At 32.9% G+C, this 144,179-nt stretch overlaps 1 protein-coding gene across 1 annotated transcript; it reads right to left on the bottom strand.

Annotated features, from left to right (window-relative positions):
* Window positions 1–34,814: 34,814 nt before the first annotated feature.
* On the bottom strand, window positions 34,815–99,100 carry LOC126777662 (uncharacterized). The gene is made up of 8 exons (XM_050500783.1): window positions 98,923–99,100; window positions 54,548–54,904; window positions 53,445–53,941; window positions 51,921–52,022; window positions 49,642–49,750; window positions 47,698–47,844; window positions 42,529–42,663; window positions 34,815–35,094 (listed from the first exon to the last, which is right to left on the bottom strand). Exons 2-8 carry the CDS (start codon window positions 54,762–54,764, stop codon window positions 34,964–34,966), a joined length of 1,338 nt encoding a protein of 445 aa, XP_050356740.1. The 5' UTR covers window positions 54,765–54,904; window positions 98,923–99,100; the 3' UTR covers window positions 34,815–34,963.
* Between the last annotated feature and the right edge of the window lie 45,079 nt (window positions 99,101–144,179).

The raw sequence follows: 144,179 nt of genomic DNA, 5'->3' as shown, positions 1-144,179 counted from the left end.
CTTTAAATTTAAATATGAACAAACAAAAAAAATTATCATACAAATAAAAACTGAATCAATTCATAAATGACGTAGTTCTGAGTCACAAACAAAAATATTCAACGAATTGAAAACCTCCTTTTTTGAAATCGGTCGAAAAGAAAGTAGTTTTGATTCATACTTAACGTCCTGCCTGAAAATCGAAATCAAATACTATGTACTCGTACAATTCAATTCCACTACAAATATCCAAATAGCGACAATATATAATATAAGAATACTAGTATTCACGCGTTTTTGGGGTTCAAGCTTGCTTAATACCAAATTATATCAAAATCGGTTCAGTGGTTTACCCTTGAAAGCGTAAAAGATAGACATTATTACTTTCGCATTTATAATATTAGTATTGATAAATAATCCATATTTTTCCGGAGCTGAGATCGATCCTATGTTCGTACGTTAACATAGTAGCATAGTAAAAACAATTGATTTGAATTTAGAATTTTGTAATCAAAATGGCTGGGACAAAAGGACAATTTCAAAAGAAACTGGCAATCTTAAGCTTTTTTTCCTCTAGATTTAAAATCAACATTAAATTCTTTAACAAGCTCGATTAAGTAGACATAATTTAAACAGACCAATGCAATTTCACGGATTGCCAGCCGTCTTGGATCCTTAAGATTCTATTGGTTCATTTCGATTTATTCTATTGCTTATTTTAGTATTCATTCCGGCCGACGATAATGTTTTATTCGGTTCAGTTTTGATTGTAAGTGAGATGGATGTTTTATGGCAATGTTAAATACTTAATTCGCTATAATCATTCTATCCTGACCTCTTATATTATGTTAGGAATGCTCCCCAATAATATAATAATAGATACGATGAAGATGTTATATTGATTTCACGCACGGGCATTCGCAAGATAAATCATAAGAGTATGCGCAAACATTAGTTCATTCTTTTCATCCGTTGGGATAGTAAATCTGAGATGTCTGGATAAAGTTCAGGACCAACGGCTACACTTGCTTTTTGATTTGAAGTTTCAACTTCTAGAATCCAGGCTACTATCGAAAAATTCTCAATGGTAAAACCCAATAACTTTTTATTGCCCCGACTATGTCATCATTGTAAGATTTATTTTTATAATAAATCGGAATGATGTTAAAAGTAATTTATAAGCCTGTGAATATCCCACTACTGGGCTAAGGCCTTCTCTTCGTTTAAGGAGAAGGTTTGGAGCTTTATCCACCACGCTGATCCAATGTGGGTTGGTGGATGCAAATAATGTTTTCCTTCACCTCCGAGCACGCGATGAATTATAAACACATGAAAATTCACCGGTGCTTATCCGGCTTTGAACCCCCGATCAGCTCTGGACCATCTCGGTTCTGATGATGAGTTTGTTAAAACTTTGTGTCCCACTTATAAATGTTGTTAAGCGGCTGTTCAGTTAAACGCTGTCACTATTGTTTTGACATTCGAAAGAAGATGACATGGTTTTATTTAACTAATCACTTGCTAAGCAAAGTTCATTAGTAAGGCTGTTAGAGATTATATTTTAATATAATATTTATTTTGGAAAACTTTCAATCGTTTCGAATTCATTTAAAATTAAATAGTACAAAATAAACTGGAGCTTCATTGTAATAAATTCTTAAGTAAATGAAAACATACATAAACTAGTTTACAGTAAGATAATAAAAACTAAATATTTTATTTAACCGCAAATCTTCGGAATGATCAGATTAACAAAATACCTAAATACTGGACGCCAATTGCATCTTCAAATGCCATCGACCAGTGATCATTCAGATTAAAGTCAAGTAAGTTAACATGACTTTGATAAGTGTTTCAGTTAAACGCTATCACTATTGTTTTGTCATTCGAAAGAAGACATGGCATCGTTTAACTAATTACTCGCTTAGCAACGTTCATTAGTAAGGCTGTCAGAGTTTATCTTTTAATATATCTAATTTGGAACACTTTCAATCGTTCCAATTCACTTAACCTACTGTGCTTTTCAAGCAGTGAAAGCGAATTCTAAATGAGATCTAACGCATTATCGTTAGTCCAACTGCATCAAAGTAATTGAATAAAATAACGTGAAAATACGCGTGAACGCTAAACGTGACGCGTACTTAAAATTTTACTCTCGATTCTCGTCCAAATTATCGAATTGTTGCCTAAAAAGTTTCAGTATAAAAATAAATTTGTAAAATAACATTAATTATTAAATATATATGGTTTGTAAAATCAAGCATTGAGAATTTAGTAATCGTTTCAAGCAGTGATAACTGAAGCAAGTCATATGTTTCGTGACAAAGGATTCCTTAACCGAACTACTTATACATGAAAAGTTAACTTTATACGCCATGATAGTCTGAAAACTGTAAACTATAGCAATTGTAACTTTAGCGAGTTTCATATACGGAAAAACAAACAAATACTCCTTCTTTGTGATATTAGTGTGATTCGTATATAGTTTGTGTGAGTTCGTGTCGTCTGTTTTACATATTCAAATCGCCATGCCACTGTTTTGCAATAAAACAAAACTAGCTTAAGCCATGAGTTCGTTCGAGAATTTGAAGTATATATTTTCAACTCTTAAAGAAACTGATTTTTTGTATATCCTTTATGCTTACAGAACTATTTGCGCATTATATACTTTTAAACAAAAAGGCGAAATTAAAAATGTCTACGGATTTTTTTACTGTAGTAGTAGTGGTAAGCAGACTGGCAAGTGGGTCCACAGTGGGCCTGACAAATATTATAAAGGTAAAAGTTTGTATGATTGCATGTTTACTTATTCACACAAAACTGGCTTCACGGAATTGAAGGAACTCTTAAATATACACTTATTATTAGAAAATCTTCAGGAGAAGAAAACTTCTCCTCGACAAGAGGAGAGGAGGCCTTTAGCCAAGCGGTGGGACATTCACACGCTTTTACGGTTACGGATTAGAAAATAATAATATAATTAAATATTAAAGGGGTAAGATGGCAGATGCGTACCGCCGGCTGCGGGTTTAACAAGTTAACGAGCACATGACGGTAAATCAGTACACAAGCAAATAGCAATAACCTCTATGTATTAGCTGTTCTTGTCAGTCAAATTATTTTACATTTCATAAATTCTACACTCGAACCGATATAATGACAGTTTAAAAGTGCTCCAAGAGTATTTTTGAATAATGTAGGTATAATTGATCTTGGATTGATTGTTCAATTCTTTCGAACCGATAATATTCGTTTATTAAACATACGTAACTTTTAAAATCGTTTTGTATAATATTTCTCTAAAAATAAATATAAAAAATGTAATACGTATTGAACAGATCCGCTTTTATAATTATCTTTGTATAAGAGTACCAAAGCCTTTTTCGATAAGGCGAAAGATTCAGAGCTTAACCACGCTCAGAGCTCGTCCTCTAACGAATTTATTTAAAATTAAATAATACAAAATAAACTGGAGCTCCATTGAACTAAATTCTTAAGTAAATTAAAACATACATAAACCAGTTTACATTTTTACTGTAAGATAATAAAAACTAAATATTTAATTTAACCACAAATCTTTTGAATGATCAGGTTAACAAACTAACTAAATACTGGACGCCCATTCGTCACCGATTGCGTCATCAAATGCCGCCGACCAATGATCATTCAGATTAAAGTCAAGTAAGTTAATCTAACTTTGATAAGTATTTCGGAAACTTAAGGTATGAAATGGGAGGTAAATTGCGTATGATGATAATTCAAATATGCTTATGTATGTGTGTTTGTTGCACAAAATCAGCCGTAATCAGAGCGTAATTATGTAAGAGTTTTATCATCAAAATAATATGAGCAAAATTAAATATTATTGTTTAATTAATTCTTATAGTAACAATATTGTTTTATTGACACATTTGAAATAAAAAAGTGTCTGCGCCATTCAATAAATAAATAAAATTAAATAATAAAAGTATAAATAAAAAGTACCTAAAATTAATTTATAGATTAAAACGCATAAAAATTACATTGATAATACTCGCACGCACTCTAATACAAACGCACATAAACGAGAGGTCCTATCCTTGTTCCTATTTGCCCCTGCCCCTGCTCGATTGGAAAAAAGTGTATAATTGATGTTACGCAGTTAGCTCCCGAATTCGTTATAAAATCACTAAAATTACTGAAGAGACTGTGTGTGTGCGCGTGTGCTGTGTAATTTTAAAATAAACTACTGATGCAGGGTAACGACCACAAAACCACGCCGTGGATATCCTCTGCTCGTCTTTTGCTATCGAAGAAAAATCCAGTGAGTATCCATACTTTTGTCCACATAAAATGATAGTGAATTTGTTACAAAAATACCGTGAAAAAGTATTTAAATATTTTTTCTGGTTACAGAGGCTTGGCTCATTTTCACGGTATTATGCGCAAGCGATTCCGTGGCGCTCCTCGTTAAGACGGAAAGACAAAAATTACTCGGCGCCATGGACACCGGCGAGCCCCACATACCACCCCCACGCGAATGACGCTTAAAAAACGCATTACGCGTTTCCCGCGTAATGCGTTTTTTAAGCGTTAAAAAAAAGGCTTGGCTCATTTTATTTTTAGTAAAATTTGCCACTGCAAACACTATAACAATATTGTCATTCTTGATATTTTTTGTTATAAATTAAACTAAAAATGAAAACTGAGATTATTATAATATATTTAATAATTATTAATTCACATAGTAACAGTAACAGACTGTGGCTGTCCCATTTCTGGACTAGGGCCTCCTCTCCTTTTTGAGGAGAAGATTTAGAGCTTAAGCGCATGAAAATTCAGTGGTGCTTGCCTAAGTTTGCACCTACGATCATCGGTAAAGATTATCACGTTCTAACCACTGGGCCATCTTGACTTAATTCTAAGTTAAAATTTATTCATACTTTAATTAAAAATATCAACAAGTGACAATTACAGTATTAACAAAAATATAACAAACTAGTTGTCGCCCGCGGCTTCAGTCGCGTGTAGGGGCGCAGGTGTTAGGTGTAAAAAGTAATTAGTACTACGTCCTACCAATTCATCAAATTCGGTTCAGTAGTTTAGCCATGAAAACGTAACAGAGAGACAGATTTACTTTCGCATTTATAACATTAGTATGATGTGCGTTCCATATGGATTAATTTTAACATTTAATATATTAATCGTAAATGCAATTTACAATTTTGTATTCCTTGCTCACTTTTAAATTCGAGAAATGTCTTAAAAATCGCGCTGTTGTAGATTTCAAGACTTAATAAGTTTATCTGATTCCGTATAGATTGATATCATAATACATCTAACATAGCGAATGTGACTTGTATAATGAATTAATCACTGAGCAATGAAAATAGTAAATAAAACCAATTTTTTATTTTTATATAGAATAGGAAGGCGGACGAGCATATAGGCCACTTGATGGTAAGTGGTCACCAACGCCCATAGACATTGGCATTGTAAGAAATGTTAACCATCGCTTACACCACCAATGCGTCACCAATCTTAGGAACTAAGATCTTATGTCCCTTGTGCCTGTAATTACACTGGGTCACTCACCCTTCAAACCGGAATACAACAAAACCAAGTATTGCTGTTTTGCGGTAGAATATCTAATAAGTGGGTGGTACCTACCCAGACGAGCTTGCACAAAGCTCTACCACCAGTAAATGTTTCGATTTGTTATCAAATAATAATTTATATAAATATATATATATCATTCACGTTGTTCATAGTGTGGTTTTAGTTTTATATGTCGTCATACGCAAAGGTGTTTGTTTTTGCAAAAAGTTTTTGACGAAGATTTCATTTTTAAGATACCAATGTCAACCTACCTTATTTATGATCATAATTCTAAATAGTAATAAAATTAACTCAAAACAAATATAATATTATTAATATTTATTGAACTTAATGCTATAACTATTAATTACCAGCTTATTATTGAGAGTACACAGTTTTAAAAGTCATTAGTTACACATAATACATACGATCGTAGTAATAAAGTTGTGTATTACTGGCCTTGTCAGCGTCAACGGTTGGGGGCCGAGTACTGAGATTCAGCCGAGAAAGGGGAGCGTACGTGAGGGCTCAATAAGACGAACGTCATTAGGGTGTCTACTGTTAGAACGTACCTCGGCTTAGGATATCGGAGTGAAATTTGGGTACAAATGAGTACGTTGAAATATTACAATTATGATGAATGTTATAATTAACATAAACAATCTTACAGCGCGATCTAAAGTCGATTAGTGTCCATAAAATGTGATGGTCAACATTTTTAAATATGTTTTTCGTTATGTTTGTCACGTCTCGCATTGTTTTACGTTATTATTTTAATTATTAATATTTAGATTTTAGATCATATGTTAAAATAACATAACTTTATTAACGAATATGAACTGAATCATAATTTCAATCACAGACATTGTAACATATAAACGTTCCGATAAAATGTAAACGGGTGTTACGATATTCAAACCAGACGTTGTGCCTTTGATTTTAAAGTGTATTTATATAAAGAATAAAGTATATAAGTAAAGACAAATGTCCCATTTTACGATATATATTTACAAATAAATATGTTCGCCCGTCTGAGTCTGGTCGAAAACCTAAAATCTAAAATCCAAATCTACTTCATTCAGGCTTTCACGAGCACTTTAATCGTTTATTTTCAGGATTTTCAGGATTTAATTAAGTGTTCGCTGTGTAAAATCTACTGAATGTAAATGAACGAGATATTTAATATTTACTGTTTTTTTTATATAAATTAAATCACATCATGAATGATATATAAATATTATCTTGAAAGAAATATTTATAAAACATAATATTTTTACATGTTAATATAATTTTCAATTATTTATATATAATTTAAAAATATTTCGGGTATTTCATCATAAAGCGATTATTTTGACTCCGGAAAGATGGATTTTTCAGAATAGTTTGGTATCATAAGTCTATCTTACGTTTTCGTGTTAGTACAAATATTGTAACTGACAATTTTGAAACAATATTTCGCTCATATAGTCATTAGTCGTAATATGTGTGACACGGTTGTAAGTATTCCAAATTCATTTAAAGATTATCAATATAGTATTTCAAACTCCAAGATAATAATAGCCCGAATGGCTCTTTTTGTGGAATTAAAACAACGGCAATATCCCCGTAGGAAATAATATGAAAAAAAACTAGTATACTTCAATACTCATTATATTACTGTTTTTCGGTTTGAAGGGTGAGCGTAATAAGAGCAAGTGTTGTTGTTGATAGACAGGACCTTAGTAATTTTTTTTTTTTTTTTTCTTTTTTTTTTTAAATATCGCCGGGAGGGCAAATGACTCTACTCCACCTGATGGTAAGTGGTAGTAGAGTCCAAACGCGACGACGGCCAGTACAGACGGGAAAAACGTTCTGCACTAGCCGCCTTCGCCTTGCCGGCCCGCAAGATGCCTCTTCACGCCTCGTTTGAAGGAACCCAGGTTGTAAGAGGAGGGGAATACGTGAGCTGGTAAGGAATTCCATTTTTTGGAAGTGCGACAAAGAAAGGAGTTGCCAAATTTCTTTGTTCGCGATGGAATTGATGTCACAGTTAGGCGGTGACATCGAGAACCAGCTCGCGTGGACTTAAGAAGGAAGGGGGAAGCAGGAATTAGAGAGAATAATTCCTCAGAGCACTCGCCGTGATACAGTCGATAGAAAGCGCTCAGTGCTGCTATCTCACGACGCAATTGTAAAGGTTCAAGGGTGTTTGTGACCTTTACGTCGCCAATAATGCGTACGGCACGTCGCTGCAACCGGTCCAAGGCCTCAAGTAGGTACTTAGCGGAGCCATCCCAAAGGTGCGAGCAATATTCCACGCAAGATCGTACCTGTGTTTTGTACAGCAGGCACAGTTGTTGTGGCGTGAAAAAGCGCCGCACCTTGTTCAGAACTCCGAGTTTCCGTGAAGCTGTTTTTATAACAGCCTCGATGTAATCCCTTGGACTAAGGTCGCAGCGAACGTCAATCCCCAGCATGGCGATTTTACTTTGCATCACCAGCGGAGTACCACAGAGGGAGGGAAGAGGGTAACCTATAGTAGGGTATATAATAGTAACCACAATTGACAACATACTTATGATATAAGGAGTAGTTGGTACTACCTGCAATTCAAGTATCTATACACAATAACTTCCTATCATCACTAAATAAACGGATGACTTGGTTACCTCCCCAAAATAATAAAAAAAATATATTTATAAATTAATAGTAAAAAAGGATCTATATACAAAATTTCTTGTATATGCTATTAACCGTTGAGGAGTTCCTTCGTCTAGAACTAATCCTGGGTAAATACTTAATCGCTCATCATAAAAGTGCATTGATATTTTACCATTAATACCTTAGAAATGATTGAGTGAGAAATATGACACGGTTTGTTTGGCATGTATATAATTATTACGTAATAATAATTAAAATATTGTGTAATAATAGGTTATTATTTGTTTTACTTTTATCGTAAACTCAACAGTAACGTTACGTTAAATGGGTTACATTTTAAGCAATATTGCTCCACCCCTTAAATCCTAGCACGTGGTATATAACGTCTCCCAATAAATGACAGATTAAGCGCAAAATGTTTTAATGCGACTAATAAATCGTTAGATTTGTAAGTCTCACAAGTCTCTCTCTCAGTTTTATTATATTAGTTAATATTAACTGTGGTCGAAAATCGACCATAATTTATTTAAATTATAAGTATTAAAGTTTGAATGTTATTAAGGTATTCTATTGTAAAATCTATATACATAAATAAAATTGATGTGTCTGTCTGTGAATTTATATTAACTCTTTTAAAGTTATTATGGCTTAATTTTTGTCTTTCTATCTTGTCTTTTTTTCACGCTGGAAAACGCAACGGATTCGTGGTGGGGTTGCCCGAGGCGCGTGACTCTGCATTTAAGTCGCCGAGAACTGCACTTCAGCTCTGTCCGATCCGAGATATGTCTCGAACTCTCCCAGGCTGTGGTTAGGGGAGAAGTACGTTCACACAACTACGTACTCTCCCCACCCCGTCACTACGTAGCCCGAGCCCCTCTTAATAAGTGAGAGGGGAGGACCGTTCCATTCCAAATGGCGACCGCCACGGTGTCGTCCAAGTCTTTTGCCTAATGAGGTAGCGGGGGGACGTAATAGGGCTCGCAGGCCACAGCCAGGTCAATCTCATACTCCGCCATGAACTGCAGTAGTAGGCCCTAAGCCCCGGCGTAGTGGTTTATAATCGTCTAAAGAAAAAAAGAAGAGTTCTGCGCTCACGTCGACATTGCACCTTCCTTCTCGGCCTGGAACCATCCGAAATTGTTGGTGGTGGTCTGTGTGCCTAAGAACACCCTTCGTGATGGGTAGGTTGCACTCCCTCGACCCCATTATGTGCCCGGAGGGCTTTCCATTATCTGCGAAAACTACGCCATTTTTGGCCCGCCAATTTTTGGCCATCGACACCGCACCGGAAGCAAAGCCCCCTTTCGATCAACCCTAGATGGGCAGAGTGCCTTGGTGTAGCCAAGACTCATGCACTTGAAGCAGCGTAGAGGGCACTGCTCCAACACGTACACCCTGGCCGAGCTCCATCCAACCAGTAGACGACCGCCGTCAGTATTTCGCCATCGCTATCGGACATGTCACATGGGCTATGGCCCAAAGAGACAGGTATGCCTGTCTCTTTGTCCTGGCTAATATTTAAAACGGCTTAAAATTAGAAATTGAAATAACTTCATTATAAGAAATATTCGTACATTACAAGGTTTCGTTTAATCTTTATTTCATCACAATCGGTTGAGTCTGTCAAAAGTTATAAAAAACGATAAAACATACGTATTTTTGTTGTTATATCTATCTATACACAAATAATAACTTTTTCTGACTGATTCATCAAGCCAGAGCCTAAACCACAGGGCTTATAAATATTTATCAATATCTCCTAGAGAGGTGCAAGTAACACTTTTTTTTAAACGAACTTCACTATGTTAGTGACTTTTGTATAAAGAAAACGTATTCCATTATTACCATGTGCACCACTTAATTGTTAGCCTCGAATGTTTACCTCAACATGACACTCAATTCCTACAGAATATTTTTAGGATGTGCTCGATGAGAGGTAGTGTTTCATTCCAAGAAAAAAATCCATGAGAAAATATCATTTGAATTGTGTGCTACAAAGTGTGCTTCACAATTAAAAGTCCCATTGCCTGTCGCTGAACATGGCCGGCACTGATTTTAGTGAGAAGTGCTATCACATGGACAGTTTTTATGTTGCACGCTCCAGAGTGACATCTGCGAGTAACTAAGTAATTTTAACCCCCAAACGAAATACCGCAAACGTCGTTTTTTGATATAAATAATATGTATCTATGTATAAAAGTTGTAATATCAGAATCACTGACTGATATTACAATTTATATTAGTTTCGGAGTTAGAGGTCCACCACCCATGTTGCTTATGTAAAAACCCTAGATTTAGATAAAACCCCCAACTAAAATTATGTACATATTTTTAAGTGTAAATAAAACTTATTATTATTATTTATGTTATAGTGGTAAGAACGCGTGAATCTTAACCGATGATCGTGGGTTCAAACCCACGCAAGCACCACTGAATTTGTGATTATAATTCATTTCGTACTTTACGGTGAAGAAAAACATCGTGAGAAAACCTGTCTGTGTCTAATTTCTCTGAAATTCTGCCACATGTGTATTCCACCAACCACCACTGGATCAGCGTGTTGGAATAAGCTCCAAACCTTCTTCTCAAAAAGAGGAGGCCTTCAGCCCAGCAGTGTAACATTAACAGGCTGTTATTGTACTATTTGGAAATGAGTTGTAACGTCCCATCGAGTTCAACAACAAGATCCCTCCGTTTCTCCTCTACTTCCGCTCGCCCGGCTACAGTGCGTCCGTGATATCCCCCATGCACTGTACTATCGTCTGCATAGCAATGTATGTTCCCAAGAGTGATATGCAAAAGACTAGTTATAGAAAATTGATATGCAAAAGGTATGTTATAGGTAGCTGGGCGGGCAAATGGGCCACCTGATGTTTAATGATCACCACCATCCTTAGACATTGGCTATGTAAAAAATATTAACCATTCTTCCTCTTGGTAACGAAGATGCTATGTCCTTTGTGCCTGTAGTTACAGTGGCTTACTCATCCTTCAAACCAGAACGCAGCCATGCTAAGTATTGCTGTTTAGCTGTAGAATATCTGATGAGTGGGTGGTACCTACTAATACGGGCTTGCACAAAGCCCTAGCACCGTTTACAAAGAGGTGCTTCGATTATTAATTGTAAATATTTTTTTAGTGACTTGAATAGTTTTGATTAACCTGAATGATAGTATAGAATAAAAAAATATTGGTACCCTCGATGCCATTTATTTAATTGGGTATTTAAGCAACATAATCATATAATATCGTAGATCGGAAAATTTGGATAAAATATTTTTTTCTTTAAGCCATTTAAGTCACTAAAAATATATTAAGTGGAACTACAGAGATTCACAGTAAGTTCACTGATGATTATTGAAAGAGTAATCATCAATCTAAAAATAAAAAAACCCCTTAACCTTATTTTTTCTAACCAGAATAACATTTCATGATTCTTAATTTAAAATCACAGGCTGCTTAACAATTTTTTATCCTTTCCTTATACTTAAGCGCGAGTGAAGCCAGGCGTAGTCTAGTAATAAGTAAAATCACACTGCCAAGGCAAATCAGTTTATTATCCTATCTTTTTTCAAACAAATGATGTAACATTTAAATAAACTACAAATCATTTAAAAACAAAAATTGACTTACATAAAAAATGTTATCTTTTGTTGAAACAAAAAATAAGGCAATTAAAAATACAAATGTTGTCCCAATGGACAACTTAAACAGCTTATTAAATTATATGTCAAGTTTAACTTGACATATAATTTAATAAGCTGCTTTAGGGCTTATATAATATAGACAAAAGCAGTAATATAAGTTTTGATTAAAGTTTAAAAAGCAGTCATTTCACCATTGTGGTAGGTTTATTGTCTTTTTTTTTATGGGAAACTTACAATGTTATGACACTTATAGCATATTAATATAAAATAATACATACATCAGCCAAATTAGTTTCCACCAATAACATCTAAACAATTACTAAAATTAACAAAACAAAACCTACACAAAATCACATTTGCTGAAACATTGTAACATTAAATAAGACCAATAAAAGTGCATATAATTTTAAATATATATCTTTTTTAACCAGATATTAAAAGGCAAGTAAGAATAACAAAAAAAGATTGAATATTAAGATAGGTTGGTACAATCATATGATAGTATATTATATATTATAGTGTAGTTAGTATATTAAAGTATATTTTAATGACGCAAGATCGGCCAACGTGGAAATCCTTGGGGGAGGCCTTTGTCCAGCAGTGGACGTCTTTCGGCTGATATGATGATGATGATGATTTATAATGCATATTTAACAAACATTTTAATTTTCTGCACTCCTCTCTATCTAAACTTTAGGTGTACAAAATTTCATTCTTCTTCGTCCACGCAATTGGCGGTAAACAAAGTGGGGTGCTTCACGTATTTATATTATAGATAATAAATTAGTAGAAACCGTGTGCTTGAATTGAATAATAATTTGTTTTACCAAAGATCGATTTTTAATCGCCAACTTTTCTCAGAAGTCCGTAATTGTAATCAAAGTTATAATAATTGAATATTGAATTTATAATTTATAATAATTGAATATTGTTACTGGTGGTAGAGCTTTGTGCAAGCTCGTCTGGGTAGGTACCACCCACTCATCAGATATTCTACCGCAAAACAGCAGTACTTGGTATTGTTGTGTTTCGGTTTGAAGGGTGAGTGAGCCAGTGTAATTACAGGCACAAGGAACATAACATCTTAGTTCCCAAGGTTGGTGGCGCATTGGTGATGTAAGCGATGGTTAACATTTCTTACAATGCCAATGTCTAAGGGCGTTTGGTGACCACTTAACATCAGGTGGCCCATATGCTCGTCCGCCTTCCTATTCTATAAAAAAAAGAATAATTATGCATCTCTAATATTCTAAAGTAACCATGAAAACCTAATTTTCATATTTAATAACAGCACATTGTATGTACGATATATTACGAAAATATATATTAAAGTCCATCCTTTTTTTAACAGATGGTACGAAAGAGATAGACAAAAAATTCTTTAATAACATCGATTATACAAAAGTTGAAAGTCACGTTTTAATTTTCGTGACGATACTTTTGATAAGTTTTATCATATTTTTAATAAAAATGACTCAGCTTGACGACAACCTTCAAATGTGGCTGAAAGCCGTACAACAGAATTCAGTTTAAGCTTTAACCAAAAAAAATTACAAAATATTATTTGCACAAACGTATAGGCTTCGTTTAAAGTATTTATCATAACAGTAAATAAGAAGGTTTTTGAATTATGAAATATTTATTAAATATTTATGGATTGTAAGTATGATTTGATCTATAAGAAATTTAAAACGTGCGTAGCACTTCACCAGATTTGTACCTGCGAACTTCGATTATGAAGTTTTCATACTATTTAATAATCGCAGCTTACGTTTTAAGGAAGAAAATAAATTATATAACCTTTAATCATTAAATACATTTAAAGAAACATTTTACCCAACAAACTGTGTTGCATTTAAATACCAATATAATGTATACATTGGCCTCTTTAATAACCTTTTTGACCTTAGATTTCTTTTTATCGAAAAGTATTATCAAATAAACATTTACTAACAATAAGAAATAATATTATCAAATGTTATCTTCAATTTGCTTCAAATCAAATTTAATTAAAGAAATCTAAAGCTGCGCATCTTCTTTCAGTACACTAGCGCCCGTTTACATTATATCGCAATTTTTTAAATAAATATTACTTCATTTGTTTCCTATAGTATTTATTTTAGAGTGAACGTATAGTTTTCACGGTTTTATTTCAAATGAACAACATGTTCTAATCAAATAATGTTGCATTAATTTCATTGAAAGTGTTTGTTACGATTCGATTTAATGTGGATTTCATTTAGCGACTAAAATTTATTTTCGCTAAATGAAATCCACATTAAATCGAAAATTATAATTATTTTAACGACGAAAAGGATTGATAAGGTAAATAATTGATAATGTAAATGATTGGTTTTAATGTAAATAATATAAGACTCGTAAAACATCCTGTGCACGTCTCATATATACCTACTACCAAGTTGAACGATGTGAAGGTTGCTGTGCTGCAGCAACTTCTACTAGCGAACTACAGCAACGTGAATAGTGTAAAAACTTCTCGATGAAGAATACATCAAAATATATTTCGTAAAACAGTGTCGAAGTATATTCGTCACAACCAGAATTACTCACAACGATTTTTATATTTACGATATTATATTTTATGTACACTTATCTCGTATTGATTTGGTGTAAACGAAGTGTATCTACTAATCTGATTAAAGTTTTATTCCCGATGGAGTTCCAGTTCGTTTTGTGTCGTGTATTTTTAAATCGATTTGAATAGCACAATCTTTAAAGTTTCATGTACATTGTGGACTAGATAAACAAATTTGCGTCTTTTGAAGGATATTTCATAACCGTCATACATAAACGTTATTTAGGTGTTACACGATTATTAATAGTGCGTCTATCGACTGATAATTTTCGTTATATTAACTTAAGTTATTTTTACTTGGTGGTGTGTTCTTGTCAAGCCCGTTTGAGTAGATACCACATCGATTAATATTCTATTGCCGAATCATATCATTTTAAGTAATTTCCCATCTAAGTATTTTTTGTAGAAAGGTGTTTTCTATATGCCTAGATACTTACACTATCATGTTAGACCTTATGTAAAAGACAGCCTACACTTTTATGTTGGAGGTACCAACTTCTTGACCGAATATGAAGACGGTTGACTTGAACTATAAACAACGCAAAATTTACTTGCAAATTGAAGTAAACAGATCATCGAAGAGACGTTAGTTCTCTTTGCTATCGACTCTATAACGGAAAGTGAGCATAAGAATTTTTCAAATAGAAACTTCCATGTTTTCTGATCGGACATTACGTCGCAGAAACAAAATTACAATATGGGACTTTTCAAGAGTTTTTGCTAAGGCTGACAACGCCCAATGCGTTGCAGTTCCCTGGTTCTGAAAATGTCCATGGGCAATGGTAATCACTTTACATCAGGTGATACGCATGCTCATTTGCTCACAGAGATGCGTGTTTTTACCCGAACCAACTTTCACCCGAACGAAGTCGTGGGCACCAGATAGTATAATAATAACTAAACCTAAGGCTACCACTGATGTAAATTATTACGACAAGAACTAATAATAGAGTTGGCAATTGCTTATTAATAATAATTACAATTCAAATCGTACATTAATTATTAAGAATTCAATTAACGTATGCTTAATATAAAATATAAATACGGTCTTATCATTTCGTATAAAATATTTGTCTACCTATAATGTATTCATATTTTCATGTGCTTAATATTTTATATCGTTTTTTATATTAAAGATAGGCGGACGGACAAATGGGCTAACTTATTCTAAGAAGATAGGCGTACGGACAAATGTAAGTAGTCACCACCAAAACTATAAAATTGGCGCTGCAAGAAACTATTACTATTCCGTACATCGCCAATGCGCCACCAGCCTCGGGAACTAAGATGTTATGTGCTTCGTACCTGTTATACTGGTTCACTCACCTTTCAAATCAGAACACAACAATAATAAGTATTTCTGTTTATGGTAGAATATCTGAAGAGTGGGTTGTTCCTACCCAAACGAGCTTGTACAAAGCGCTATGAAGTATAGTGAAGGAATATCTTACAAGATTCTTCATGTGCCGAATAAAAATATGTCCATGTATATTCTCATTCTTCTTAAGAAATAACCTTTGCGCAGATATGAACCAGCAACTGGCTAGCGATTTTATATATAGACAGTTTGCTTTGGCCGAATGATTATATTTAAATACAAGTATAACCTGATTGTTCCATGAATAATAAAAAATATACACTAATTATAACCCAAGGGAGCACTGCTACCAGTGTAACTTTGCTAACTCACACTGATCTAGTACAAAGAACTTGGTGAACTATCAAAGACGAACTTCACCCTGCATATTTAATAGTCATATGCGGAGTTGCTCACAGCGTGTTTTAGGTTGCATACCTTTAATACTGTAGAAAGTTGTTTGTGGTTGTGGTTCAGATGATGGAGTTGTAATATTTATTGCCTTTGAATACTGGTTTTTGAGTTGGACCGCTTCATTTCGTTTAGACTTTGAAAACTAGAACTACTTTTAGAATATTTAGATATGTTAGGCTGTGATGAAATGTCTGTTTAACGATATGAAATTAAATTATAATATATAAATTTATTTGTTGAACGTTACACTTTAAGATAAGTTACCGATAAGTTTAAATTCAAATTCGAGATGAAACAATTCGTTAATGTTGAAAAATATTAAAAAACATATATTTTTTAAGAACAAGAAAAAAATATTCAGAATCATTCATAACACAAATAGTGTAATCCTGAATCTTCATGGTAGTCGCCATATTTCCAGGTTATAAAAGACTTTGTCAATTGCGAAACCTAATAGTAATCTGCAATAGCCAATTGTTTTCAGGATAAAATATTAATACCGACTCGGGAAACTATACTCCGAATTATTTATATAATACATATTTTGATGGATAATCCTGAGAAACCTTTTAATTTTTTAGCTAAATCGTAATATACCAATAAAATAGTTCTCTGGTTTTCGTGTGTAAATAAAAGACAAAGGCAATTTATTTTTAACGTAAAATTTCTTCGTCAATAGTTATAATATCCACGACAGTATTCATTCACATATCAGAAGAATTATTGACATAATAATATCTTTGCGTGCTACAAACTATCTGATAAATGTCCAATATTTACTGGACATTAAAACCGATGGCTGTCTCATTTTCACGTCATATGGACACGCAATTAACGTGACTGAAGCTAATTAGCGCGCATCTGTGATCGAAGGGAGGCTGATGAAAAATGCTTCGCGGTTTGACAGGATTTAAATTATATTTTAATTTTATCTTGATTATTTCGGGTCGGGAGTTTTGAATGTTGAATTTTAGGATGATTCTGGTATAGTAAGCTCCTCCTCTCCCCTTGAGCAGGCTTGGAAATTATTCCATCAGCAATGCAAGCATGATACACATGAGGCAGATTTTCATCCGACAATACAGGTTTATTCATGATGTTTTTATTTACCACTCAATAACGAGACAGATTAAAAAACTAAATTATTAAGTATACCCAAGGTGCTTATCCTACCTTTAACATGTTATAATTCACGTGTTTTATTTACTGGCAATCTCAACCTAATAATTCCGGTACCAAAACCTTGTAACCCTTTCACATCTTAACTACTCAACTGACCATTATGAAATTTAGAAAGAATAAAGCGTACCTAACACGAGCACGCGGTCGCGATTGAAAACCCATTATAAATACGTTTCAGTTAAAAGCCAGTATAATAACTTACAATATCATCGTTTGTTACGTAATTATCAATTTAGGAGGATAATATAAAAGGAAATGCAATATCGTAGTTGAATAAGGTAATAATAATATTTATAATAATAAAAAGCTCGTACTATGGAAACCAGACAACTGATATACTACATATTATATACTACTTTTCTTGTATAAATACATACTTATATAGATGTAATTATCTACAATCTAATACTATCCCAAACTCAGGACGAACAGACAAGTTCATACACACAAATGTCTGTCCTGGGTGGGAATCGAACCCACAACTATTGACGTGAAAAGCAAGTATCTACCAACGTCAAATAATAATTATTATGATATTATGTATTAATTATTACGTATATACGGTATTTAATATTTGTAGTATTATTATAACAGCTATTACCTAGAAATTTTAAAATTGGAACGCGAATTTTTTTACTCTAATCGGGTCATTTGGCATTGAGGTTCTATTTACATAGACAATAAATGTGATTTTTTTTTTAAATGCGCCGGGATGGCAAATGACTCTACTCCACCTGATGGTAAGTGGTAGTAGAGTCCAAACGCGACGACGGCCAGTACAGTCGGGAAGACTGTTCTGTACTAGCCTTCCCCGCCTTGCCGGCCCGCAAGATGCCTCTTCACGCCTCGTTTGAAGGAACCCGGGTTGTAAGAGGAGGGGAACACGTGAGCTGGTAAGGAATTCCATTTTTTGGTAGTGCGACAAAGAAAAGAGTTGCCAAATTTCTTTGTGCGCGATGGAATTGATGTAATAAATATAATATAATAAATTGATAGATAATAAATAGTATATTCCTGGTATGTTGATTTATTACCTACTTCATAGAAGGGCAAAGATAAGTATAATATTGACAGATTAAACAAGTCTATGGATGATGGGTGTTTAAATAGAGAGAAGCTTATATATGCCTTTGATAAATACAACTATTGTATGAATTTACAATTATCTTATATGTGATTGAGATAAGTATGGGAGGATTATTTACGTACCAATTATTCTCGTGCTCTTGAAGTTGAGTAACATATAGATACATGAATATGTGTTCGACCGTGGATCGTGTGTGTGTGGGTAAGTTATGTACGAATATGATGTATTTAAGATATGTTATCCTTTCTACTGGAATCATGTCGAAGTCAGAACATCTCATTATGTTAGTTTGTAATGCAAAGTAAATAGTCATGAAATTGGAATTTCCTCTAAAGCTTTGTGGTTGTGGAAATAAATTACGAAAGCACTTAGCATTTATATTTTTGTGCTCATTTTACATAGAAACAGTTTAAAATTATTTAATAGGCTCATTATTTTTTAAATAAAAAAGAAAGCAGTTTTAATATGACGATAAGTAACGCTATCTGTTACGTAATTATAATATATTAGTTGAAAGTATGCCTCGTTGATATATTATGATACCACAGATCCCAATGTCCTGGCTGCAAATCCTGGAGTTTTCTGTCGCCACGACAGTCAAGTCGTCTAGGTAGGTACCACCAATTCATCACATATTCTACCGCCAAACAGAATTACATAATATTATATAGTGACCATTTACCGTCAGGTGGCCCATTTATTATTATTACTCTAGCTCATACAGATTTTCTACAACTAAGTTGTATGAAAAATGTCAACTCCTAACGGTTAGGCAACTATACGTCTATCGATTAGTTATCCAACAACATAGAATCATCCCCTATCATGCCGACGAATACAATAAACAATGTTTCATTAAAAATGTATGTCCACCTGTTATATGCCGAACAACTTCAGTCAGACGACAACATGATTTTAAAGCAGTTTATTTGTATAACAAAATAAATAAAATAAAAAAGTATACCCCTTATGTAATCGTGAAGCTAAACTAATTATTAAAATTTGGCTACTAGGACTAGATTATGAACAAACTGAACTGTTGCTGCTATAATATATTGTGAAACAAAATAGACATACTTAAATACACACTAATATACACACACGGACACAGGTGCCAACACACAACACCTACACACTCCACACAAATCTTCTGACACTCCCTTCTAGTACAGAGTAAGAATATTCATTTATCACTTATTTATTTATTTACATAGAACGATATGTCACTAAAATATGAGAGGACACTGATTTCTGTAATACAGGTTTTTGAGCCTAGCTCAGAAATCAGTTCACTTCATTATAAATTGTTACTTTTTGTGTGAATAAAGATTATTATTATTATTTATTCGTCCCTGATATATAATAGTACACTGTTGTAACACATGTTACATTTTCCATACATTTTACTATCAAATTCTTAATAAAGCAATAAATTTAAACACCGAATGAGAATGAGTCAGCGTTTACTTCAATATTAATGGTCGATAAGGCCCGGGTCATTGAATAAAAACACAATAGCCTCGTATCATTTTACTGTTGATGTAATTTTCATACGATGAAACGAAGTGTGACGCGGTATCAATCACTTGATCATAAATTAAAGTATTTGATCGAGTCTGTTTGAATGTTCGGCCTAATTTCGGTGAGCTTTGAATTTATTATTTTGCCACCTAAATATTGTTTTTTACCTAAATATTACAATAAGTATTGTTATGTTCCGTTGAAATGGTGAGTGAGCTAGTGTACATATATACGGATATAACATCTTAATTCCCAAGGTTAGTGGCGCAATGGCGAGGTAAGGAGTAATTAATATTTTTTACATCACTAATAACTGTGGGCGGTGGTGACCACTTACCATCAGGTGGCCTATTTGCCCGTCCGATTTCCTACATTACAAAAAAATATAATAATATATGAGCGAATGGAATGGTTAACTCATTATAAGTATAATATACAACTAACTTTAACCTCCGGCTTCGTCCACGTGTTAGGGGGAAGTAGGTGTTAGGTAACAAAAGTAGTATGTTCTTCTTTAGAGGTAGATTGTCTAATGACTACGTACGTATATAGACGGAGTTTCACGAGGTCATACCGCCAATTAAAATCACCACTCTGATATTATTAATACTATGGTAATGTACAGTATGTTATCATTATGAATAATGAATGTAAATTTTCACTAAAATCCATGAATGAAAATTATTTTCATCATACAAAAGCATATTTTGTCAGAAAGTTCCTAGTACTCTTCATCTTTGACATCTATAATGCATTATTATTCATATGTATTGTTAGCGTTTAGTTTTTTTGAACGATAACCGGCGGCGAGCTGTCAATGGTTCTTTTTTTTGACGGATAAAACGTCATTCGATCGGGGGCGACAGCGAATAAGAGTGTGTCCCGTGTGAATTGTGTCTGTGACATTTTAAAATAAAAACTGTTAATAGATTTGATTGTGTTTTCCTACAATTCATTTGGAAAGGAAAGTTCGGATTCACCCATTAAATATCTGTTCCTGCTAGTGACTTTCAACATCAGAAGTGGGATGAACGTTCGAGGATACCCACAGGTATGTTTTCTTATTTTATGTACTTATCCATCTGGAGATATTTATGTTCAGCGGTCAGCACTGTGGCGGCCGCGATCTATATTGTAATAATGTATCTAACTATCCACCAATAATATATATCAATGGAAATTAAAGCAAAGTTGTGAGGATGGGTAGATAGGTATACATATTAATATCTCCTTCAATGCATTCCCTTTGTTTGGCCTGGTACAAATAAAGAGGCTATAATGTTGTTGTTAAGTGGTTACCTACCTGGGAACATTTCATCATCAAAATATCTACTGTTTTCATAAATAAACGCCTACTACAATTTAATATCAATTATAATGTAAGTATAAACTTATCCATAAAACTACTGCAAAGTTCATACATAGTTTTCTAGATTTACGTCAAGACCATGTGAATTTCATTAAGAAGCTAGTACAGATTAATGTATATTTAAATAGTTTTTGTTTATAAATACACATCTTGATAAAATGGAAAGCACCGAAACCGTTACAAATATATCGTCGTAATTGTAACGTAAACAATTTGTTTTAGTAACATTTTCAACTCAGTCGCGCGTTCTTTTTAATTATCTACCCTCCAAAGTTGTGACAGTATATAACTAGGTATATATATATATATATATATATATATATATATATATATATATATGTGTGTGTGTGTGTCTTAACTTAAAATATTCATATATATACACTGTGTGTGTATATATATGAATATTTTAAGTTTAAAGTAGTACAAGAATTCTTACGGAACTTGTACAGTATACATATACATCAATATTTACATACATACATGCGTATTTTCATGTTCGTAATAATTCGTATATGTCTTACCAAAGTTGTTTACTACTGGATACGTGTACGAATTATCTATGCAATCACAATGAACGATTATGTCTCATTCAAGTAATTATGTCTACTTTATTTGGGTAACTTATTTACATAATAATTTTCTATTTCTTCCTATTAATTTTACTTACCACAACTGGCATTTTATATCATAATCACTGTAGCCTCCATTGAATAATCACTGACCTGAAAAGAAAGTACCCATAGGGACATTATGTCGGATAGGTCGACGCATACCCCTCCCATTGAGGAAAATATAATTCTTAGACCAAGCAGACGTTCCGGTAACATACAAGCCGTATAGACTTCCTTTCAGCGAGAGAGCCGTTGTCAGATCAATGATTGGAGATTTAATGGCCAATGGCATTGTAAGGGAATCCAACTCACCCTACGCAAGCCCAATTGTACTGGTTCGTAAGAAAAATGGCGAGTATAGGCTGTGTGTTGACTACAGAGCTCTCAATAAAAAGACCGTCAAGGACAGCTTTCCCATGCCAGTCATCGATGATCAGCTCGATAGGTTAAGTGGCAAATCCCTGTTTACTAGTTTAGATTTAGCTTCAGGTTATTACCAAATCCCTGTTGCTGAATCATCACGACATCTCACTGCTTTCGTAACTCCGGATGGGCATTACGAGTACACAAGAATGCCGTTTGGTCTGGTTAATGCCCCAGCCGTATTCCAAAACATGATTAATAAAGCCCTAGGTAATAAACGGTTCGACTTAGCTATTCCGTATTTAGATGATCTATTGACTACCGGTAGCACCTTTTCAGAGGCTTTTGGAAAATTAGAGGAAATTCTGGAATTACTATCGCAAGCTAATCTTACATTAAATTAAAAAAAATGCTCGTTCTTCCAGTCGGAAATAGATTATCTAGGCTACGAAATTTCTGTATCAGGTCTTAGACCAAGTGGTAAAAAGGTTGAAGCTGTAGCAGAATTTCCGACCGCAACAAGTGTGCATCAAGTACGACAATTTGTTGGCCTTGCCAGTTTCTTTCGCCGATTTGTTTATAACTTTGCAACCCTAGCAAGGCCACTCACGAAATTAACAAAGGCTGATGCACTATGGCAATGGGGCCCCGAGCAAGAAGCAGCTTTTATGGAAATCAAATCTAAATTGACATCCAGACCCGTTCTCGCATTATATAACCCGGAATATGACACGGAAGTACATTGTGATGCAAGTAAAGTTGGTGTCGGCGGCGTTCTATTACAGCGGTCGGACCAAAATTCTGCTTTGCGCCCTGTAGCGTATTTTAGTCGGCAAACGACTCGAGAAGAGGCAATGTGGCATTCTCACGAACTAGAGACCATGGCGGTTGTAATGTCACTTAAGAAGTTTCGGGTATATTTAATAGGGATTCGGTTTAAGGTGGTCACTGACTGCAATGCGCTACGAACTACTCTAACAAAACGGGATTTGTTGCCTAAAGTTGCTAGATGGTGGCTAATGTTACAAGAGTATGATTTCGTTATAGAATACAAACCCGGCCATAACATGCAGCACGTAGATGCATTGAGTCGCCAGCAGATGACGCCGAAGAGTTAGAGGTTTCACAAATATCCACTGAGGATTGACTCCACACTGTACAAATGACCAATCCCCACTTGAAACATATAAAGAATATTCTTGACATTAAAGAGTGTGATTTTAAAGATATCCGAAACAATTATGTTTTGCGTAACGGTAGAATATATCGAAAAGTTGGGCGTGGCTTAAAGTGGGTAGTACCAAATGGGGCTCGTTGGCGTATTTGTCAGTTAAACCATGACGAGGCAGGATATTTTCGTTTCGATAAAACTCTGGAGAAGATAGGCTCGGACTATTGGTTTCCCAAAATGAAAAGGTTTATTAAAAAGTATGTGTCGGCATGTATTAGCTGCGCTTATAATAAAGAGGTGACAGGTAAAAAGACCGGGTTCTTAAATCCAATACCCAAGACTCCTTGTATCTTCCATACTATACACATAGACCATCTAGGCCCATTTATAAAAAGTAAACGCGGAAATACATACATTTTAGCTGCAGTAGACGGATTTAGCAAATATATATTCATTAGGGCTGTAAGGAACACAAAATCTAAAACATCAATAAATATTATTGAGGAAATCTTTAGCTAGTGCTATCTGCTAGTGACTTTCAACAGTATATATTATAGCTCTGTTTTTTTTTTTTTTGGTGGTGTTATATTTGTATGTATGTATATTTTTTATTATCAATTACCGCCTTCACGAATTTCTGCTTAGCATAAAGATTGACTGGTAGAAAATGCCCTTAGGCATTAAGTCCGCTTTTGTACTACTACACAATGTATGCTGGTCAAAAAGTATTTAAATAAATAAAATAAAAATAAATAAATATTTATCTACTAATATAACTGTTACACAGTCTATAACTAGTGTAGCTTTAAACAATCAATTTTGTAAATGTTAACTTTTTATGTTCCAATAATTTAAAAAAAACCACAAACTAGTAGTACAGTTTTCAGTCGACCCGGATGTATGGGTAACCAATTCGATAATTGTTCTACCGCCAAATAATGTTTATTTGTATTGCTGTGTTCTAATTAGTAAATGAATCAGTGTAATTACAGACAAAACGGCTATAACAAAAACACATTGGTAGTATAAGGTTTGTTATATATTTGACTCACTTACTATTTGTCTCGCTTGCTCATCTGAATTGCCATCCTGAATACAACGATGATAAAAAGAGATAGACCATCCGAATGACCTTAACTTCAAGGGTTAAATGTCTATTCATACCACCAGAAGGAAAACGCTGAAGATATTTGTATAATTGTAAATGGCGTCAGAATTTCTAACACATATAATATACTTAAAACGTTTGTATAGCAGCATATCTTTATAAACCTCAAATTCTTGTAAATATTAAATTAGAGAACCAAATAAATTTTAGCATTATTCCTGAAATGTCATATTGTAAAAAAATGAACAGCCTTTAAATGTTCCATTGCTGGGCTATGACCTCCTCTCATTTTGTGAGGAGAAAGTTTGGAGCTTATTCCACCACGCTGCTCCAATGAGGGTTGATGAAATACACATGTTGCAAAATTTCAGTTGAAATTAGACACATACAGGTTTCTTCACGGTGTTTTCCTTCACCGTCAAGCACGAGATGAATTATAACCACAAATTAAGCACATGAAAATTCAGTGGTGCTTGCCCGGGTTTGAACCTACGGGCATCTGTTAAAATTCACGCGATATAACCACTAGGTCATCACGGCTTTTTTCATATATCATAAAGTCATATTGCTTTAATTGCAAACGTCAAATATTTAAAGGATGAACTCTGCTGAAATAGAATCTATATTATTTCGTTATTTGTACTTGAATTAATGTTATCTTATTTAAATCAACGAAGTTGTGGTTCAGATCTAATCTTTAAATAAACAAGTTTAACTAGAATTTGGATTCAAGCCAAGTTAGACATATTGAATTTTACGTAGGTTATACTTTAGAGCTTAAGAAATTTCTTCTTAAGCTTATTTTTTTTTATCAACACGAGAAATTACATAAAATATGACCTAGTGTTCTTAAAACGATTTTCATTATTTATTTGTATAAAATTTAATATAACTAGAGATCATACTTTGCAGGACTAATCCATTATTTTCTGATATATTCATAGGAGACATAAAAAGGTGGTGACCACTAAGTGGTAACCACTTACCATCAGGTGGCATATTTACCGGTTCAGCTACCTATTTTATATAAAAAAGACGTAGGACATGATATGTCATGATGATGTTAGTTTTGTTGATTGGTCTTCATCCAAAAGTGCTAATCTGATTAATACGGACTTATTATTTGTTTAATATTTCAAGACACAACTTAGACTTGATCCGAAGTCTTAAGTCCAAATCCCGTGCCCATCCAGCATAAAATTTTTCTGTTTAAAAAAGTTAAACAGCACTTGTAAACCTTATTTAATATCATTGAGAACCATAGTGGACGAAATTAATCAGTTTACAGAAAGATTATCAGAAAGAGTTCTCTCACATATGTACATATACATACGAATATATGCAAACGTGATATATTTACGATGATGATGAGGATGAGGATATTCTCCTGTTCTATTTCGGCAATGATGGCAATTGTCAAGGAAGACTAGCTAATTGCGCAGAACATATTATAATGCACAAATGTATGCGCAAGCACACACTCTCTATTCTCTCACTCTCATAAACTGATAGAACGGCAAATCCAACACGACAGGAAAGAGTTCAAGCGCAACAGCTTTACGTGTTTTTCGAGTCAGCAACTGATAATTTTTCGACACGAAACTTCGATAACTTTTCATCATATCTGCGCCCTTATTTGTAGTCACTAGACCAACGAAGCTGCACAACAATACATATTTATATAATGCAACGTTATAACAAACATCCATTTACTTTTATTATTAAATAAAATAACATAATAACTCGTAAAATACCGTTAATTATTATCATTACCAAAAATAAGTCAATTTATTTTAATAATAAACTCATAATTAAAATATGAAATGAATAATTTCGTTTCATTTAAAACAAAACAATATAAACAGTGTATTGTTTTAATTGATAAATATGTTTATTATAATGACGTTTTCAAATGAAATCGAATTAATCAAAACCCACAAACCCGCTGAAATTAATTCAGCCAGCAATTGGAGCATTATAATTCAACAAATTACGTCACACGAGTGAATTTTAAACCTTTTCAATGTAACGTGTAATGATTCGAATGGAGCCGTGTTAAAAAGCAAAGTATGTTTAATCGTAAGCGTTTTCTATTGAAAACCATAACACGGTATTTTCAAAATTTGTATTTGTTGTTTTCAAAATCACGACGATTCTTTGATGTATATCGACTATTTCTAGGTGGCGGTTTTAGATAATATTTACTGATTGTTTTCACAACGTCGATATTGCCTTGCTGTTATTCGTTGTTTTCAGAACTATAGATATTTCACATTATTTCCAAATTCGAAACAGTTCTATAATATTGGTTGTAGAAATGAGTCCGTAGACTGACTTTTAAAATGATTCTATAGACTCATTTCTAAAGGTAGTTATTGTATTGAAAGTTTTTCTTAGATAAAATCTTCTTTATACTTGATATATATACTGACGTTTATGACAGTTTTACACTTTCTCATTCTTCACAGGTTTTCTCTCTTAGATAACAACTTCTGCAAGTATAGAGAGAAAGAACTTTAAATGAAACTAGAAGTATCATGAATATATATTTTAGATTAAGATTTAGTATTTTTTTAAATCAATAAGAATTATTTAACTGGAAAACAGTGATAAACAAAAATTGCGCTGGCTGTATATTTAGTATTATTAATACTACTTAGTACAAGTAGTACTGTTATTCTATTATGATAGATGAATAAAGACTGTAAGTGTCCCACTGTTGAGCAAATGCGTCCTCTTCTAAAATAAGGTTTGAAGCTCATTCCATTGCTTGGAGACATTCATCATCACAGATGATAGACATACCACAGATGCAACTATCTTTAGTATGTTTTCCTTCACAGCTTAATAAATAAGATATTAATATATGTGAATATTCAGTGGCGCTTGCCTGAACTTGAACTCACAATCTTTAGTTACGATATGCATAGTCTAACCACGGGCCAACTCGACTCTCTCATCTTTGATAGAAGAAATAATTATTGGAATTAAACTATCGAAGTACAAACTATATTAGAGCTCGTGGTTTATAGCACAATGGAAAAATATTTACATATTCCATTTACATATAACACCTCTAAAATCTACAAGCAAAGTTTATTTATTATTTAGTATCTCATAAAACTATCCACGATAAACTAAAGCTAAACGTGTATTTAACAACATCCGTACTAGAAATACCCCGTTTTAATAAGTTAAAAATAATTTGGAATGTCAATTTAAAAATGTAAATAAAATGCTTCAATGACAAGTGAGTTACATATTTTTTCTGATAAGTTATAATGAACAAACTTCAGTCACTCATAATTATGAACTTCGAAAATACCTCAATATAAATTTCGCATTCAAGTATCATATTTATATTTTATTTTTGACTGACTCGTTGGTCTAGTGACTTGATGTATGGTCGTAGAACCGGAGGTTCTGGGTTCAATTCCCAGGTCGGGCCCAAAAAAAATTATTGGGTTTTACTGTCACATTCAGAATTCTCAGTAGCAGCCCGGAGTCTGGAAGTTGGAAGTGTTTACACTACCGTGCCTCGGAAAGCTCGTAAAGCCGTTGGTCCTGCCCCTGAACTTTTCGGTTGTGTTGGACTGCGGTCCCATCGGCTTATGAGAGCTAGTGAAGAGAGAATGCACCTGTGCTTGCACACACACTTGTGCGCTATATCCTGCGCAGTTGGCTAACCTCTCTTGAGATTTGCCGCCGTGGCTGAAATCGGTCTGGAAGACATTATTATATTTTATACAGTAAAACAATAACAGTAAATATTCGACTGCTGGGATAAAAACTCCTCACTCCTTTTTTTCGGATTTTTTTCAAAATTTCAGTGAAATTAGATACATGCAGGTTTCTTCACGATATTTTCCTTCACCGTCAAACACGAGATGAATGCACATGAAAATTCAGTGGTGCTTGCCTGATTTGAACCCTCGATCATTGGTTAAGATTCACGCGTTCTATCCACTGGGCTATATTGGCCTTTTTGATACAAATATATATTTTGGATAAGTTAAAATCCTGAATAGCTTTTAATCGCTTTTGTAAAATATTTAGTAGTGACAAAAATACATGCTTCTACAATATTAATATGACAAATTGAAATGGTAAAAGGTATTTAAAATATTGTCTACAATTTTTTTAGTTATCTCGGAGATTAAGATAAAATTTTTAAAGATGTTTTTTTTTATATAGAATAGGAAGGTGGACGAGCATATGGGCTACCTGATGGTAAGTGGTCACCAAACGCCCTTAGACATTGGCATTGTAAGAAGTGTCAACCATCGCTTATAGCCAATGCACCACCAAACTTGGGAACTAAGATTTTATGTCCCTTGTGCCTGTAATTACACTGGCTCAATCACCCTTCAAACCGGAACACAACAATATCAAGTATTGCTGTTTTGCGGTAGAATATCTGATGAGTGGGTGGTACCTACCCAGACGAGCTTGCACTTAACAACAACACATACTTAACGGTAACAACACATACTGGTGGAAGGACCACCAGTATGTGTTGTTACCTATATTGAAAGTCTCATTCTATTTTTAACTGTCACATATTTTTTGATTATAATTATTGATTACTTATATACATTTATTTATAAGTTATTAAATATCTTCAATTCAGAAGTTTATCGTTTAATGATTTTTTTTCGCTAATGTCATAGTTATATCCTTCCTTATCCTTCTATCTAAAATCATAATAATAGCAAAAATCGCTATTGAATATTTATAGGCCAAGAACACATTTCAAACCACCACCACCACCACTATCATTTTTCATATGTCGTCACTCAACCTAGCCTAGATTTCCTCAATCACGTTTGTTAAGATGAGGTCGACACAAGAACTCGCCTTTCACTTATTGCTAATACGGTAGATGTGACCAGCTCACTGGCTCTTCAGCTTGCTAACTCTCTAGCCTATTGTTCGTGACACATCTGATATGTATATCAGATTTTAAAAATTGTTTTTTAAATTATGAGTTTTATTTTATACGTCAGTTTATATGTTTTTTAAAAATAAATACGAAAATGTTCGCGCAATTTGACGTAGAACAAAAAAATACACTCCAAATGTTCAAAGTCGGTCACGCTGTCAACACGCCAAACCCTTACCGTATGAAACCAACGTTGAATGGATGAGGAAACAAAGACTTTCAACGTGTCCACACCAGACCACTCAGTTAGAAAACAATCATCAATCAGATCGATTGAAGGGTTGATCTCGCCGTTCCATTTGATTGGCATTCGAACTGACCTCGTCTATTGAATGAGTTTTCGGATATATGATATCAAGGATTTTTCAGAAAACTAGTGGTGTCATAGCACTGTCGCTATATATAGTGTATTATATAACAAGAACAATGAAATAAGTTAATAATGTTTGTGAGTAAATTAAAATAAAAAATTATTAATACTTTGACTAATTATTATTGTAAAACAAGGAGTATGGCTATCGCACTCCGTACTTATATTATTTAATATACTTTCACAAAAACCTGCGCTTATTAACATACAAACACACATATAATTGCAAATGTATCCTAACGTTCAATGTTTCACACTTATTTTTGTGGCTTCCATTCGCCTTGTATTAAGGAACTTCGTATCGTTATCAAAACATTACTATAATTTATCAATATATTGTTATTAGGTGGGAAGGTTTTGTAGTTACAGCCCACTCATATTATATCAGCAATCAGCAAGACTTAGTATTATTGTTACGACTTTAGGGGTGAATGAGCTTGAGTAACTTGAGGTACAATGGACAACATATTAGTTCGAAAAATTGGTGGCGCATTAAAAAACGGTTATTATTTCTTCCATGCCAATGACAACTAGTGGTGGTGACCACTTACCATCAAGTGGCACATTTACAATGCAATAAAATAACTTTGTTTAAATAAAATACATGTGTTAGATCAGAGTACCGTCAACACAATCCACAAGCGTCAATAGTTGTCCGATTTATTAAATTATCAATGAAATTATTTTTGTATAATGTTTCCATATTCAATTAAAGTGAAATTTGTATAGTTAATTGTAATTGTAGCCAAAACACGACAAAGACCACAACGTCAAAACTTCGTATGGATAAAATTCAAAAAAGGATGTGTTTCTAGTGGTTAGAATGCGAGAATTTTAACCGATGATCGTGGGTTCAAACCCGGGCAAGCACCACTGATTTTCACGTACTTAATTTGTGTTTATAATTTATCTCGCGCTTGACGGTGAAGGAAAACATCGTGAGGAAACCTGCATGTGTCTAATTTCACTGAAACTCTGCCACATGTGTATTTCTCCAACCCGCAGTGGAGCAACGTGGTGGAATAAGTTCAAAGCCTTCTCCTCAACAAGGAGAGGAGGCCTTAGCCCAGCAGTAGGGCTTTACAGGCCGTTACTATGTGTTTCTTTCAAACCGGCGGTTAATTTTTGACTGTCAATAAGCGAATGCTATGCAGCTTCTATGTTGAACAAATATTTTATTTTTAACATATATTTTTGTATTGTTGCAATCTATTACGGAAATTTCAAATTACAACATTTTGAAAATACTTTTCAATGGAGCATAATGAAATACCTACTTTTACCAGCATAAGTACCACGCACACCTCCAGGTAGGTTAGGGTAGGTAGGATTAGATAGTAGGCCACTCACTCATCTTTTATACAACCGCGAACCAATAATACTTAGTATTTTTAAGTTCAGGTTTGAAGCACCAGTGTTAATTGTTATTAAAAGCACATTTTAGTTTCCAAGGTAAGTGTTGCATTGGCGATTTTTTTTTTTTTATAGAATAGGAAGGTGGACGAGCATATGGGCCACCTGATGGTAAGTGGTCACCAAACGCCCTTAGACATTGGCATTGTAAGAAATGTCAACCATCGCTTATAGCCAATGCGCCACCAACCTTGGGAACTAAGATTTTATGTCCCTTGTGCCTGTAATTACACTGGCTCACTCACCCTTCAAACCGGAACACAACAATATCAATATAAGGCGATATAAGGAATGATTAATTTTTCTTACAGCACGAATGTTTATGGACGGTGACCATTTAGCATCAGGTAGTCCATTTCCCAGTCCACCTAACAAATGAGAATGAAATATACATACAGATGTGACGGTAAAAATAAAGTCAAGTTGATTGGTTTCTGCGCTCGTAAAAGGGTCACCAGCAGCATGCATGTTCAATTTACATCTCAAACTTGAAGAAGTTTCGAAAGTGCTAGAACATGCCAACAATCGTTGAATGTAGCTCACGAAATATATCAAATATTCAAACTGTTCATTATATTTCAATAATTTACAATGAAAATTGTACGTTCTGCTTCTTAATTTTTCAAATTAAATTTAAAACATTATAAATACTATAACATTATTACTACTATAAAACTGAAAGTAATTATCCAAATCCTCGTTAATTGGTTATCGAATACTAGGATTTATTATATAACTTTTTAAAATGTACTTATTGAAAATTAAAAAAAAAAAAGTAATATATATCTAATGAATTTTGTGAACAGGCCATACTTCATGTTTGTTCATTTGTTTTTTTTTAAAGTAAAACAGTTTATTTCTATATAACTTGCAATTTTCATATAAATTGGAAAAAGTGTGTGTACTTACCTACCTACCTTACCTCTAAAACCTACCGTACCTTCTCCTCAAAAAGAGGAGAGGAGGCCTTTAGCCCAGCAGTGGGACATTCACAGGCTGTTACAGTTACAGTTACAGTGTGTACTTACGATAAAAAATTTCAGGTCAGGCTATTAATATATTGTTGAGTATTTTTGTAATGAAATTCTCAGTAGTAGTTCGCACTGTTACACTGCCATGTCTTGGAAGCCACAATCCACTATTGGTCCTGCACCTGTTTTCTCTCTTCACAGTTGTGTTGGGTAACCGTCGAATAAGTAATCAATCGAACAAAACAAAATTAACGAACTTACATCTGATATTAGCAAAGTAGCTGTGAAATAGAATGTCGCTGATGTAACTGAATTGAGACGAGTATATTTCACAGCGAAGTTGAATTTGACAATTAGTCTTAAATTATTATAAACGGTTAATATATAATGAAATAATTTAACGTTAAATATAATATGGTTAGTATTGTGTGTCGTTTAAATTTTAAAAAGTTTATAGATTAATTTCGGCTCTCAGATTCACTTACGTGTATGGGGTACCGTAGTTTTTTTGTCCTGATAACGTGTGTGCAAAATTTAATAATATTCTGTTGAGTAGTTAAGACGTGAAAGTGTAACAAGTGAACTCATTTTCGCATTTATAATGTTAGTAATGTTTCGACCGTGAGACAAAATATTATTTAACTAAATTTTCGTTTAATTTTGTATATTGATTCTTAAATATTGTTCAGATGACTGCTTCGTTGGTTTAGTGGCTTGATGTAAGCCGCAGACCCGGAGATACTGGGTTCAATTCCCAGGTCGGGCCAATAAAACTACTACTACTTTATTGTATGTACCTATAGACAATTAATTTAAAGATTTTGTATAATTTACATTAATGTATCATTTAAAACGATTAACGATTTTTTTTATTATGTTTATAGCTACTGAAATAGCACTAACAGGTTCTCAGGCTTTGACTCTTGTAGACGTAAAGATGGCAATGTGTAAATCCGTCACTGCCCAAGCCAATGAAATTTAGATGGGGTCACCTTCAAGCTATTTTGAACTCAAAGCAACACATAGATTTATATATATATATATATATAAAATACTGGCCATAATATATTGGCTTACCTACTTGTATCTATCGTCTATCTAAAATATATTGTAAAAGATAAAAGATGAAAAATAAAACACATCGAAACTTGGCACGTTAAATTCAAAATCTTATTTATTCTTAAAACCATTACAGATAATTTTACATATTTATCACTTATATGTGAACATATCTCACAGATTATTTACATCAAATATTATTGTACTCCATTGGTATACTTTATTTTTATCAACTGTTATAATAAAATGTTCAAATTTACACGATGTTTTCCAGCTTGAAAAAAATAACAGTTTTTTTTTACAAATATTTTTTTATATACAACAAAGGAGTTTATAATGCTCTGTTTTTAAGGTCAACAAACTTTTATGACCCGGTCGGCTGTCACTGTCATGAATACTGTCGACATCGACTGTCAGTGTGGCTTGTAAATATGTTTTCGATAGTTTAGCCGCTGCTCAAAGGGACACATTTTGTGTCTTGTGTCTTATACAAGTTACCTTTGAATATTTTATTTTAATACAATCAATATTAAACCAACCGTAACTGCGCAGATGTTTCTGCTATCGTAAAATTAACACAAGCAAAAGTAGAAAAAAAACTGACAGAAAAGTAGCAATGAATTGTTGCCAATAACCAGAAGTAGCAACTGGTAACTGTGTCCGATTGCCGCTACCGAAAATAATAACTACGGTTTCCAGCGTTTCCAACTATGGTGTCTCGTGTCGGATACAAAAAGTGTCTTCGTTTGCGCAGCGCATTAAAACCGTTTAGTAACTTTGAAAATATACATATAAAATGGCCATTACTGAAATAAAAATGTGGTTGTCGCGGTTTATGTAAAATTTCGAAATTTATAGTTATTGAACGAATTTATTATCAAAGAATGTGATACCATATGACGCACCAATCGATGTATCACCAAAAATATAGATAAAAAATTACCAACAAGTGATGTTCTATTACGACATTTTAAGATCGGTCAACTATCCGGGTACGTTTATGGCGCTCTACGAATACGCTCTATTTGAAACGTTAAACTTTTAAATTAAATCATTATGAACAAACTAAATCAATCTTACGTACCACAAATGTCTTTGATTAAGGTTATCAAAGATCAAAAATCTATTGATATTTTTATTACAATATTACAAAAACTAAATATTTAATGAAGTTCTCGTATAATAGTTATATTTGATTTAATTGAAAAAGTTTTAACGTTATTTTTTTCATTTCACGAAAATAGTTTTAAATATCTATTAGTTTTAAATATCTATTTATGAAAAAATAATATTTAACTTATTAGGTAGACTACTGTTAATTGAAAAATATATAACTGAAAAGTTTATTATTTAATAAAATACTACAATTATTTAAAAATAAGAGTTTAAATAAAATCATAATTGCCAACACAAAGAGTTTAACATATATATAAAAATGTTACAGTCTAAACCATATCTTAAGTCACATATTACAGCGATAATAATATGATATATAAGTTATTTATTTAAATATAATCTGTACATATTTTCAACTAGAAAACATCAGTATCCGAAAGGTACATTGAGAACTATACATCATAATATTGTTATCCGAATTCACCTAAACTTTGTACAATATTGAGTAATAATGAAAGTAGTAATAACGATTTCACGGAGTTCACACGAAACGATTTTATTGACGAATTGTTACCGTGCTGCATTGCGGCTGGCGTTTCACCTGAAAAATAAAATTAATATTAATAATTGTAATAAAATATTTTACTGCATACCAAATTAAAACACAGTGTTACAGAGTATACACTAATTATATTAGTGTTATATTACAGTAGTAGTAACAGCCTGTTAATGTCCCACTGCTGGGCTAAGGCCTCCTCTCCCTTTTTGAGGAGAAGGTTTAGAGCTTATTCTACCACGCTGCTCCAATGCGGGTTGGTAGAATACACATGTGACATAATTTCAATGAAATTAGACACATGCAGGTTTCCTCACGATGTTTTCCATCAACGTCAAGCACGAGATGAATCATCACAAATTAAGCACATGAAAGTTCAGTGATGCTTGCCCAGGTTTGAACCCACGATCATCGGTTAAGATTCACGCGTTCTAACCACTAGGCCATCTCGGCTTCAGTGTTACATTGCTATTCATCAATTTCTATCATGATTAAAATGTATTTGTTATATTTATTTTATTTAAAACAGGAAGACAGACTAACAGATATATTTAGCGCCGCCTATAGACATTGACAATGCAAGAAATATTAATTTACATGATGCACATTCAACAATGAAACAATGTCTCTTGTGCCTGTAATCACACTGGCTCACTCACCCTTAGAATTGGAATACAGCTCAATGCTGTTGATGTAACCAGGGCATGCAGTTATTTTCTTACCCGTGCGAGTAGATTATAAACATAAATTAAGCAAAAGAAAATTTTTCATCTGCAGTTAAGATTCACGTGTTCTTACTTAAATTTACATTTATTTAAAATAAATTCATTATTCTACAAGCGAAGTTGCGGTCACAGAAAAGACTGACGTATTCAATTGAATGGAATCGATGAAACTGGGAGATTAATAGTTGAATTCAGACGCTAAAGCAAAACTTGATTTATATTTCAATTCACAGCTACCGAACAGAATTATTTTTAGGATCATTTTATATTCATACTAGCTGGTATCTGTGTGCTTCGCGCGTGTAATTAAAGCTTATATTAATTTAATTTACTTCCTTAGTTGAAAGTTTAATTTATAGAAAAATCGTTCCAATTGGTTTCGATTAAAAGCCAAGTAAAATATTATTCGAATTGTTCTACCGAGTTTTTTCTTTAAAGTATTAATTTTAACGCCCATCTAATTATATGTTGTAATAACGCAAGTGGTTGATTTGACATCGAGTTATCTTTTTTTTTATAATTAATAGGCCAGCGTTTGACCGTTGACTTGTTATGTTAAGCATCGACACGGTCTAGGATATAGCACGCTTACCTATAAGAAACCTGTTTACTCTGGTTTTGAAGACACCAACAATATCTTTATAATAATAAGTCGTTACTATTTGGTAATAACGTAACGATGTGTCGACATCAATCGATTGATGCTGATTCGTCTAGTCATTTACATACTAAATTCTCTTAGAATATATTTCGAGTGTGGATCACGAAATTGTTATTAACTGTTCATATAGTGATTAAAATTCGATCATAACAAAATCATTGAAAATTAGAGGAAAATGTAACAACAAGCAAACTAACAGTTTTCTCTTTATCTCTTACTCTTATTTTTAAATAATTTTTATTAATCACAACTGATCTTCGACAATGGCTACCAAAAAAATAAAGAGGAAAATCGGCTGACAAACGGACGAGAAAAAAGTACTGCACTGTTATGTCAATATACATATATATAAATATATAAACTAGAATTTTTTAGATGACTGGACGATATAACTATATACAAATCTAATTGATTTCCGATTCACGGTGCGCTATTTTGATGCATATCTTCGTATAATGTTATAATTATTGGAGTCAATATCGCATATTACTCTCTGAAATTTCACGATCGTGTTCTGCGATGAGTTTCAAGTTAGTTCTTTCAGAACTCTACTAATTGGAAGTGTGAGACAGGTGTTTGTTGATTTTTGTACTAGATTTCATTATACTTCACACTTTTGGTCCCATGCGACGAGTTATTTGTTAATGCTCGGCCTATTACTTTTGTTTAAGACTCTCAAACTATAAATCAAAATTAAGCTGATTGTACATGTCACTTCTAATAAAATTAAATTTGAATTATAAATATTTTTGAATTTTAACTTATTCATATAATAACATTATAAATTTAGAAAAAAATGCTGAGACAGATCAATTGATTATAATAAGTTTAAATCTAGGTTCAATCTACTGTGCTCTTATGAGCTTTAATTTGCGGTTATCTTCATCCTGAGGAAAATTGCAGATGCCGAATAAAATTCTGCCATGTATCTTTCAATCTCAGTCAATATGACATGTGTGTCTTTCAATTGGCAGCTTAACAGCTTAGGGGAATATTCTCCAAGCCGATTAAGAACTTTAAACATATATTTTTTTTTATTACCAAAAAAAAATAGTCACAGAACAAAACACCAAGCTTTCGACTTCACAATTTTTTTTTAAACACCTTGTCATTAACATAATCGAAAGATTATTGATAGAACCGATAGAAACAATTATAAATTTTTATTTAATATAAGTTTAAAGCCCATATACGGAATAATCCGTCATTACAATCAATCTGAAAAGATCGTGATCGTGGCGATCAGTCGCTCATAGTTTGCCGCTCACACATGAAACGACTGGTCGTTGCGATCAATCATTCACTTATTTAAACGGAACGACAAATATAAATAATGACGTAATGATGGAATCGAAGTGAACAAGAACCTAAAATTATTGAAGTTAGCATCACCAAAAATACGGTAAAGTGAAGTATGACAATGTTTTCAGACTGAGACAAAAATCGTTCGATTTATCGTAACGATATTCAGGATTGCATATGTTTTTGTTGTGATGTCTCCTATGTCGTTTCCAATCGAGTAAATCGTTAATTATATTAACATACATTAAAGATCCATCGTATCTATTAGTCTGAAACGACAGATCATAGCGACGGGTCGTTCCGTATATGGGCCCCTTTGGTTAATATAAAATTTATACAAAATCCTTAATTTACTGTAAAGTCGGGACGAGGTAGTATTATGTTTGTGTTTCAAATAAAGATAGATATTCTAGATTACGAAAGTTATTAGGTCTCTTATTTTTTTTGTTAATTCAGTGTATTCAATGAAAAGGGCGCCCTAATTATACGAAAACCATTTCTTTATATTAGTACAATCAAAGTTAATGATATCAAAACATTTTTTCTTGTTCCATAGAGATTACGATCCCTAATTAGTACTATTTAAAAAAAAAAATATGAATTTGTCTTTGAAAAATATTACTTCAAATGATACGAAAATAAACTTTTTTTTTCATTGTTGCTTTCTATGAGATTTTCTTTTATGTTTTTTTTTGTACAATAATATAATGTTTATCCGAATCATTTGAAATGTTATACCATTCAAAGTTTTCTCTTAAGAAATATTATCTTTTAATTTCGATGGTTTTATTTATGCGATTAAATGAAAAAATGATACTTCTAATATTATACTACGAGTAAGTTGGGGTATGAAATATAAAGAAACTAAAACTATTAGTTGATTATAAAAAAAAAGCCGAGATGGCCCAGTGGTTAGAACGCGTGAATCTTAACCGATGATCGTAGCTCAAACCCGGGTAAGCACCACTGAATTTTCATGTGCATAATTTATGTTTATAATTCATTTCGTGCTTGATGGTGAAGGAAACATCGTAAGGAAACCTGAAATTTCACTTATATTCTGCCACATGTGTATTCCACCAACCCGCATTGGAGCAGCGTGGTGAAATAAGCTCCAAAAATATTTTCATAAAAAAAAGGAGAGGGCGCCTTACTTATAATAATGCAAGTGACTAAAGCGTGTGCCGTGAAGACGGCAATAGGTGAAGGGTCGTTACGACAATGCAACATATTCGTACGACGGCCCATAAGCCCTGCCCTATTGATACTTAAAGGAGACCGCAAAAAACGGTACCAATTGTTCCACTAAACCAATGTTTTTACAATTACTTCTTTCAGGTTCGCTCATGATTTCAGGATCGCTATGTTAAAATTAACAATTTAAAAGACAGGAGATTATACTCAAATAATTTACAAAACAGTTTACAGTTGAAAAGAAAGTTACATTTCAAACAAATTAATTCAAAAGATCAGGGATTAAACCAGATTATCAAAAGATGAATATTATCAAAAGCTTAAGTCGTATTAGATTCAGGTGCGAAGAAATCTCGGGGGAGAGATTGTACGAGTTGACTGCCTTTTATCTTGAATTTATCTATTCACCTTAAATTAAATTCTTTAGTTACTCGAAACATCTTTAATCATTTTTATATATATAAAAATATTACTAACTTTAACTTTAACAAATTTAGACCTAAATTTTGTAAATTTGGTAAGCGGTCTGACATTTTTTTTTCTTTATGAGAGAAATCTATGATCAGATTCACAAAATCTCATATCTATTTGGTCCTTTTTTAATAAAATAGGTAGGCGGGCGGACAAATGACTCATCTACGAGTAAATTGTCAGCACCATAGACATTGGCGCTGTAAGAATTATTAAGTATTCCTTTTATCGCCAATGGGATACCAACCTTGGGAAGTAAGATGTTAGGTCCCCTGTAACCGGTACACAACAATACTATATATTGCTGTTTGGCGGTAGAATATATAATAAGTAGGTCGTAGTTACATGGATGGGCTTTCTCAAAGGCCTACCACCAGGTGATGTAAGTACATAATAGTCTAAATATATTTTATTTTGCTAACGAATGACATAATTGTCTTCGAGATGTAATACAAAGGTGCTTTAAATATGTTTCGTAATATTCAAAGTTCTTATAAGGCTCACTTAGACTTTAATAGCATATTCTTAATTCAGAAACGATCGATTATTGGTGTACTAAACCAGTAGTACATCAATAATTTCCCGTTTCCTATTTTGACGATTCGTTAAAAATAGGAAACGGGAACCCATGCTCTTTGTTTAAAATCCACTTGTTACCACTGGACTATATCGCTGTAACATGTGTAAACGAATTCAATTTAAAGCGACCTTTCTACGTCCAATTGCAAACATTTGTGAAGCCTCTTAAACGTGTAACCTAGCCAGATAATTCATGTTTCAAATTCTAAACCAACTTATTTATAGATCAGACCGGCTGTAATGCCGTAAAGCTTCGAACCGAATAATGGCATACTGATCAAACACGTCAGTGTACGATGTCCTATTCCATAGTGATATATCCAGCGCGGATTCGTATTTACGTAGAACATAAATCAAGTTTGTTTTTATGTCGTAAAACCAATATGAGTAAAAGTATAGGAATACAAATATGTACATGATATTTCTATTTAATAAAACAAATAATTATGTAACATTATAATACAAAATTTGCATTTAACTTATAATTTGTATGTTTTAAATTGTTAACTTTATATGTATAATCCTTCTATATTTGTGTAATTGCTTGAGATACTGTCGTACTAAGCGGTTGGACCGATCTTGATAAGTGTATGTGTATGAGTCGTGCTGGTAATGCGATTAGGTTTCAAGATTTTTGTTTTAAAAAAAACTATGCTAGTCATACAAATTCGGAACTGGCAGCTACTTGGTAGCTATAAACATATATTTACATATATTACTAGCGGCTTCGTGCGGTTTCAGCCGCATTAATCTTTGCCTTGTGTTATATAGTGTTTAAATAAATTGATTTACTGGCTTAAATTTTTTTTATTAGTATGATAAAACAGACTCTTTAACTAATTCTTAAATCTTGAGTATTTTAATTATACAAATATTTATTATATTAGCAAAACCCGCGAATTCGCCAGCACGAAATTTTTGTCACGAAAATCGTTAAAATATGCCATTGAGGCATTTTTATATTATACGAGGCATGCCTTTTAAGTTTTGTCGTTTGAAGAAAAAAACACAACTAGAACCTTATAGTAGTTTTTATTGTTTTTCAAAGTATTCACCACGTAGCTTAATACACTTTTCCATTCGCTCAAACAAGTTATTATAACATATATTCCACTCTAAAGTGGGGGTGTTCAAAATGGCTGACTTGAAAGCGTCGACAGCTTCTTCACCGGACTGGAACCTTTGAAGCGAAAGAACACGAAGACTTTTCTTAATTTTAAGAAATGTAAAGAAATCGTTAGGGCTTAGGTCAGGACTGTATGGAGGATGGTCAAGAATTTTTACTTTTTCCTGCTTCAAATACTCAATCGTTTGACGAGCGCTGTGTGAGCTTGCGTTGTCGTGGTGCAGGATGATGCGTTGCTTTGAGTTAGATTTTCGAAGTTCGACGATGACTTGTAGTAAACAAACTGTGGTATACCACTTTGCGTTACCCGTTCTATGATCTTCAAGTGCAATAGTCGCAACATGGCCGGTTTTTCTAACGAACGTGGCCACCATCTTCTTTGAAGTGCTTTGAGAACGAACAACTTTAGTCGGCTTTGGCTCGTCTTGAAAGACCCAGATTGTAGATTGTTGTTTGGAATGAGGATCGTAGGCATAGATCCAAGATTCATCACCACTGATGATGTCGTAGACGTGATTTGACTCTCCGGTTGAACCTTTGAAGAGTTTTCATACACCATCTGACGCGGGCCGCCTTGTGATCGTTGGAAAGCAGATGCGGTATCCAACGGCAAACTAGCTTTCTCACACCAAGCGCTTCATGCAAGATCTTCTGAATGGTTGTCCCTGAGATGCCTAATAGAGCCTCTATCTCTCGATACTCTCGATACACAGCAATGATGTTATTTTCAGTAAAGGCGGATTTTGGGCGTCCTTCGCGAGATTTGTCGCTAACACTAGTATGTCCTCGCTGGAATTCTAAATACCAGCGTTCGACAGTCCGCAGATATTGGGCTTCATCACTGAATACAGATGTTAGCTCTTCAAGACACTGAAGCCGTGTCAAGCCTCTTCTAAAGTTGTAGAAAATTATTGCACGAACATTTTCCTTAGAAAGATTCATTTTCGTACGTAACCTGACAGATTCCAATCGACGCTGTGACTAAACAATACCATTAATCCTAATACTTTCAACTGTTTTGAGATTCAAAATTTAAACACATTCGAATATAGAAGAGTTCCAAATTCAAACTTGCCGGGAAATATGGAAACGACAGAACTTAAAAGGCATGCCTTGTATTTATTTAATATTTTAATATAATAATAATATTTTTATTAAAAGTGTATAAGAGAAATAGCCTAAAAATATATTATTTTTCAGTTAAAGTGTTCAATTTAGTGAACAATTGTACGATTGTATTTCTATTAATAATAATATAAAACAAATTGTCACTTTTTATTAGCCTTACTTTTGTTCTCTGCACATTGTAAGTAATAATTAATTTAAGAAAAATAAATGGGTTCATTAATCATATTGACAATAATTGATCGATGTTTAAAAACAGACAAACCATTCGTTTCATAACTGAAATATTTACTTACTTTGTACAACATGCACGGTGACAGATGCAGCTCTGGCATTCGCTGGCACACATGTATAATTGCCAGAGTGTCGTGGTTCTGCCTTGCCAATGATAAGTTCACTCGTTTGACGACCGTTGTGCACGCTAACTCCATCTATACAAATTTATAAAAAAATATATAAAAATACTTATCGCTAGTTTCTGAAATTACAAAATACGAGAGTTTGACTAAATACTGCACGCCCATCGGTCAATTATTGCGTCATCGGCCAATAACCAATGTACGTCAAATTAGTTCATCAGACTTAGATCAGTGACTCGGTAACTAGGTTATTGATATAGATTTCAATGATGATATTCTATTGTAGGTTTCAATTTCAATTTTCTATACGATTATATAAATAAAAGTAAAGTAACAGCCTGTGAATGTCTCACTGCTGGGCTAAGGCCTATTCTCCTTTTTTGAGGAGAAGGCTATATTTTGAATGATGACAGATAAGTAATGATACATAACTAGGAACATAATTATAAATTTCAATAAATATTGTTTCTGATACAAAAGTGACATTTATTATTTAAACCGGGTTTGGTGAATAAATCTACAACTGTCGTGAATACCGCAATTATGGCTAAATTAAAAACGAAATGGCATAAAGCAAACGTAAATCACGCTACTGTAATGAAAAACATTTTATATGTGAATAAATTTTAAGCCTGAATGCAATGAGTAATGACATAATTAAACAATCATTGAATAGCGAATTTGGTAAAATTTCTGTTATTTTATTATTTATTTTGTTCCTAGGTAAATTTTCGTAGCATTCTGTATATTCATTTAACGAATAGAAATTTGTACAAGCTCATCTAAGCTGTGCGTTTTCAGATTAAAGTTAACTTTAAAATTATTTAAGTTAGGATGTTTATATATATTTTTTAAGTGATTGATATCGCGTTATTTAAACAGATTACACAGGAGATAATTGACTTAGATTGAATCCGAATAGTTTTTTTTTTAATTAAAGCATTATCAACTAAGCCATCAAAAATAAGATTATTTGTTTTACAAAGTCAGACTTAATTTCTTGAACTTTTTACTTTTGTTTTTTTACTAATTTATTGAACAGCTTTAGTAATTATTTATAAAAAAGGATGACCAGTTATTTTATTTCTATTTAAAAAACAAGACGCTTTAATTATTCGTTAATTTTAAATGACAAAGAAAAAATAGGCCTTTTGACAAGTCAACTGAAAATTAATTTGAATGAGACTCATTTATTCAAACGCTGATACGCGATATTAAAAAATATTGCGATATTAAGACCAGATAATCACGCAGACCAATACTAAAATTCTGTAACATGTTTGTAAAAAAATATTTATATAAAAATCACCAATCACAACGTGACAAATACATTCGAATTTGTTATGTAAAATGTACGATAGATAATCATTTATTATTTGTTTGTTAACAATTCGATAAACTTAATTTGAAGCCAATGTCAAAGTCGTTTGCAAGCTCGTCTGGGTAGGTACCACCCACTCATCAGATATTCTACCGCAAAACAGCAATACTTGATATTGTTGTGTTCCTGTTTGAAGGGTGAGTGAGCCAGTGTAATTACAGGCACAAGGGACATAAAATCTTAGTTCCCAAGGTTGGTGGCGCATTGGCTATAAGCGATGGTTGACATTTCTTACAATGCCAATGTCTAAGGGCGTTTGGTGACCACTTACCATCAGGTGGCCCATATGCTCGTCCTCCTTCCTATTCTATAAAAAAAAAAAAAAAAGTCATATCATGAAAACGAATGGGAAGTTTACGAAATAACATTTTTGAATAATACGTAAAAAACTAGTCAAAATTGTTAAATAACTTATTATGATAATTAGTGTAGACTGCCTCGTTGGTCTAGAGGCTTGATGTAAGGCCGCAGACTCGGAGGTCATGGGTTCAATTCCCAGGTCGGGCCAATAAAAAGTTATTGGGTTTTTCTGTCAGAAAATTCTCAGTAGCATCCCGGAGCTTGGAAGTTGGAAGTGTGTACACTCTCGTGCCTCGGAAAGCACGTAAAGCCATTGGTCCTGCGCCTGAACTCTTTCCGGTCGTGTCGGATTGTCGTCTCATCGGATTATAAGAGTGAGGGAAGAGAGAGTGCACCTGTGTTTGCGCACTCACTTGTGCACATATGTCCTGCGCAGTTGGCTAATCTCTCTTGAGATTGGCCGCCGTGGCCGAAATCGGTCTGGAGGATAGTATTATAATTAGTGTAAAGCTGTGTGCAAGCATTTGGTATGTACTACTTACTCATCACATAATATTATACCACAAAACAGCAATACCAAGTATTGTCTAGTATATTATTATACGATATCTACTTTTGTTGTATTTTAGTTTAAAGGTAAGTGAATCAGTTTGACAATAGGCGTAAGGTACAAAATTAACATCTTAGTTTCCAAGATTAATGGCGCATTGGCGTTGTAAGTAATAGTAGTAACTGTAAGTTAATATTCCTTACAATCCAATGAACGTGCAGTATTTAGTTACACTAGAGCACTATAATATGTCCTACGTAGTTGGTTAGTCTCCCTTGAGATTGGCCAGTAGGACATAACTTCTTCCATTGCAAATATCTATGGGTGTTGGTGACCATTTAGCATTCGGTGACTCCTTTGTCCGACTATTCGAATATTAAAATTAAAAAAAAAAAACACTAACTAGACAAATCTCTCTCATATAGTTGCGTGTTAATTGATAGTCAAAGAACCTTCTATGTGATTCGAAAGCTCATAAATCAGGGGAATTATCAAGTTTCGCAATATTTCTGGTTGCCACTCGGGGAATCAAAATTAAATAAAGTCTTGCTTTACTCATTCCGTCGCATATCTAATTATATGGTTACTTTGACTCACTTGATCTTGTTATTTGAATATTAATACCATTACTCGACAGCATATTCGACTAATAAGGAATGACAAAATTAACAAAAACAAACCTTAAGTGAATATATTCACATCAAAGTGTATAATGTGGAAAGAGCTAATGTCTGTTTTTAACAATTACGATACGTTACCGATTCACTTCCAATACACTTTAGACTATCTATATTTATTCGAATTGAATGGACCGATATGATATTAACATATACAGTTATGTCAAACCCAAACTTAATTGTTAACTTTCATACCAGTAGTCGATATCTAAATTAAATAATAAGAAAACGGATAAACGGAAACGATTACGCTTCGATTCGATTGCGAGAAAGTGACAATTTGTTAATAGAATTGGCGCCCTGTAATACAAATCACTAGGTCTCTAAGCAACGAAAAACAAGAGCTTTAATACGTTATGATTTTAATACAGTTTTGTAACATACTAACATACCTAATATATCTGTATATTAAATTTTACGATATTATATTTGTGTTAAAAAATCTAACAATCAAAAAAAAACAAGAAAATGAAAAATTCAAAACACGGAACAAATGTTAATAAACATTAAACAATAAAAAAGGGTTTAATTTATGCCTCAGTATGTGTGTGTTAAGTTCATGATTATGTTGTAAATTTTCGTTCAGTCATGTGAAATGTTAGTGTGTGTATGCTTGCTTGAAACGTAAATTGTATATGCCGAAACATTTGTGTGTTTGTCTGAGAAAGGAAATATCTTAACTTGTGTATTTATGGAAGTAATTTTTCTGTATGATTTTAATCTAATTTTTGCAACCTTGTATGCCACTAGACCAACGAGGATATCACTTAGAATATATAATAATACAAAACAAGTGTATTCTTCTTTAAAAAAACATATAAAATAAATATTATAAAAACCTCCATGAAAAAACAATACATGATTATGTCACCTTTATCGGTGATCATTCAAACGGTCTTTAAACAGATTCATCTACATCAATTTTTATGAAAATAAATATGAATAATACTGGTAATCGATCCGAACACGTTTTTAACTTTTAACTGGGTAGGTACCACCCACTCATCAGATATTCTACCGCAAAACAGCAGTACTTAAGTATTGTTGTGTTCCGGCTTGAAGGATGAGTGAGTCATTACAGGCACGAGGGACATAACATCTTAGTTCCCAAGGTTGGTGGCGCATTGGCGATGTAAGCGATGGTTAACATTTCTTACAATGCCAATGTCTATGGGCGTTGGTTACCACTTACAATCAGGTGGCCCATATAGTCGTCCGTTTACCTATATTATAAAAAAAAAGAACAGTTTGTATCGATAAACATATTACAAGGCGTATAGCAACTTTAACGAATATTAATAGTACGACCTTAAAAAAAACCAGTCATTAGAATAATAGCGTCAACTAAGTTATACTCTTGTCTAATAAAGTATGTTTAACTTTTTTTAAGTAGTTCCGTTATTTCTACATATAAACTACAGTTTACTAGTTTGGTAGTAGTTATTACTAAGTTTAGTTAATAAGAACCTTCGATAATTTTTCGGTTGATATTTATAACTCTGTATGAATTTTTAGGATTATGTACTCTACAAATTGTATTTTGATTTATTTAATAGTCCCCTAGACCGATTCGGCCACGGCAGCCAATCTCTAGAGAGATTAGCCAAATGCGCAGGAGATATTATAGTGCACAAGTGTGTGCGCAAACACAGGTGCACTCTCTATTCACTAACTCTCTCTCGATGGGACGGCAATCCGATACGGCTGGAAAGAGTTCAGGCGCAGAACCAACGGCTTTACGTGCTTTCCGAGGCACGTGAGTGTTCACACTATCAACTTCCAGACTCCGGGCTACTATTGAGAATTTTAGACATAAAACTCAATAACCTTTTTACTGGCCCGACGTGGGATTTTAACCAACGCAACAAACAATTTATTAATAATATTTACTAAAATATCCACATTAGGCGATGTGCCTAGCACAGTGGAAACTAGAACTAGAATGCGAGGTGTTTGGTATCCTACGTCCATTTCTGTACCCCTAACAACGTGCATACAAATATAATGATCAGCTTAGTTGTAAAAGCGTAACAAATAATCATATTAGTTAAGATTTATCATATTTGTCTCTTATAACTTACAATGTTTAAATAATGTACTTGCGCATTTATAACACATAATTAGGTTATATAATTTATTATATCATTTATTAATATAGAAAAAACTAGCTTTTATAATATATTCAAAAATGTACTTACTTAGATCATAATTGATCATTCGGTTCTCGAAGTACCAGAACACATAAGATGGAGGCTCGGTGGATCTCTTGACGACACATACGAGCTTCAGCATAGATCCCTCATGAATAATCTTCTCTGATTCACCGACTATCTCTGCGTAAGCGGCTGGTTGAGGAAATACAAATAAATTAGCGTTACATAAAAAATGTAATAGGCCTAATTCTGACCTTATTTCGCTGTTCAACTTAGGAATTCTATATAAAAAAGAGTGAGGTAAGGATATAGCAGTTTAAATCTCACAGTAGCTTCAAACAGAATTCGAAATCTCCGTTTGTCACTAATCTAAAATTGCCGCGAATGCCCAGTGGTAAGAACGCGTGAATCTTAACCGATGATCGTGGGTTCAAGTCCGGGCAAGCACCACTGAATTTTCATGTGCTTAATTTGTGATTATAATTCACCTCGTGCTTTACGGTGAAGGAAAACAACATGAGGAAACCTGCATGTGTCTAATTTCACTGAAATTCTGGCACATGAGTATTCCACCAACCCGCACTGGAGCAGCGTGGTGGAATAAGCTCCAAACCTTCTCCTCAAAAAGGGAGAGGAGGCCTTCAGCCCAGCAGTGGGACATTAACAGGCTGTTACTACTACTGTAATATAACACTAATATAATAAGTGTATACTCTGTAACACTGTGTTTTAATTTGGTATACAATAAAATATTTTATTACAATTAACAAACTGTTACAGTTTGTCACTAAATAATATATGATAATTGTGTTTTTTGCGTATATATATATATATATTACACTTATATGTTTATGTATGTTTGGAAATGAATAATTAGCGTAAATATATAAGTGATAAGATATATACTTGTATATGTTAAAAACAATATATAAACAAATTAATAAAAGAGGATTAGTAGTGTTGTTCATTGATAAAACTCATATCTCACTTGTTAAATGTTGAAAACCAATTAACAATACGCTATTGTGATTCATGTATTCATTAAATGTTATAATTATTATAGTCAATATGGCATATCACTTTCGAATATTTATCTATATGCGATACAAAAATAAATACACCGAAAGCTGTTATATACGAAAAACATGTATTAATAGTGTAACTATTAAGTTCGTTGCAGTTTTATTATAATATTATGTGTTCGATTATTGTTGTACATATACTTCAATATTTTATTATTGTGTAAGAATTCGGACCAGCGTTAATAGGCAGTGTCCTATGCTCAAAGGCTGTCTGTAAATTATCGCTCAATTGGCAATTTGAAAGTCTTTGTAAATCTTCTCTGAATTAAGTATGTTATATAATTGATACAATTTTGATGTACAGTGAGCGTTATATATAAAGTCACAGACAAAAAAAAATATAGAAACACTTAAAGAGAGTGGCTTGTAAGCATCCAAGGTATTCAAAAATATGGAACACACTATATATGTCTTCATATTTGGAGGCTTAGAAACCACTTACGCTTTGATTGTTACTATTTTAGTGACGGTTTGAATGAACTTATGTATTTGACGATATTCGCGCTCCGATATATTTGGATGGGCGATTTGATTAGGACAAATGGATGATTTCATTTATATTACGACTTTGTTTGTATATGTTATTTATCACTTTAGACGTTTCTATGTATTTGATATTGTTGGTTGTTACATTATATGTGAAGTTGAGTGTAAATTAAAGTGTAATTTCATTGTATTTGTATTAAAACAGTTAATCATTTTAAGCAATTAAATTTTAAAATAATTTCATAGGATGAAAAGTAATTCTTTGATTTATATTCAATTTGCCACAAATTTATAATAAATATATTTTGAAATAAGTATATAAAAACGTTTAAAGATTTTTATAAATAACAAATTCTTTTAATTTTTTTTTTATGAATATTGAATCAAAAAAAAAGTTCAAAACAAAAATGTATATACTTACCGACAAGAACTAGTTTAAAAAAGATGCTAGTCGGTGGATGTGTCGGCACTTGGCACTCATAGTATCCCGCATCAGCCGACGTAGCGAAGCGTATGTGTAGGGCCCAGTCCTACGAGTAAAACTATATTTTAAAATAAAAAAAGAACAAGAATATAAATGAGTTTAATTAAAAAGTTGGTTAATTTTTAATTTTGATGACTATATAAATTTATAAATCTATATTTAAATCAAAGATTGCGGGTTTAAATTTGGGTAAGCACCACAGTGTTCATGTGGTTAATTTTTGTTTATATTTCATTTCGGTTAAAGATAGCATAGTGAGGAAGCTTGCACATGTTGGATCGATGTTGGGACACATGTTGGGTCCATGATCAGAGTAAGAGAGACCTAGAATTCTTGGATCAAATTCAATCAAATTCTTTGAAAAGAAATTGCATACCTACCAAAAATTGGAACAATGATTATATTTAAAGAAACATAAAAATAAATATTGAATATCAAGCAAAACAAAGTGAATTAAATTTTCAACAAACAAAATTATACTTTAGTCTTCATACATTAATGGTATCAGATAATCAAACAAACAGGGACGAGCTTCCTAAGTTTATAATTTCGAAGTTTATAAAGTAATCGAAAATCTTATTTCTGACAAAATGGAGTTTTACGACGACAGTGGTTTTGTTTATAATATAATTAAATCGAGATCTTCATTCTTAACCTTATTTATTAGTTTGTTCAAGAAACGATTTATTTCATTATATTCATAATACTCTCTCTGACGTAATTGAGAAAATTCATATTACAATCCTTGTCATTATAAAGTCAAATATTGGTATGGCAATTGAGGTTGGTATAAATAAATAACTAAAATTCTCTTTTTGAATCATTCATGTTTGAAATTGAAGAATATATCGTTGGCTTAAAACAACAAGCAATTAAACGATTTACGAGTTTGTTTTTTTATACATAACTTCTGAGATATGCGGACAAAGGCGCGGATGAAAAATAATAAAATAATTACGATTAACGATTAAATCAACAAGGAAGTTAGTCATAGAAGAAGCTTTTGTAGATCCAATTATACGTAGGGGGCTATAGCTGCTTATTAAATATATTAACAACGCTCTCCAATCGACTACGTATCTGTGATAATTTTCATTTCTGGACCGGAACCCAATAATACGAAGTATTGCTGTTTAGTGGTAGAATATCAAAGTGGGTGGTACCTACGCAGACGGGCTTGCACAAAGCCCTACCACCTAGTAATCATTAAATTTATCTCTTTATTAAAAAGTAACAAAGTAACAAAAGTAAATATAAATGGTCTTGGAGATTTAACGCCACGTTGATCCATCCATCTAGAGTACCTGGAATTTCCAAGGAAACGACGTCACCATACATGCATAACATAATATACAATATTATGTACAGTGACGAAATATTGTACGAAAATTTAATTTTCCACTTAATATGTATCAAGTTTATTTTGAGTAAATTTTATTTGTGTAATTCTGAATATAACATGTTTGTATAAAGTCGAGTGTAAATCTAGGTTTTCAGATTACGAGCGTCAGGCGCCATTTTGCAACTCGAGATTTTACGAGTACCCCACAAAGGCAGACTTTCTCACGATGATTTGAGCTGTTATTCTCTGCAGAATCTATATTCCCAGTAGACTGCTTCACCTTTGAGAAAACTTAAAAGTAACGATTCTAAAGTGCTTTTGAGATGCCAGTTGAATAAGGTTAAGATATCGATTTTTAGACACATGCATGTAATAATAATTAACCTCACAATAATTTTTTCATCGCCAAACCACATTTTTTTCACATGTGCTTTTATTATAAATTAAAAAACGTTAAAAAAATGTGTTCGTGAAGATTTGAGCCCGTGATTCTTGGTAAGGTTACTCGTTTCCTCTCCATTGGGTTGGTCATCTCAGCTCGTTAACCCCCGTAAACATAAGCTTTATTTTATATATTCTATTAGTGAAATATATCAATGCATCTGAAAGCGACACAGTTTACATAATAAAAACAATGAAGTTTTATACTAACTTCTAACGTCTACAATATCATGTTTAAATCAAAATAATCAAATACTATAAATTCATTTGAAATTATTATTACATTTATATATTCAGTTTTAACTATCATTTCGTTGTTGTGTAATAATAAATGAGTTAAGCTCAGAAGTAAGAAATACCTTATTAAGCCTATGTTATCAATAGTGAGTAGATTAGAGATTCGACTTAAAGTTTTAATAATAAACACAATTACCTTGACGTGTCTCCCGTGAGCAGAAAAGAATCTACTGTCAGCGCTGTAAGTGACGAGACCGACGGATAAAAGCGAGTAATCTTTCCGTCTTATCCACGTAACCTAAAATTAAAATTGTATGATATATTAAAAGAGAAAATATTATATATTCTCGATTTACGATGAGATTCTTGTTATCATCATCATCGTCGACGAGCCGGTTGGCGTGGTTGTTGGATGCTTGCCTTTCACGCCGAAGGTTGTGGGTTCGGTTCCCACCCAGGACAAATATTTGTGTGCATGAACATGTCTATTTGTCCTGATTCTGGATGTAATATATAAGTATGTATTTACTTAAGAAAAATAGTATATGTAGTATATCAGTTATCTGGTAACCAAAGTACAAGCTCTGTACAAGCGTAATTTGGGATCAGATGGCCGTGTGTGAAAAAATGTCCCCGGATAATATTATTATTATTATAATCTCAGTCGGAAAACGTCCACTCTTGGACAAAGGCCTCTTCCAAGGATTTCCATAATGGCCGGTCTCGCGCTAACTTTACTTCTTGTTAACTAATAACAAATAGCCACTCGGGAGTAACAAATATAAACATTGATAAGTAAGTTTTGGATTTATATTTTATTATTTTTTCAACTTAAGAAGAAATTTAAATACCATAAGTAGCATTTTCATTTATTCATTATCAGGTGCCACCAGGTGACATATTTTTAATTTATTTAATTCAAATCAAACAATAAAATTAAATTTATCCTAAGAATATATATTTATTAAGGTTCCAACAGTCTATTAAGACATTTATAATATTCAGCAATTACTCTTATTAATAACTCAAATCAAAATTCGGCTATACATTTAAACAATATTACCATCTTTCGTTCTATTGATTTTTTTTTAACTTCACTATATTAAATGAATAAAGTTAATACTTAAATTTTTAATTAAAAGGTTTGCTTAAATGTGTAGACGAATTTCGAGTGAATTATAAATGAGGGTAATTTATTAAATGTAATAGAATTTGTCATATCCAATCTGGTTAGCAAGTCGTTACGACATGTAAAATGAAATCTTAAAATGTTTTCACATTATTCGATACGATATCGTTTAATATATATAGTAAGATAAGTAAGCAAAATGATTGAAATATGTAACTCTTAAATACGTGATATCGGCTATTGGACCTGAAAGCCAGCTGTCTATATTTTATCTGGATTTCTTGAGTTTGGTTTCGTTTTTTTCAGAAATATGTATGTGTTGATATTGTATTTACAGTATATGTATATTCGTGAATATCTTTCTCCTGACACCGAGACATAATTAAATATCTAATTGTGCCACTAACAGTTTTATTTTATAAAATAAACTAATATTTCAATTTCAATGATTCCTAATAAAAACGGCCAAGTAATTGATTGTATTGAATCGATATCGTATCAAATAGGAAAACGACAACAAAAATAAGTAAAGATGTGAAACCTAATACGAATTCCAATATATTATTACGTAGAATTACAAAGGAAACTTACCGTGTTTTCTGTTATATCACTAACTTCGCAGTGTAATATTGCTGTTGTTCCTATTTGAGCTATAACAGTAGTACAATTCTCAGTCAAAAATATACCATTTTTTAAACCTTTTCCACTAAGCTTATTAACCGCTGACGCGGTCGAATCTCTATACATTTTTTTAACTTTATTTAAAGACTTTGTTAGTGCTCCTTCGTCTAATTCTGTAATGATTTCCTTATCTTGTAACCTTTCATGATGTTTATTATGGTGTCTTTCCCGACTTATTTCTTTAGCTTCTTCTAGAACATTATCTATATTATATACATCTTCATTGAAATCTTTATCTAATACAGAGGACAAACGAAGTGGTTTGGGTAATTTAGGATATGTGGTTGTGCTAATATTATAGGCACTCATCGTATAAGACTCAGTGGAATCTTCATCAGTATCAATAGTTGTATAAACTATTGTTGTTTGTGTTGATGATGTAGTAGTTGTAGTTCTTCTCCTGTGACCTAAAAAGCATTAAATTTTTATTTATATATTATATATATTCTGTCTTATATTAACTTGAGTACATTTGAATATTATCTAATTGTACTATTTTTTGTAGAGGTGATTGTTTTACGAAAATTGTAAGTCCTTGTTTCTATAATTACAATGAATATATGTTAAGTAAAGAAAGTTATATAGATTGAATGAATGAGTGATAAAAAAACGGCAGAAGTATATTATTATTATTTTTTTTCAAAACATTCGTTATAATTATATTTCATATTTACCCAAAAACGTAATTTTCTTTGTATATTTTAAGCGCTTTTGTTGTACAACTGTTTTCATTTGGTTCGTCAAATTGTACTGTGGTTAATTTTTAATTATTGGGCTTATAATTACTGGCCGTATATTTACCGCCATTAAAAGTTAATTAACATTAGCCATTGTATTTTATTTTTGTCAAGCTATACAGTAGATGCATGAACTGTTTATAATTCATTACTAAAGTTTTATATTTAATGAAAAGGTAATTAAGTTTTTAAAACTAACACAAAATTTTGTTATTTTTTTTTCTTGATTTGTTTTATTTGATGCTATTATTGAACATATAAAATGAAAATATTTACCTTTTTTATGGTGTCGAGTAAAATTTCCAAACACACTACCCAATCTTTGTTGATTTCTGGTTGTACACAATTCTAAGGATTTTAGATCGTCTGCGTTTTGAGTGACCAGAATGGAAGACCTTTTCGACTCCATAGCACCTGTGTTCACCAATAATTCAGCTTCTAGTAAAAGAACAACAGTAGCGTAGAGTAGTTTAAGTTCTTTACAGCAAAACATTGTTTGGCACTCAATGTAGTGAAAGTCACATTTGGGAAACTTGGTCACATTTCGTCGCACTTAAATTTATAGTCATTATTGCTTTAATGAAAGTACGCTAGCTTCTTTGAGGTAGTTGATACAACCGCAATTTCTGCATTCTGTAACAATAATAATAATAATTTATTTACACACCCAAAAGATACATGTACACAATTTGTTTGCAGTATTATCTAACTCTAGGGTTCTTATTAACATTAGAAAATACAACAGTTAAAATATATATCAATAAATAATAATTTTTGATTTATGTGTAACATACCATCATCGATACCTTCTTTAAGTTAGGTTATAGTTTATTAAAAATCAAAGTTTGGATAAAATCAATTTTTTGAGATGAGAATATTTTTTTAAATTTAAAATTATCTTAAACTTTGCCAAAAATTGGACGAAAACTTGCATAAAAGATCGCGATATCATCTACTGTTTTGGCTTCTGTAACGACGTTAATATCAACATTTAATTAAATCATATAAAACGTACACCAAAATATTCTAGTACCAAATAAATATTCAAAATATTGCATGTTTTAATCCGGACAAGCAAATCGTTAAATTGCTCAAAGGCTTGAAAAGCAATGTATGGAGATCTGCATATGACGTGAGATAAACGTCAAACGACTATTTGAATTCTTAAAATTTTGTGGTGAATTAAGCAAAGAATTTCTCTCTTATGAAAAAAATATACCCCAGAACAAGAATTATAACAGTAATAGCAAGTTTGAAAATGATTATACACACAACTTATGAGTTAATAATAAGATCAGTAACATACTTAGAAGTAATACGATGTAGATAATAAATTCCATTCAAACTGATAGGCTGATTTAAAAATCAAAGACCTTTTACATTTTAATGAGTCCTATTTCAGTTGAATCGATCGAGACTAACGAGTTATTTAGGTATTCAGGGCACTTATATACCTTGTTACCATGGATTCAACTCTTTTAATCCTTTTAAATTCTAATTCTAAAAGGTAATTTCTTTCTAAGTCATCTTTTAATTGATTTCTCATTTATTTAACTTTAAATTAGTTGATCCATTGTCATTATTGTAATCTTTACTAATATTATAATTGCGAATGTGAGTTTGTTACGATTTAACGCCGTAACTACTCCACTGATCATTTTAAAAAATTTCGTACACGTTATTAGTTTTATTACTTTTATATATGCAAAAGGATAATGAGTGAGTTTTTAGATGACATATGTATAGATTTTACGATAACTAAATATTTAAAGCGTTAAATAAGCGAGCTTAAAAAGTTTCGTTCAATTTTACTTGGCGGTAGAGCTTTATGCAAAACGCACCTGGTTAGGTACCAACCACTCATCAGATATTCAACTGCCAAACAGAAATACTTTGTGTTGTTGTATTCCGGTTTTAAGGGTAAGTGAGCCAGTGTAACTACATGCACAAGGTATGTAACATTTCAGCTCCCAAGGATGGTGGCACATTGGTTATGTAAGGAATGCTTAATATTTCTTACAGCGCCAATGTCAATAAGTGATGATTATTGCCCACCCACCAAACTATTTGTCCAAAAAAAAATTATCTGATATTGAGACAAGCTGACATATTATGATACCAATGAAAACTTTTTTTTGTGAATATTGAAAGCTTTGTATACATGGTGCCGAGGCCGAAGCCGTAAATAAATCGGCATAGTTACAATTATATTGCCTTAATACGCTCTTGTTTAAAATTCATTGCAAAATTACGATTTATATACACTTTACGACACCGCAATTGCAGTGCGGATACGTGATTTTCCTGCTTTGTTTTGCACTGGGGACACAGCCTTATTATAATTAAATATTAGATAGTTTTAGTTATTATGTTCAATACCATGAATATGAATAATTTTCGTATTTATAAACCCATTATGTAAGATATAATAAAAAGAAAATAAAGTATGTAGCTGCCAATAACAAAGGCAATATAAAATATTCATAGTAACCTCAAGATAAAAGACTCCTTTTTTTTCTTTGTGATTTGTATCTTCAACAAGTCGAAACAACACTATTATAAAAAAAGTAAAAAGGAAACGGAAATTAGGAGAATAGAAACTTATGTTTAAGACTTTCGAATCAAGGGCTTTATTATTTTCAATAAATTTTAATTTATAACACGTTACTTTAACATCACTCTTTTGCTTCTTAACTAATTTTTTAAAATACCTTTTTTATATAAATTTGAAAACCGAACTGTTTCATGTAATTTGTACCACATTAAACTGTTATAAAATTAAATTATAATTCCAAAAATTATACTATCACACTTATGGCATAATACGCGCATTTATAACACTATTATACGCGAATTACATAAGAGATTTTCGGATATCATGGTATTATCAGATCACTACCTAATTGACTGTAATAGCATCCATTAATTACGGTAAAGCAAACGATCCGATAATGATCGTTCAGAAATCTATTGAACGCAAATCTGTACTTTATGTAATACGATTAATGTTTAAACAATTTAGTTCATTATTAAAGTCTACATGTAGAGATGTAAATTATACTTGAATAAATCAACAGATATCGGTGTCATTTATATAATCAAATTGTTATTCGATTCGCGTCTTATAAACTCAATATTGAAGATACCACAGACGATACAATTTTCCAAAAGTCTATTAAGAAAAACATAAGCAGACACGATATAATAATATACCATAGTGAATTCGGTATTCATTATATTTTCTTGAAGAGCACATCAAATCAAATCAAAAATATTCATAGAAATATTGCATTTTCTTTTTGATTGTCAAAAATCCACCACCGATTTTGAAAGTACCACCTCAGACCTAAGTTCCAATTAAAGAAACTCAACGCAATATATAGATAAAAGAAGATAAATAAATTATAGATAAATAGACAAAGAATATTTGAAAATGCCTTACGTGAATCAAATTTTACTTATAATCTAAGGTGAAACGCGAAATAATAAAACTTAATGATTGAACTAAGGGTGCAAAAAGCCAGTCGTCTGAAAAACAATTTAATCCGATAAAAATGAGAGTATTCTTTTGCTCGCTCACTGTCATCTGACCTTTATTCTAATGTACAGCGCTCGGCTCAAGGTGAACTTATTATACTAATGTAGGATTTAGGTCAAAATAAATATTGCTGTCAGTTTTAAGTAAACAAGATAAGTGAAAATATATTCTAGAAATTGTTTGACATCAAAAGGGTAATAACTATGATAGCGCAGTAAATATAATGTGTGGATTTCTTTCTAACATCGCGAATTGAAATCCATTCAAAGATTTTTCATGTGCTTTGTTTGTGATTGTTATTTACCGCGTGCTCAGTGGTGAATGAAAAAATACGTGGCCTACATGTTTGCTTATATATGATTCTGCCATATAAGTTGGAATAAGTTCCTAACCATTCCCTAATAGGGTGATGTTTACTACCTGTACTGTAAAAAGCCATACCCATACATAATCTATGTTATATCATTATAAACAACTCTATCTTTATAAAACAAAATGATAAGCAAAACTAAAAAATACTAATAATATCTTACTATAAACAGCCTCAAACAGATGTCATACCAATGCTTCGTAGGAGATTTATAAAACCAGTGGACCGCATAACAACAAACGTAGCGCTACGACAAAACGCTACGACAAATCGCATGAAATGACATACTTGTAACCTTAATAATTTCATATTATCTGTGTGTTTAGATGAGTTATTTTTCGAAAAAAGTTTCATAAGCTTCCGTAAATTATTGTTGAAATTGTACGGAACCAAGAATACCCGATCTACTTCGAATGTAATATAATATATATTTATCTATGGCTAAACTTCAACGATCGTCTATTTTATAATTAATAGACAAAGACAAAAGAGACTTCAGTACCTTTTTCTCGTCTATTTATTTACCGTTTATTTTTTGTTTTTATTTTGTGTTCTAGCTATTATAGTTTAAAAGCTATATTTATAGTTTAAGAGTAGAAAAAAAACGAAACATTTAAATTCATATAAATATATTTTACTTAGTTTTTCAACAATGTTATTGGTCGAATATCGACATATATTGCCCATATATGATTATTATTGATCAAGGTTAAGTTTATCATATATATTTATCGTACTGTTGTTTATTCTCATGCCAAAACTCCGCCCTAAAACCCTTAAGGAGTGGGTCTTATCTTCTCCCTGAATAAACACGCTATTTCCTAAAACTTTACATGTTATCGCAATGGTGTGTTTCATTGTTGTTTTTGAAGAATCGATTAAACATTATTATTATATTTGCTGGAACTGAATATATCATAATATCTTTTAAAGTTGTTTCTTTGTTTATCCTAAAATATTAATCATAGATAATATATTATAGTTCAGCTCAGTTTCCGAAATTCAAATCTAGCTAATATTGATATTTTACTTTGCTTACAGCGCTTTTTTAATTATTATTTTGAGCCACTATTATAATTACAGATATTGTATTGGTATTTTCCAATTTACAACTAATAAGTTATTATTGTGACTCCATCTGGGTAGGTATGAGCCCAAATGTGTTCTGGTTAGTTATTTTAATTATTTAAGGATATATTATATTAAAAATGTGGTGTTGACTTCCATACAGGATTAATAATAGTTCGATTGCATTTAATTACTTCTGTAACTTAATTACAAAGAGTAACTTCTGAGTTTCTTACCGACGGTAAACTTAAATTTAATTCAATCCTGTAAAATGATCTTTAAAAAGTGTTCGCAAGAGCCTACTCGAATAAAGTAATTTGAACATTTTAATATAAACTTTTTGACTCAATATGTAGATTAATTTCACAATACAGTAAATGGCATCACAAGTAACATGCTAACTACCTAATTAGTTACTTAGTCTAACAGTTACAGTTGATTTAAGCGACATAATTATGATAATGGCCTGTTCAATTTCGGCTGCGGCGGCGGCCCGTCATCATCATACTGGTGGTAGAGCTTTGTGCTCATCTGGGTAGGTACCACCCACTCATCAGATATTCTACCGCATAACAGCAGTACTTTGTATTATTGTGTTCCGGTTTGAAGGGAGAGTGATCCAGTGTAATTACAGGCGCAAGGGACAAAACATCTTAGTTCCCAAGGTTGGTGGCGCATTAGCGATGCAAGCGATGGTTAACATTTCTTACAGTGCCAATATCTATGGGCGTTGGTGACCACTTACCATCAGGTGGCCCATATGCTCGTCTGCCTAAAAAAATGTTATAGTGCACAAGAGTGTACAAACACAGGCGCATAACAAACTCATCATCCAATTGAATGACTATTCCGACAAGACTGGAAAGAGTTTAGGCGCTAGAGCCCGTTGCTTTCATTACGTGCTTTCCTAGATACTGGAGTATACACACTTCCAACTTCTAGAATCCGGGCTGCTAATGAGAATTTTTCTAATCTGTGAACTTATTATTAGCCACTAGATCAACGAAACAGGCAACGTAAAATTTGATGATTAATAGTAATATTTGCATGGGTACTAGAATTGTTATATTACCTAACTAATACATAAACGAGTACTAATAACAGAGTACAAGTATTGTTCAATAATATTCATGTTTTCGTTCTAATTATTATTATTACTATTGTATAAATAGTTGGATAATATCTTTGTTTCATCATAGAATATATATCGCCAAACAATAATATATTATTGTTTAAATAACATCTTTGCTTACAAGATTGCTGACGCATTGGTGATTTGTACGGAATGGTTAATAATTCTTACGGAGCCAATGTCTATGGGCCGTGTGATTACCACTTACCACCATTTGGCCCATTTGCCAATCTGACTCCCTTTTTAAAACTAAAAGTAAATATGTAATATTTTTTGTAAATTTAATGCACATTTAATTTTATATTAATAAAAATTAAAGGAGCGCTGATGGGTAAGTTAGAAGACGAGAATCTTAACCGATGTTCTGAGTTCAAATCCGGAAAGTACCACTGAATTCAATGTAATGCGTTTAAGTTCAACTTCAAATGTCCCACTGCTGGACTAAGTCCTCTTGTCTTTTTTTAGAAGGTTTGGCCCCACTCCACCGCACTTCGCCAATTTGAGTTGATGGATAAACTTCGTACATTTTTTCACCCGCCACATACATGTTTACTCACGATGTTTTTGATCACGGCTGAGCTAAGATGAATTATAAGCTCAAATTAAGCACATGAAAACACATTGGTATATAACATATATATATATATATATATATATATATATATATATATATATATATATATATATATAACATATATATATATACAGTCAGTGTTAAATAACATTAAAACTAACAATGAATGTCGCTCTGCTTACATTGTTTGTTAATGTAATCCAACTAAATGAAATCCATTTAAACAAAGCTTTGAATTTATATAAAAATAAATTATTTCCTTTGAAGTACACAAATGGAAAACAAAACATGTTTAATTGTCCGTTAAAGTGTTTCGGCTTGAATAAGAGCAAGGCAATCGTAGTTTTGGATGCAAGGTCACGAAAACAACTTACCGTACAAAGTATTGTCGGACGCTAATGTTTAATTCATGTAAGGGAAAAAGATGGGGAAAAGAGATGTAACATATTCGTACGACCCCGTGCCTGGTACAAACATTTTTATTCGATCGTTATTTATAAATGTTTATTCGAAATCATATATAATTTTTCCATGATGTGTTCATAAAAAACAAATATACAAACATCAAGTGACAAATCTATGGATAAATTTGAGTTGGTGACTAAATTTATGTTATTCCTTGTGTTATAATATACAGGTTCTCTAAGCTCAAATGTATGTTAATCAGGATTTAATTAAATTTGGTTAAGACGAGTAAGTTAGTAAACTTAGAACCAACCTTGAGTCAAAAAATTGTGGAATCTTCTCCTAAAAAATCTGGTAAAACATATCTCACTCAAACTGGTTTATGAGTCTTTTTTTTTATATTCGCCGGGAGGGCAAATGACTCTACTCCATCTGATGGTAAGTGGTAGTAGAGTCCAAACGCGACGACGGCCAGTACAGACGGGAAAAACGTTCTGCACTAGCCGCCTTCGCCTTGCCGGCCCGCAAGATGCCTCTTCACGCCTCGTCGCCTCGCCTCGAAGGAAACCGGGTTGTAAGAGGAGGGGAACACGTGAGTCTTTCTCATCTTTTCAATAGGGTTCTTAGAGAGTAACAAAAATGTATATCCTATATTTTAGGTATTTATTTTATTTTAATATTTTTACAAGACCTTGTGTAACCTGTCTGTGAAAGTCTGACTAATCGGTAATTCTTCTTTAAAACATTAATACTACGAATTGCTTTGTTCTGGCTTTACGGGCTAATAAATCAGTATTCAATGACATCAAGGAATAATATCTAAGTTCCCATTGACCATATTCAGCATTGAATGTAATGGTAGTTATTAATTAAAATAATAATTTGCTATTAAGAAGGCGGATTCAAACTCGGGCAAGCAATATTGCATTTTCTCTAATCAATTTGTGTTTATAATTCGTCACGTGCACATCAATTAAGGAAAACAAGCACATCTCCATAAAATTAGAGAAGGTCTTACCTCCATAATAGGCAATTTAGAGACTGTTACTTTATAAACTCCTAACGCTTAAATATAGTTTTAAAAGGAAAATTATCGTGAGGGACCTTTCTAATAAAGAGAATCGTATAACAATATAAAGTATCGATGTAGGTTACTACTATAAAAATTTACTATAACGTTTTCATCGACGAGATAAGCGCTTCACTCACGAGATTGTTATTTATACTAACCAAGCCTCCAGCGACGTTTTAGATAGAACGGCTAATCCTTAAAGTATTACGGTATATTTAGTTAGGTCCTACTTTCCCGTTCCCTGTTAAGTGTTTTATCGCTTTACTAACTTATTTTATGTATAAGAAAGGGAATTAGTCCCTTTATTGTACTATGCGTCTGTAACAATATTTTTAGTTATTAGAGTTGTATCTTACAAACGGCTGTGCCTTTTTTTCTGTCTTTAAATGTTTTTTTTTTTGTCATGGTGTAATGAAAATATTCTACGACTTTAAATAAACACGGTAAATTATGAATATACATACATATAATTATTATTATATAGAACGATGTAATGGTGTACATGTTTTTCATTGTATATTGTGTAATAGTTCATTCTGTTAATTCAGGGAACTAGGTTGTCCCTTAACTAACTGAATGAAATCCCGAATTTCATAACGTCACGGCACGTAAGCTGCTCAGTGACCTATGGTGTTGTCGTTACCAGGCACACGATAATGTGTTATTATATTTATGTATTGATATTGGACAACCAAAAAATATACACTAAGAAATTAGAACTTCAAATAAATAGGTGTTAAGTCTTGTTATCTTAATTAAACATTTCCACGACATGTGCAGAACAAAATCAGAAAGATTCAAATATATTCATTTTCATTTATATATATATATATATATTTTATATATATATATATATATATATATATATATATATATATATATATATATATATATAAAATATTTTTTCAACATTATATATATAAAAATGAGTACTGGTGCGATAGTACCGTCATCTGACCGCGTACAATGACGCTTATTGGCTTAAAAGCGATAATACCAGGCGTAGCACCTAGTCGGCGATGTAGCAAGCCTGCTAACTGCTATGATTGATTATCCTCAACCCTATATATAGCCCTAAGCCTAACCCTATAAGCCGTGCTAACGTAAGCCGGTAACTCATAAGCTGCTTGTTAGTTTGATATCTACCCACATAACAATAGGAATGCATGAACAAAGTGGAAGAATTCTATGCACTTCGCCTTTAAATTATGTACATTACTAGCAGCCCGCCCTGACTTCGTCCGGGTTGAACAGATCTATCTTAGTAGATAATACATAAAAAATTTGATGCCTTGGGGTATATTATTGCAATTTTCATATTCACCTTTAATTGTTTGAAAATAAAATACTGTCTATGTTTTTCAAAAATAATGTAGCTTTCTGTAGGTAAAATAATTTTCAAAATTTATTTAGTAGTTTTTGAGTTTATCCATTACAAACAAACATACAAAAAAATCAAATCTTACCTCTTTATAATGTTAGTATAGATGAATAATAATATTTTGTATAGGAAAAAGAACCTTACCTATAAGAACAGGGTGACTCTGTAGTCGCCCTGTTTTTATTTGTAATTTCTGTTCAAGTTTGTGTGTCCTTCTATTCTATTCTTTTGTATTCGATTCTTTGGCTACAATTATTTTTCCACTTCTGTTTTTGATGAAACAATACTAAATATTGTTTTATTATTATTGTATGAAAGTAGTTATAATCGGTTGAGATAAACTTTCAAAATATAAACAGCGCCGTCTATGTTTTTTTTAAACAACTATATACAACGACTATGTTAGTGCGGCGATAATTTCATCAAAATCTGTTAATTCAGAAGTTTCATTAAGTTCATTCAATAACATGAGCTCCGGGTAATATCAAATAAAAAAATCTGATATTAGATATTTTCTTCCGGTAAAATGGAGCCTACATTTTAAGTTAGACCTCTATCAAGCAATGCATCGGAAAAAAACGCATTCAATTCCGTCGGTCAATTCAAGTAGTTTTTGCGTGATGCGGGTACAAACATACAAACAGAAAGACGAACATTCTAAAAACTATTATTATGGCTTCTAGTTTTTTCCCAATATCTTTAATGTACAGACATCGCCTTGTTACATTTTTATTATACGTATACATTTGAAGTCTTATTTCTTTGAATCGTATAAATAAAACCATCGAACTTAAAAGATAATATTTCCTAAGAGAATACTTTGAATGGTATAACATTTCAAATGATTCGGATAAACATAATATATTTACACAAAAAAAACATAAAAGAAAATCTCATAGAAAACCACAATGAAAGAGAAGTTTATTTTCGTATCATTTTAAGTAATATTTTTCAAATAATACCAATTAGGGAATGTAATTTTTATTTATATAATTAATTAATTATATTAATCATGATAACAATATATTAATAAGAATTAGAAACACTTAATTTATTAATAACAAATTTTATTTGAACGAAATTGAATGAAGCTTAAAACTAACCCTCATAACTATTAAAATATAAATATTATATAATAAAAAGTTATATTTCAAGAGTCCTTAAAGCAGGTACTGGATAATGTATTTATGTTATTAAGACAGATGCGTATTTGTATAGCTAATGAAAATATAACTCAATATCAAAAACCATGCTTAACGACGATCGGAACTTCATAAATTGGTAATTTTAATAACTTATGCATAAATATTATAAAGAACACAGATTGAAATGTATAACACTTTAGTAAAATAAATCTAATAAAAAATAAAATAACATTTATTTTAAGATTTTTATCATTTAATAAATACTTCTACTACCGCCTATACCTATACTTTCCGACTTTATTTAGTGATATTTTGCTGCGCTGTAAGCGCTGTACTGATTATACTCCAGCGGATTCTTAATGACTGGTCGTAGGGTCAGAAACTATGTGGTTTATTCTCGGTCGCTGCATTGGCATCCCTTGTAGCGACGTCATCTCGGATTTACTTCGGTTATGTAGTTAGGTTTGAGGTTTCTATATAAAAATGTCAGTGATACAATAATATCCCTTATTTTGTTTTCGATAAGGTTGCTTTATGAGTTGCTTTTTGGTTTTTGATTACTGTCTGTCTTTTTTGGTTTTTTTTTTTTAAAGTATAGGTAGGCGGACGAGCATATGGGCCACCTGATGGAAAGTAAGACATTGGCATAGTAAGAAATGTTAATCATCGCTTGCAACGCCAATGCGCCACCAACCTTGGGAACTAAGATGATATGTCCCTTGTACCTGTAATTACACTGGCTCACTCACACTTCAAATTGAAATACAACAATACCAAGTACTGCTGTTTTGCGGTAGAATATCCGATGAGTGGGTGGTACCTATCCAGACGAGCTTGCACAAAGCCCTAGCACCAGTAAGTCTGTATTGCATGTACTATTATTACAAAAAAAAAACTATCTAATAAAAATAGAGAATATAATAACAAAACCCCTGCCGCTGCTGTATGTCTGTCTATCTAAATGCGATAAACTCAAAAAGTCTTGAACGGATTGGAATCGGATGAAATTTTGATTAAATTTTTACCAATGGACGAAGTGATTTATAAAGATGTTTAATTCAATACGTTTTGGGTAAATTGACTGAAATTTGACTATGGAAAAAAATCATGCCAACGCGGAGCTTTACTGGCGCGCGCCACTTACACAGATTGAGTTGTATATATTACTATATAAACATTTTGTACAGACCCTTATTCGATCCGTGTGAAGTCGGTATAGCTAGCTAAATATAATAAAATAAAAAACAAACAAACAATCAAAAGTATTTTCAGTAGTTTTCCTCGCAGATGATGTTATTGACCTCTTACAACTCGACCAAATAGTGTAAAGTCTATTGTAAACTGTTAAGGTTTATATCTAAGATTGAGTTTTAGTCTTAAGTAAACAGCGTATAAGTAAATAAGCAAGACTGGAAAGCTTTTAATACAATTATAAGATCTAGTTAGAAGCGGTTTATAGCTCGTTAACGTGCGACTAATGAATATGATATATATATTTTGATAACTAATATCGTAATGAACTCAGGCTTGTACTATGATTGACATCGTAAGAAATAATATTAAATCCATTTAGTAATACATACATACATACCTTTTACTATTCAAAACTATTAGTCTATTATTAAATTAAAGAAAAAAAATTACTAAATAATTTTATTTGACAAAAAAATATAGATTATAAAAAGCAAATTTAATTATTATGTGGATAAGATTAAAACTACTTTATTTCTTGTTAGCTCTTCATGGTTGAGTCGTCATTTCGAACCGATGGAAACTTTACATTTTAATTCAATTATAACACGTCAATTCAAATGCTTTTATGAGCCTACTTGAATAAAGAACATATTGATTGATTAGAAGCGTTTGACGCAAAATTTTCTTAGTTAAATATTGTTTCACTTTGCTTGAATTCACTACATAATATAATCTTCTAAGTCTTTGAAAATATATCGCAGAGTTTGCAACGCCATTTATTAGCGATAAGAGAACTTAGTTTTTTAGTGTTGCTAGTTTACGAAATGGATCGAAATGTCAAATCGATACTTGTGTGGAATCGATGCTAACAAATAGCAACACCGAGATGCAAATACCATATGGGAATGTTGTGTCTGCAACGGCAGTCTTGGGGAGAACACGGTGCCGTTTGCACTTATCGCGCCCACCACATTTCAATCACGCTTCTAATTGCAAATTATTGTAATTTGAGCATCGATTCGTTCAAATTAAATATCGAGAAACCTTTCAATTTAAATATTTTAAAGAAGTTTTTATGTCTACGCTACATTATGACAGGTTGTCTGTAGGAGATCGTTATGAGCGATAGTAAATCTGTAAATTGTTTCTTGGCCAGGCAGACACAGGTAATAGGGATTTTATGCAACTAAAGCGATCACAATAAGAAACAATATTTAGTAATGAATACTCATGGTATGAAGCGCCGATATGGCCCGGTGGTAAGAACGCGTGAATCTTAAGCGTATGATCGTGGATTCAAGCCCGGGCAAGCACCACTGAATTTTCATGTGCTTAATTTGTGATTATAATTCATCTCGTGCTTTACGGTGAAGGAAAACATCGTGAAGAAACCTACATGTATCTAATTTCACTGAATTTCTGCTACATGTGTATTTCACCAACCCGCATTGGAGCAGCGTGTTGGAATAAGCTCCAAACCTTCTCCTAAAAAAAAAAGGAGAAGAGGCCTTTAGCCCAGCAGTGGAACATTCACAGGCTGTTACGGTACTCATGGTATGGTATTGCTTACCAATTTCCAGTCCAGAAACAAACTAATGTGTTTCAGAAATTTTCATAAAAATATTATTTATATTCTTTTTTATTATAAAGTTCTAGTAACAACATAAATAATAAATTTTTGTTAATGATTTACATAAGAATTATTTATGTTAAACCCTTAAATATTAAAAATAATGTAATGGTTATTACATTATATTACAATAATAATGAATGTTTAACTTTGTTAATGAAATTTCTCGAATGTCTTTTGGTTCGATAAATAGTTGGGTATCGCTAACTGAGGCCGAAACTTCGAAACTTATCGAAACTTACATGCGATCGCTTGAAGCGCTTTTAAATTGTTCATATAATTATTGATTACTGATGCCCAACTGTTGAAAATTTACATTCTTATTGCTCGCTTTTCGTGCTACCGTCTTTGCAGTATATTTATATTCCAGTATCGATTGCAATTTTGTTCTTTATAATAAATTAAATAAACTGTTATATAAAAAATTAAAATTTGCGGTCGAGGAATAAACCGGAACACCACAAAACCAAGTACTGCTGTTTGGCGGTAGAATATCTGATGAAAGGGTGGCAACTTACGTTTTAACTAAGTTACTAAATAAGTAGCAAAAGTAAAGTTATCCGCACATTTTTATTAATAATCAATTAGTCATACTTTTTTATTATTTTGTGATAACAACGAAATATACAGAAAATATATAGTGTATGTACACATGGCTGTAGTTTCGCGGCTAATTGGATTGTTTCGTACATGTAAAGGAGTTGCTCGAGGCCTGCATGATGAATAATATTTTCATCTCAAAGGCCAAGATCTTTGAAAGTGCTAAAACATTCCAAGTGTTGGAAATACGTAGTTACGAAAAGCTTCTTACCTATAGTTTACAACTATTGTTGAGCTATAAGTTCTTTTTGGGGTTTCGTGTTTCATTCTAGTATATAAGTCGTTTCCATAGATTAACTTTATTTATTTCCTAGTAAGGTTTTATCAATTTATACTGAAAGGCATTTCTTTCAATTTAATAATTTAAAAAAAGATTTCTTGGATAATAATATGATGACGACCTTCTGATGCATTATTGAAATAAAACAAGGATTTTTTTAAAATTATTATATTTTTTTATTGGTTCATTGTTAGGATTTTTTTTAGATTGAAATTATGCTATTGAATTAATTACAATTATTTATTTAACGGTATATTTAAAAAAAGGGATATTATCAATATTTTGTCTCTTATATCTCTGTATGTATAATTAAGTTTTATATAATAAACGAGTTGAAATTATATTTATTTATTTTTTATTTATATCTTAAAACATTTACAATACTCAATCATGAAGTATCCAATCGGAAACTAAATTCAATAAGAAAAATTCGAATGAAGCGAACGAATCGAGCGAAAAAACGCAGCAAAATTGTTGCACTGATCATAATCTAAATGAAATCTCCTATAAATTGAACTTCGCTATCTTTATCACTATACATATGGAAGAGCGGGACAGCGACAATCGAGGTCATCAGATAACTGTAGCTGCGAGATATGCTGACAAAAAAATAAAAAGAATTTTAGTAGAAAATTCCACCAATTCAATTTATCTATTCATCGGTGTAAAAAAATCTTTCATCATTTTACAAAATTATAGGGTGAATATTATAAACGTAGATGAGACGACATCGCGACTTATTCGAAATAAATCTGTGTTTCTTGTCAAAGGAAGAATTTTAAAAATATTAAATTTCAATATTAGTTCTGACATAATATTACCTAAGTAAATTAATACTTAAATAATTAAAGGAATATTATTGGATGCGGAATAAATAAATAATATCTTGGGACATTATTCACACAAGGCCATCTGATCCCACTGCTACCATACTATGGAACCAGATAACTGATATACTACATATACTACTTTTCTTTTGTAAATACATACTTATAAAGATAATTACACACAGACTCAGGACAAACAGACATGTTTATACACATAAATGTCTGTCCCGGGCGAGAATCGAGCCCACGACCAGCATTGCAAAAGGTAAGTATCTACCAACCACGCCAACCGGCTCGTCAAATGTTAAAGTATGTTGCATCTTGGCCCGTGATTGGTTGATTTGGTCATGGCCTTGCTGGACTCCGATTGGATAAACGATCATGATAATGATGACCGTATTAACAGTTAAACATGAAATACGAGTAATTTATTTCATTATAAATTATTCTTTATTCGAGATTTATTTGAATTGAATACAATTATTTACTTATTAATTGTTTCCCGTTCGTTTTGTAAATACATATTAATTGTAAAACTGTAGACATTGTTTTCAAAATATTTGATTTATCTTTACATTATATTAAACAAAGTGTTATTTTTATCTGATATTTTTTTATCAAACTTTGTTTAAACTACACGTTAGTTTTCAATGCGATATTTAAAATTATTTAGATTATTATCAAGCACCACTAAATTTTCATGTGCTTAATTTGTGTTTATAATTCATCTCGTGCTTGACGGTGAAGGAAAACATCGTGAGGAAACCTGCATGTGTCTAATTTCATTGAAATTCTGCCACATGTGTATTCTACCAACCCGCATGGAGAAGCGTGGTGGAATAAACTTCAAACCTTCTCCTCAAAAGGAGAGGAGGCCTTAGCCCAGCAGTGGGACATTAACAGACTGTTACTGCAGATTAGATTATTGAGGAATACATTAATAATGAACTAGACAACTTTATATTATGCAATAAAGTCATTTAAAGATTTAAGGGTCAAAAGAAACTTATCAAACCCACTATCCACAAATTTTAAGCCTGTTCCACCAAAACGATTGGCTGAATTTCTTATATTATCCTTTTTTTAACAATTAATACGTATCACAAACAATATGTACGATAGTGAAGACAATGGTATTAAACTGTGTCGTAGCTACTAACGCCCTTTATTTCGACTACACATTCATTTATCATTTGTTCAATGTAAGCAATAAATTTTAACAAAAATATAAAGTTGATTAATATTTTTTTGACTGCTTAAACTGCTAATGATAATAATTGTTATAGTCTATATATTTCTTATTATTTTGCGAATTATATGTAATTCCTCCGTAACCGTATTCCTCCGTAATTCCTCAACTGTTATCAATTAATGTTTGTTCGTTTTTTTGCGTTCCTAAACCAAAAAGAATTCTGTTTCAATAAAACAGCTAGTGTTATTATAAAAATGTTTAAATTGTAAGTCAAAATAAATGCATACGAGGTTGGAAAAACTTCTCGTAAGTTAATTAAATTAAATTTATAACAAAATAATATCATACCAGCACACATCCACATCGTACAGCTGACAAAGGAAAAGTGACCACAAACTAATTATATTAAGTGTCCTAAACACTAAACAAATGTTTGTATGAAATCCGTTAAAACTTTGTTCATTGTTCTCTAAAATATTACAATGTTCTTTGTTTAATATTTAATGTATTACTAAATGTTATATACAAGTCGTATGTACTTAGTCAAACATATTTATTCGTTCTGCCTATCTATTATATAAATGTAGCCGTAGAGTTTTTATGTTCGAAGACACTAATATCACTTTTACCAGTCCAAATAAAGGAAATTTATAACATGACCCAAGTTGGATTCATTATGGTAGTATGCGCAAGCGATTTCTTGACATTCCGCGAAGAAACGATACCGCTTGTTTTTTAATGGGTATTCCGGTACATTGGACGTCTAGGTGCCTGCGAGTACCATCCCCATACTTCATATAGAGGAAACGCGCATATCCGTTTTACTAGCGAAAAATAAATGACCATGTTGGACGTGTGGCGTAGCTAATTGATTTTATAAATAAACGAGTTAAAATAAACGCTTGAGATTAAGTTATTGGAAAAAAATAGCTTATTTTAATTAGCTTATTTTTCATGATTATCTTGTAATGTATTTCATAGATAGCAAATGAATTGAAGTTTTGTATTATGCTACAAGATGTATGTATTGGAGATATGAGTTAAACATTTTAATACTACTTTTTGATAATAAAAACACATAATAAAAATAAAATTGTCTATGAAAATAATAAATAATATAAACTAAGGGTACGGCAACATCAGACATCTATTTCATTATGAAAATAAAGAAAACATATATATATATAATAAATTTAATATCTATATATATATATATATATATATAATAATTTTGTAAAATTTCTAAAGACATAGTCCGAAGCGAGTTGATAAAAATGTTTGTGTTCATTATATTTGCTTAAAACTTCTTAAGTATAATTATTACATTAAAAATCTTTTGTTAGTCTTTTAAAAACGAGTGAAGCTGAACGAGGGATTACAGAACAAAAGGATTTCTAGATTTTCCATTTAAATGATAATAGTTCTTTAAAGAGGAAGTTACGTTTAATGAAAGTTTAATACCATGTATAGAAGATACGATTATATAAATGTATATTATTTTTAAATTGCCCTACGATGCAGTGAGAGTGACTTCAAGATCTACAGCCCTATAAGCTATAGGGCTGTAGATCTTGAAGTCAAAATTCAAATCCCTCAAATCGAAACCAGTAGTTCTCGGTAGCAGAATTTCTAAGAGTTATGTTATACGCCTGAACTCTTTCCAAATGTGTTGAATGTGAACAACCCAGACGGGCGGGTACCACCCGCTTATACTTATCACATATTTTATCGCCAAACTCAGTATTTTTGTGTCCCAGTTGGAAGGAGTAAGCCTGTGTAACTACTTGAATTACTCCGAACAAAACCAGGGGGACTACTTCGGTCCTAACCGTGGTTAGAACCCAAATTCTATGCTTTCTTAAAAAAAGGTTTCTATAGAATAGATTTATTTATTTTAAAATTGTACGCATCTCTCTGATTATATTAAATTATATTATGAAAATTATAACTTGCTTTATTACGTATTCTACGCACTCGAGCATAACTTCGTTTCAGTTGAAACTTTGTACAGTTTTTGTTGAGACATGCGTAAAAGGTTCTGGCATCATCGCATAATTTGTTTTGTAGAATATCAGAGGCAAAGGATAATTGCTTACAAAAATAGATTTGTAAATAAAATTTAAAATTGTTTTTGTAATTTGCTGTTCAACTTTTTTTTTGTATTTGTATCTCCTTTTTTATAGAATATGTAGGCGGACGAGCAAATGGGCTACCTGATGGTATGTGGTCACCACTGCACATACACATTTTTTTTTTTTTTTATAGAATAGGAAGGCGGACGAGCATATGGGCCACCTGATGGTAAGTGGTCACCAACGCTCTTAGACATTGGCATTATAAGAAATGTCAACCATCGCTTATAGCCAATGCGCCACCAACCTTGGGAACTAAGATTTTATGTCCCTTGTGCCTGTAATTACATTGGCGAGGTAAGAAGTAATAATCATTTCTTACATCACCAATGCGCCACCAACCTACACTAGAAGTCAAGTTATTTAAATCAGCTAAAGTTGAGGTGATCAAATTCAAAAGAGTTTTGTTTTGTTATACGAAAGCAATTTCATAAACAGAAGCTACACTATATTGCATTTGTAATAATTTTTATTTTATTACGCACTGATATATCCAATTAATGAACAGTTAATATTGATTCAGTTTTTTAATTATACCATTGATTACATTCAACTCAATTTCTTTTTATAATAAATCAATGATATAAAATTATGTAATATTTTTTGAAATCGTATACTTTTTTTAAGCATATTTTTTATTACAAAATTCCATGAAAATTGACTGTTTTGTAATACGAGTATTTCACAAACAAAATTGAAAGTAAAACGGTTGAAACGGACACATCTCGGAGCTTAATCAAAGACAAGGCCTCAGAATTTGGCTTTTGGAGTAAGAAAATTGGAGCGGCAATATACAAGGGAAATTCAATTTCACTCCGATAGGATACAGTTTAATATTGTGTGACAATTGGATCGAGCATCTTTTGTAATGCCAGTGTTTTGTCTCTAAACCGGACTAAACCGGACATAGAGAGAAATGTTCGGGCATTTTCGTCAAATTGCCATCGAATATTCGATACTCCATTTTCATGAATTTTGTTTTCGATCACCAACAGTGATACATAACACACGTTCAAAACACTTTTTACATTAACTTAAAACTAACTAAGCACAACCGATTACAGAAGAACACACCATTCCCAAACACAATCCTTTGTCATTTTAAATGGTAAGTTGACACTGAACTGTATGTTGTCTGTTATTTGCTTTTGTAATAAAGCACCGTAGATATTTGTAAAATTGAATACGAATACTAAAAATAATTACAGTTTATAAAAATGTACCTTCTAGGCGTATTTACTATATATATAAATTACATATTAAAATTTATACGAAACGCGAAATACTTTGTTAAAAGTTTTATTTACATGGTTTTCGTAGTTTTTTTCAGATAACTATAATTTAAATTGTAGATTTTTCATAATATTTTTTATCGTATTATGTATATTTTCCGGTCAAATTTATTTAACAGTAAAAGCCTGTTAATGTCCCTTTGCTGGGCTAAGGCCTCCTCTCCCTTTTGAGAAGGTTTGGAGCTTATTCCACCACGCTGCTCCAATGCGGGTTGGTAGAATAATATGTGGCATAATTTCAATGAAATCAGACATGCAGGTTTCCTCGCGATGTTTTCCTTGAATGATTTCATGAAACACATGAAAATTCGGTGGTGCTTGTCCGGGTTTGAACCCACAATTATCGGTTAAGATTCACGCGTTCTAAACACTAGTTATTATACAATATATGGCGAACATTTAATTTGTTACGAGCTGAAATCTCTTTAATGTGTCAATTCATTCCATTCGTTCATTCATTCGGGTCAATTTGTATCAATAAAGTAATACATTTCTTACTAATGAAGAGTCTTGACCCAACAAAGGAACCGTAGTTCATTTATGAAGAGCTACTAGAAATCCGTTGGAGAAAACCATCTTGACTTTTTAATTAATAAATCGTAAAACTGTAATTGATAGCACTCTCTGTTGTGTTTAATGGTTACAGATTTCACAATCAAATTATTTATAATCTCAAATATATTTACATTGAAGCTAAGATTCATTAAAAATACATCTTTTTTATTGTATAATTAATATCCACTGTATTAAATTTTTATAAGTATATTTATCATAAGTATTCTTAAATAACAATTTCCAAAAATTAAAAACGTCGCCATTTGGTTTTAAATAATAAGTGTGTTGACAAATAACGAAAACAATTAATTTTAATATCGTATTGTTTATTTAAAATAATGCATTACGGCGTTTCCGCCAGATGTCAGGTTGACAAGCTGTCAACCTAGCGAAGCGTCATTGTCGATGGCAGTGCGGGCAGCCATCTTGAACTCTCGAACGAGACGGCGCCCGCGCAACACGCTTGTGACGAATCACTAGTGCTGCAGCCATAACACCGCTATTTAATTATTTGAAGTAGATTTTGTGTCGAAGTCTCAATTACCTAATCATCGTATTATTTCTGTGCATACTGATTAAATTACGTTGATTGTATCTTTTTTTTTTATATGCCCCGGGATGGCAAATGACTCTACTCCACCTGATGGTAAGTGGTAGTAGAGTCCAAACGCGACGACGGCCAGTACAGTCGGGAAGAATGTTCTGTACTAGCCGTCCCCGCCTTGCCGGCCCGCAAGATGCCTCTTCACGCTTCGTTTGAAGGAACCCGGGTTGTAAGAGGAGGGGAACACGTGAGTTGGTAAGGAATTCCATTTTTTGGTAGTGCGACAAAGAAAGGAGTTGCCAAATTTCTTTGTGAGCGATGGAATTGCTGTCACAGTATATCTCGGAGTTGATCATTTATTTTACATCTACCCTCACTTTAATAAGAAAATGAGTTCTGGTGAAGACACTCCTGGGTCTTCGTGTATTTGTAGCACATATTATGTATAAAATTCAGCTTTCCGCATTCCTTCTTCATATTATATACAATATAAACTTTCATTACGGCAAATCTCTGCTTAATAAGGGTTAGTACAAAGTTTCCATTCTATTATTCCATCTATGTATTTCTATATTATTAAACATTCGTTTTGTTGTTTAATACATTATATAAATAAATATTTTTGTTAGTCCGGCCTGCTATTTGAAATGGATGAGCCAATTTTCAAATGTAAATACGACTTTTAAAATGAAAAAAAAAGGATTACAGGTTATTTTTATCCCAAAAATATTTTAGTTTTTTTGCATGAAAAACTTTTAAGCTTTTCAATAGCATGACGTCATACATAATGGCCATTACGCAAAGATATCTATCGCTATATTAAGGTGAGATAATTAGATTTGCAAAAAAGGGAACAATTATTTCACTTAATTTATCGTTTTCTAGGAAATAGCTTTTAAAAAAAAATTAATAATTTATAAAAAAAAACAACAATACTAAGTATAAATTTCTTATACTATTAGAGTATATATATATGCATATTTTATAATCATCATAACTCACGACTACTTGCTAAGCGTTTTGCCAAGTTAATTAGTAAGTTTTAAAATTAATAAGATACACACAGTACGAGTACGAAGTACAGTATAGTAACAGCCTGCGATAACCCACTGCTGGGCTAAGGTTTCCTCTCCTTTTTTGGAGAGAAGGTTTAGAGCTTATTCCACCAAGCTCCAATGCGGGTTGATGGAAGACATATGTAGCAGAATTGCAGTGAAATCAGACACATACAGAAAACAGAAACGTTAGAAATATTTATAGAACAATTAAAATAAAAACCATTAAGATAAAATCAATTAATAACTTAAAATAAAAACAAAAATAATAGTCTGTTTGTCATGCGAAAAAAACATAAATAGACTATTCAAAAATACTTTTAGAATCAGGAAATATCATTAATTGTAATTAATAGTTTTTACAGAACAAAATCGTATTTAACTCCTTGTGTCAGCTGAAAATCCATCCCACGTGTATTTTTTATCTATAACCCGGCTTGGTTATTATTGGAACAGCGTGGTAGAATAATTCCAGCAGTGGGACATATACAAACTATATATTTATTACATCTATCATATATATTCTCGATGATAATTTAAATGTAAACGTTAAAGATAAAAATATATATTTACTAAATCGTAAACAAAACACTAATTCCAGTTCATGAACGAAGCCTCGATTATGACATTCTAAATTCAAATAATGAAAATGACCTCATTCTCATTTAACTATATTGGTTTTGAAAGCGATGTCCAATTTACATCACAGCTATTAACGTGTTAAAAATATTATAATTTAAATCAAACGTGCGGCGTGCCAGCGATGTCGGTTAATCCGTTTTTGGATTGGTTATCGCTGACACGATTAAAAACAGCATATTTTCAAACGCTTTCTTATTTATCACGTCATATAACCAACATACATTTTTTGGTCTTGTTACATGGGTAGCGGAATTCAGATGAACCATAATGAAAGTTTGACTGGTGGTACGGCTTTGTGCAAGCTCGTCTGTGTAGGTAACACCCACTCATCAGATATTCTACCGCAAAACAGCAGTACTTGTTATTGTTGTGTTCCGGTTTGAAGGGTGAGTGAGCCAATTTCAGGCACAAGGGACATAAAATCTTAGTTCCCAAGATTGGTGGCGCATTAGCGATGTAAGCGATATATATATAATATATAGTATAAAAAAGTTTTTCTCATACGTACGTACAACTGGGTATTGCAACTATATTTAGTAGTGCTTAGTACAAGCCCAGCTGGGTAGGTACCACATACATATCATTTATCCCGCTAAGCAGTAATACTTACAGCACAAGGGATATAACTTCCTCGTTTCCATGGTAGGCGGCACATTGGTGACGTATGGTTAATATTTCTTACATGCCATTATCTATGGACGGTGGTGACAAATTAACATCAGGTGGCCCTACTGCCCGTCTGCCTACCTATAACATAAAATAACAAAACCTATCTCTTTATAATATTAGTGTTATAGTATAATGATTATCATTTTAATTTTATAAAACGGATCGAAACAATTTTAATCCCGGAAAATAAAGAGGTTCCGAGTGAATTGTCATAAAACTTTATCGCTATAACCGATGTCCACGCGAGCTCGTGTCAAACCGCAATCTACAATTATAATGGTTCACCTCATTCTGTAATGGCTCACAATTTTCCGTAACGGCTCAAAACTGTTCGTAAACGGCTCAAACCACGGTTCACGCGTTCATCTGCGTACAAATATGTTAATACCCTTGGGCACTTTAATCGCATTACACGGAAAATGCCACTTAGATTTCGCTTAATACGAGCGACATTGAGCTGTTTAATTGATTCAATGCTGTAATCACATGTTCCTTTTTAATTAATGAAGTATTATTGAGACATTCGCTTTAATTAAAACGCTTGAAAGATTATGAACAATCCTTTTGATTTATTTTATAAGAAAATGTACTTTCATAATTATTTTTATTATTCAGTTAACGCAACTAATATATGACTTTTTTAATTAGAGACATTTGATGAATTGTTTTAATTCTTTTTTATTGAAAACGTTTTAAGGAAAGACAGTAATTCTGATGCCGTTAGGAAAACGTGTGCGTAACTAAAACAAAAATAGGGGAAGAAAATAATAGTGAAGTTATTTTTCACTGAATTTTCATGTGCTTAATTTATGATGTATAATCATAAATTAAGCATAAGGCATGCCTTTTAAGTTATGTCGTTTCCATATTTCCCGGCAAGTTTGAATTGTGAACTGTTCTATATTTGAATGTGTTTAAATTTTGAATCTCAAAACAGTTGAAAGTATTAGGATTAATGCTATTGTTTAGTCACAGCGTCGATTGGAATCAGTCAGGATACGTACGAAAATGAATCTTTCTAAGGAAAATGTTCGTGCAATAATTTTCTACAACTTTAGAAGAGGCCTGACACGGCTTCAGTGTTTTGAAGAGCTAACATCTGTGTTCAGTGATGAAGCCCCATGTCTGCGGACTGTCGAACGCTGGTATTTAGAATTTCAGCGTGAACATACTAGTGTTAGTGATAAATCTCGCGAAGGACGCCCAAAATCCGCCTTTACTGAAGATAACATCATTGCTGTGAGACAACTAATTCTCGAAGATCGTCATGTGACGTATCGAGAGATAGAGGCTCTATTAGGCATCTCAGGGACAACCATTCAAAAGATCTTGCATGAAGCGCTTGGTGTGAGAAAGCTAGTTTGCCGTTGGATACCGCATCTACTTTCCAACGATCACAAGGCGGCCCGCGTCAGATGGTGTAAGAAAACTCTTCAAAGGTTCAACCGAGGAGAGTCAAATCACGTCTACGACATCATCAGTGGTGATGAATCTTGGATCTATGCCTACAATCCTGTTTCAAAACAACAATCTACAATCTGGGTCTTTCAAAACGAGCCAAAGCAGACTAAAGTTGTTCGTTCTCAAAGCACTTCAAAGAAGATGGTGGCTACGTTCGTTGGAAAAACCGGCCATGTTGCGACTATTGCATTTGAAGATCGTAGAACGGATAACGCAGAGTGGTATACCACAGTTTGTTTACCACAAGTCATCGCCGAACTTCGAAAATCTAACTCAAAGCGACGCATCATCCTGCACCACCACAACGCAAGCTCACACAGCACTCGTCAAACGATTGAGTATTTGAAGCAGGAAAAAGTAGAAATTCTTGACCATCTTCCGTAGTCCTGACCTAAGCCCTAACAATTTCTTTACATTTCCTAAAATTAAGAAAAGTCTTCGTGGTCAAAGGTTCCAGTCCGGTGAAGAAGCAGTCGACGCTTTCAAGTCAGTCATTTTGAACACCCCCTCTTTAGAGTGGAATAAATGTTATAATAACTGGTTTGAGCGAATGGAAAAGTGTATTAAGCTACGTGGTGAATACTTTGAAAAACAATAAAAAGTATTATAAGGTTCTAGTTGTGTTTTTGTCTTCAAACGACAAAACTTAAAAGGCATGCCTCGTAATTCATCTTGTGCTTGACAGTGAAGGAAAACAGTGCGAGGAAATCTGCATGTGACTAATTTCACTAAAATTCTGCCACATATTTATTCCACATACTCGCATTAGAGTAGCGTGGTGGGATAAGCTCCAAGCCTTCTCCTCAAAAAGGGAGAGGAGGCCTTAGCCCAGTAGTGGGACATTCACAGGCTGTTAGTGTAGGGTGTAGTGTGATTTTTTTTTTAATTTGACGGCTTCAAACTAAAGAATAAATTATATTTTTTGTGGCCCATTGCCTGTCTGCCTAATACAATAAAAACTTATATTTATTCTGAGAAAATGTTTCAATAGTCAGAATTTGATTCTTTAGGCTAGGTTCTATATTATATCAGTTTTTGAACCAAAATTTTATTACTCAATTTATAATTTCATATCTTTACGAAACGCTCATTTCAACAAATCTTATTCTCGCTCAAAATTTGTTATTTCACAGGCACAATTTTCTTGTACGGTACGTATTCGTTTGATAAATTTTCGTATCCATATTATAATTTTACTTGGAATAATAGCGTTATTATCAAAATTACACGTACATTAATTTCCTTACTATAGACGTTTATCTATGTAGCATAATTATATATTAACAATAGTAATTTAAGGCTAATATAACGTCACTATGGTAAATAGTTTTAGTAAAACCGTAGTTACTAAATTAGTCTCTGGCATGATTCCAGAATTTCGGAGACGACACAATACTTTAGAACTGTGAGTGGAAAACACTTAACATGTCCCCTTACATTTATCCAACGGCTGGCGAGATACACTCATACTAAAAAATGGAACATTTTTAGGCCTACATGTTTGTTAAATATTCAGTGGTGTTTTCTATTTCTATCCTTACATTTGAATGTTATTTCGAGAGATTTATTCGTACTGAAAAGATCCCAAAGCTTTTCTGTGTTTATTACACGACAGGCCAAAAGAGGAGTGCAATGTTTTCAGGGTTCATTAATGTATGTATGTAAGTTTCTTTATTTCACCATAACTTGAACCACCACCTTGAATGAAAGGGTATCGTTCAAAGTCTTAAGTCATCCCGAGTGACACTGGCTTTAAATTCATTAATTCATTTACGGTTGTCGTATTTTCAATTTTGAAGATGAATAATTGTTTATTTTAATAATTTATTAGTTTTAAAATACAGGTGTAGTAATAGTACTTGTTATGTAAATAGGTGAAGTCATTTATTTAAATTTGTTCCTTTTGTTAAAGTTTTCTTTTTATTTTACAACATAATGTTGGCTGTGCGCTGATTTAAATAAACTGTATTTTTTCACAATATATTAACGTTCACTTAGTATAAATGTTTATATTAACTTAAAACCGAATTGCGTGATAAATGAATAATTACTTTTTCATGAAGTTCGATTCAAATATTTTCTTAAAAGGGTGTCGATCGTGATGTCGATATTATGAAAAGAGAAAATTGCCCACAGATAGAAATTTTATTTCTTGAAATAAAATTTTGCCAGTCAGCGAAAAATTTAGTATACGGTATATGACAGCCAGTAAATGTTCCACTGCTAGATAAAAGCCTCTCCCATTGAAGAGGAGGCTTGAAGCTTATTCTACCATGCTGTTCCTTATGATATTTTTCTTCAAAACCGAATACGAGATGATTAATAAATACCAATTAAACACATGAAAATTCAGTGGTTCTAATCTCTAGAACATGAGGATTGTTGTATGTATTTACTTTATGTGGTTTACAATAAAGATAATTTCCTAGTGCTAGTTGTTATCTGTTGATTCTGTTATATAATATTATATAATAATATTATTCGCCATAATAAAATACACCTAATTTTGTAAGAATTTATAAAAATAAATAATTTTATCAGACAATTTTATTAAATAAGCCACATTGAATCTTTGCTGGCAAAAAATTTCTTCGTAATTTACGGTAAACCATTATTGGGAAATGTTTTTTGGGTTTCACGTAAAAAAACATATTAGCCTTAAAAATACCTCAATAAATGTTCATCGCAAATACGTCTCAAATTGACGTAGACAGTTTTATACTAAAGGCAACTTTACGCTTAAACTTTTCCTGGCTTCTTTCAAAGTCCAAAGAAGTCGAAGTAGTTTCTTGATATTTTGGTTCAAGCCGCTGACAGTGGAAAAACTCGTATCATTTTTCAATATCGTCTTGTTCTATGGATCAACGGTATTTCAGTTTTTCCTTTACTTTAAAACTAGCTGGTATCAACAGCTATTCTGTTATAAGAATGACTTTTCTCATTTTAAATTTCATATTTATTTTTTGTATCTTAATATAAGACAAAAACTGAATTTATTCTTTGAATGACGATCTTGATGTGAAGGCTTGGAGCTTATTCCATTATTTCGTTCGAATGCGGGTTGGTGAATATATATGTAGAAGAATAATTTGACATTAGCAAGTTTCCTCAAGTTAGCCGAGATGGTCTAGTGGTAAGAACGCGTGAATCTTAACCGATGATCGTGGGTTCAAACCCGGGCAAGCACCACTGAATTTTCATGTGCTTAATTTGTGTTTATAATTCATCTCGTGCTTAACGGTGAAGGAAAACATCGTGAGGAAACCTGCATGTGTCTAATTTCATTGAAATTCTGCCACATGTGTAATTCTACCAACCCGCATTGGAGCAGCGTGGTGGAATAAGCTCCAAACCTTCTCCTCAAAAGGGAGAGGAGGCCTTAGCCCAGCAGTGGGACATTAACAGGCTGTTACTGTTACTGTTACTGTACTGAAGTTTCCTCACGAGGTTTTTCTTCACCGAGAGAATAAAAATTAAGCACATAAAAATCAAAGATGCTTGGATTCGTACCCGCAATATTTAGTTGTAGTTCTATTATTAGTTCTAGTCACTGTGCTGTCTTGGCCAACAAACTCATAAATTTTCAATTTAAGCAACTAGTCTAAACTTTAGTCACATACTTTTACATAGCTATTTCGTTTGTCATGCCAAAAGGGTCTAATCATACCTACAGTTATGTGCCAACGTTTCAGTTATGTCAAATGAAGCATTCAGTAGTTCGTAATGTCGAAAATGAGAGCAGCCTCGAAATTAAAGCCACTCAGCTGCGATGTGTGGATCAGAGCGAAATCTCGTTATATGACACAAAAGCGAAGAGCAATTTTCCAAAATTTTCGAATTTACCATCACCTTATTGGTCATGATATAATGGTTCCATTAATTACGGTTCGATTTTTAAATTCATTCGATTTTTTATTTACTTTACATGCCAGTCAATGCAATATTAAGAAAATATCTTATTTATACATGTTTTTCCAAAGCGTTATAGTACAGGATAGACATTTGTATCAGGACAGATATCTCTCTGTCAGTCTTGAAAGATTAACTTTTAGTTGGTTCCTTAGAGAGTTTTGATGCCTATAGGAAACACGATTGAATGGCACTTAAAAGTTGAAATTATTGTTTTACTTGCTAACCGTACAACTTGCTCAATGACAATTGCTAATTATCATAAAAAAAGTCTAAAGTAATTTGAAAATGTGCTTGTGTCGCTTTTGTGTTGCTCTCGAATCCTATTCTAACTTAATAATACCGAAGTATCAGCGCCGAGCAATGCCGCATTTGTTACAAATATTTGCGTTTTGTTAATTACTTTTTCAGACAGAGTTGTACACCGCCGCGACTTTCCGCTTCCTTTGGGATACTTGTGTGTAAATATTTGAGGAAGCTATTTACCCCATCTAAAACTTCCATCCTGTAAAACAATTAATGTCCTAAGCTTCTTACAAAATGCTTAATGTCAATGACTCTTTCATCATTCCAGCTATAAAAAATCATTTTGGTTTGGTTCGGTATATATTGAAAGGATTATTGGTTATATAACTTTTTATAATAACTGGATATTTTTAAAGAAATTTTTCTTACATTTCGCTTAATCATGTTAGATAATGAAGTTTTTGTTAGAGTTTTAAAAAGAGTTGGAATAATGAAATGTTTTGGTCAATATAAGAAATGGATTTTTGATAATTGTTTTTTAGATATATATAGACTTCACATCAGATCACTTAATCACCCACCAAAACTCCATGATTGTTCTAGTGTCATAAAATAACTAATAAATTGCAAAAACTGAGGTTCAAATTTAGGTTGAATGAATAAAACCCATTGTTTTGTTATTTCATTATTATTTAAGATGCTTAGTGTAATTTTTGCATGTCGTGGTTACCTATAATTATGGCAACTTTTACCCTTAGACGTATTAGCTTGTAAGCTTTTAATTTGTTATTATTACTGTATGCCATGTGCGTGATCCTAAATAAATAAATAAATATTTTTTTACTAAGAAATTTTCAAGGTTAGACTAAAATAAGAAATATGTACAATAGCTCTATTGCAAATGTTTAGTTCTTGAGACGTGGACAAAAATCAGTCATAAAAAAATGTTAGCAAAAATTATAGTATATAAAAAAAGCTTTATCTATTTATTTGTTTCAAATTTGTATTATTTGTCTCATGTTTAATTATTCGGAACACCATTTTATTTACTTAATTATATACATGATATATAAGAGACAGATAGAGTTTTTAGTCTGTCAGTTAACAATGAGAAAAACATATATTAGAATAAAACCAGTTTCGGCACATAGCAGTTTTTCATCCGAAACATGCGGATGAATGTTAAACAAAAATTAAGCACATGAAAATTCAGTAGTGCTTTACCGGGTTAAAACCTGCAACCTTATTAAGATTTACATGTTAAGGCCACTGAGTAACCCCAGCCCCACAAATATATATAGGCCCCACAATATAGTAGTATAATCAAATTAGGATTCAACTTTAGCCTAAATCTTTTCCCTTTATCTGTGTAATTGATTTAATAAATTAAATTTATATGCAGGAAACTAATAATTTTCCTAGACCTCGATTATCGTGGTCGTATTATATATTCAACATCTAAGATTTTTCTTTCTTCTTAAAAAAATATTTTTCATATTTTTTTTCTACTTGATGTTATCTTTTTTATCTCAAATTTTAAAACACGACGTAAAAAGAGGGGTTTCATAAGTGTATTGTGTATATCTGTGTCTGTCTGCGGCATCGTATCTCCCAAACGAATGGACAGGATTTATTTAAATATTTATTTAATTTATTTTTTGTTATTTTATCTTAGCGTCACATTTGTAAAATAAATTTATTACACTTTAATTTCATCTTCAAATAACATTTCCATCACCTATTTAAAAACTCTAGCAATTTTTATCAATGTGTCTCGAAAGGGATAACTTCATTTAACCCTTAAATTCTTTATACAAGGCTTTCGTATGCTAAACATTCTGTCTCAAGCCAGAAGCATAATCTTGTTATACTGCAAACAATTCATAGGCATTTACATTCTACATCCATATTTGAATATCATTTTACATACAAAGCCTAAAAGTTAAATTAATTGCAAATTAGAAGTTTGACTTGGCGCTTCTTATTTTATAACGTCATAGGTCTTTATAATGGCACAATTTCTCGAATATTCTTATTACAAAAAATATATAGTACACTATTATTTCAATTTGTGAAATATTGACTATGATTTTATCGGATTATTAATTTAATATATATGTAAACGAACAGAATTATTACTAAGGCTTTGCGTGATTCCTTTGATATAATTCACATTAGTTAGTACAAATTTATGATTGAGGGAAATAAAACATATTATTTACGTTCATATCTTTGTTGCAAGTGTGCATGGGCTGTGGCAGTCGCTTTCCATCAGGTCAGCCTCCTACTTATACGCTTCCTCTTACATAAAAAAAAAATATAATATTGCAAATATTCGTAGGTTGAAATATTACTACCAAAAAATAAACAATATTTTTTTATTAATATTTAAAACACATTATATACTTAATTAAAGTTGAACAGTTTAGCCGTAAGAAAGAAGTAAGTTGTTAGAAAGTAATATGTGACAATGACAAATAATTACGACATTCAAAGAATAAAGTAAGTAAAAAAGTAAACTTGTAAATATCCCTTGTAATTCTACCTTTAGCAGCATGGTGGAACAAACTCCAAATATAGATTTGGAGTTTGCTTGTTTGCTGCTCCCATGCAAGTTTTCTCATGGTCATGGTTTACTTCACCGCTAAACACTAGACGAATTATTATATAAATGATCTCGTAATCATCTATTATAACCACTGAGCCATCTAGACTTTTATGAACATGTTGATAATAACATACGTTGATAGTAAGATATCACAATTGAGATACGAAGTAAGTTCTCACAGAATTGCATCGCTAAAAAAATTAAAATTAATAACGCTAGAAATTATGACAGTTTGGATTAGTAGCATGAACGCCAGAAGCGTTTCCGTGTTAAATTGCAATTTTAATTATCTGTGTGAAAAATGAATCAGTAACGCAATGTCACCAGTGGAGCCAGTGACAAGACTGTTTAATCTTTCATTTATGTCCCATTATTCTATAACTTTTATATATAATAATATATAATTCCAAATGAGACGCGGATACAAAAATGTAATCATTTGTACAAAATTCAATCAAATGCTTGCAATGTATTAAGGAAATATTAAAAGGAAGTAGTAGGCTTACTAAGAAAAATATTTTTACTTTGTAAAATGAGAAACAACAATAGAGCAGGCTTAATAAGTTTTGCGCATAAAAGTCTCTTGAGAATATTGCATGTACCAAACACCCAGTATTTAAATGGTTAGAATATTCTTCAGCGAGTAGTGAACAGCTCACTTTGTATTCTAACCTAGATTTGCCAAGTTTCTAGCTTTAGTAAATAACATTTGACCTTTGCGAGATTGCCAACTGACCTCTGCTTTCGTCGCTCCACGAAATTTTCAATGTGTGACATTCCACTTAAGAAGGTTTTAAAGCTAATTCCCTAACACCACTCTGCCCCAAAGGAATGTTTACGATGTTTTCCTTCATGGCCGACTGCAATGTTAATTATAAACACGGATTTAACCACGCATTCTAGGATTAAGTTCTAAGTTTTCTATCCACTAAGCTATCACGTGGTCTTGGTAGTAAAGTAATACCTCTTTGGAGGTTTGAGCTTAGTCCGCCGTGCTGCTCTAATACAATGGTACACTTGTGGTAGAATTTCAGAAAAATTAGGCACGTGCACGTTTCCTCATGATGTTTTCCCCTACATTGATTGGATCTAGTATGAAACAACAAATATGATCTCTCAAACAGAATGAAATTATTTTATAATTGTATCATATATAAACCATTGTTTGCTTTTGACAATATAAAGGCTTTATCATGTGATTGTTACGTGCCATGTCTCAACAAAAACTTTATTTACGATTTCAATATATATTATAGTCAAAAAATGGCAGATATGTAAAGCCAATTATACAATACAAGTCAGAATTTATTTTCGAAAAAAATATCAATAGGTAAGTCACGGAATGCTCTTTTGTTATACATTGATTTATTTAAGACTTTTGTTTTTGTGCACTTGTTAAGAAGCTAGCTAAGTATGGCATAATAGAAGCCGCATTAAATAAACTATTTCTGACTGGATATGTAAATATAAAGAGTAGGTTTTATGGTACCACAAGGATATTTATTTTATTACAATTAGCTTATCCACTCTTTTACGTGTTCTCCAAATACAAATTTTCAAATAAGATTTCAGTTTAAAGAAAATTATTAAAGTATTTATTTATGTAGATATTTTATTTATCAAAACTGGAAATGATACTTTAAAATATTGTTCATAAAATGTTGCCTGTGGACGCAAAATATTACTATCACTTTATACAAAGTGAAATTTCACTCACTAAATTTAAAATATTAAACGCATATGAATATGAACGAAACATTTGAATTATTCGTGGTTTTAAATACAACTGTATGTATTTTCATCTACTGATGAAGTGTGTGTTGTTATCATAAGTTTTGTATCGGCTTTTGTTTTCGAATTGTTAATTGGCAGATCAAAAATTTTAGAGTAAAAATGTTTTATGAAATCATTCCAACGAAAAATTGGAATTTCAATATCTACAATTTGTTTATTATAAAAATATTTTCAATGAAAATGTTACATAAGATTGGTTAATAGGGATTTAAAATAAATGTCTATCAGACTTTTTCTATATGAACGTACCTACAAGTTGACGAGCTAGTTGGCGTGGTTGGTAGATACTTTCCTTTCACGCCGAAGGTTGTGGGTTTGATTCCCACCCAGGACAGACATTTGTATGCATGAACATGTCTGTTTGTCCTGAGTCTGGGTGTAATTATCTATATAAGTATGTATTTACAAAAGAAAAGTAGTATATGTGGTATATCAGTTGTCTGGTTTCCATAGCACAAGCTTTGTACAAGCTTAATTTGGGACCAGATGGCCGTGTGTGAAAAATGTCCTAGGATATTATTATTATTATTATATTTTTATTTTACATTTCCTCTCGTATGAGGTAACAAAAACCTAAACACACGGGCCGTAGCCAAGCGCGAGTAGGGTCTAGGTGATTGTATAGGAAGATGAGATAGATGAAGTCGTAAGGAACTTGCGAGTGAGGCGGCATGTGCTCAGGATGATTGCCTTTTGGAGTAAATTATGAGTATTTTGAGGAACCTGTAACATATCAAGGCTACGTTGTAGGCTTTTAGGTACGACTCCAGTTGCTGATATCACAATGGGAACAATATGGATGGTGTTTGCTCGCCACTGACATTTCAATTCGATTGCTAGATCTTGGTATTTTCTGAGCTTTTCCGAAATTGTCGACTGTATGTTATGGGTGTTAGGAATAGCTATATCAATAAGATAAATAGTTTTGTTAATTTTGTCATGAAATGTGATATCGGGTCTATTGAAATGTATTGTTTTATCTGTGATTATAGTTCTGTCCCAGTATATCCTGTAACTATTATTTTCTAGTATAGTGTTGGGTTTGTATTTATAATATGGAGTCTTCTTTTTTATAAAACCATGTTTATGTGCGAGATATTGATGAATGATGGCGCTCACTTGATCGTGTCGATGTTTATAGTCAGTTTGCGCAAGAGCTCTACAGGCGGAAGTTATGTGTTGAATGGTTTCAGGATTAGAATGACAGTGCCGGCATGTATCTGATTGGATATTAGGTGTGCGTATTATGTGTTTCTGGTAGTTCCGGGTGTCGATGACCTGGTCCTGAATTGCCAACATAAAGGCTTCAGTTTCAAAGTCATGGCGATGTCTTCCATGAAGGGATTTCTGTTGCCATGAGGTAGTTTTTTCATTAATGTCGGTAATACGTTCATTTTTTTGTAGGTTTTGATCTTTAAGGCTTAGAGGGGTAAAGTGTTTGTCTGCGAGTGTTACTGTTTATGCAGTGGAGAGTGTTCCGAGCGTTGATGAAAATAGTGTCTAAGAGATATGATTTGTTTGTTGTGTAGATTGACTACATCTATTAAGCCTCGTCCACCTTCACCTCTGGGAAGGGTCATTCTCTGTACGCAAGATCTAGGATGATGTTTTCGGTGGTCAGTTAGAGAAGTGTTAATGATACGTTGAAGGTAGAGGAGTTCACATTGAGACAATTTAATTATGCCGAAAGAATAAGTAAGTACCGAAATTGCGTAACTATTTATTACCGGAATAGAATATTTAAACGATGTCTGAATTTAGTTTTAAGTCCTTTTGCTCCTTTTTGATATATCTGCCTAGCTTGTTCAAAACCTAAGTATTTGTAGGTAGTGTACGGTTCTAGAGGTTAAATAACCTCTCCTGATTCTTAGATGTAGCTATTTGGGATGATTTTTCCATTTTTGACCGAAAATGTCTTACACTTGTCTATCCCAAACTCCATTTGAATATCGCTTGAGAAAGTTTGGATGATATCTGCAAGATGATGTAATGATGCTATTGTGCTACTGTATAATTTAATGTCATCCATGTAAGAGTAGTTTCTGTATTTGGTGCGGTGATAGAGTAACCGTGATTTGATTTGTTCAGCATATGGGAGAGAGGGTTTAGCGCAAGACAAAACCACAGCGGGCTAAGGGCGTCTCCCTAAAAGATACCTCGGCGTATTGGGATTTCAGCCGTTTCGGTTTTAACCTGTCCTGCGATTTTAAGCTTAGTTTTCCAGTTTTGCATAGAACTTTCAAGAAAATAAATAAGCTGTGGGTAAACTTTATAGTATTGCAGTACGTAAAGAAGCCAACTATGTGGTACGGAGTCAAAAGCTTTTTTATAATCTATAAACATGGTATTAATATTTTTTTTCCTAGACGTAGCGTGTTTCATGGCTATTGTGTCTATTACAAGCTGTTCCTTGCAACCTTGTCTACTTTTTCGGCATCCTTTTTGTTCTTCGGCAAGAATATTGTTAGTTGCAATGTGTTCGTGTAGTATTTCAGCAATACATCCTGTAAGTATTTTATAAATGGTTTGTAGGCAGGTAATTGGACGATATTTAGCTGGATTTTGATGGTCGGTGTCTTTCGGTATCATGTACGTGAGGCCCTGTGTGACAAAGTGTGGCATTTTGTTAGGTGTTTGAATAAAGTCGTTGATGCGGTTGTGGAGTAATGTATGGACTGATGTAAATTTTTTGTACCAATAATTGTGTATACAGTCACTTCCAGGTGCTTTCCAGTTGTGGGTCTTATTTAGTACCCGCACGAATATGTCAAAAGGTATATGGTTGAAGTTCATAGGCTTGACTGAATCAATTTCTTCCGGGTCTAGCCACGCAGCGTCTTTATTGTGATTTACTGGATCAGCCCATACGCTAGACCAGAAACTATGTATTGTGTTGGTAGGTGGTGATGGTAAATATTGATTATCTGTGCGTGTGTTTTGTTGTGAGGTAGATGACAAGGTTCTATAAAAATGTTTCTCATTGTTCGAAAAGTGTGTGTTCTGTGACTTTCTAAGAGTGCAATTTAAATATCTTTCCAACCTACTAGATGCGGCATTTAGTTTTTGTTTGAGGGTGTCAAGGAAATGTTCATTGTTTGTGTTAGGGTCTTCATGCTGTGAGTATATCCGGTGTTTATAATTTATCTTTTCCACTAATAAGATAAGTCCTATTGCCATTGTTACATTCTGTTAGTCTTCCAATGTCTCTTCTAAGATCTTGTATCTTTTTCTGTAACTTTTCTGCCATGCAGGTTCTTTTTTCTGTTGGTTATTATTATTATTATTATACAAGTAAATAAAACGTACTTGGTAGTAGGGCTTTGTGCAAGTCTGTCAGAGTAGGTACCACCTACTCATAATATATTTACTACGTTATCAATAAATGTAGGCGGCGGTGACGACTCACCGCTTGCCAGCCTGACTACCTTATATCATAAAAAAAAAACAAATTGTCTGTTTCTATGTTATCTTCTCTGGCTTCTCAAATTACAATCTGAATTAGAATTATTCCACTGGCCTTAATAATAGATGAAATCTTATTCTTATGATGAAAAATAGTTAAATACAAATTATTATTTATTATTTTCTACAGTTACATTTTCAACATGTCTGACCCTCTTAAAAGACAAAATGACATGATTATTGTTACATAATAACCACACTAAAGTTGAGCGCTGGTGCTTGCCCGGGTTTGAGCCAGCATGACGAGCCGGTTCGCGTGGTTGGTGGATGCTTGCCTTTCACGCCGAAGGTTGTGGGTTCGATTCCCACTCAGGACAGATATTTGTGTGCATGAACATGTCTGTTTGTCCTGAGTGTGGGTGTAATTATCTATATAACTATGTATTTACAAAGGAAAAATAGTATATGTAGTACATCAGTTGTCTGGTTTCCATAGTACAAGCTCTGTACAAGCTTAATTTGGGATCAGATGGCCGTGTGTGAAAAATGTCCCGATATTATTATTATTATTATTATTATTCGTTTAAGACTATATGACCCTGACAGCTTATAGCCACATGCCACAGAGCAATATGAGATATTTTTAAAATTTAAGTACTTTATTTCAATACAAAAAGACGATTTAATATAATAGTTGGATTGCTTTATTTTATTCGAACACTCAATGCAAATTTTTCGTCTTTTTGACTCACAATTTAAAAATATATATATATGAAAAAAAAAGTTACAAATAAAATGAAAAATCCACACAATTCACGATTTTTTCTGATTTTTTTCAGCGTCAATACACTCGTTTAATTCAAACAGAGACAAACTGTCAGGAATAATTGGTTCAAAAAATTTGTACTGAAAATTTTATGTACGAAAATTCGGAATTTCAATAGTGCTTACAGCTACGCTATTTTGTTATAGAATTCTTTATCAATTGTGTTGCCTTTTCCACGGGTTAAAAGTTAGAAAACTATCGATTCAATTAAAAAACAATGTTTCGTTCTCGCTTTTATTTTATTGGACTTTTAAAGGGTTTATTATTAAAAAAACAGCATGTCAAACTGTAAGCTTTTTACTTTTTGTGACTAATTAAATATATATTTTTGTGTTATAGTAAAAAGGTAAAATAAGAAATTATATTCACCAAAAATACACAAAATAAATGCAGAACATAAAAATATAAAATAACGTATCATCACAATTTGATGAAAAGGTCGTAACTTTAGCTCATGTTTCTTTTCAGTCTAGTTTCATTTGCTGCGAGCAAGCGCTTTTTATGCATAAAAAAAATAATCATGTATTATTGTAAAAAATACTTATTAACTTACACTACGCAATAAATTATGAACATAATTAATCAAAAAATAAGCTGAATTAATGCTGAGATGGCCCAGTGGAGTATTGGATAAGATTAGCAGAGCAAATTCCAAAACCTTAAGAGGAGAGGAGACGCTAATTAAGTTCTGGTACATTTAAGGATTGCTTCTCTTTTCTTTTGTTAAGATTGTCACTGTAAGAAAAAATAATGAGGAATAATAAGTGTCACCTTCAATAATGGAATCCAATAAGTAATATCCTACCAGTGTTATCTTTTATTGTACTAGCTAACCCTCTCTTGAAAGCAAATCTTAGCAATACGTAATATTGATGTTAGCACAATAGATAAGTGGTATCTAACTGGGGGAATTTCCCGAGAGAGATTCTTTTATGTTTAAATTTAGAATAATATAAAAAACTATGAAATATATAACGTTAATAATCTCTAACATTATGTAAGTTTAACTGACATTAACTGAATTTCGGACAAAGCAGCAGCGGACACAACTAGTAAAATATGTATTTATAACATAAATGCGCTTTTATTAATAAACTCATATTAGAAGGTCATTACGCAATACGGGACGTCAATTAAGAATAAAAAATAAGTATAAAAGGTCGTAGTAGAATTATGTTATTTTATAGCTGAACATAAAAAAACTGAATATTTCCGTATATTTTATGATAATTAAATAAATTATTTATTTGATTATATATTAACTTTATTCTTTCAGCTCTTTCTATTGTAACAAATGCATAACGTAACTTACATATGTATCGTTAAATTGAAAGTAAAGAAACATACTGTAAATGTTCCAGTACTGAATAAAGTCTTCCTCGGCTCTTGTGGAGAAGTTTTGGAACTTATCCCACCTGAGAAGTTTAGGAGCTTCGGATTGGATACAACAAAATCATTGGACACATATAGTTTTCCTTTGCCACAAAGCACTACATAAATAGGCACATATTAAGCACATGAAAAATTGTGGTTTGTTTGGGTTTGAACCTGCAATCTCCGGTTAAGATACAACTATATACACTGAGCCATAACGCCTCTTAATTTCATAAATACAGTAAAATACAACTTTTACACTTATAAATAAGATTACATACGACCTTTTTACTACCATTGATGAAGTGTGTTAGATGATAAGAAGGGAAATTGCGTGACCTGCAATTAATTACATTATCAGGCATCGTGCGGACAGCAAGTGTTAACGAACAGCCCAACGTTACCTTGCACCTTCGTTACATGTTCGTGGTATTTAATAACAATTACCATTAAATAACTTCATACTTTGTTAAAGATAGGTAGATATATAAAGACAGATAGATATGTAACTTTATTACACGTATATTTTGTTAATTTTTTTAATTTAATCGATCTCATAATTATCCTGTATATTGTCTGAAGAAGCTATCAAAGCTAATAAGAAATTATTTTATGTTTTGTTTGATATTTTTATCACAATCAGCTCTTTGTTTTTCCAAGAAATATATAAAATCTTAAGGGAGAATTTTAAAAAAGAATAAGAAAATGCTTAATTCCTTCCCACTGTTGTATTTAAACTATTTTCGTTTTGTTTTTTCTTGTTAGTTCTGATTTATAGAATTGTATGCCACTTATTTCAAGATGATTTTAGCCTAGCTATTAAATTATACTTAAGAAAGAATAGCTTGCATTTCTCGCTATTAAAATAATAATGGCATTATATATATTGTCGGGCCGGTTGGCGTTGTTGGTAGATACTTGCCTTTCACGCCGAAGGTTGTGGATTCAATCCTTACCCAGGACAGACATTTGTGTGCATGAACATGTCCGTTTATCCTGAGTCTGGGTGTCTTATAAGTATATTAATATTTATATTTAATAATTATGTAGTGTATAAAAATATATAACAGCAATAGAGTAATGTTACATCTTTAAAAAACAACTTGTGATTATCCTGGATTCTAACAAACGTATATATATATATATATATATATATATATATATATATATATATATATAAACGTATATATATATATATATATATATATATACGTTTATATTTTTCCGTTATATACTACACCTTCTCCTCAAAAGGGAGAGGAGGCCTTAGCCCAGCAGTGGGACATTAACAGGCTGTTACTGTATACTACACATATATTTTTTCATTATTCAATGAGAAAAAGGTTTAAGCTAACATCGAATTATACGAATTACCTTTGTAATCTTCGGAGAATATTGTGAGGTAAGCACACATTTAATCTGGCAAAGCTTACCTTACATAATTACTACTGTTATTAATGAATTAATTTTCTAGACTACATTTAACAAAAAGATTTTATATGACATTATCAAAATCTTTTACGAATAAATATTGAAAAAACTCGAAATGGCAGACTGGTTAAATCTTAACATCTCTTGGAAAACTATGTGTTTCATCCGACACAAAAATGGTTACATCATTTTTGTGTCGGATGAAAATGTCCACATACATTGTCCAACCAACATACGTTGGAGCAGCGTGGTGGAATAGGATTCAAAAATAATATGGGACCATAACCTTGCTTGTCTGGGCGTGAACTTGCAATCATCGCTCATCCATTCAACTGTTTTAACCACTAGGCCGCCTTTGCTTGCCTAAAATATAAATATATATATTTTTAATTCTCCTCAAATAAGCCGTAAGTAATGAAAATAAAATATAAATAGAACGTTTTTCTTATCAAAATGATAGCTGGCACCCGTAAATATGTCAGAATAAATTAATCGAATTGGGTCAAACTTAAATTAATTTGAGTGTCAAAGATTACAAATATCTGTTTATTTTGTTACAATTTGCTTTCCTTATTTTTATACGTATAAAATAATTAATATGTATCTTTATTATGAAACAAATAAGAACTTGTTATCAATAAGATATGAATATTCAGGAACTGGAAAAACGTCGCTGCGTAAGTAAAAACAGTATTGCAGTCCATATTCAACATTAAGCCATTAATAATTGTTATAGAAATGTTGTTATTATATTAATTATAAAACTTTTTTTAAGCCCCGACTCAACGATTCTTTACAGCTTACATCCCGTCAACAACTAGAATAGAGCTAAAGATCTTCATACAGCTCAACAGATTTTCAAAAAACACACTCGTACAAGTCACCTATCAAACGAAAAAAAAACTAATTCATCAGTTCGAAGCTACGATGCCAGAAACATACACACATGTTAAGCTTATAATATCCCTCTTTTTGCTTCAGGGGTTAAAAAAGATACCTAAGCAGATAAGGCACATCTCTTTCAAACATAGGGGTCATACCTTACACAGCTAATGCAGGGAATACATTGTATAAATACTTAACCCACATTGGTTCGAGGCACACTAGTACATGGTACCGACATGTAAATAAACAACGCTAATCTTAAGCGAAGATTATAGGTTCAAGCCCAAGAAATTTAGTAATGAATTTCATGTGCTTAATTTGTGTTTTTAATTCGAGTCGTGATCAGCGATGAAGTCAACTATCCGTGAGGAAGCCGTCTTAAGTGTCAATGACGCAATAGTTTACGATGGCCTAGCGATGTAAAAGTTGCAGGTTCGAACTTGATCCCTTGGGATATAATCGTCGAAATGATTTTATTTTTTAATTTAGTATTTGTTTAAATACTTAAAAAACGAGCTAATCGATTGATGGTCACTTTGCACTGTAAGAAATTTAAAATAATTCTTACACCAATGCTAACCATGAACAAAGATGTCATGTCCCTTATCCAAATTACACTTATTATATAAACCGGATCACAGCGGTTATACGGTTGTAAGTATTGCTGCTTAGCGGTTAAATAAATTATGAGTGGGTGACATCACGGGTCTATATTAAAAGTTTATATCGTATTTTTTTTTTATAGAATAGGAAGGTGGACGAGCATATGGGCCACCTGATGGTAAGTGGTCACCAAACGCCCTTAGACATTGGCATTGTAAGAAATGTCAACCATCACTTATAGCCAATGCGCCACCAACCTTGGGAACTGAGATTTTATGTCCCTTGTGCCTGTAATTACACTGGCTCACTCACCCTTCAAACCGGAACACAACAATATCAAGTACTGCTGTTTTGCGGTAGAATATCTGATGAGTGGGTGGTACCTACCCAGACGAGCTTGCACAAAGCCCTACCACCAGTGAAATTAATTATTATACAATACTATTAGTTCACGTGGCACACGCCAGTGAAGCTCCTAATCGGCATTTTTAACAAACATCATCTATTTCAGGCATTTTACATTTTACAAAACATTAATGAATTATACACATAAATATTCCATTCATTGGTGAAAACTGGATACAAATGCGTTCAGCAGTTTTTGAGTTTTTCGCGTTAAGACAAACAGACGCAGGAGGACATTTTGTTTTATAATATGAAGTAATATAACGTTAGAAGACGTTTATCTCAACCAATGATTGAATTTTCAAATTGATGAATTGAAAGGAAATCATAGTGAGGAAACCTGCTAGTGGTAGATGAATATCTGCCATATGTTGCCACCAACTCGCATTGGAGCAGCGTGGTAGAGTAAGCTCCAAAACTTCTTCTTAAAATGAGGGGAGGTCTTAGCCCAACTATGGGACATTTAAAGGCTGTCTAGTTACCTTTTTTTTATTGCAAAATACGAAGCAGCAATCAATATTCTCTTTTTTTAACGAATAAAAGTTTAGTTACTAAAACCTTAGTAAAATAAAGCAATTCAATACTGTTATAAAATTCAATGACTATGAAAAACAAAATGGCCTCAGCGTTATTCTTAGAAGCAGGTAATGGATATCGATTTGTTTTTTAAAGAAACGTATTATATTCGTTTGAAATCTCCTGCTTTATGTAGAACAAAATTTCCGTTGAAATATAGTCAAGGACTATTTAAAAAACCGAGCTTTTAGTGAGCCGAGAAACGACGAGTGATTAGAAAATGTGAATCTGGACCGATGATTGATTTATGTTTTTCATTAATCTTGTGCTACCGGGCACTATCACTTCTGGTTTTTTATTTTATTTTAATTCGTAAATAATTTTTGGTACCTCTTTAATTTAAATAAACTTTTAGACGTCCCTAAATACATTTCAGTTACTTATTGATAAATTACTTTCAAATCACAAATCTAAGCATTGTAGTATATAGTGGAAAATCCATCATTTCTCGAAGGTAAAATAAATTGTATACAGCAATACATTATCAATAAAGGCAAACGATATTATATAACCAGCTAGTATTTTATATTAACCATAAGGTATCTTTGAGTCGAGTGTGCTGGGATGTAACTTTGAAACATCGATGTGACCGAATTTCCCTCAGGGCGGAGATAAAATTGTGTTCCGGTAACGATGTATCTCGTGATGGTTTATTTAAAATTGTATAAGATTTCGAATAGAATATATCGTTATACTTATGACTCGTTCAAATATATTTGACTATTTTATTATTTTACTTAGTTGTAGGGCTATGTGCAAGCCATGTTGGTTTAGCGATAGGTACCAAAACAGCAGTACTTGGTATTGTTGTGTTCCGGTTTGAAGGGTGAGTGAGCCAGTGTAATTACAGGCACAAGGGACATAACATCTTAGTTCCCAAGGTTGGTGGCGCATTGGTGATGTAAGCGATGGTTAACATTTCTTACAATGCCAATGTATAAGGGCGTTTGGTGACGACTTACCATCAGGTGGCCCATATGCCGCCTTCTCTAAAAAAAAGACACAAAGTCCAGGAGACTCAATTTATATAAAATAAAATATACCGTTAAAAGCTGTTATGTATTATTTTTATTGATATAAAGAATTAATCATTAAAAATCTATTATAATATGTCTTATATAAAACATCTTTATGTATTGAAATAAATCAATATACTTACTAGTGTACCCAGCAACTTGCCCTAACCTCGCACGATTCCTATACTATTGATCAATTTTAAAACAGATTTAAACAAGATATAAAATTTTCCGCAATAAGCTCAAACCTTTTGTTTTATAAATCGTGAGATAATTCAATAACATAAATTAACGCAGATGTTCAATCTCAAAAGACAAAAATATTTTTATACGCATATATCCTTTCAAAAAAAAAAAAAAAAACAAATTAATAATGAATCATGGATATTATCAAATATATCCTTGAAAGTTACATACTTTAAAATTTGTTAAATACATAAATATATAAACAATATATTAAATGTCTGTTATTAAGATTTTTTTTTAAATGATATAAAAAGTTACATACTGTTCCAAAAGTAAGTGCATTATTTAAAATGATTTATAACATGATAAACGTCTTACATAAACGTAATATATATTTTCGCAATGTTGATAAATATTGAATAAAATAAATTGTTACGAATTAAGTCGCGTTTGCTTATGAATTTGAATATTCAATCACTTTTTAACTTTAATTTTTACTCCGACTAAAATGTAATTATAATAGTATATATGAATAGAAACACTAGAAAAAACTATTAACTCTTTTGTGCTGCTATACCACTGAAATATTTATTATTCCTTAATAGTTTGTAACATAATAAAAAACAATTTACCTTAAATATCTCGACCGAAATATCACATTTTATTAAACACTCACGATTCACTTACAAATAATAATAAAATCTAGTCTAGCAAAAAAAACAACACCAACACTCACACAGAAGTTACACAAATTAAAAAAATATATATTCACAATTCTAATACATCGTAATATTGCGCAAATATTCGGACGACGAATATACGTCCTTCTAGCTTGAGAGTTCGAAACGCACTGAATAGGGTGCGCTTATACGAGTGAAGGAGCGAGACGGACGTATCTGAAACGCAAGGGTGTGATCCATATAGCTTATAAACTGTCCAAGTAACACGGAAGCTCTTGGATGTGTATGAAGCTTACGCGTAGATACTCATAATCGTTATTGCTTAAATATAAGCAGCTTAAAAGCTTAACACTTTCGCACCATACGTAACGATTCTACGCAAAATAAATCAAATTTTATATTGCTAAGTGTTTAATTAAAATATGCTGTAGTTATAAATATATTTTATATCTTAAAAAACGAAATATTGCTGGAACCGTATAGTAACTTTTTATTGCAAGAAAACTGTGATTTTTTATGTTTCTTTTTAATATTCGATATTAAATATTTCAGTAGCTTAGTAGTACAAAAGTGGTAATAGGTTTTTCTAGTATTACTATTTGTATAAACTATTTTGAATACATTTCAGTTAGAGTAAAAATTAAAGTTAAAAAGTTATTGAAAATACGAAATTCATAGGCAAACGTAACTTAATTCGTTACAATTTATATTTATTCAAAAAAGTTTCTACATTGCGAAATTATATAATACGTTTATGTAATACGGTTATCGTGTTATAAATTATTTTAAATAATATACATACTTTTGGAGCAGTATAAAACTTTTTTTTTTATTTAATAAGTAATCATACCAGACATATAATATATAGTATATTATAACATGCTTTTTTAAATGTATATTGCTATATATTTATTTAATAAACAAATTTTAAAGCATGCACCTTTCTATATATACATGATTCATTCAAGTCAATTTGGATTTTTTTTTATGAAATTGTTAAACGCGTTGAAAATTATTTTTTTCTTCAGAGATTATTTGGACATCTGCATCTATTTATAATTTATTTTAATATTCGATATTTTTGTTTAAAAACGATTTGCATCTTTAAGTGCGATGATGACGCGTTAGTTGCTAACTAAGCTCGGCAAGATATTAAATACATGTATCATGATTGCAGAGTAAAATGAGATGAACAACATTTATTCAAAGTTAAATTTGTAAAATTATTTTATGAAAGTGCTCGTTAAACGTTTTCAATAGCTTATCAATTTTATTATTAGAATTGATTGTAATAAGTATTTGGAATATCATAATATATTTTGTCTATATTATAATTTACCTTTCTACCTTTGAAGACATGAGGTCTTAAAACTAACTAAGCTACGCAATTAGGCGTTAAAGTATCGATCTTGAGCTTTCATTTCAAGAGTTCTAAGAATTTTATATATGAATAGCGTTTGTTTTTGATTAAATAAATGCCACATTGAAAATATTTGAATTTCGGACAAAATTTCTATGTCCATAATGATGTCATTGCAACAGAGAATCAAGGCTGAAGTCTTAATTACCAAAGGGGATTTCCAAACTGTCTTATTTATTAATAGCATTAGTAACCATTGTAAATTTATCGTTAGCTGTGATTGGTAAATCTAGAAGACCTTTACTGCTTTTTATTCTGCGACATTGTTTGAAATAGATAGATGTAATTTTGATCAATAATTGATTATTATTAATGATGATGAAAACTTTATTATATTATCTACGAGTTATCGCCCGCGAATACTCTCGCGTTTGGGGGGATATTAATCTTAGATTTATATTTATTTAAACTGTAATTCTTCTGCTATGGCCGTAGCAATTGAATTCAAAAAAAGGAAGATGTTCTCAATTGGATTGTATTTTTTATGTTTATTACTCAGAAATCCATCATTTATGATTTGATCAAAGATCGACAACGCACTTTCAAACCCTCGGGTATTGGAGATGTCCATGGGCGGTGGTAGTCACGTTTCATCAGGTAAGCCTGCTCGTTTGCTTCCTCTAACTTAAGAAAAAGATTTGGGAAATTGAGGTTAAAAAAATTATGGGCTCGAATGTTATTTGAAGTAGATTTTTTATTTTTAATCAGATCATTATTGTTTTCCATGTCGTAATTTTTTAGTGTTTTTTTTTAATATTACGCCTATTGCAACATTTGTTGGACATTCTGAATAAATAAATAAATTTGGACTGTATTTTTATTGTAACTGCGGATTATCGAGTTTTAAATAGGAATATGCATTTAAAATGTAGTTAATAAAAAAGACAATTATGCACTATTATATTTTATTCATTTTAATTTTGTCTATTACTATCATTATATTATTAAGCGTCATTATTAGATACGGCTCATTGTACAATACAAAAACATGTAGATGATCCAGTGGAGCTAAATGTTTTAACCAATTCCCTGATGCTGAATGGTCACCAATTGTAAAAAAAATAAACAATCATGACGAATGGGTGATATTAACCCAGACGAGCACAAAGCCCTATCGAGTGAACAGTTTTGTTCGTCATTTTATGTTTATAAAGATGAAAATCGACCTTCGGTGTAAGCATTGACATAATACATAACAATAAGAAACATACAAATTTCAATTACGATGATAGATTAAATTTACCAACATCGTGCAACCCGGTACTACACTTAACACTCCCCAAGGCACGGGAGTGTAAATACTTACACTACTTACTTATACTAACTAACTAACTTAAAACTAACCAAACAACTTTAAACTCTTGGCTGCTGTCGAGAAATATTTGCTTGAAAAACGCAATAAATTGATATTGGCCCGACCAGGCGATTGAATCCAGGTCTAGCTGCCTCATAAACTAATCACTCGACCAATGAGATGAAGTAATTATTATATCTCTGAGGAAGTGTGCCTATGTCGGGTAAAAAATAGCTAAAAATATAATATTAATTAAGACATAAATGACACATGACTCTATGACACTTAAGAATTATATATATATATATATATATATATATATATATATATATATCTTAAGTGTGTTAAGTCTTAGTTTACTGGTGGTAGGGCTTCGTCAAGCTCGTCTGGATAGGTACCACCGAGGGGGTGGTACCTATCAGATATTCTACCGCTAAACCGCAGTACTTGTTATTGTTGTGTTATTGTTTGAAGGGTGAAAGTGAGACTAAGCCAGTGTAATTACAAGGGAGATTTAAGCGATGGTTAACATTTCTTACAATGCTAATGTCTATATGGGCGTTGGTGACCACTTACCATCAAGTGGCCCATATGTACGCCCGCCAACCATTTCAATAAAAAAAAATTACTGATCATAAATACCGTAGCTGAATTTAAAAAACAAGCGCAAGTTTCTTAAGGTTACAAAATAATCTATGCGAAATCGACAACCGGTAATATAATCTGTTATTTCAAAAAAAAAAACAAAGTCTCAAAAGTAAAGTCAAATACAGTGACTCTGTTTATTCTATTTATTTGCAAAGTAAACAGAAGCAACATTTTGAGTCAACTATCCTATTTTATCTTCCCGAGTTCCGTGAGGGGTGATAGAAATCAATTGGTTAAGTTTCTGTATTGTTTTTCTTTTTATATAATACGTTCTTTATACACATATATATTTCTTGTTAACGCTATATATATACTATATGTCACTGAACTCTTCCGAAACGACTGGACCGATTTTGATAACATTTTTGTGTGTGTTTGAGTGGGTCCCTAGGTGGTTTAGAATGGACACGGTAGATGTCACTACGGTCGGGTTCCACTTTTTTTTCGGGACGTAGTCGGGGTGAACTGCTAGTAAAATATACGTATATGTAGTATTATATATATTAGCTTATCGCCGTCCACTGCTGGACGAAAGCCTCTCCCATAGAACGCCAACCATCCCGATCTTATTTAGTATTAAACATAATTTAATTATGTTATTATAACCAGCGTCATATAATAATAAGTTATTTATTAATATTTATTTCTCTCTTATTTTACATTCTCTTTGTTAAATAAGCAAAACTTTTATATAATATATTTATTTCGTGTATCTCAAAAACAACTGTAAAGATTTGTCTTCAATTTTGATATGGTTTTGATTTTTATGTTTGTCTATATAGACGTCTTTTCTGAAAAACACAAGTTTTTACAAAAAAATTAAATATATTTTTTAAGAAATTACAAGACCCGAACTCGGTCGTCCGGTTAATAAGTACATTCAAATGATATTTTAGTATGTTATGAACTAACACCTTTACTCTACTCTTACTCTAGTGAAAGGATCATAAGTCTTTTTTTTATCCCCATTGCGCACATAGAAGCTTGCGGAAATAAAGTGAATTTTTCATTTTTTCCAAATCAGCTAAACCACTATCACCACTAAATATTATGAGCTAATTTGCTTTTGCGTCAGATGAAACTCTGCCACATAACGTGTATCCATCAAACCGCATTAGACTAGTGTGATGGAACGAGCTCTAAGCTCTCCTTAAGAGGTCGAGCAATAGGATTTAGTAAGCACTTATATTATATGTTTATTATATATTGTACCCAAATGGTTACTTTTCGCCTTTCTAATTAAGGGTAATACAGATTAAGTAATAAAAAAGTAAGTTGTTCAGATTTTATAAAATTGATAAGCAAAGTAACAATAAATAAAAACATTATGTCAATGGTTAGCCAGGTTTTTTTCAGGTATTGGCAAGGTCATCTGATATTATAATTGGCTCACCGTTCTCACCCTTAGTTTAATATACTTGCTTGCTTTAAATAATATGTAACTTAAAACGGTCTTCTACTGAGCTTTATCAAGAGTTATTATTTACATTTACCTAAATATATGACAACAATTTTGAAGCTACACCTAGTATAGTTTTGAATCAATTATTGACATTTATTCTCTTGCTGAATTTCATTAAGGGGAGGGATTAGGTACTCTATGTGATTTTCTGTTATCTCGATAAAGTTTATGTAAAATTACACAACAATCGGTTGAGTAGCTTAGACTTGAAAGCGTAACAAATAAACTCACTTTCACATTTATAATATTACTACCGATTTATTATTTTAAGACGGAATGGAAATTATGTGATTCGAAATGTCACACACAATGGTAAAATTTTTCAACACATAGAAATTGTCGAAGAAAAATCGAAAAGTAAACAAATAATAGTAATATCTATCACACTATTGAATTACGAATGAACTGGAATGAAACGATCGTCTTCTGGCTATTTCTGTCTATTATAGAAAATAGTAAGAAATTATAAGGTTTTACATAAAAAACCTATTGAGTTTCATTCGTTAGTTTTCTTGAATCTAAGTATTTTAGCACAAAAACTAAGTGGAATGTTTTTATATGAATTCAAAAATTTTAATTTCAAATTTTGATTTATTTTAGTATTAATATATAAGAAATTCTATATTAATATAATAAATAAATATAAACGCTAAATTACAGTAAATATGCAAGTAAAAGATAAAAACTTAAAAACCAACAATTTTATTCATACTTAATTCATTCTTGATTGTATCTTAACACTAAAAATAAGCTTTTCCATAAACTTTTATTAAGAACATCATACGTGGTTTCCAATTAAGCAACATGACTGATCACATTTCAGATAACAGTCTCGGTGTCGGCTATTGTCGGCTTTTGTCGGTGCTTGATGCCAACCAAAGTTAGTGGCGTTGTATGATATTAATCTATCGCTGCACTTTGTGCATTTTATAGTTTCCGTTTGATCGTATTTCATGTTTGTCTTATTCCTATAATTCTGAACAGGATATGCTTATATCAAACGATATATTTATTTTTAAAATGTATGTATAATATTTTCTATTAAAAAGTTATGAAGTCTTTCTGACTACCAACTGCGCCGGAGATATTATAGTGCCGAAGTGTGCGGGAACAGATATTTTATCTGTATTTCTTCACTCAGGATAGTTCTTCATTCGTGTAGAATTGTCGTAGTACAAAAATACAGATATGTGACTCATATAGTCCTAAGTTTTTTTAAATATTACAATGCAAATGTGAGTTTGTGCATTTGTATGTTACGTTTAAACGTTATAACTGTTCAACCGATCATAATTAAATTTTGAACACATGTTTAATAGTAAATAGTAACAGGTGTCTACCAAAACAGCTTATCCAAATTATTGGACTTTTGATCTTCATTGTTGATTTCTTGAATAACTTATAAATACGTCTGTCACGTTGTTACTATCTATTTGATAATGTAGATACGAAGTACTAAGATACCGCGTATCTGTGTTACTTCGCTTTTTCGCTTTGTCGCGTTGTATTGGAAAACGGAAGCATATCGGTACGTCACAATCATATATTTGACAGTAATCAAATTTTGTATTGTACAATTTTCCTTCTTTACGGTTTCAATCCAAATCTGTTTGACAAGTTTATACTGGTGAAATCTTGGATTTTTCTGTTGGATATTATAGCAGTCTATGTCTGGAAGTCTGAAATTATCGGTTTGGTTATTAAATTTGTAAAAAACATTAAACTTATATATTTATTATACTTTATTATAATTTATAAAAAAATACTAATTACTTGTTTTAAAATTTAGTCTTTTTAAAATATTAATTAAATAAAATTGCAGTATTTTAAAAGCTTCTTTATGAAAAATAATTATCAGCATGAACTACCTTTGCTCAGCAGGAAAGCCAGTTATGTCTCGTTACTAATTACCACTTTTTTTACCTTGTGGAAACCTTCAGAAAGGTACCCAACTCCCATTGAGGGGATCTGGGTTATGTGGGTTATTCTTACCTACTAAAACCACTGCGATAGCCGTCCTCGGCACAGATCGGAGAGGCTGCTGGATCGTGTTGATATAACGCATCCGCGGCCTCTCCCGTGCTTTGCTCCGCTCGTGGCTCGGCGGAACTCTCCTCAGGGGGCGAAGGTAATCTCGACCCTCGCACTCCTCGCTAGTGCGTACGGCAGCGCGAGGCCATCCCGGCTGCCGTCCTCCTCAGGGCTGTCTGAAATAAGACACGCGAGGCCCCCATTTCACATCTCCACGGCCCCGGGGTTACACCCTATCTTTTAAGCTCCAGGCGTCGGGGCTGTGGGACGGCCGAGATGACGTCGACGTCGTCTCCGCCGAGCAGGATCGGCCCTCTCCTGTTCCCGCTCCGCTGTCTTCTTCTGGACCTTGACGGTCTCCCAGAAGGAGGCTACGGCCATCCACGCCGATTCCCTGCGGAGCATCGCTGACACGAGTGCTCGCAGGGACAGGTAATGCCCGATTTCGAGGACCAGGATCTCCCTCTCCGCATTCCACACGGGGCACACCTCCAGCGTATGCTGAGCGGCATCTCGGTGCGCACCGCAGTGGTGGCACATCGCCGACGATTCGCGTCCGATGTTACACAGGTATTCTCCAAAACAACCGTGACCGGTCATTACCTGCGTAAGTCCAAAGATGACTCGTCGCTTTCGTCTCATCCAGGCTTCAAAGGCTGGCAGGATATTAATTACCACTAATCTAATATGACATTAGAAACTATCCCATTGGCCTTAAGAGTTATGTTACGTTTGAAGTATGGGTGTCATTCTATATATATATAAGAATAACGTTAGATACATTTATATAACAACTACATATAGATATATACATTCTTAATGAATCGAGCGAATCGAAACAAAATAGACTTTCACACGTATATTTTTTTCACTTTGAATATATATAAATGAAAAAAAAAAACTATCATATTATGTGAAATATGTTTTAAAATATGACAAATTGTAACTTTAATTATAATATTGTTATGAGATCACCACAATGCGCGTTGAGCTTCAAAGTCAATTTGATAACATTTATAGAATTCTCGTATGTGTTTCATTTGTAGCATTCCACTGGGGAAATGCTGCTTGCATTCTTGCAATTATTCTAAAAGTTCATGAGTTGTACGTTAAGCTTTTTTAATTTTTATTTAAATATATTATTTTAAAAATAATTATTGTGTTGTATATATATATTTTTTATATAAAAGGTAGGTGGACTAGCAAATGGGCTACCTGATGTTAAGTACCTACTGGTGATAGAGTTTTGTGCAAGCTTGTCTAGGTAGGTTACTACCCACTCCTCAGATATTCTACCGCAAAACAGCAGCACTTGGTATTGCTGTGTTCCGGTTTAAAGGGTTACTTACAGGTTAATTACAGGCGCAAGGGACATAACATCTTAGTTCCCAAGGTTGGTGGCGCATTGGTGATGTAAGCGATGGTTAACATTTCTTACAATGCCAATGTCTGTGGGCGTTGGTGACTACTTACCATCAGGTGGCCCATATGCTTGTCCGCCTTACTATTCTATATAAAAAAAGTAGTCACAACCGCCCATAGACATTGGAGTGTGAGAAATATTAACCATTCCTTACAACACTAATGCACCACCAACCTTGGGAATGGAAACGTCATCATTGATATATTATAACGACTTAAATTGAAGATTTATATATTAATTGCAAATACACACTGTATGGTCATGATCAAATGGAATGTTTGCAAGACTGATAGCATTTTCCTTATTGAATTAGAATTCCGATTCTTCGTGTGAAAAATGAATAATGTGATGTTGTATGTTTTAGAAATGTTCTATTTAAATCTTCAATATAAGAGGAAACGGGTCTTTGGCTGTGGTATAAGCCTGCAAGGCTTTACTTATTTATAAATTCGAATTAACCGCAATTATAAAATAAACGATCGATAAAACGCAATATTTTTTTTATAGGTTGACGGTCAAATGAACAGCTTGATGGTAAGCAGTCATAGCCCTGCCCATAATAGACATTAGAATAGACATTAAAATTACTGCAAGAAATATTAACCAACCATTCCATCGTTAATGTGCCACCAAAACTTGGGAATTAAGATAAGCCCTTCAAAACATAACAATAATATGTAAAGCGGTAAACATAAGTATTTTATACATTATTATTAGATTAAATTCGAAAATATAATTATCAAAATCAAAATTTTGTATGATATTTCATTTAAAATAAAAATTGAATTATCATTCCGATTTAATTTTCAATCTTTCATTTGAGTTTTTCGTTATTCAATTTATCCTACGGTATTGTTTCACAAATATTCATAGTAAATAAACAAATATAACATTATACTTTCATATAACAAAAGACTAGTTATACAAAGGATATTTTTATTTTTATATAATAATGGAATGAACAGATTAAAACGGCATTGAAAGAATGCTGTATTCATTTATCTACATCCTCTCTAAGTTTTGTTTATTACGCATTCACGCCTAATCGCTCACACGAAGACAAAAACGAGGATGATAGTATTATCATGTCATTTTTTTCATAGATGAATTCCCAGAAACTGGTAAGCAATTAAAAGTTTATTATTGTAAATGTAAAGATTATGAAAGTGGCGATAAAGATTTTAATTGCAATTTTATTAACGCGCTCCCGAGAAAATTATAAAACGAAGTTTGTATTTAATCAGTGGTTCTGCAAGAATAAAAAGCGTTAAGAGCGAAGTTACTTCTAATAAAACTATAAAGCGTTTATTTTATATTCGAAGTAGATTTTTAGATAGCATTGAATAAAATGCAATCTCTGTGGATAAGTGTGAATTAAATTCGAACGAGCTCTATTCAAGTTTTTCTTAGTGTTATTTAAATAAAAAAAAATCAAATAAAGAACTATAGCAATAACAATGCTAAATTCCTTTTACCAAAACGAAGTTACTTTATGGGTTTGTTCATTTTTTACGTAACAACAATATATAAGATGATAATGATGTTTTCTTACCAATTTCTCAATGGAGAATAAACAAATAAACATGAGATGTTATAGTGCTCGTGTGTGTCCGCAAACACAGGTGCAATTTATTTCCTCGCTCTCATGATCAAACGGGAATTTAGGCGCAGGACAAACTGATGTTCTAACACTGACTGACAACTTCCAAAAGTAAGGGCTACTAAAACACCAGTATATTATTGGATAAGGTTTAATAAAAAACAAACTCACCATAAATCCAGATTATATTTACGCATAATAAAATATTTGACAAAAAAGCATTTAAAAACTTTTTTAAATCCAGATATCATTAAAATAGTCGAACGAATAATAAATCAGCCTTAAGCTGTCTTAAACTCGCCATTAAAATATACTCATCACATTTTAACGATTCCTAAAATAATCATTATCAAGTAACTTTTAGGTATCCACTAAAAATATAGCTCTATATAATGCGAAATGGGGATATCGTTTCATTCTTACTGGTGGTAGAGCTTTGTGCAAGCTCGTCTGGGTAGGTACCACGCACTCATCAGATATTCTACCGCAAAACAGCAATACTTGATATTGTTGTGTTCTGGTTTGAAGGGTGAGTGAGCCAGTGTAATTACAGGCACAAGGGACATAAAATCTTAGTTCCCAAGGTTGGGGGCGCATTGGCTATAAGCGATAGTTGACATTATTACAATGCCAATGTCTAAGGGCGTTTGATGACCACTTACCATCAGGTGGCTCATATGCTCGTCCGCCTTCCTTTTCTATATATATATATATATATATATATATATATATATATATATATATATATATATATATATATATATATATATATATATATATATGTAATGTATATTTAATTGCTGTTATTTAACTCCATCGGTCACTCACTCATCATTTATTCTATGCATACAACCAACTTTAAACTACAATTTACATTAATGTATTCTATTTTAACGAGTTAATGACTCACTTCATATAACATGTATGTACAAGGAAAACTATATGCCATGTTTTTTTAATTATATATTATTCGATCTCCACATACTAAACGCCATTGTTAAGATTAATTGCTATTATATATTACAATGACATAACATGGCTAATAATAATAAATAAATCTATTGTTCACAAATTGTATTTGTAGATATAACGGCTGACACTTCGGAGGACTTACTGTTCGAGTTCGCTTCTACCAGCTCGACCGAGCGCTTCGTAGTCCAATCCAGGTTTGTGTTTCTTTTTATTTAGTGATTCCAACAGTGTATGCGTTTACATGTAGATTAGGTTTATAGGTTAAGTTAGGTTAGCTATAGTATAGCTATTTCAAAATTTTACATAACAAAAGCTACATTCTAATAATAGCTAATAATCCTTATTTACTTTTTTATTTATTTTATAAAAAACATTGCTTAGTGTTTGTTTAGTTAAACTGGTTGCTACCTTTCTGTCATTATGGAATTAAGGGCGTGGACCCATGTCTACAGTGCGGCACCGGACTCATTCTTTCACTAAAACTAAAATTGTTAACTAAGTGACGCTTTCCTGGATTTGAACCTCGATAAAGATCGCGTGTTGTTTCCACTGAACCATTTCTTATATTTACTACGTTTAACACTTTTGTTGATAATGTTGTCATATTTCTCTTAAAATAGCTTGATCGATTCAAATGAAAATGCATAACGCCAATGTTTTAATATATTTTTTTTTTATAATTCATTATTAAATAAGAGAACGGTACGTGCTTCCACTAGTGAAATTAAAAGTTCGATATATAAATTGTCAGCCATATTTATAAACACGTGCGAACTAAGCAACAACAAAACATTGCGGTGTACCGAATACGGCACCGCGCTGCAGCACGACGCCGCGCCGGCTCCCGGTAGCGGCGCCCTGCCATTATACGGTGGCCGGTACCGCACCGCAGACTTGTGTTCGCGCCCTTATTACTCATCAAATAACGCTTATAAGTAATACCGATTAATCGCAATAATAAATCATTATAATAATAGTTGTCAAATTACAATTTACCATTCGAAAATTGAAACTAAAATTCCCTTTAAAAATTTTTATGTTATTGATATATTCATTCAAAATTAATAACAATTGTTACAAAACTACTATTTCAGAGTAAACAAACTACAAAGTTTTGAATATTTAAGATTATGTTTGATCAAAATTGCCTATTTCATTTAGTTTAGCCTCGATCGAAGATAGTTGTTAGTTGCGGGTACTTCGAAAGTTCTGCGAGCAGAGATTCTTAATTGGACAAACGGTATAATTACGGTGTAATTAATTTATACTTTGATTAACAGTTAATTTAAGCCCTAAGGCACTTAAAACTTTTATTTGTAAATGTCGGTAACAGAGTTAGCCAATCGCAATTTGTCATCGTTATTATTCTATTATTTTATCTGTGTGTACTTAATTATATTTATATTTCTTTGTTGATAAATAAAGTTTCATAATTGCCAAGTGTAACATAACATAAACATAAAACCTTCTATTAAAAAATCTATTTTCGTATAGTTTTTTACTTTTTAATGCACTTTCTACTATTATTTTTAAGAATAGGTTCTATTTTCCTTTTGAAGTTAGTTTAATTTTTTAATGTTTTTTTTTTTATTTATACCTTTTATTTTTTTGTTACAATTAAAAATAAAAAGATTTATTATATTACAGTATGCTTTATATCAATTATCATTGTGCTATGGACAGTCAGCATAAAAATGCTGAATCAACTTTATAACATATTTTTCGCGGTCAAGGAAATAAAAAAGATAAGTACAGTTTGAAACGACGCTTTTACTTTTAACAATCTTTTAGGCTTGTTTCACATTAGACGTTACTTTAACGTTTATTTAAACGAAAAAAGACAATCCGTCATCACAACTGATACCTAATATTACGTCTAACAAATAGTTACTTCAATGTATTGTTATTATAAAAAAATATCAATTTAACACAAGTTTAGTAATCGTGTAATATACAATTTTAGGCTAATTAATTAATACTAACCATTTATCTTAAAGTAATTTTCTTTTCAACAATGGTTACAACAAATCAATACATGAACTTTCAACTGACAAATTAAAATCCCAGTGTGAACAAGCAAAGAATTACGCAGAAACAACGTCCCCTCGTTGCAATAAATAACTTGTAATCTTCACACAAATATCGCTAGGGGAAGCGACCAGTGGATGAAATGACTATGGGGGAAAAAGTACTGATTAACGTAAAACGGGAGCCAAGGAATCTGTTCTTACTTAGCTTTCAAAACACAAACGTTATCTATAAATAGACATAGATAAAATATATATTTTTAACGAAAGTGTGGATCTAGCATTACTTGATTCTATGCAGATATCCTGCATATGTATTATAATTTAATTGTTTTGTCGGTAGAATTTATATTTTGAACGGTATTTACCTTGAATCGGTCGTCATTTTTTTTAATTACTGCAGATATCAAATTTACAATATATAGCTAAGATTAAAATTCATAAAATAATAATGACTTGAACACTAAATTCACACACTCAGAGATTTAAATCCGACCTAGCCCAAACTTCTAAGCACTACTCTTGCGGCCCTAAGATGACTTGGCGGGAAACAGACACAAACGGAATCTGGAAAGTTCAGTAACTTGGTTACGTACGACTCCAACGGCTTAAGCTTCAATATCTTCTGTCCATGTTCACCAATTCGACTCTTCCCTTATCCTGTCCTTATCAAATGCACTGGAGGAGATTATTTTCCAGTGTTTGTATGTTCAGTCGGGAAATGTACAAGAGAATGGTAGGCGCTGAGGTTTTCATTCACACTTACAGGAGCAGCTTCTGGTACGGGTAATTTTGGATTTCTCGACTTTATCAAAATTAGGCGTGCTTTTACTGCTGCGTCAGTATCCTTTACGTGACAATTGCCGTAATTTTTAGGAGATGACACGAAGAGTTCTTCATGTAACTTTCCTTTTTTTTCTCTTGCGCCTGTGACGTAATCGGGTCACAAACACCAAGTAGGTACTTCGTGGTCCTAACACAACGTTAGTGGCTCGCTGTCTGTCGCCGCTCTATTTTCGCTGACGGGAGGAAATTGAAGCATGTTTACGTTGGCCGTTAAATTTCATACTACGCATTCGAATTGATTAATATAAAGACATCTAAAAATAAAATAAATGGAAGTTTTAGGACTTGGGATCCATGTACGTTATTTTCTTTATTCCACCATAACTTTAAAATGTTCCACTCTTATGGGTAAAACTAGTATTTTTTTAAAAATATTTTGAAAATAATAATAGCATTGATCGTTATTTAAGGCATTACTAATATTCCTATTTAACCCTTTAATTAAGTGAAAAGCTTGTGTTAGGAGTGGAGACGACAGTAGCCAGGAGTCAAGATCGAATCTGCGACTTACCTCATTAGGCAGCCCGTAAACCATTGCGCTATAGATGCTTCATTCATCACTTGTCAATTTTATTCTAAATAACAAAATTTAGAATTATAAAACATTTGTAACATTTCTCTTAATTATTTCTCTTTGTTTTGAATGTAATTGTGATTGAGTGACGAGTAACTTCTAAATAAGACTTACAAGCTTATTTCAGATTTCACAGTAAGTCACGTAAGGCTTCAAAGCAGACAGTGATAAGGGTTTCTTATCTTTTCTCTTGCACTATATTTGAAATAACATGTCCTAATGAGGATTAAAAAAATACTGACTTGTTTTCTAAAATATTTATGTGACACAGCACCTTTCAATTATTTATATATTATATAACCACACTCTCCAAAGTCTCCAACCCTGATGAACTACCCACCACTTCTTTATAAAAATGCGAGAAATTTTGTATTTTGCTTGTAATAGTCTTGACAGTTGGAGCTCGCGATATTTAAAGGCCAAAGCTGAGTGAGCCATTCCGTATACCAATATATATTAATGTATATTAATTTAGTTTTTATTTAAAAAATCAGGATTTGATAATCAGTTTTTGATAAACGTAATGCCAAAAGTAAGTACGTAATGTTATTTGGTGGTAATGTATTCTGCAAGACCCTTCTGGGTATTTACCACCAACTTAAAATATATTCTATCGCCAAGCAGTAACATTTAGTATTGTTGTGTTTCGGTTTGAAGGTGGCGTGAGCCAGTGTAACTATAGTACACAACATCTTAGTTCTCAAGGTCGATGGCCCATTGCCGATGTAAGAAACGGTTATATTTCTTACAGTGTCAATGTCTATATATAGTGTTGACTAGATACCATCAGTTAGCCGATTGCGTGCGATCCGCGTACTAATTAAAATTATAAAGGTGTAGTGTTTGTTGTCTATGCAAATTCAGTTAAGATAAGCCGTTTTCAACTTTTGAACATTAAAATATAAATATTATTAAAAATCAGTATGGGAATAGGTTTTTATCTGAAATATTATTTATAAGATATCCGCCACATCCGAGAGTCCAAGCAGAAGTGTCTAAAGCAAGAGTGGCTGGTCGATGAGCTCGGTAGGGCCAGTACCCACTACGATGATCATCACGTGATCAAGTCGCGCCGCTAGGCCACGCCCAGTCGGAAGTCATTCCTAACAAATCCAATTATAAAACCGTTTTGATATGTTAAACTTGGTTAACATCCCAGATTTTATTCTGAAAAATTATTGCTAGGTTAACACAATGTTAATAATTACTATAATTACCAGAAACCCCTTTCACACTCAAACAGTTTTTCCGATCAAAAAAAAATCTAAAATATTTCCGTATGAATGAAACACTAACACATCTGAACTAGGTCTTCCACCCATTAACATCGGACCAGATATTTACACTTGTGTAGATATTCGATATGAACGCTTTTATCTTAGAACGATTTGTAGCGTCATTTAGAAACCTAGCGATTCGACTGTAAAATCGATTGAGCTATGCACCGCTTCACGCAAAAATGGATAGAAATTTAATATCTGCATTGTCTATTTCAGCTCTTGCTTTGTGTTTACTATAGTACATCGTATTTGGGTTGAATTTCCTTTCTAATTAAGATCTGTTTATATTGGAAGTTGATGTTTTCTACTTTTTAATTATTCGCAAACTCGCAATCCCAGGCATACTATCGATCCATTTCAATAAATTTAAAGAGAGAAGAAAGACAAGAAAAATATAAATAAGATAAGAAGATAACTTGCTAAGCTCACAATCAGTATCAGCCAGAACTTATAAAAGACAAATTTTATTTGAAAAGAAATAAAATTGCTTTTGGCTGTATGTGGGAAGGCAGTGTCGCAAAAGATTGACGTGAACACGTTTTACGGAGTAAATGGCTCTATATTAGTAAGAAATGGAGGAATACGTCAGTTAGAAATAAAACAATCACGGCAGTTGGACTGAGTCTTTGAATTATTAAAGTAAATGTTATAATGAGAGGGACAAAATATAAGATGGACACAATTAATCAATTACAAGCTACTTGATATAAATTAAGGTTATAAATATGTCTGTTTAGCTTTTTATGCTAGTATAAATTAATATGTTTGAAAGTAGGCATTATAAAAGGTAGGCTAGTTTTAACCATTTAATGTAAAAACCGAACAAATTATAGTCAATAAAAGCGTTAACAGCGCAATTGTTTACGAGCCAGTTAGATTAACAGGTTCGATGCAGATGCAAGCCCAAGGCTACAATATCGTCCCCACATCAAGTACAAATTCGTTTGTAGGTGTGAATAGAAACAAGGCAAGGCAAAGTACTCCTCTATTTTTGGAGAAAATATCTCTAGTTTATTCCACTACTTTCATTACGTGTTGATTGATACACATGTGGCAGAATTACATCCGATACATTCAAGTTCCCTGCGATGATTTCCTTCGCCAAATACGTGATGAACAATTATAAAACCAAATCAAGCACATGAAAACCCAGTATTCTTGAACCCGTAGTCTTCGGTTGAGATTCATGTGTTCTAGCCACTAAACACATTATAATATAATAACAATGTCTATAGGCCTTTAACTTCTGGGTTGTTGGATATTATACCACCAACTGTTACTGTTTGTTTGATTATATAAATAAGCTATGTCTATATTAAACCACAAATGAAACAGCATTGATAATGCAAAATAAGTATTTTTGCGAACTAAAAAAAAATTCAATTTGGACAGCATATTAAAAAAATGTTCGTTGGAAATAAATAATGGAACTTTCCCAACTAAATTCGAACATTTACACAAATGTAACATCCAATAGGAGAACCAATATCCGCGCGAGAACCAGAACTGTGTGCAATTCGATTATTCCCGCTAACATACGTCTGATGGAAATTTATTCTCCCTCTTCTTATATTTCCTCAATTTATTTCGATAGTGATACAATATGATTTTCGAAAATAAGAACATTTGCATTATTAATAAATTTTTGTCATTATAATATGTTCACATTACATTTTTTTATTAGGTAGGCAGACTGGCAAGTTGGCCGCTTGATGGTAGGGTCACCAACCATAGGCACCATTAAAAGAAATATTGCTCATCCTTTTCATCGTCAATGTGACACCAACTATAGCAACTAAGTTTGAAAGTCCCTTATGCCTGTAGTTAAACTGGCTCACTCACCCTCCAAACCAGAACACATCAATAATAACTATTGACGCTTCGCGGTACAAATTATGATGAGTGGGCGATACCTACCGAGACGGGATCACCAAGTAAATATATAAAAAAATGAACAACAATTATTGTAGAAACATAAAAAGTATGTTTGACTGTACAAAATCAATACGTCCTTCCTGAGGCAAGATATTCGTTTCTATAATAAGATTTTGAAAATATTTTTTAGAATACGTACGTACGTATATTTTTATATACGTTATCAAGGAATGAAGTTCACGGTAATTAATGTCCATACAATATGTTTAAATTGAATTATATACCACGTATTTTATTTGAGAGAAAAAAAACAGCAGAATCGAGAACTCTGTATTTCTAATATACATTCGATAATTTACTTTGATCTTGTAGAATTATAGTTAAGAATTGCTTGTTATTTTAAGCCTAAAATATTATATGATAAAATTAAAAATAGTTTAAAAGATTTATTTTCGAGGCAATAAAGAATATTTATGTTTTGATAATTTTACAAACTTTAGCTATCATTTTATTTTTTATTGTAACAAGATCACTTTGCGGAGTCGGTAACTTGGTTGTACAAGTTTGTCTTTGCTTATCGTGTTCATAGTACTTTTCCTTCATTATCAGTAATCATACCAATTATAAAGAGGTAAGATTTGTTCGCCTATGATATAAAACTTTCATATATATTTTCTTATAGTTTCAGGTCGTACATAAGGTTTTTTTATAGTATATGTGGGCAGACTAGCATATGGGCCACCTGATGGTAAGTTGTCACCAACGTCTATAGACATTGGCATTGTTAGAAATGTTAACCATCGCTCACATCGCCAATGCGCCACCAACCTTGGTAAGTAAGATGCTATGTACATTGTATTTGTAATTACACTAGCTTACTCAACCTTCAAACCAGAACACAACAATACCAAGTAATGCTGTTTTGCGGTAGAATATCTGATGATTGCTTGCACAAAGCCCTACCACCAGTGAGACATTAGATACATAATATGTTTATATGTTGCACATTTTTTAAGATATATCTTATGTCGAACTTTGAGAGAAAACTATCGGTCCAGGCGCATTCAAAGTGCTGCCAAAAACATCATAGATATACCAAAACTTCATATTGTCCGGAGTAGGTCTCCAAAATATCTACAAAAAACTCAAAACAACAGCATACACGTATCTGTTACCATTCGTATGTTTGAAAATTAAGTTAAGTTTTATTTCACTGTAACAAAGTATTTAACCCTACCTACATAAAACATATTCAATTCAAACGTTTTATATAGATGAATATTGCTTTTTACAGTTTGAAATTCGAACCACTAATTTGAGAAATATTAAAATAATTTATAAAAAGTTATAATATATTTTAGTCTTAAAGGAAGTCATAACAAGGACTTTGAATTGAATCCAAGCCACCACTGTCGTTGATGGACTATTACAAAGAATTACGAGCGGGCCACAAAGCGAGCAGTTTATTATGCACAGATAATAAAACAATAAGGTGTGACAATTATTCCAACGGTATGATATTTTTATACGCTCTGACAAAACTTGGTAAATGATTTTTAGCATACCTTACATTGACGTTTTTTTCATAAGTTTGGTAAAAAATATGAAATTTGTAAATTCTTCATTATCTTTTTCTTTTATTTTATCTTCTATTATTTTTTTCTTAATTGCCGGTCATTTCAATGTGATCTCAGAAAAAACTTTTTATGAGTTTCTTTTGTTTCTACGTGGAATAAAGAATGTGATTTTGATTTTTTGTATCTTTTATAACAATGGTACAATCAAAATAATGGTAGTTACCTGGCTATACCAGCTACAGTTCGTCGATGTAATAAAAGTGATTCAAGCCGGTATCATATACTGCCGCAAAATTTTATTATTTGGGATCCATTAATATTAAAAGCAATGACGTAATAAATTGACTAAATTAATACTGCATCCATTTCCGCTGACAACAAAATATATTTAAACTTTGAATCGTAATAATTAAATGTAAAAATAATTGCGTTCACAAAAAGCAAATTAAATTTCAATGATTATTTTTGATTAACTAAATTTGGTCAGAACTTTAATAATGTCAAAATAATTATATATACATTTTCTTGTGTTTATTTATTGTTAAATAATATGTGTATTTTATATTTTATTTATTTATTAGTTTGTTTTTATTATAGATTAATGTTACCTTCTCAAAAGGGAGAGGAGGCCTTAGCCCAGCAGTGAGACATTCACAGGCGGTTACTGTACTGTGTACTGTTATTTTATTTATTATTACAGCACCACCTACCTCATATCCTATGAGTTATTACTTACACCGTTGGTTGCCCGGAAAAGATCGCTATGTAGCGATAAGGTCGCCAAAATTGTATACTACTTTTATTTAGGCTGTATACATGTTTCGTATTTTTTTCTCTTTGTGGTGTACAATAAAGTATAAAGTATTGGGTACAATTAACTGTGTTTCATTAATTTATATACAAGTTTAAGATTCTACTTAAATAATAGTAAACTTTTTAGTGATAGTTCTATAATTCTGTAAGAAAAACTCAAAACATCGCAGAAAACTGTCGTGACATATCAGATGTGTATTTGACCTTAATAATTATAAGATGTCAAAAATACACGAATCAAAATATATATCATAAGTCACTTGATACCATTTCATGGGTGAGTAATAAAGTAGATATACTAATTATAAGGCTTCCTTTTTTCTAGCACACATTATATATGCAATACGTTCGCTATTTGAAATTCAAAATGAAGTTATCTTTAAATAAAATAAAATGAGTTTTCAAAATTAATAGAAAATATAAACGAGCTTTTCTCCTTTAAAGATAGCAGATTTTTTTATTGTATTATAATTTTAGAATAATATTAAAGTTTGTAAATACTGATTTATTTTTCAATAAAAACAAATCTTAATTTAGATTTTTTGCAAATAATATGTTCATACTTACTTTTAACTCGTTGGTCTTGTAGCTTGATATAAGGCCGCTAACCTGGAGGTCCTCGGTTCAATTCCCAGATCGTGCCTATAAAAAGTTATTGGGTTTTTATGTCAGAAAATTTTCAGTGGTAGCCTGGGGTCTGGAAGTTTTTTTTTTTTTATAGAATAGGAAGGTGGACGAGTATATGGGCCACCTGATGGTAAGCGGTCACCAAACGCCCTTAGACATTGGCATTGTAAGAAATGTCAACCATCGCTTATAGCCAATGCGCCACCAACCATGGGAACTAAGATTTTATGTCTCTTGTGCCTGTAATTACACTGGCTCACTCACCCTTCAAACCGGAACACAACAATATCAAGTATTGCTGTTTTGCGGTAGAATATCTGATGAGTGGGTGGTACCTACCCAGACGAGCTTGCACAAAGCCCTACCACCAGTATAAGTTGGAAGTGTGTACACTTCTGTGCCTCGGAAAACACGTAAAGCCGTTGGTCCTGCGCCTGAACTCTTTCCGGTCGTGTCGGTGCGCACATACTTGTGTATTATAATATGTCCTGCGCAGTTGGCTAATCTCTCTTGAGTTTGGCCGCCGTGGCCGAAGTCAGTCTGGAGGTCCTTATATTATAACTATATACAGTATACACGCTTTTAAATTACTCCGACGCGCGATTATGTATATTTAATAATCTAAAATTCTAAATGATACATATTTAGATTGTATGATACTGTATAGCCATTCCATGCTTACTCTGAATTTTGGACTTAGTTATGAAAGAAATTCAAATTTCTTAATTCAATAAAGATTCTAGCTATACACTCACTTATTGATTGTCAAATTAAAAACTTAAACCGGTTCGTTAAATAAAATACGCAGACCGGAGAAGACAAAAATAAACTCAGCGGGTTTTTTTTTTTGTAAGGTCTTGTAATTGTTTACAAATTTTAAATAAAACAAAGAAATAGTCTGGAGTCGATCGTTTTGTTCCCAAGGTGTGCTATCATATATGAACACACTAATTGTATTATAATCTTTTGCACACCGCTTGTTTGCTTAACAATTTATGTTAAATTTAGCAACGGGCGCATTTTTAACCGCTTTCTGGGTCCTGTTGTTAAGCAGTATACATGGCCCTGTGAAAAATTTACTAAATATGCAGCGAATAACAGGATGACTATTATATGTTTGTTCCTTGCACCAATGCTGTGAGTATCACATTATCTTAGAAAATAATTAATATTTTTTCATGCACACATACATAAAATTACAGAATATGTATTGATAAGAAATAGCTAATATTTTAATTTCTCTAAATTTATACCTCAATGATTCATTATCGTCTAGGACATAGATTGTGCGAATAGTCCTTTTATGCAGCATTTATTATAGGAAGCAACGAGCCAAGATGTCCCAGTCGTTGGAATACCTGAATCTTAATCGAACATTATAGGTTCAAATCTTTGGTAGATAAAGCAATACTGAATTTTCATGTGCTTTTATTTGTGTTTATAACTCATCACGTACTTGGCGGTGAAGGAAAACTTCGTGATGTCTAAAAAGAAGACCTAAGCGTAGCATAGATATTTACAGGCTGTTGCTTTACTATAGGTATAAGTATAAACACTACACATTCTCATCAAAGATGCCGATGAGAATGCAACACCGTTACGCGGAGTGCTTCACTGTTCAAATTTGGCTCCAGCCTCCAACAAGCGTTTCCATCACGGTCCAGTATCTTTTTTTTTTTTTTTATAGAATAGGAAGGTGGACGAGCATATGGGCCACCTGATGGTAAGTGGTCACCAAACGCCCTTAGACATTGGCATTCTAAGAAATGTCAACCATCGCTTATAGCCAATGCGCCACCAACCTTGGGAACTAAGATTTTATGTCCCTTGTGCCTGTAATTACACTGGCTCACTCACCCTTCAAACCGGAACACAACAATATCAAGTATTGCTGTTTTGCGGTAGAATATCTGATGAGTGGGTGGTACCTACCCAGACGAGCTTGCACAAAGCCCTACCACCAGTAGATCTGCTATGTATTGACATTTTGTAGTGTAATTTTATTATATAATCCCCATCAAATCTTCATGATGAGCAGCTTTGAACTAACGTCCTTTGAACTAACGTCATATGAACCTTTTTATGCCAATAAACAATTTATAAGTCCATGCCAAAATTTCTTGTATACATTTGTATAACGCCAAGACACTGACAGAATTATTATTTTAGTTCAAGGACTACCCATTCTATCTGTAACTCCTGGCACTTAAAACAATAAATTTCGAATATGAAAATACATTGTTGATCTCAAATGGGACATATTTTAGATGATTAGAACGAACATGTACTAAGCCTTGAATTAAAACATTCAAACTCATAATAACATTTTTATTATTATTTAGTTTTTTTTTTATAATGAGCGGCTATGAAAAAAAAACAGGGTAAACAATTTACATCAAAGACGTTTATATTTATTATTGCTTTGTCGTCCATTAATAAATAAATTTAGGTACCAAGCCTATCATTATCAATTGAAGGAATATTTAAACATGTTTCGTTAAAACCTCCCTATTCGAACAGGCATTTAATATTTTACGTGCGTCACATGCTATTAAACTCGGCTTCAATTAAATTTGTACTAAAAATAAATTTGTACTAAATATAGAATAAAATAGAAACACACACACACATAAGGGACTAGAAATCGGCGGATCGTGTCGTTTTACGTCACAGCAGATGAGTCGGTCTTATCCTCAAGGCGTTGAGATATTTCGAGGTAAGATTTGTTTTGTTTAAAGGTTTTACATGTTTTAAACACAATTTCAAATAACATATTACCTTAAAAATATGAATCTTATACCGTAACCGTAACAGCCTGTGAATGTCCCACTGCTGGGCTAAAGGCCTCCTCTCCTCTTTTTGAGGAGAAGGTTTGGAGCTTATTCCACCACGCTGCTCCAATGCGGGTTGGTAGAATTCACATGTGGCAGAACTTCAGTGAAATTAGACACATGCAGGTTTCCTCACGATGTTTTCCTTCACCGTAAAGCACGAGATGAATTATAATCACAAATTAAGCACATGAAAATTCAGTGGTGCTTGCTAGGGTTTGAACCCACGATCATCGGTTAAGATTCACGCGTTCTTACCACAGGGCCATCTCGGCCATCTTGGCTTTTTTGAATCTTATACACATATATATATATATATATATATATATATATATATATATGTTTTTTTTAAGGTTTATTAAGTTGCAAAATTCGTCATAAAAATACTGCGTCTTACTTCTATTACTCACTTAGGTCACTATGACTTAAGTAAGTAATAGAAGCCTATTTTATTCGTAAATTTTACAATTAACAAATTCTATTGAATCATACAATAGCTTATAAGGTGTTTAATAATCAACAGCTGTTCAAATTCCCATCAGCTGTCACACAATGACGGACGTACACGAGTCTATTTCATTTTGATTCCTTCCGCTTGTATAATAATAACATATTTATTTGCGTGAGGTATATCATTCATAAATAAAATGCATTGGAAAAATAAAAGTAAAAGTTAAAATTATTTATTCAAGTTAAAATTACACTCACTTTTTAAGAAACGATCTAGAGACAATCGGTTCTTTCTAAAGGTTGAAACTGTTGAAAGATTAAAATTTATAGTTATTATATGAATTTAATAAATAGTTTCCGCGCGCCAAAAATGTTTCAAATCGAGTCATTATTTTTAAAATATCCTTTATCATAAATGTTCCTTAATACATTTTTTTAAACGTAGCAAATCGTTCATTTGCTACGTTTAAAAAAATGTATTAAGTACCCTTGTACCCTCAAAATATTGTATCTAAGTACACTTTATTTAACATATTACACTTTAAATAAATCCAAGGCACTAAATTACTGTGGGTGATTAAAACCCTATTTTGGGTGTCATGATCCAAGGTTTGTCACTACTGAGCTAGCTAAGCAATTAAAATTAACAAACAACAAAAAAACCGTAACGAGTAATTTAATTCGTAGACACGATTAAACAAGTACAATAAAATATTTAAAAAATATGCCTCGAACAAACTTCGCAGTCCAATTGTATCAGTGTAGTGTTGACGCTGCATTATACAACAAATAAAGATAGTAAGAATAAAATGGAAATAGACGAAAAAAAACGCATAGTCGACGTCGGAATCGTCGGAGCTCGGAGTTTCTAGTCAGCTAGTGACCACAGCAGATGCATTTCTATTGAAACGTCGAGAAAAATAAAAAAGTTGAAAGCTTCTTTCATAAAACCCCAATAGGATATATATAATGGTCTATGACACATTTCCTAAAAAAACGAGGTTGTATTTTACCAGACCACTTGAACAATTTCGACATTTTTGTATTAATCTATTTATTTTCTGATAGCTTGTAGAATCACTTGAAAATGAACTGAAATAACCTTGAATATCATCGAGTGTATACTTTATTTAAACCATCTATTCATATTCACATCACACATCATAGGATGACGCACGTAACTGAAGACATCCCTTTTATTTTAATTCCATTTCCTCCCACAATCTCAAATAGTTTCTAATAAAACATGGGACTACATGTGTGACAACTACGAGCTTGTACGCTAAATATATTGAGCTGATCGACTTAAATAATCTTGTGGTTTCATACTAAAAATTGATGAAATTAAATCCCTTAAAATAAATTTCTATCACATTAGTTAATCAATTGTTATGCATTCTTTTGACAAAAAAAAAACATGCCGAAAAATTGCTTTATAAAATTTTTATTGCCACATAAAGCTACCCGCTTGATGAATGGAATCGCATGGGATCAATAAAACGATCAGAATATATTTAGCACTAAATATCATAAGTTTTGTCAGTATTTACCAAAAAAATGTAATCAAATCGATGATTTTTTCAAAACATAACATAAACTTGTCATGGATTATGCTGACAACAATTCCACCAGTAAATAGGAATTCTCATTATTACATATGAGCGAGACAGTAAGTAATTACAGGCACAATGTATATGACAACATTGTATCACAATACTGGAAAGGAATATCTAATGTAGTGCGTTTGATTAGCCGTTGAAATACTATGAGACAAAGATTAGAGCTAAAGATAGATTAGATTTGGAGCTTTTTGCATAATGAGTTCTACAAAATATTATTCTGTATTTTCTATAATACTCTACTAGACGCAAAGCAAGCGCCATATGTAACTTTTGATATCATCGCTTAACTTTTTATCGTCGGTTTTCGTTGTTCATAGCCGTTGATATTCCATTATTATTTCGTAACGTTTTGGTAACAGCCTGTGAATGTTCCACTGCTGGGTTAAGGCCTCCTCTCCCCTTTTGAGGAGAAGGCTTGGAGCTTATTCCACCACGCTGCTCCAATGCGGGTTGGTGGAATACACGTGTCGCAGAATTTTAGTGAAATTAGACACATGCAGGATTCATCACGATGTTTTCCTTCACCGTAAAGCACGAGATGGATTATATTCACAAATTAAGACATGAAAATACAGTGGTGCTTGCCCGAGCTTGAAACCACAATCATCGGTTAAGATTCACGCGTTCTTACCACTGGGCAATCTCGGCTGTTGAGTTAACTGTATCGTTTTACTTAACACGTCAAAATTTTTAATGTTTATGCAACCATGCGAAATAAAATCCTCACGGCCGTTAGAATTAAGGTATGACATGAGGTCGACACGGTATCTGTACATAATCCTTGTTGGTAACTCTGACATAGGTTTTCATTGGGACTGGCTTAAGCTCTTAAGACCGTTACCGCACTTAAAATGACAGAGTTAAATAGGGATTTAGTAGATTGATTGGACTTTGAATCAGGTAAATTTGGTAAAATCATTAAATATCATTATTAGCTACTTACAAGGACTTAATCAAATCATATCCGTCTAAAGTTTATTAACCACCTGAAAGTTCTTAACAATCAAGAGATTTGAAAGATTTACAGGCTTTGAGATATCTCTATATTATTGATTTTCCATTTCAAAACTAAGAAAAGTGCTAAGCGAATGTATGAGGTGAGACAAACTACTTCGGAATAGCTAATTTTATATATTGATATTTTTTTTACTTTTTATTATATATAATTATATGATATATTTACAGGGCATTGTTCAAACAAAAAAACTAGAAAATTATATTATTTAGATTTATTGTTTTGTACAGTGTATAAAATTAAATATAATAAAATAATCTTGAAGATTTATTTATTCTTTGATCTATAACTGCTTTGCACAATAGTTAAACTTATAAATTAATATATACCATAAGATAAGTAATTAATATAATTATCAGATACGATGTACCTACCTTGCCACCAAGTAAATATGTGGCCTAATTTCATCCAAAAATGTTTTTCTTTAGCGTTGAGCAAGAGATGAGTGATAAATACAAATTAAGCACATGAAAATTTAATGGTGCTTACCTGGATTTGATGCCACAAACATTAGATAAGCTTCACGTGCTATAGCTACTGGCCATCTTGGCTTATTTTAGTATATAAGGCATAAATTCCTTATTACACTTCGCCGGAAAAGTTATTGATGGTTCTCCACGCAGAATCGGAAATTCTATTATTTTCAGAACATCTTAATTTTGCGAGTTACAATGGACGCTCGGAACAAAAGCTTGTCCCTCAATGTGAAATATCGGAAAGGTATAAGTTAGGGTTGTCAAATAACAAAAATATTTTTCATTCATATCAAAATCAAAAACGAGATCAAAAACAGATTCAACCCAGCACCTTGTAGTAAATGAATCCTCTTTGTGATTTTTTCATAGACTATGTCTTTCTATCTTTTTAAATGAAAAAAGCAATGTACTCCGTGTGACAAACATTGCATACAAAGAAACGTCATTTGCAGATTGTCTTTTTTTTCATTACTACCATGTCATTGATTTTCCCATTAGGATATTTTGATATTAAAAAACTTCATTCTCTGACATTTGCAATCAGATAAATAATATTTAAATTTATAATTGTCACTTACATTGAAATAATATGATTTTTATAATGAACTAGTTTCGCCCACGGTTTTGCCCACCTGTGAGAGGGGCTGATGTTATTAGGTAAAGGCTTAAATGCATAACAAACAAACACATTTATTACTGCATTTTTATTTTATTATTAGTAAGGATTTAGTAAAAGTTGAGAACCTTTTCCTCAGATTACGATGATTAATTTAAGCGAATTATGATATTATATGTATTCATGGAGGTCTAGTAAAGGCTTCAGTACAGATAAAAAAGGTGGCGGGATCAAAATGAATGTTGTATTAAGCAGTGAATACCGATTGACTAATCTGATAAATAATGATAATAATAATATCCTGGAACCTTATTCACACACAGCCATCTGATCGCAAATTGAGCAGAGCTTGTACTATGGAAACCAGACAACTAATATACTACATATACTACTTTTCGTTTGTAAATACATACTTATATAGATAATTACACCCAGATTCTGGACAAACAAACATGTTCATGCACACAAATGTCTTTCCTGAGTGGGAATCGAACATACAACCTTCGACGTGAAAGTATTTACGGAGATAACGATACAACCATGATGATAATGAAGGAGATAGTTAAATATAGTTAGTACAAATACAGGTAGCCCTAGCTAGTCCTTTTGTAGTGACATCGTTTGATATATTGACTCTGATCTGTACTAAGGATAGCACTCGCAGTTTTCCATAGAATGAATTATGATACTTGAGTCTGCCAATTCCAAAGTATTTTTTAAGGTTCTTTAAATGAAATTCGCGTCATTTCCATCGACTGTGAAAATGACGAATGATAATATACCTGTGAAATTGATGAGCTGCGATCCTTAAATAGTCTGAAAGTTAACCTTATAAGGTTTTATTTTTTGATAGATTACTTATTTTCCGTTAGATGGTTAGTTTATTGAGTATATAGAATATATAACCTTCCTAACATCAAAAAGTAACGATTGAAGTAGTTGGCCATTTAACAAATTATAATATACTTTGTACATTTTATAAGTAAATATATTTTCTATCATACTTTGTAGGGTTTTTTCAATTGGTCTAAATTGAACAGATTAAATTATAGAAGATTTTATTTTTAGATTGTTTGTGCTCACGCTAAAACATTCGAGTACATTTTATTTTGTTAACCCGTGTGAAATAAGCGAAATTATAAATATATTTGTTTGTACGCTTAAGTTTAATTGGTTATAATTTCATAATGAATTTACAGCAGACAAGTAAGTTTGATGAATTATGTTTGCTCGAAACTGGATCGCTATCTATGACTAGTTTATATTTGCATAATGCCATCACTACTCGAAGTTTGTGATAATAGTTTGCTAATTCAACAAATTGAAACTCTAGTTAGTGATATCACAAATAACTTAACAATGTATGACAAAACATTTTATTTACAATGTGAATTGCTAAAGGTTAGCTGTAATACTAACTTATATTAGTTTTCAATTCAATAAAGTAATAATAATATAAAAAAAACATTACAAATTGATAGCAAAAACACGTCGTCTAAAAGATTTCTGTGGCATTATACCCAAGACGCTGGCACTATTGCCTCTCTGCACTGCTAGACTCAGCCTTTGGGCTAAATAAGCGCCAGCTGGGGTCACCAGAAGTGTGTACGAGTTTCTTAGATATATTTTTTATGATTCTTTTTGTATCGGACGACTGTGGACCCAAAGTTTCAAAACCTAGCCCCACAAATTCATATTCGTTGGATAAAAGTGAATATATGCGGCGCTTGAGTATTTGAGCAGCTTCAACGGTTGCACTGGCAAACGAGACGTATTCTTGATATGAGATACTGCCACCATATCTAAGCAAGTTGCATCCCACACAACAACACGTCCCATCGACCATAGCACTAATGTTGCTCCGTCGGGTCTCTTACCATCATCTCTGCATAAACCATTCGGTTCCAAAGTAAAAAAAATATTAAAAATATATATATTATGCGTTTGTTTAATTGTTTGCTTGTAACGCTTTCACTTCTTATCTACTCAACTGATCATTATAAAATTTTGCATACATATTGTTGGGGGAACAGAAAATAACATAGGTTACCTAACCCCCCCCCACCTCCCTTTCCCTTCAGACGTGGTTGAAGCCACGAGTCGAATCTATTAATGTTTGAACGCTGTTGGTAATCTCTGTAATGATCAGTCGAATTTGAAAAAAAAATTTTGAATTCAATAGCCCAATTCTTGAAGAATTTTATAAGTAACAATACTACGGCTCACGGGGGCCAGCGTTTGACGCGGGTTAAAATCACACGGAGCAGCTTGTCAAAAATTAACAAATATTAATGAAAATATATTCTAACATATATTTTAATTAACTTATAATAGTTTTTTAACCATTTGATATGTGTCGCAAAATAGTAGCTTGTTTGTTTCTTCTTATTTTAATTATTTTTCTTTTTTATTGTTACCACATGAAAATTGCTTTCAATAAACATAATAGCCCACTTTGATAAAAAAGGCCAGAATCTAACTTTATTATTAATTATGTGCCATAATTAATAATAAAGTTACTTATTTACTTGCACAAATAATGCAAAAAATATTCTCTATCAGTCAACCCTAGCTTAAACATATAATACACGGTGCAAATAGTACGTAATAAAACAAAATATTAATAACGATAACTCACAAAAACTATGAGCACAAATACACAAGCTTCAGTAATCACTGTGTTATTTTAACTATTATTTTATACATTTCTGTTAGAACTTAATGTCAAAACGTAATAAGTTGAATAATCTTAAAACAGATTCCAATAACAAAGAAGTAATAATCATTATTAATAGTTTTATAGTCAAGTATAATAGAAATATATGTATATTTTATTTGTTTATTACATATGTAAGTTTGCAATGCAGCACATACCCAGGTTGTATAATACAGTTCCCCTTTTGATTTTATTGTTTTACTGATGGAAGGGCTTTGTGCAAGCTCGTCTGGGTAGGTACCACCCACTCATCAGATATTCTATCATAAAACAGCAATACTTGATATTGTTGTGTTCCAGTTTGAAGTGTGAGTGAGCCAGTGTAATTACAGGCACAAGCGACATAAAATCTTAGTTCCCAAGGTTGGTGGCGCATTGGCTATGTAAGCGATGGTTGACATTTCTTACAATGCCAATGTCTAAGGGCGTTTGGTGACCACTTCCCATCAGGTGGCCCATACGCTCGTCCACCTTCCTATTCTATAAAAAAAATGTCCAGGTGAAGTGGCTAATTAGCTTTTAAACCGTCCCTTGTACTACAGAATAATAAACCTATTCGATAGATGTTGCTTGGTGTTTAGGTTTATTATATCTAAGTAAAAAAGGGTGTTTAAAGGTTATAGCAAAAATACAGTAAATAATAAAAATATATAATAAATAGAATAAAACTACTAGTGAAAACGTGAAAGAAAAAAAAAACAGTTTTTAAAATGATATCTTTATCGTAGCTCGTAAATGTGTGACATTGCTGGGCTAAGGCCTCCTCTCATTTTTGCGTAGAAGATTTGTAGCTTATTCAACCACGCTGCTCTTCTTCTTCTGCTTTAGCGTTCTCCCGGCGTCGTAGCGCCAGGGTCCGCTTTCCTGCATCTATGCCTCCACTTTGCCCGATCTAAAGCGTCCTCCTCAGTGAGATCGTGCTCTCTCATATCGTCCCTCACAGCATCGAGCCAGCGCTTCTTGGTCCTGCCGCGGGATCTAGGGTCTTCGACAAAGTCCAGGCATCGGTTCCCGACATAGTCTGGTGGTCTGCGGCTAATGTGGCCAAACCAACGCAGACGGCTTTCCTGCAACTTATCCGCTACATCGCAAACTCCAAGGCTACCACGGATGTGCAACGAGCACATCCGTGGTCACGAATGCGATCTAGTCGCGTAACGCCACACATCCACCGCAGCATCTTCATTTCCGCGACGTGAAGTTGCTGAACGTGTCTCGCGAGAGCTGGCCACGTCTCGCTGCCGTACAATAAGACTGGTCGGATGATGCACTTGTACACAAGGCCCTTTAATTTCACCGGTATCCTGCGATCACAGATTACCCCGGTGACTTCCCGCCGTTTGGCCCAGGCTGCGTTTATTCGAGCTCTGACATCGTGGTTGACTGTACTAGACTCATGCAGTACGGACCCGAGGTATTTAAACTTTTCCATCTTGATAACGGATTCTCCGCCTATCCTTATGTGTTCGGGGTCCGTACTGCCACAGGCCATATACTCGGTCTACGCAACATTTAGCATCAGACCTCCCCTCTCTAGCACACCCTTCCACTGGTTCACCTTTTGCTCCAATACCTATTTGTCCTCATCTACCAGTGCAATGTCATCAGTATACATCATGAGCCAGGGAGACGGCTCATGGGCTTTCACTGTGACAACGTCAAGCACTACACTGAACAGAAAAGGACTCAGGGCCGACCCTTGGTGGATACCAACTGTGACCGGGAAAGGGTGTGTGTCGCCAACGGCGGTCCTTACTATTGATTCCAAATTATGTTACATGTCTCGGATAATGTCAATATAGATTTGTGGCACGTTCTTCATCTTCAAAGCCCACCATATAATTTGGCGTGGAACGCAGTCAAATGCCTTCTGCAGGTCTAGAAACGCCATGTACAGCGACTTCTTCTTTTCCCTGTGGGCCTCGGCCAGTATTCTTAAGGCGAAGATGGGGTCTATGTTTCCACAGCCTGGGCGAAACCCATATTGACATTCCGAGACAGTACATTCTTGCTGGAGCCTTGAATCTATTACGCGTTCGAAGAGTTTCACGGTGTGGCACATAACCTTAATACCGCGGTAGCTTTCACAGTCCTGTACACTACCTTTGCCTTTATATACTGGAGTAATGATACTCAATCTCCAAAAGTTGGGCATCTTCCGGCTAGTAAGTATTTGGTTAAAAAGGTCAGTAAGTAGGTTCACACCATAAAAACCCATCGCTTTCCACGCTTCAATCGGCAAGTCGTCAGGGCCTACGCCTTTTCGGTTTTTCATTGTACGAAGACATTTGAGTACCTCGTCAGGTGTTACCGGTGCAACAAGTCCGAGATTAGGAGGCAGTTCTGGAGGAGAGACATTACCGTATTGTGTGTTAAGCAACACGTTAAAGTAGTCACGCCACCTCTCCTTTACCTTAACTGCGTCGCAAACCAAAGTGCCATTTGAGTCCTTTACACAAAGACATTTTGTAATGTCCTGTGTCGCTTTCTCCCGAGCTTTTGCCAAACGGAAGATAGTCCCTTGGCCCTCGTTTGTCTCAAGCATGTCATAAAGAGTTGACAACGTCTGGTAGCGGGCTTTGGCAACTGCTCGTCTGGTGGCACATTTAACTGCTTTATACGCGTCCCGGTCGCTTCAGGAGATTAGGTCTCTTGCCACTTTTTAAACTGTGTCTTTTTCTCTCGAAAATGAAAATCAATGCTGCAGAATTTTTTTTTTTTTTTTATAGAATAGGAAGGTGGACGAGCATATGGGCCACCTGATGGTAAGTGGTCACCAACGCTCTTAGACATTGGCATTGTAAGAAATGTCAACCATCGCTTACATATCCAATGCGCCACCAACCTTGGGAACTAAGATTTTATGTCCCTTGAATGAATGAATGAATTATTAAAAATAGAAATTGAACACATAAAAATTCAGTGATGCTTGCCCGGATTTGAACTCGGAATAGTCGGTTAAGATTCAGGTCTTGTAACCACTGTGACGTCACGGCTAATTTAAAATGCACAGATTTGTAATTAATTTGTAATTAATTTGAGTAAGTATTATTTTTACTTGCCGTGTGGTGACGGCGACGAATATCACCACCCCATCTCATCCCGTGGGGGGCGTAGAAGTCGACCCGAGGGAATATACACCAGAGAACGGGCAGCAGCGTCTCTCTGAGTACTATGACTAACTTACTGCGATCGCCAACCCGTCTGCCAAGCGTGGCGATTATGGCATATCCCCTCATGATTCGCGCAACTAAACCACGGCCCCTAGTCCCCGGCAGCCCTGCTATTCCTAGCCTTGGTAACAGCTGTGGTAACGGCGGGGCAGGGGGTGCTAAGAATCCCCGGCAGATTTCGTGTTACCAACACCGACGACCTCTGGCCCTGGCAACATATAACACGCGTACACTGCGGACCGACGAGAAGATCATCGAACTGGAGGAAGAATTGAGCAGGTTACACTGGGATATCGTCGGATTATCCGAAGTCCGAAGACAGGGGGAGGATACGATGATCCTGAAATCCGGTAACCTTCTCTATTTCCGAGAGGGCGATCAACTGTCTCAAGGTGGTGTCGGGTTCATAGTCCACAAGTACCTCGTTAACAACGTTGTGAAAATCGAGAGTGTGTCGGCTAGGGTGGCGTACCTTATACTCAGAATCACCAAGCGGTATTCTTTGAAGGTCATACAGGTATACGCGCCGACTTCGACACATTCCGACGATGAGGTTGAGGTCATGTATGAGGATTTATCTAAAGCCATACATACCAACAAGACTAATTTCACTGTTGTAATGGGGGACTTCAACGCGAAGCTGGGCAAACGATTCGGTGATGAGTTAAAGGTGGGACCTCATGGAATTGGAGACCGCAACACTCGGGGCCAGATGTTGGCCGACTTTATGGAGAAGGAGGGACTCTTTATGATGAACTCCTTTTTCAAGAAGCCAGGTCAGCGTAAATGGACCTGGGTGAGCCCTGATGGGAAAACCAAGAATGAGATAGACTTCATCTTGTCGACGAGAAGACAAATATTTAATGACGTCTCCGTGATCAATGCAGTCAAAACTGGGAGCGATCACAGACTCGTAAGATGCTCGTTAAATATCAATGTTAAACTCCAGAGGTCCCGACTGATGAAGTCTACGCTCCGACCATCACCTCTTCAAATCCGAAATCCCGAAGCCTTTCAGCTCGAACTCCAAAACCGATTCGATTGCCTAGCAGACTGCGAGGAAGTGGACACATACAACGACAGGCTTGTGGAAACTGTCCGTACGGCTGGGTCTAAGACCTTCAAGACCAGCCGTACAAAAGGAACCAAAAAGATCTCTGCCTCTACCCTACGGCTTATGGAGGAAAGACGGAAAATGATTCTGACGTCCCCAGCTGATGCTGCCGGCTATCGGCTGATCAACAGACGGATTTCAAAGTCTCTAACTCGCGACACTCGCCAATTTAATACAATGCGCATTAAAGAGGCCATCGAGCGGAACAAAGGCTCTAAAGTGTTCGCCAGAGATCTGTCTGTTGGTCAGAGTCAACTGACAAGGCTGAAAACTGAGGATGGCAGAATAGTCACGTCAAGATCTGAGCTGTTGGAAGAGGTTGAGAAGTTCTACGGTCAGCTGTACACAACAGCTCAATCACCTGTCAGTAGTCATGCTGCAGATCCCAGAGCAAGACTAACCCGACACTACACTGAAGATTTTCAGGACGTCAGTCTTTTCGAGATTAGAATGGCTCTCGGACAACTCAAAAACAACAAGGCACCTGGTGATGATGGTATTACAGCCGAGCTTCTGAAGGCGGGTGGTACACCGATCCTCAGGGCTCTTCAGAGGCTTTTTAACTCCGTCATTGCCAAAGGTCAAACGCCAAAAGCATGGCACAGAGGTGTGGTGGTACTTTTCTTTAAGAAGGGTGATAAAACCCTTCTGAAGAATTACAGGCCCATCTCACTGCTGAGTCATGTTTACAAGTTGTTTTCGAGAGTCATTACGAATCGTCTCGAGCAAAGACTTGACGACTTCCAGCCACCCGAACAAGCCGGATTCCGGAAAGGCTTTAGCACCATAGACCACATACATACGCTGCGGCAAGTTATACAGAAGACTGAGGAGTATAACCAGCCACTTTGCTTAGCGTTTGTGGACTATGAGAAAGCCTTTGATTCGATCGAAACCTGGGCCGTGCTGAATTCTCTTCAAAGGTGCCAAATTGATTATCGGTATATCAGGGTGTTAAAGTGCTTGTACGAGAACGCCACCATGTCGATCCGACTCCAGGATCAGAACTCAAAACCTATCCAACTGCAGAGAGGTGTAAGACAGGGAGACGTGATATCTCCGAAACTGTTTACCGCTGCATTGGAAGATGTTTTCAAGCTTCTGGACTGGAACGGACTTGGCATCAATATTAACGGCGAGTACATCACTCATCTTCGATTTGCCGATGACATTGTAATTATGGCTGAGACCTTGGAAGACCTCGGCACTATGCTCGATGACCTCAGCAGGGTTTCCCAACAAGTGGGTCTAAAAATGAACATGGACAAGACGAAAATCATGTCGAACATCCATGTTGCACCCACTCAAGTCAAGGTTGGAAATTCTGCACTCGAAGTTGTAGACAACTATGTCTACCTAGGTCAGACCATCCAACTAGGTAGGTCCAACTTCGAGAAAGAGGTCAATCGTCGAATTCAACTCGGCTGGGCAGCGTTCGGGAAGCTACACGATATCTTCTCATCCCAAATACCGCAGTGTCTCAAGTCGAAAGTCTTCGACCAGTGTGTGTTGCCAGTGATGACTTATGGATCAGAGACGTGGTCGCTCACAATGGGCCTCATAAGAAGGCTCAAGGTCACTCAAAGGGCAATGGAGAGGGCTATGCTCGGAGTTTCTCTGCGAGATCGAATCAGAAATGATGAAATCCGCAGGCGAACCAAAGTAACCGACATAGCCCGAAGAATTGCTAAATTGAAGTGGCAGTGGGCGGGGCACATTGCTCGCAGAACCGACGGCCGCTGGGGCAGAAAGGTTCTCGAGTGGCGACCACGAACCGGAAGACGCAGCGTGGGCAGGCCCCCTACAAGGTGGACCGACGACTTAGAACGAGTCGCGGGAAGCCGTTGGATGCGGGCAGCGCAAGATCGGCTAACGTGGAAATCCTTGGGGGAGGCCTTTGTCCAGCAGTGGACGTCTTTCGGCTGGTGATGATGATGATGAAGTATTATTTTTAATTATTTGAGTATTAAGTAAATAATATTTGCAGTAACACTTATGTAAACAGTATTTCGTATGAAGCCCTTGCGCCTAAACTCGTAACACCGATTGTAAATTCCGAGTCACGAATCGTTCTTCTTAAAACCGTATATAAATATTTTCTTTTCACGTTTGTTTGAAAATGCCTAAAGCCGTCTAATAAATATAATTTTGGATATAATTTTAATCGTTAAATTGTAAGTTTTTAAAGACAGTAACAGACTATAGAACAACTCCTCCACTCTGTTCCAACATATGACATAATCTCAACCGGAACATGCAGATTTTAAGCACATATTATGAACACAAATTAAGCACATGATAAATCAATAGCTCTTGCATGGATTAGAACTCCAAATCTTTGGTTGAGAATCACATGTTGTCCACTATCCACATATTTCGTAAATCTTCTTATAGTATATATTATACATTAACAATTTAACCGATTAACTAAACATTATTGAGTTGTATAAAAATTAAAATAAACCTAAATTTAATATTACGTTACGTTTCACTCAACTTAGCAAGTTTCATATTTCCGGTTAATTATATTTATTTATAAAACTTAAATGTAATTACTAACATCGGCACCCTTTATTCGAAAATATAATTAAGGTAATGTAATCTATCGGCTAGAAAGCAGTTTTCTCACCCAAACTGCTATTAAGTATATAAATATCGTCTTAATTGCTTAATACAATATAATTACAAAAGTCTATAACTTTTTATGTTATGATAATTTTCTCTCTTCTCTCAAGTCGGTCAAGGTGTCCAATGTTCATTGTCACCAGAGAATAGCTAATCACGTAGGAAATATTATATAATAATTTTAGTGTGCGAAAACAGATGACTATTTATATTATTAGTTTTATTATTTATTATTAGACAGGCACAAGGGACATAACATCTTAGTTGCCAAGGTTGGTGGCGCATTGACGATGTAAGCGATGGTTAAAATTTCTTACAATGCCAATATAGGCCACTAACCATCAAGTAGTCCATACGCTCGTCCGCCTACATATTCAATAAAAATTAATATTTCCTAACTAAGCTGCAAGACCGAAGAGGCCAGGCACGGAACCTTCAGCTTTATGATCTAAGGTTTTATAACCCAGAACCTTTTGATATGAAGTCTTATAAAGTAGCAACTAGATTAAGTACGCAGCTTAATACGATAATTTGCGATAAAAAAAGGGATCCTTCTTACAATCTTCGTGAAATTAAGCAAAAAGTTATTTTACGGAGAAAAGTATACCGTTTATTATAAATACAATATAATAAGAATTTTCGCGTTAACAGTAACCGAGGTAAAAAATTTTTTTTCTATTATATTTTAAGCCAAATTTATAAATTATTATAATATCAACACGAGCATCATACTACACATGTATTCATCACGACAAAGACAAACTAACACTTTTTGCTTTAATATAATATATAATATAATAAAATTATAGTCGTATTATTATTATTATTTAATTTTACCCTTAAATAATAAAAAAGTAAAAAGTGCTAGTTTGTCTTTAGTTTGTGAGTATTATACTCATAATATATCGTACTTTGGATTGCATATTAATGTACGATTTTTGTTATGGAAAACTTATAGCAACATCAAGTAAAAAATGTATTACTTGGTGATAGTTCAAGAAGTATCACTTAGCATAATTGTGTTCCGGTTTGGGTGGAGTAAGCTAGTGTAACTACAGGCACAAGGGATATTATATCTTAGTTCTCAAGATTGGATATTAAATTATAATATTGTAAAATGGGAAATTATAACTGCTTATAAGAGCTTACTTGAATCAAGAATTTTCATAGAATTAAATTAATTTATTTTACTGCATCGATTTAATTTAATTGAAGTAAATAAATTGACTTTTTCGTAAATACTCTAATAATATGTTATGTTATAGTTTTGTAATATATTTTCAAATCTTAAATATTATTCATATAAAAGAAATGTAACTAAGATATTCACTCAGCATTTATTCTCCTAAATCTAATGTTATTCAAACCATGTTAATATACAAAAGATAATATTTACGGCGTCACCCAGACCCCAGCTATTGTAGTGCAAACTTTACAAGATTCACGCTCCACTAGAAAATATCCTCTTGTAAATAAAGCAAAGAGATTTATGGGACAATATTTTATTCTCGCACACACTAACTTCAACTGGATTATGGGATTAAGCTCAGTAGATTTTTAAAAACAATATTTTTAGCCGAAAAAATGATTCGCGGAAAAAATTCATTCTTCTCGCTTACAAGCATGTGTGCGTGTCTATGCGCAAACGTAACGTATATTTGATGAAATTTTATTATTTACTTATTTAAAAAAAAGCTTAAAAAGCCGAGATGGCCCTGTGGTAAGAACGCGTGAATCTTAACCGATGATCGTGGGTTCAAACCCGGGAAAGCACCACTGAATTTTCATGTGCTTAATTTGTGATTATAATTCATCTCGTGCTTTACGGTAAAGGAAAACGTCGTGAGGAAACCTGCATGTGTCTAATTTCACTGAAATTCTGCCACATGTGAATTCTACCAACCCGCATTGGAGCAGCGTGGTGGAATAAGTTCCAAACCTTCTCTTCAAAAAGACAAGAGGAGGCTTTTAGCCCAACAGTTAGACATTCACAGGCTTTTACAGTTACGGTTACGGTTACTTATTTCTACTGAATAGATAGATAGCCGGTTAATTATTAATTGTTGCAGATCAAATACAAAAAATTCCAATATATTTTTATTCTAAAAATATGTATATACTTATTGTTTGCGCATTGCGTAGTAGTGATCATATAAAATTAATAAAAATATTTTTTATTTTTTTACTAATTCTTACTGGAATTTAAGCAGATGTGTTGCTTGTATGTGCAAAAATATGTTAGTATACATCGATCATTGGTTTGTTGCATTTGTAAACATAACAATACTAGGTCAATTACAAATTTTCAACTTAAGGATACAGCGTGGAAATGCGGCCTGCATTATGGGCAGCTTTGCGTCGGGTGGGGATCGGGACGAATTATTTTAAATTGAATTTTTAAAGAAAAAAGATCATTAATCAAATTAACAAAGTTATCTTTTGTAATAATAATAATATTTGTCTAAATATATTATATTAAATGTTATTTAGGAAACAAATGAATTAAATTTAAGGATAAATATAAATTATTGTCGCTTATAAATTTGTCGATGAGATTGAGGAGTTTTTGTTATTTCATTGTTTCATGTTAACTTATGTTTATGATACGTAGCATGTTTGGACGTGTAAAATTCAGTCGTGATGAATGCATGTGTACTATGATATTCTCACATATAAGTCTTCAAAATTAATGGATCAGCGTTGTGGAATAAGCGCCGAATCGTCTCTTGGGCAAAATAATTCTACTATTTTACAAACAGAAATATCGCTTTACACAGATAATTTTAAACTAATTAAAATTCGGGAGTACATAACTTTTGATTAACTCAAAGCTTTGTATAAAATAAATCTTAATATTATAAAATTTAATCGGTGATTTATTTCTTGTTGGCTGTTTTCAGATTTAACTTAAAGTAATGTTAATTTATTTCCTTAAAGTATCAGACTTGACTTATTTGATTTGAATTGAAATGTTTACAATCTACTATCTCAAATTCAATATTAGCTACTATTGCTATTTGAATTATAGTATATAATTCAAAATATCGTTGTTAGCCCTTATATAATATATAAATATTTCTAAAAATGAATCCAGTTTCAACTATTTTGATTTTGAATGTTTTAATAGTATAAAATGTCATTATAATATTTTATGTCTATAATTATACAACAATGTCCTCCGGACTGATTAATTAACCAACTACGCAGGAGATATTGCACCTGAGAGTACACAAGTTTGTACGCAAACACAGGTGCACTCTCTATTCCCTAACTCTCATAATCCAATGGGACGGCAATCCGACACGACCGGAAAGAGTTCAGGTCCAGGACCAACGGCTAACGTGCTTTTTGAGGCACGGGAGTGTACACTAGACCAACGAGGCAGTTAATTAATAATATATATATATATATATACATATATATATATATATATATATATATATATATATATATATATATATATATATATATATATATATATATATATAATATTGACTTTCTTGCATGCGTTTTCTCTCGGTAGTATCTACATTCTGAATCGGTGGTAAAATATGGAAGCTTTACACTTAAAAATCGTGTAAAATGACGATTCCAGAGTTTGTTGTTACAGCCTATTCAAATAAACGATATTTTGATTTATTGCACTTTTATCAAAATATCAAGGGCCTAAGGTTCTATATGTCGCGTTACTGGCTGACAACTGACTGACTACAATATTAAACAAAAGTTAATAGTAGAATTTTATGTTTCATAGCATATTTATTGTCTAAAATGACAAAAGTTCACGGAGACTGTCAACAACACAAATGCATTGAAAAATGAATTTTCCAGCCAATCCAATATTAAACTTCAAACGTCTATGTAATTAAAACGATGCGCAAACGCACACTATTATAAGAGTAAAACTCGTATTTATCAGAAAATATACGATGAAATATCGTTTTAGAGTTCCACGACAATCTGTCGGTACATTCAGCCAATCTCGTATGTTATGACGTTTGAAGTACAAGCAATTTTAAAATCTATTAACAGACAATAGGTTCCAATTCACTTTGATCTCATTAAAAGTTCTGTGATACATAACATGCGGTTGACAGAAGCCGAAACAAATCGCTTTATCGACCATTACTGTAGTGGGATTGAAATCGCAAGTCCTTGATTAAATGCTGTTTGTGAAGAGATTTTCTGCAGTTGTTTCTATTCTAGTCTCAGTTTTGCTACATGTTTAATAGAATATAAGCGTCAAAACTATTTATTTTATTTTTTTTTGGCTATGTACTAAAGTTTGCTTTGAAAAAAAAATTGATACGTTTCTCGCTCAGATTAAATTAGCCGTTGCTAGCATCACGTCACGTCACGTCAAATTTCAATGCTTCCGTTTTGCATCAGAGATGGAATTTCTATATATAATATGTGTCATACACAGAGAAAGAAAGATTGCGTCGCTATGTCACAATATTAATATTACTTATTAATTTTACGATTTGCCCAAGTAAAGTATGCTCTTAGAGCTTGTTTACTAATTTTAAACATTTAATTCAGCTTCGTTTACTGTACTAAAATGGATAGTCGCGCAAGTACTTGTGTTAATACCTCCGATGTTAAAGAAATTTGTTATAGAATACAAATATACAAATTTGAAATAGGAATGAGTTTTTTTACGATTCATTCAATTTTGACTTTACTTTTTTATTAACTAAATACTAATTACATCATAAATGTATTGAGATTTTATATGACTGCATATTTATAATTAATACTATATTTTTTTACTGAGCAATTATACTATCAGATGTTAATCATACCAACCGAGAGGATGCTTAAGCTGCGTTCAATCACTAGCATACTATAAATCATGAGGGCTGTACTAATATAACTTGACATTAAGGGTGGTAAATCGAATATAACACTGTACAAAGCTGATCCGTTATATCGTAACACGCGTGGAACCAGTGTTACTTGAACTATGAATACACTTAAATCAATTCAACCCCAGGCTCTTTTTTGAATTGTTCTCACTCCCCTCTAAGCTGCATATTACATTACTGTACATACTTAATACCTCTTTAGACTACAAATTGACGTTTATTTTGTAAATGTAATATTTCAATTGTAACATTGAGTGTTAGAAATACTAACATTTTAAAAATAAATATAATACGTACTTAAAATCGTTGGTCTGGTTGGTAGTGTCTAGGTATCCATATAAGGCCGCAGATCCCGAGATCCTGGACTAAATTTCAGGTTGGGCCAATAAAAAGTTATTGGGTTTTTCTATAGGCAAGTCTCGGTAGCAGCTCTGATTCTGGAAATTGGAAGTGAGTACACTCCCTTGCTTCGTAAAGCAAGTAAAGCTGTTGGTCCTGCGCCTGAACCGGTCGTGTCGGATTGCCGTCCCATCGGATTATGAGAGTGAGGGAATAGATAATGAATCTGTGCCTAATGTGCGCTGTAATCTCCTACACACATCACACAATTTTGCCCAGAGTATCAACATTGCGGTTCAATAAGAAAATTCGTCGCAATTTCATACGGTTATAATTTATACAGTAACGATTTTACAATGTCGAAATCAGACCTCAAAGTAAATAATACGTATGTTAATAAATGTGTAATATTTTCATAATAAACGTATTATGTTTTCCTTCGACCTTTTAAATCTTTATTAAAAAGTACAAATTTAATTTAATTCAACTATTACTCGCGATACGTTTTTAGGTTCGAGCAAAACAAGCGTAATTTGAAAGAGTACGTAAAACTATGCTTGTTTTATATTTTTTATTCTTAATAATTAGCTCTTACGTATTTCTTACCTGAATCTATACAATTTATACTAATAAACCTAAAAATTTGGTTTTAAGCTTTTGGAATCAATCAATATAGTTCAGTTATGTACCAAAGCCGTCTCTATAATTAATATAGAGAAATCTTCCACATACACCGGAGGATCAAAGGGCTTTCTACTATTGATAAAGTGACAATAAGTGAATTTATACAGTTATACAGTATATATACATACTATATTCATGTTATACATTTAAAAGAACACAATTGAACGGGAATTAATTATTTTTAATCATTGCCTAGTTAGTCAGTTGCGTTTAGCTGCGCAAACTGACGTTTTTTAGCAAACGCAAAGTAATACTTACATAAGTAAGTAAATAGTAAATTAAAAACACAAGCTTACTAATATTTAGTATAATTCAGTATTAAAAAAGGTACATTTAAGATAAAGGAGTAACTTTTTAAATTAGCTGCAATTAAGAATCGTTTCTAAGTAAATATGTTCACACTTGAAGTAAACATGAATGTGATATTTCAAAACATTTAAAGTTCTTGCAATAAAAATAGTACTTAACACAAGCGCTTCATACTTTCAGAGCACCGCAATGTAGAAAAATAATGTTTCGTTCAAAAAGCGCTCAAAACTTTTTGTCTCCGAAAACATTTCATATCCTCAGTAATATGTGATGAATGACAGTCCGGCTCGCCCGTTCTGTTATTGTACACGCGTCCATGTGTATAAGTATGACACTTATTGCATACAACATAAAGGCTATAATGGAACAAAGAAAACACGAAGCATACCATGTGTGGAGCACTTTTCTTTTGATAAATATTTGTATTATAGTGAATGCGAGTTTCATTTCAACATTTTTGATAGATTAAGCTTAAAATAACCGGTGGCTTGAGAGATGTTTGAAAATAATGGGTGTCCTTGTTTTATGATTAATATTTATTTTATGCGTTCATATTGTTGGTATGACTTTAGAACGAGCCTTTATTCATCACATCCTCTTATATACTTGCGTATGACGTATCATTTTTCGAACAGTTCGGTGAAAGCTTACGGTATGGTCTAACAGGCTTATACTACACCATTTAAATCGATCCATTTGCTTCCAAATTCGACTGAATCAGATAAACAAGCTATAAAAAACACAAATAATAAGCGCAATGGATAACATGTTATAAAAATTAAATGCGTCAAAAACTTTTTACTTTAACGCTGTATATACGTTGCACTCAGACAATGTAACTTGAAACCTCTCTTCGTATTCACATGTTCTATATTATTAAGCCTGATACAAAAATGTAGCTCATCAGTTTAAATTATTATTTACTTATTTAAAAAATTGTAAAGTATCCATTTTAATTGAAAAATAATACAATGTTAGATCTTGAAATTGTATTGTTAAGCAATACAATTGTAGTTATTGAGGCTCCCATTTTATATTGTCATTTTATGAGCACGATTGTTAAAAAAAACCTCTTTAAGATATAATTTATCTGTGGCATTATTATTTTTTAAATGATTTGGCAAATGGAAAAATTTGGACCTTTAAAAAATAGCAGCCCTATTTATAATCGTTGTATAGCGGGCGATTAGTTAAACAATGCTGTGTCTTCTTCTTTCGAATGTCAAATTAATAACGAGAGATAGAGTACAAAAAACGTAAGTAAGGCCATAATAAATTAAGGTAAGATAAAAGCTTTATTAATTTGTTATCATTAGACTTGTTGGCTGTTCAAATTTACTTAAAAAAATCAATACTTTCAAATGTTTTTTATAAATGAATAAAGTATATAAAAATGAAATTGTAAGTATCTAGTTTTTAATTTATATAGGTTAATAATAATAGTAGTAATAATGTCCTCCAGACCGATTTCGGCCACGGCGTTCAATTTCAACAGAGATTAGACAACTGCGCAAGAGATATAATAGTGCATAAGTGTCTGCGCAAGCACAGGTGGACTCTCTATTCCCTAACCTCATAATCCGATGGAAAGGCAATTCGACACGACCGGAAAGAATTTAGGCGCAGGACCAACGGATATACGCGCTTTCCGAGACACGAAAGTGTATTCACTTACAACTTTCAGACTTCGGGCTGCTATTGAGAATTTTCTGACAGAAAAACCCAATAAGTTTTTATTGGCCCGACCTGGGAATTGAACACAGGACTTCCAGGTCTGCAGCCTTACATCAAGCTACTAGACCAACGGGGCAGTCGAAGTCAGTTTTACGGGTTAATAATGCTTTGAAAGTTGTTTTTGCTTCAAAAGCACAACTATTCTAATCTTTTTTGAGTGACCCTTCA

The sequence above is a fragment of the Nymphalis io genome, chromosome 23 (genome assembly GCF_905147045.1).
Source record: "Nymphalis io chromosome 23, ilAglIoxx1.1, whole genome shotgun sequence".
Lineage (NCBI taxonomy): Eukaryota > Metazoa > Arthropoda > Insecta > Lepidoptera > Nymphalidae > Nymphalis > Nymphalis io.
Note: the sequence above shows the minus strand (reverse complement) of the source record. Positions and strands in the feature narration are given on the sequence as shown.

Coding starts and splice junctions, on each gene's coding strand:
- LOC126777662 (XM_050500783.1), bottom strand. CDS start 54,764: ATGTTTTGCTGTAAAGAACTTAAACTACTCTACGCTACTGTTGTTCTT. Junction 49,751..51,920: donor CTCACGGGAGACACGTCAAG/GTAATTGTGTTT, acceptor TTTTACTCGTAG/GACTGGGCCCTACACATACG. Junction 35,095..42,528: donor CACCGTGCATGTTGTACAAA/GTAAGTAAATAT, acceptor TTTATTTTTCAG/GTGAAACGCCAGCCGCAATG.